This window comes from Prionailurus viverrinus, chromosome D3 (genome assembly GCF_022837055.1).
Source record: "Prionailurus viverrinus isolate Anna chromosome D3, UM_Priviv_1.0, whole genome shotgun sequence".
NCBI lineage: Eukaryota > Metazoa > Chordata > Mammalia > Carnivora > Felidae > Prionailurus > Prionailurus viverrinus.
Window position 1 is genome coordinate 30,310,749 of NC_062572.1, and position 136,203 is coordinate 30,446,951.

The 136,203-nt window shown below is 51.1% G+C and overlaps 9 protein-coding genes across 20 annotated transcripts in view; 6 read left to right on the forward strand and 3 right to left on the reverse strand.

Annotated features, from left to right (window-relative positions):
• Window positions 1-19,224: 19,224 nt before the first annotated feature.
• On the reverse strand, window positions 19,225-23,018 carry LOC125149710 (P2X purinoceptor 6-like). Its single transcript, XM_047828893.1, has 9 exons — window positions 22,948-23,018; window positions 22,784-22,864; window positions 22,553-22,694; window positions 22,349-22,458; window positions 20,891-20,984; window positions 20,736-20,801; window positions 20,469-20,546; window positions 20,306-20,380; window positions 19,225-20,063 (listed from the first exon to the last, which is right to left on the reverse strand). Coding segments are annotated over exons 1-9 (654 nt in total). The 5' UTR covers window positions 22,950-23,018; the 3' UTR covers window positions 19,225-20,057.
• Window positions 23,019-30,499: 7,481 nt separating this feature from the next.
• Window positions 30,500-45,907, forward strand: LOC125149212 (leucine-rich repeat-containing protein 74B-like). Its single transcript, XM_047828030.1, is given in 10 exon segments — window positions 30,500-30,680; window positions 32,090-32,232; window positions 32,667-32,799; window positions 33,727-33,933; window positions 39,133-39,242; window positions 40,233-40,348; window positions 41,110-41,188; window positions 42,998-43,093; window positions 45,248-45,345; window positions 45,347-45,907. Coding segments are annotated over 10 exon segments (1,218 nt in total). The 3' UTR covers window positions 45,402-45,907.
• Window positions 45,908-53,926: 8,019 nt separating this feature from the next.
• On the forward strand, window positions 53,927-58,379 carry LOC125149268 (tubulin alpha-3 chain-like). Its single transcript, XM_047828124.1, has 4 exons — window positions 53,927-54,152; window positions 55,035-55,183; window positions 55,497-56,177; window positions 57,982-58,379. The coding sequence occupies exons 1-4, from the start codon at window positions 54,032-54,034 to the stop codon at window positions 58,276-58,278; spliced, it is 1,248 nt and encodes a 415-aa protein (XP_047684080.1). The 5' UTR covers window positions 53,927-54,031; the 3' UTR covers window positions 58,279-58,379.
• A 1,147-nt stretch (window positions 58,380-59,526) lies between these two features.
• On the reverse strand, window positions 59,527-67,661 carry LOC125148762 (mitotic-spindle organizing protein 2B-like). Its single transcript, XM_047826968.1, has 4 exons — window positions 67,623-67,661; window positions 66,790-67,172; window positions 66,427-66,575; window positions 59,527-59,787 (listed from the first exon to the last, which is right to left on the reverse strand). Exons 1-4 carry the CDS (start codon window positions 67,644-67,646, stop codon window positions 59,630-59,632), a joined length of 714 nt encoding a protein of 237 aa, XP_047682924.1. The 5' UTR covers window positions 67,647-67,661; the 3' UTR covers window positions 59,527-59,629.
• A 289-nt stretch (window positions 67,662-67,950) lies between these two features.
• Window positions 67,951-90,957, forward strand: LOC125148761 (sphingomyelin phosphodiesterase 4). Of its 8 annotated transcripts, none has more exons than XR_007145685.1 (20): window positions 67,951-68,124; window positions 70,409-70,492; window positions 71,949-72,035; window positions 72,905-73,047; window positions 73,198-73,273; window positions 74,099-74,207; window positions 74,316-74,368; window positions 74,883-75,034; window positions 76,962-77,094; window positions 78,646-78,717; window positions 81,981-82,067; window positions 84,613-84,758; window positions 85,546-85,636; window positions 86,283-86,383; window positions 86,980-87,143; window positions 87,640-87,845; window positions 88,444-88,677; window positions 88,900-89,031; window positions 89,122-89,356; window positions 89,471-89,490. XR_007145685.1 is itself a non-coding variant. In XM_047826960.1 (20 exons), exons 1-20 carry the CDS (start codon window positions 68,050-68,052, stop codon window positions 89,798-89,800), a joined length of 2,604 nt encoding a protein of 867 aa, XP_047682916.1. In that variant the 5' UTR covers window positions 67,954-68,049; the 3' UTR covers window positions 89,801-90,957. The 8 variants fall into 8 exon arrangements, 7 of the variants coding, with proteins under 7 accessions (XP_047682916.1, XP_047682918.1, XP_047682921.1 ...); XM_047826960.1 differs by having other exon boundaries at window positions 67,954-68,124; window positions 89,228-89,356; window positions 89,471-90,957; XM_047826961.1 differs by lacking the exon at window positions 67,951-68,124 and adding an exon at window positions 68,218-68,365 and having other exon boundaries at window positions 89,228-89,356; window positions 89,471-90,957.
• Window positions 90,958-106,327: 15,370 nt separating this feature from the next.
• Window positions 106,328-112,417, forward strand: LOC125149542 (coiled-coil domain-containing protein 74B-like). Of its 3 annotated transcripts, none has more exons than XM_047828625.1 (7): window positions 106,475-106,901; window positions 108,142-108,183; window positions 110,352-110,514; window positions 111,331-111,520; window positions 111,595-111,677; window positions 111,759-111,830; window positions 111,984-112,417. In XM_047828625.1, exons 1-7 carry the CDS (start codon window positions 106,652-106,654, stop codon window positions 112,120-112,122), a joined length of 939 nt encoding a protein of 312 aa, XP_047684581.1. In that variant the 5' UTR covers window positions 106,475-106,651; the 3' UTR covers window positions 112,123-112,417. The 3 variants fall into 3 exon arrangements, with proteins under 3 accessions (XP_047684580.1, XP_047684581.1, XP_047684579.1); XM_047828623.1 differs by having other exon boundaries at window positions 106,533-106,901; window positions 111,343-111,520; XM_047828624.1 differs by lacking the exon at window positions 108,142-108,183 and having other exon boundaries at window positions 106,328-106,901.
• Window positions 112,418-113,130: 713 nt separating this feature from the next.
• Window positions 113,131-116,803, reverse strand: LOC125149646 (mediator of RNA polymerase II transcription subunit 15-like). 2 transcript variants are annotated; one of them, XM_047828789.1, is made up of 5 exons: window positions 116,360-116,794; window positions 115,677-115,837; window positions 115,415-115,578; window positions 114,853-114,951; window positions 113,131-114,167 (listed from the first exon to the last, which is right to left on the reverse strand). In XM_047828789.1, the coding sequence occupies exons 1-5, from the start codon at window positions 116,366-116,368 to the stop codon at window positions 114,031-114,033; spliced, it is 570 nt and encodes a 189-aa protein (XP_047684745.1). In that variant the 5' UTR covers window positions 116,369-116,794; the 3' UTR covers window positions 113,131-114,030. The 2 variants fall into 2 exon arrangements, with proteins under 2 accessions (XP_047684745.1, XP_047684746.1); XM_047828790.1 differs by lacking the exon at window positions 114,853-114,951 and having other exon boundaries at window positions 116,360-116,803.
• Window positions 116,804-124,458: 7,655 nt separating this feature from the next.
• LOC125148772 (tubulin alpha-3 chain) lies at window positions 124,459-132,700 on the forward strand. The gene is made up of 5 exons (XM_047827025.1): window positions 124,459-124,565; window positions 128,253-128,475; window positions 129,358-129,506; window positions 129,820-130,500; window positions 132,305-132,700. Exons 1-5 carry the CDS (start codon window positions 124,563-124,565, stop codon window positions 132,599-132,601), a joined length of 1,353 nt encoding a protein of 450 aa, XP_047682981.1. The 5' UTR covers window positions 124,459-124,562; the 3' UTR covers window positions 132,602-132,700.
• A 153-nt stretch (window positions 132,701-132,853) lies between these two features.
• Window positions 132,854-136,203, forward strand: part of THAP7 (THAP domain containing 7) — a 3,409-nt gene continuing 59 nt past the window's right edge. Inside the window, exons 1-5 of one of the 2 annotated variants that reach the window (XM_047827026.1) lie at window positions 133,088-133,614; window positions 133,786-133,865; window positions 134,278-134,433; window positions 135,207-135,347; window positions 135,543-136,203. The exon at window positions 135,543-136,203 is cut by the window's right edge and continues 59 nt beyond it. In XM_047827026.1, coding sequence (XP_047682982.1) covers window positions 133,786-133,865; window positions 134,278-134,433; window positions 135,207-135,347; window positions 135,543-136,107 — 942 coding nt within the window. In that variant the 5' untranslated portion in view covers window positions 133,088-133,614 and the 3' untranslated portion in view covers window positions 136,108-136,203. Of the gene's footprint in view, window positions 133,615-133,785; window positions 133,866-134,277; window positions 134,434-135,206; window positions 135,348-135,542 lie in introns of both variants that reach the window. The other variant, XM_047827027.1, reaches the window with a different exon arrangement.

The window sequence follows — 136,203 nt, forward strand, 5'->3', positions numbered from 1 at the left end:
ACAGACCACTACCCCTTATGTACATAGATGCAGACTTTCTCAACAAAAACTACCAAATCGAATACAGCAACATATAAGAAAGGTCAAGTAGTGGCACCTGGGTGGCTCAATTGGTTAAGCATCTGACTTGGCCTTGGGTCATGATCTCACAGTTCACGTGTTTGAGCCCTGCATCAGGCTCCACTGGTGGTGTGGAGCCTACTTGAGATTCTCTCTCTCTCCCTCCCCCCACCCCTCACTCTTCTCTCCCCACTTGCATTCTTTCTCTCAAAATAAATAAATAAACTTTAAAAAAAAAAAAAGGGTCAAGTGGAATTTATCCCAGGAATGCAAGTTTGATTTAACACAGGAAAATCAAGCAATGTAACATGCCATACTAATAGAATAAAGGACCAAACCACATGGTCATCTTAATACATACAGAAGAAAGCACTCAACAAACCAGGAACATCCCTAGCCTGGTAGAGACTATCTATGAAAAACCCTTGAGTAGTATACTCAAGTAGTGAAAAACTGAAAGCTTTCCCTTATTATCAAGAACAACATAAGGATGTCCACTCTCACTACTGGTACTCAACATTTTACTGGAGGTAGCAGCTATAGCAATTAGGCAAGGAAAAGAAATAAAAGGAATGCAAATTGGAAAGGAAGAAGTAAAAGTATATTTAGTCACAGATGACATGATCTTATGTACAGAAAATCCTAAGGAATCCACCCAACAAAATAACTAATAAGTCCAGCAAAGGTGCAGGGTACAAGAGCAATATACATAAATCAGAGGATCTAGTGTATAATGTGGTGACTATATTTGATAAGACTGTATTACACGATTGAAATTTTCTAAGAGAGTGGACCTTAAATATTCTCACACCAAAAAAGTAAATATATGATATGATGGATGTGTTAATGAACTATATGGGAAGAATCCTTTCACAGTGCTTAAGTAATTAAATCATTGTGACATGCACTTTAAATATCTTACAGGATATCTCAATAAAGCTGGAAAAAATACTATATCTCACTAAAGCTGGAAAAAAAATCTCCAAATCAATTGTATCCCTTCCTATACACTAGCAATGAATTATCCAGAATGAAATTAAGAAAATAATTCTACTTATATAATCTCAAAAAGAATAAATATATTCATAAAGATATTTAGAATATGTCAATTATATATCAGTAAAGCTGGGAAAAAAGATGCTTAGAATAATTAAAAAAAAATTTTTAATGTCTATTTATTTTTGAGAGAGAGAGAGAGAGACAGCACAAGTGAGGGAGGGGCAGAGAGAGAGGGAGACACAGAATCTGAATGAAGCAGGCTTCAGGCTCTGAGCTGTCAACACAGAGCCTGACGTGGGCTCAAACCCACGAACTGTGAGATCATGACCTGAGCTGAAGTCGAACACTTAACTGACTGAGCCACCCAGGCACCCCAATTCCTTCATGTCTTCTAATGGCTTGACAGTTCATTTCTTTTCAGTGCTGAGTAATATTACATTGTCTGGATCTATTATAGTTTATTTACCCATGCATGTACTGAAGGACATCTTGGTTGCTTCCCAGTTTTGGCAATCACACACAATCCATGTGCAAGTTTTGGTATGGACATAATCTGTCAACTGATTTGGATAAATATGGGCATATCTTGGAGATATTTCAGGTTTGATTCCAATGAATAAAACAAATAGCACAATAAAGCAAGTCAAATGAAATTTTTGGTTTCCTAGTGCATATAAAAGTTATGTTTACGCTGTACCGTAGTCAAGTGTGCAACAGCATTATGAAAACCAACGTACATACCTTAATGAAAAAATAATTTGTTGTTAAAAATTGCTAAACATCTAGGGGCGCCTGGGTGGCGCAGTCAGTTAAGCGTCCGACTTCAGCCAGGTCACGATCTCGCGGTCTGGGAGTTCGAGCCCTGCGTCGGGCTCTGGGTTGATGGCTCAGAGCCTGGAGCCTGTTTCCGATTCTGTGCCTCCCTCTCTCTCTCTGCCCCTCCCCCGTTCATGCTCTGTCTCTCTCTGTCCCAAAAATAAATAAACATTGAAAAAAATTGCTAAACATCTTACGTACTTTTAGTGAGTCAATCTTTTTGCTGGAAGAGAGGGTCTTGCCTTGAGGTTGATGGCTGCTGACTGACCAGGGTGGTGGTTGCTGAAGGTTGGGGTGGCTGTGGAAATTTCTTAAAATAAGAAGACATTAAGTTTGCCTCATTGATGGACTCTTCCTTCCACAATTTATCTGTAGTGTGCAATGCTGTTTGATAGCATTTTATACCCACTAGAACTTCTTTCAAAATCGGAGTCAATCCACACAAATCCTGCCACTGTTTTATCAACCACGTCTGTTTTCTAAATCTTTTGTTGTCATTTCAACATCTTCACCAGGAATAGATTCCATCTCAAAAAACCACTTTCCTCTGCTCATCCATAAGAAGCAACTGCTCATCCATTCAAGTCTTATCATGAAATTGCAGCAAGTCATTCCCATCTTTAGGCTCCACTTGTAATTCTAGTTCTATCACATCTGCAACTACTTCCTCCGCTGAGGTCTTATACCCCTCAAAGTTATGTATGAAGGTTGGAATCTACTTCTTCCAAATTCCTGTTAATGTTGATATTTTGATCTCTTCCCATGAATAAGAAATGTTCTTTAAAATTTAAATTTAAAAAATTTCTTCAATGTTTATTTTTGAGAGAGAGAGCATGCAAGCAGAGAGAGAGAGGGAGACACAGAATCTGCAGCAGGCTCAAGGCTCTGAGCTGTCACCCTAGAGCTCAATTCAGGATTCAAACTCACAAGCTGTGAAATCATGACCTGAGCCAAAGTTGAACACTTAACTGATTGAGCCACCCAGGTGCCCCTGAATCAGAGATGTTCTTGATGGTATCTAGGATGGTGAATCCTTTTCACAACATTTTCCATTGACTCTGCCTAGGTCCATCAAGGGAATCACTATCTATGACAGTTATAGTTTTGTGAAATGTATTTCTTAAATAATAAGACTTGAAAGTTGAAATTACTCCTTGATTAATGGGCTGCAGAATGGGTGTTGTGCTAGCAGGCATGAAAACAACATTAATGTCATTATACATCTCCATCAGAGCTGTTGGGTGACTGCTCACTGTCAATGAGCAGTAATATTTTGAAAGGAATCTTTTTTTTCTGAACAGTAGTTCTCAATAGTGGGCTTAAAACATTCAGTAAACCATGTTGTAAACAGCTGTGCTATCATCCAGGCTTTGATGTTCTATAGAGCACAGGTAGAATAGATTTAGCATAATTCTTTTTTTTTTTTTGACTTAGCATAATTCTTAAGGGCCATAGGATTTCTGGAATGGTAAATGAGCATTGGCTTCCACTTAAAGTCACCAGTTGCATTAGCCCCTAATAAAAGAATCAGCCTGTCCTTTGAAGCTTTGAAGCCAGGTATTGACTTCTCCTCTCTAACTATGAAAGTACTAGATGTCATCTTCTCCCAATAAAAGGCTATTCCCATCTACATTGAAAATCTGTTGTTTACTTTGGCCACCGTCATGAATTATCTTAGCTAATCTTCTAGATAACTTGCTATAGCTTCTACATCAGCACTTGCTGCTTCACACTGCACTTTTTGTTGTGGCTCTGGCTTCTTTCCTTAAACCTCATGAAGCAACCTCTGGTGACTTCAAACTTCTCTTCTGCAGCTTTCTCACCTCTCTTGGCCTTCATGGAATTGGAGAGAGTTAGGAGATTGCTCTGGATTAGGCTTTGGCTTAAAGGGAATGTTGTGGCTGGTTTGATCTTCTATCCAGACCACTAAAACTTTCTCTAGATCATCAATAAGGTTGTTTCACTTTCTTATAGTCTCTCTATCATTCATGTGTTCATTGGAGTAGCACTCTCAATTTCCTTCAAGAACTTTTCTTTTGCATTCTCAGCTTGGCAAACTGTGTGGTGCAAGAGACCTAGATTTTGGCCCATCTTGGCTTTGGACATGCCTTCCTTACTAAGCTTACCCATTTCTTGCTTTTGATTTCAAATGAGAGAGGGGCACCTGTGTGGCTCAGTTGGTTAAGCATCTGACTTCGGCTCAGGTCATGATCTCATGGTTCGTGAGTTCGAGCCCCACATCAGGCTCGTTGCTGACAGTTCAGAGCCTGGAGCCTGCTTCAGATTCTGTGTCTCCCTCTCTTTCTGGCCCTTCCCCTCTCAAGCTCTGTCTCTCTCTCTCTCTCAAAAATAAATAAATATTTAAAAAATAAAAAAAAATTGAGAGATACATGACTCTTCCTTTCACTTGAACACTTAGAGGCCATTGTAGGGTTATTAATTGGCCACTTTCAATATTGTTGTTTCTCAGGGAATAGGGAGGCCTGAGGAGGGGGAAAGAGATGAGGGAACAGGTGCCTGATGGAGCAATCAGAGCACACACACAACATTTATTAAGTTTGCCATCTTATGTGGGCATGGTTTGTGGCACTGCATAACAATTACAATAGTAACATCAAAGATCACTGATCACAGATCACTATAGCAGATGTAATAATAATAAAATTTGAAATATTATGAGAATTGCCAAAAAATGTGACAGAGACACAAAGTGAGTAAATATTGTAAGAAAAATGGCACTGATAGACCTCCTCAATGAAGTCTGGCAATGCTCAATTCAATTTATAAGATTTATATAAAAAACCTTAATAAAGTGAAACAATAAAACAAGTATGCCTATACCAAGAAGTGTGATTGCTGAATCATCTGGTAATAATATGTTTAGTGTTTTAAGAAACTGCCAAGCTGTCTTCCAAAATGGCTGGACCATTTTACATTCCCACCAGCAATGAAAGGGAGTTGCTATTGCTCAGTATTCTCAGCAACATTTGGTAATGTCAACATTTTGGATTTTCTCCATTCTAATGGGTGTGTAGTAGTATCTTGTTGTTTTCATTTTCAATTCTCTAATGACATATGATGTTGAGTATCTTTTCATATGCTTATCTGTATATCTTCTTTGGTAGGTGTTTGTTCAGATCTTTTGCCCATTTTTAATTGGGATGTGGTTTTCTTGTTGTTGAGTTTTAAGAGTTCTTTGTGTATTTTGGATAACAGTCTGTTATCAGATTTATCTTTTATAAATATTTTCTCCTAGATTATGGCTTGTCTTCTCATTCTTTTGATGGCCAATTGATTTAAAAATTTTTTTTAAACATTTATTCATTTTTTTTTAAATGTTTTTTTTCAACGTTTATTTATTTTTGGGACAGAGAGAGACAGAGCATGAACGGGGTAGGGGCAGAGGGAGAGGGACACACAGAATCGGAAACAGGCTCCAGGCTCTGAGCCATCAGCCCAGAGCCTGACGCGGGGCTCGAACTCCCGGACCGCGAGATCGTGACCTGGCTGAAGTCGGACGCTTAACCGACTGCGCCACCCAGGCGCCCCTAAACATTTATTCATTTTTGAGAGACAGAGACAGAGCGTGAGCAGGGGAGGAGCAGAGAGGAGACACAGAATCTGAAGCAGGCTCCAGGCTCTGAGCTGTCAGCACAGAACCTGACACGGGGCTCAAACACAAATCATGAAATCATGACCTGAGCTGAAGTCAGATGCTTAAGCGACTGAGCCACCCAGGCACCCCTAAATTAACATTTGTTAACTAGATCCCTGGAGGCACTGGATGGTGAACCTAGGTTTAATAAAAGGCCATAAAAATTTTGAAATAGAGAAGTTTATTACTCACAGGTCCTAGAGGGGGTACATAGCATACCTTGAAGGACCACACCAGGAGGTTAAGGCAGGGTGCAGACTGAGAGCTCGCAGAACCTGTTGCACATGCCTTTATTAAGGTCTGCAGGTGGAGTACTTTGGGGTTCCCAGGCTAAGACTGGATTGGTCTATTCAAACTCAAAAGAGCGGGTTTTGATAAACATTGCAGAGGTGTTATCTAAAGAGTGCACAAGGGGAACGCCCGCCCAGGGGGTGGCAGTGAGAATGCTTATCCCAAGGGCTACTGGGAGAATCATATCAGGAACTTACATATACTTGTGAATACGTGGGCTCTTATCTAGGGCGTACACTCTTGGGAGGGGCCAGTATCAGTTTAAGATCCCTGTAGGCTACTAAGCCACACAAAATAATTGCTGAGGCAGCAACATTACGGACTAGTTTAGATAAACTCTCCACAAACTCTTAGAAGAAAACATAAGAGTAAATCTTCATGGCCATGGGTTAGGCAATAGTTTTTAAATTAAAAAATTTTTTAAGGTTTATTTGAGAGAGAGACAGGAGAGACAGAGAGACAGAGCACGAGCGGGAAAGGGGCAGAAACAGAGGCAGACACAGAATCCGAAGCAGGTTCCAGGCTCCAAGCTGACAGCAGAGAGCCCAAAGGGAGGCTTGAACCCATGAACCGCAAGATCATGACCTGAGCCAAAGTCGGACACCCAACCAACTGAGCCACCCAGGCACCCCAGTTTAAAAACTTTTTTAATTTATTTATTTTATTAAAAATTTTTTTAATGTTTATTTATTTTTGAGAGAGATGGAGCATGAGCAGGGCAGAGAGAGAGGAAGACACAGAATCCAAAGCAGGCTCCAGACTGCACGCTGTCAGCACAGAGCCCCATGCAAGGCTCGAACTCACAAACTGTGAGATCATGACCTGAGCTGAAGTTGGCCAATCAACCAACTGAGCCACCCATGTGTCCCTTTAATGTTTATTTTTGAGAGAGACACAGAGAGAGAGAGTGCACCTGCACAAGCACTCCAGAAGGTGAGAGGCAGAGAGAGAGAGGGAGACAGAAAATTCAAAGCAAGCTCTATGCTGTCAGCACAAAGCCAAATGCAGGGCTCAAACCCACAAACTGTGAGATCATGACCTGAGCCCAGGTCTGACACTTAACCAACTGAGGCACCCAGGTGCCCCCAAATTTAAAGCGTTTGTGCTTCATAGGACACCATCAAGAAAGTTAAAAGGTAATAATCTACAGAATGGGAGAAAATATTTACAAATCATGTATCTGGTAACGGAGCTGTATCCAGAATATGTAAAGAACTCTTGGGGCACCTGGGTGACACAGTCGGTTAAATGTCCGACTCTTGATCTTGTCTCATGTCATGATCTCACAGTTGGTGAGCTCCAGCCCAGCATCAGTTTCTGCACTGACAGTGTGAAGCCTGCTTGGGATTCTGTCTCTTCTTCTCTCTGCCCCTCCCCCGCTTGTGTGTATGTGCGCACGCATGTGCGTACACACACACACTCTCTCTCTCTATCTCTCTCTCTCAGAAATAAATAAACTTTAAAAAATTAAAAAAAAACTCTTAAGGGGTGCCTGGGTGGCTCAGTCGGTTAAGCATCTGACTCTTGATTTCAGCTCAGGTCATGATCTCACGGTTTGTGAATTTGAGCCCCATGTCGGGCCCCGCGCTGATGGTGTAGAGCCTACCTGGAATTCTCTCTGTCCCTCTCTCTCTGCCCACTCTCTCTCTCTTTCTGTCTCTCAAAATAAATAAATAAACTTAAAAAAAAAAGAACTCTCACAACTCAACAATAAAAAGATACATAGCCTAACTTAAGAATGGGTAAAGGATTGGTAATGGGACAGATGGTAGCTACACTTGTGGCAAAGTGAACATAGTATAATATGTAAACTTGTCAAATTGCTGAGTTGTACACTTGAAACTAATGTAACATTGTGTGTAAACTATACTCAAATAAAAAATAAATATATACATATAAATGGGTAAAGGATCTAAGAAGGAATTTCCCCAAAGAAAATATACAAATGTCCAGTAATCACATGGAAAGATTCTTGTCATCATTCGTCATTATGAAAAGCAAATCAAATCCACATGTGATGCTACACTTTGCACCCCCTTGGGATGGCTCTAGTCAAAAAGCCAGGTCATAACAAGTGTTGAAGATATGGAGTGGTTGGAACCCTCATAACTGCTGGTGGGAATGTGAGATGGTGTAGTGGCTTGGGAAAACTGCTGGGTACTTCTTCAAAATGTTGAACACGAAGTTACTATATGATACAACCATTATGCTCCTAGGTATATACTTGAGAAATGAAAACATGTATCCACACAAAACTGGCTCCTGAATTTTCATAGCACCATTACTCCTAATAGCCAAGAACTAGAAGCATTCAAAATGTCCATCAACTGATGATGGACAAATAAAATGTGAAATATCCATACAGTAAAATACTATTTGCCCATAAGAATGAATAAAGAGGTGATAAAACATGGACAAACCTTGAAAACATAATGCTAAGTGAAAGAAGCCATTCACAAAAGACCACATACTGTACAAGTTCATTTATATGAAATGTCCAGAACAGACAAATCCATAGAGGCAGAGACAGATTAATGGTTTCCAGGGGATGAAGGGAAAGGGGAATGATTGCAAATGGCTACATGCTTTCATTTTTTGGGGGGGGGGGGTGACGAAAATTTTCTGAAATTAGTTACTGGTGATGATTGCACAATCTGTGGATATACTAAAAACCACTGAGCTGTATACACACTATCAGTGTGGAGCCTGCTTGGGATTCTCTCTCTCTCTCAAAATAAATAAATAAACTTAAAAAAAAATTTAAGATAAATCACCAAACTGTTTCCAATAAAGAACTCCAGGAGCATAAAGGGCTGAGTGCTCAGAGAAAAATGAAGACCAGTAAACAGAGGAACAGAGAAAGAAAGGGAGAAACCACTGTTTTCCCCCAAACTGGTCCATCTGTGCGGCCTGACGCAAGTCAAGGTATTACTCTTTTTTTTTTTACTTTATTTATTTATTTGGGGGGGGAGGGGCGGAGAAAGAGGGAGAGACAGTAACCCAAGCAGGCTCTGTGCTGTCAGCACAAAGTCCAACATGGGGCTCAAACCCACGAACCACAGGATCATGACCTGAGCCGAAGTCAGATGCTTAATTGACTGAGCCACCTAGGTGCCTCCCTCAGCCTTTCTTTTTGCCCTCAGCCCTGGCAATGACAGTCACATCTGTCCCCACCTGCTCCAGCCCTTACTAGGGGTGCATCCTCTCCCCATTTCCTATCACCCTCTCTGCCCCAAATTGACCCTGGTTCCTGGTACCCACTCTTCCCTGGGAAGAGTCTCCAGTCTATTTTTCCAAACACCATTCCCCGGAAGCTCCAGTTAGCTGCCCTACTGTGATGACGAAAACAACGCTATTCTCAGTTGCTGCTTAGGCAGGATAACCCTGTTCACAGCCCAGAGTCTGGACAACTGGGTAAGGACTTGAGTTTAGGATACCCGTTGTAAGTTCCAGCTTTAGCTCCTCCTCTTCCTGCACCTTTAAAAATATCCACTAGGGGCGCCTGGGTGACTCAGTCAATTGACTAACGAACTGGGTTTCAGCTCAGGTCATGATCCTGGGGTCATGGGATTAGGCCTCAAATCGGTCGCTGCACCAAGTGTGAAGCCTCTTTAGTATTCTCTCTCTCTCTCTCTCTCTCTCTCTCTCTCTCTCTCTCCCTCTTCTCTCCTCCACTCGTGTACTCTCTCTCTCTCAAATAAAAAAAATTTAGGGGCACCTGGGTGGTTCAGTCAGACTTCAGCTCAGGTCATAATCTCACGGTTTTTGAGTTCGAGCCCCACACCCGGCTCTCTGTTGTCAGCACAGAGCCTGCTTCAGATCTTCTGTCTCCCTCTCTCTCTGCCCCTCCCCTACATGTGCTCTCTCTCTGTCTCTCTCAAAATAAATGAACTTAAAAAATAAAATAAAATAAAACAAAATAAAATAAAATAAAAATAATTTTAAGGGCGCCTGGGTGGCTCAGTGGGTTAAGCATCTGACTTGATTTTGGTTCAGGTCATGATCTTGCAGGATCAAGCCCCATGTTGGGTTCTGCACTGGCAGCATGAAGCCTGCTTGGGATATTGTCTCTTCCTCTCTCTCTCTGCTCTTCCCCCACTCACACTCTTCTCTCTCTCTCAAAATACATAAACGTTTAAAAATTTTTTTTAAAAAAATATATCCACTTAGAGGAACACCTGGCTGGCTCAGTCCATACAGCACTTGACTCTTGATCTCAAGGTTGTGAGTTCGAGCCCCACATTGGGTGTAGAGATTACTTAAAAACAAAATCTTTAAATAAATAAATAAATAAATAAATAAATAAAATATCCACTTAGAGTTAAGTCCAGGAAAAGTTAGTGACCTCCACTCTAAAGAACAGCTACCCTGCTCTCTATCTCCTGATGTTTTGTGACCTTGGACAGAGGACTTGCCTTTCTCCACCCCACACCCCCACCCTGCCACCACTCAATGCACCCTCACTTCTGGGATCTGTAAGTAACAATAAATCTTATGACTTTTCCTTTGTGTGGGTATACTGAAACTGCACCTTTGATCAAAACAACTCTTTGTGTCTCACTTCTCCAAAGGGGAATGGGAGCTCAGATATTGGGGGAGCTACCTGTTGACCCCATGTGGGTGGCTTTTGCCCTTATTTATCAGGTCATATCTACATATTATATATAAGGCATCATGCCCAATGTGGGGCTTGAATTCATGACCCCGAAATCAAGTCACATGTTCCACTGACTAAGTCTGCCAGGTGCCCCTCCATAATCAATGCAATACACCACGTTGGACTTCTCAACTCTCTAATTCTTCTCACCTCCAGACCACACTGTCTCTGAAATCTGCCAGAGCAAAGGAGAAGTGGAGAGCTGAAGAGTTGTTCCCACTGAATGCATGGTGGGAGGTGTTGCTCAAACCTAGACCATTTGAACTGCTACTGTGAACATTACGTTGTACCTCCATTGACCTAGAAGTGGTAGGCAGGGCAAAAAAGAAATCTGCATTTTGCATCTGTGTTTTCGAAATTTTTTACATTCTATCTATACATTATTATAATGTAATTAAGTTTATAAGTTACATATACTTTGCATTTATTTATTTATATTCTTGATATTTAACTCTTTTTTAATCCGTCTTCTATATGAGAATTCCAGTTCACTCAGGTTGTGCTTAGAAGAACCAAGGGGCGCCTGGGTGGCGCAGTCGGTTAAGCGTCCGACTTCAGCCAGGTCACGATCTCGAGCTCCGTGAGTTCGAGCCCCACGTCAGGCTCTGGGCTGATGGCTCAGAGCCTGGAGCCTGTTTCCGATTCTGTGTCTGCCTCTCTCTCTGCCCCTCCCCCGTTCGTGCTCTGTCTCTCTCTATCCCAAAAATAAATAAACGTTGAAAAAAAATTAAAAAAAAAAAAAAAAGAAGAACCAAGACAAGGGGTTCTTTTCCTCCATAGGGTAAACTCTGGCTCTCCCATGGACCAGCAGCAGTAATGGGGTAGTGAACTGAGGGCATCAGCCTCCCTTCCAGGAACCTTTCAAATTCTGTGTATTGTTTCACCAAGCCTGTGTGGGTGCGTGGGTGAGCAATTCTTTGGGTTTCTGCAGTGTGGGGTCTCCTTGCCCCCATCCTCCCCCTGATGCCTTATGCACCCCCTAAATAGCCAATCTAATCTGTAGCTGTGTCTGGCTTCCTACCCACCAGTTAAAGCCAGACTCCTTAGCCTGGCCACAGTCACGCTGGCCACACCCAGAACCTCCAGTGTCACCCTCTTTGCTACAGCACAGGCTCTTGGCTGAATCTTACAACTCTCAGACCTCCCTGTCTCCACGCCTGCTTTGCCCACCCCCTATTCCTCTTTGCTGCTTGGAAAACTCGCGATACTTTCTTTGAGACCGTGATAAACCTAAGTCTCCTAGAAGGCAAAACCAATCCTTCCCTCCGTTCAAGAGTTTTTCAGCCCCTTCCTTCAGGGAACCTGTCCGGTGGTCCACATCACGTCCACTTCTTGCAGAAATCCTGTTATATCTGCCCCGACAAGCCCAGGACTTAAAAATTCTTACCAGCCCAGGATACTAACATCAGCACCAGCAAAAGTCTGCTAAAGAAATAGTCCTTACATGTATTTGCTCAAACTTAAGTCTGCCAAACCCTTTTTATCGTCATCAGCCCTTGTCACCTCCAATATCCGTGTACAGGTAAAAACGAAGATGTAGTACAACTACATTTTACAGATGAACATATGGGGCTCGGGTGGTGTAAGCTATGTAGTGTGGCCTCCACTCCTAATCGGGGGCGCCCTGAGGCTGCCCCTCCACAGTCGCTCAGCGGGGGTCAGCCCTGCAGCATCCTATCAATGCTGCAAAAGACGCTCAGCCACTGCATCCCCACCATCAGGTCGCCACTTTCCGTCCAAAGGGATGAAAGTCGCCACTTCCCGCCCAAAGCTATGAAAGTCGCCGCTTCCCGCCCAAAGTGGCAACCAATCAAAAGCTATTTCGCCGGTCAAGAAATGGCAACAGAGGTCCGATCCTGGGACCCGCCCCCTGAAGCAGTCGGAGCCAATGGTAATCGCGTGGGCAGAGAGCCAATGAGGACGCGGCACGCGGCTTGGCAGGCAGCAGTTGAGCGCGTCTTTACTCTGAGAGGAGGTGATACCACAGTGCGGGCAGAAGGCGACCACCATGGTACGGCGGGCAGCCTGGGGCGGGGGGCCAGGGGGAAGCTTGAGGGACAGACCTAGGTGGCAGTGGGGTGCAGGGGTGCCCCGACTTGGCAGCGCCAGGATGCTGGTACTACCCGGGATCAAGTCCAGAGCTTGTGGGTCTGGGGTTAGCGCCTGCCACCGTTACCCTTCGCTCATACTTCCCTAAGCAACACCAAGTGTTGTGCTCGAATTCTCTCCTACTTGCCCCTGTTACTTTGTGGGCTGACCAGGGCACTTATATAGATAGGCATTATTTACAACGTATTGAAATAAGAATGATAGAAAACGGTATATGCTGAAAAATCTTGCTTCCTCCATTAGATAGGGTTTGGTATGTATGTATTTGAATATATATATGTATGTGTGTATATATATATATGAATATATATATATATACACACATACTTTTTTATATGTATACATACATACATACATTTTATATACATACATACATACATACATACATACATACATTTTTTGGTTGGTTTATACTTAGAATTTTCTTAGAGCCAAAGAAATCGAACAGGAATAGATATGTATATATCACCCCTTCTTGCACCAAAAATAGCACACAGTATACACTCTTGCACCACGTTTTTTCATTGTATGAAAAATCCAGTGCCCTCCGAGTCAGCATACAAAGATTTGCTTTGTACTTTACTGCCACATAGTACTCTCATGGGTGGTTGTAGATTTTTCAGCCTGTTCAGTGTCTCTGAATACTTGGATTTTTTCCCCAGTCTTCTATACATGAAACTGCAATGAGTAATCTGTGCCTGTGCTGTTTTGACTGGTGTAGGTGTATTTGGGATGCCAGAAGTGGATGACTATGGTTTTGTAGATCTTGTCAGATCCCCTTTTATCAGCAATATGTGAGAATTTCTGTCTTCCCACAGCAGACTAAGCTTCTGCCTTTAATTTGTGCATTTTAATATCCTCAGCTCATAGATCTACTAGGTAGTTGTTGAGTTAACCCATTAATAGTTTACACATCAGTGGAACCCAACCAACACCTCTGTCATTGTATACTTCCAAAACAAGTGGTGCCTAAGAGGAGTCTTATGTGGAGAGCAGCCAGAATAATCCTGTACATATTATATACACACACACATATATACACACATATAACTGTATATATACAAACTATATAATTCACTGTATAATAATTCATACTGACCTCTGCATTCTTCCTCTGTAAAGCCTCTGGTTTTGAGGCCTCTCCTATTGGTCATTGTACAGCATGAAATAAAACTGCTCAAAAAAATTATTTGTAGAGGTGAATTATTCCAAGTGTAAAGGAAAGCTATCTTCTATTGCCAGACAGGTAAAAGGAAGCTTCAGGATTAGAAGATATTTGTGCATTTCATCATTTTTAGGAGCTATTATTAGCAGAGGCTTTGTCTTAAAGAAGAAAAACACCATGATTAATACTTTCAGAAGAGCTATTCTGTCATTGTTGCTTGATACGATAGGGTCTTCTGAAGTTGAAATGCCTAAAATTTGATTTTTTTAAAAATTTTTTTTCAACGTTTATTTATTTTTGGGACAGAGAGAGACAGAGCATGAACGGGGGAGGGTCAGAGAGAGAGGGAGACACAGAATCGGAAACTGGCTCCAGGCTCTGAGCCATCAGCCCAGAGCCTGACGCGGGGCTCGAACTCCCGGACCGGGAGATCGTGACCTGGCTGAAGTCGGACGCTTAACCGACTGTGCCACCCAGGCGCCCCTAAAATTTGATTTTTAAAGTTTATAGTACTTAGTTGAATCAACTAAGTTAGGAAACTTCTGGGGAGGGGGAGGTGGTGACAAGTTAGTGTAAATATAACCCAAAAGAACTTACATTGAGAAAATGTTGGCCATTTTAGGTACTTTCTCTTTGTTAGAAGAGTTTGTGTCTGAAAATGATTTTAATAGGAATCCTGGTGGGGGGGGGGCGCCTGGATAGCTCAGTTGGTTAAGTGTCGACTTCTAGTTTTGGCTTAGGTCATGATCCCCTGATTAGTGAGTTCAAGCCCCAACTCTGTCTCAGCGCTGGCAGCACAGAGCCTGCGTGGGATTCTCTATCCCTCCCTCCCTGCCCCTCCCCCGCTTGTGGTCTCTCAAAATAAACATGTAAATATGTTCATATTTAATATAAGTTAATGTAATTTATAAATTTATACTTTTTATAATTTTTGTATTATATATTTATATTATATATTTATGTTATATATTATATATAATATAATTACTTATATATAATTATATGTTATATACATTTATAAACATGTAAATATGTTTATAAATGTTTATGTTTAATATAAATAATGTTTATATAATATATAAATAAATATAAATATATATTATTTAATAATAAATAAACATTTAAAATTATAATAATAATAAAACAGAATAGGAATCCTAGCAGCAGACATTTTGTTTAAAATCCCTGAGCCTCATCGCAAAGTTGAGTACCTTCTGGAGAATTTGTCCCTGCCTCTAAAGGTAATTTTTTTCTGGCTCACTATTGCAGTTTGGAATCAGAATTAGAATATCAGCCATGATCTAGCCCCTTGTCTTTCACTTATTAAAAACAAGACCAGAAGCAGAAATTTTAGGCTTCAGACTGTTAGTTCTAAAAGCTAGTTGATTACAGTGCTGAGTTAGGAAGTTAGAAACAACTTGAAGTAGTTTGAGATTTCTGAACTGTAATGTGATCATAATTAGATGATGGAGAAATAATACCCATGCTTGAAATGATCTGGGCTTGCTGTCAGGAGTTCTGGGGGTGGAGGCGGCTGAGGGTCTTGGCCTTGCTGTTCCAGGGGTGTGGCGATGGTGGCAGGAGCAGGGCTTCTCAGGGATGTGGGGTCCACTCTCCCCTCCCACTACCGATCAAACTCTTACTTGAATTATTTGGAATTTATTTAGACTTGTCTTATGGTTGGTGGAGAATATGGTCTGTCTGGTAAATGTTCCCTGTGCATATGAGAAGAATGTATTCTGCTGTGTTGGGTGGAGGGTCCTCTAATGTAATTTAGCTCCATGTAGTTGATAGTGTTTGCCGATCTTCCCTACCCTGACTGATTTCCATCTAGTTCAGTCAGTTATGAGAGAATGTTGAAATCTTCTATTGCAGATTGCCTATTTCACCTTTCCCCTCTGTATGTATTTGTATATTTTGAAGCTCTGTATGGAGAAGCTGTGACTCTAATGATACATAACCATTATGGATTGTTATGTCTTCCTGTTGAATTGGTCGCTTTATCATTATGAGACGACCGTCTTTCCTTAGAAAAATTGTTTGCTTTGAAAGCAACAGTATTGGTCCTGGCTTGTGCTATCGCACCCTGCTCACTACCGTGCTGCATGTCCTTTTCCACCTGGGCTTCCCTGCAGGCCAGGTGCTGTCAACCAGGTATTGCTCAGGCAGCCCCCCCCCTTCACCAAGGAGAATGCCAAGAACTTCGAGACTCTGAGGTCTCGCTAATACACCCAGCAGTGGGTTAGAGCCCACTTTGGCGCTCCTGGAGAAGTGGGGGATGAGTGGCTAAGTAGGAGACTCCAGGCTTGTCACCTCATCTCTGTGTGCCTGAGAGCCATCCTGCCCTGCCATGTGCCTGTGCACTCCTCCCAGCCCTGCTGCTCAGCCTCATCCAGGGCATGTTTCCTCTAAACCTGCTTGAAGAAATGCCTGATGGGTGCCCATCCAATCCATCCCAGCTCCCTTCTGGCAGACGAAGGCCAGCCTGTATCGCTAATAAGCCAGTGTCATCAGAAAATAAAGTGAAATGAAAACTGCACTGTTCATGCAGCCATTCTAGCTTGCCTGTGGTTTAGCCTTAGCCTGGTATATTGTTTTCCATCCTTTACTCTTTAACCTATCTCTGGGCTTCTTGTACTTAGCTTATAGTTAGGTCTTGTTTTTTTCTCTGACAATATGCCTGTTAATTAGGTATTTTCATTTAATTTGCAACGATGTTTAATGTGATGATTAGTATGGTTGGGTTTTAATCTGCCAGGTTATTGTTTGTTTTCTGTTTATCTCCTGTTTGTTCCCCCTTCCCTCTTTTTTCCTACCTCTTTGGATTTTTATAATTCAATTTTATCTTTTTTTTTATTAGCTTTGTGGCTATACCACTTCATTTTATCTTTTTGTGGTTGCTTTGGGGATTATAGAGCACATTTCCAGTCTATTGCAGTCTGCTTTCAAGTGATACTATACCATGTCCCAGCAGTATACTTCCATTTGTGCCACTGTTGGTTTTATCTTATTTTATGTTTTTAAGTTTATTTATTTTGAGAGAGAGAGAGAGCACGAGAGTACATGGGAGGGGAATAGAGAGAGGGAGAGAGAATCATAAGCAGGCCCCACACTGTGAACGCAGAGCCCGATGTGGGGCTTGAACTCAAACTGTGAGATCATAACCTGAGCCAAAACCAAGAGTTGGACACTCAACCGAATGAGCCACCCAGGTGCCCTGGTGGTATTTTAATTTTATGTGAGCTATGAGCCCCATAATAAATCATTGTTTTTGCTTTAACATTCAATTGTATATATTTTTATTTTCATTTAAAAATTTTGTTTGTTTTTGAGAGAGTGCATGTGCATGCACTCAAGCTGGGGAGGGTCAGGGAGAAAGGTGGACAGAGGGTCCAAAGTGTGCTATGTACTGACAGCAGAGAGCCTGATGTGGGGCTCAAACTCACAAACTGAGATCATGACCTGAGCTGAAATCAGATGCGTGACTGACTGAGCCACCAGGCGCCCCTAACATTCAATTATATTTTTAAAATATAATAAAAAGTCTTCTATGTTTGCCCACATATTCAGCAGTTTTGGTGTTCCTCATCCCTTTGTGTAGTTCCAATGTTCCATCTAGTGTTTTCCTTCTGTCTGGTGTAATTCCCTTAATATTTCTTGTAATAGTGATCTGCTGATTATTAATACCCTCAGTTTTTGATGTATGAAAAAGTCTTTACTTTGCCTCTTTAAAAAATATTTTTTTTAACGTTTTACTTATTTTTGAAATACAGAGAGTGACAGAGCAGGGGGGATGCAGAGACAGGGACACAACAGAATCTGAGGCAGGCTCCAGGCTCTGAGCTGTCAGCACAGAGCCCTACACGAGGCTTGAACTCACGAACTGTGAGATCATGTACAGAGCTGAAGTCGGATGCTCAACCAACTGAGCTACCCAGATGCCCCTATTCCGGTACTTTTTTGTCATCCTCCAATCTCTTCCAGCTGTTAATTCCATCCAGTGTATTTTTCACTTCAGGCATTCTTTTTTTTTTTTCATTAACAGTTCAATTTAGGTGATTTTTATATCATTCCTCATTTTTTCTTCTACCTTCCTGAGCATCTGGATACATAATAGCTATTTTAATGTCCTTGTCTACTAGTTCTGTCATCTGTCATTTATGGGTCTGTGGGTCTGTTTGTATCGATTATTTTTTCTTTTCATATGGTCACATACTGTGTGTATGTGCATGCACATGTGTGCGCCCACATGCATGTATGTTTATACCTGTAAATTTAAATTGATATTGTGAATTTTAAATTGTTGGGCGCTAGGGTTTTTCTGTTTTTGTTTGTTCTTTTTGGTATTCCCTTAAATATTTGTAGGCTTTTTTTCTGGGGTGCTATTAAATATCTAGAAACAATTTGCTCCTTTTGAGGCTTGTTTTTAAGCTTTAGGTGAGTTCCAAACAGCCTTTAGTATAGGCCTCTTTTAATGTTTATTTTTGAGAGAGAGAGTGCATGCAAGAGCAGGGGAAGGGCGGAGAGAGGGAAACAGAGGATCTGAAGCAGGCTCTGCACTGACAGCACAGAGCCCAATGTGAGGATCGAACTCATGAACCATGAGCTCATGACGTGAACCAAAGTTGGATGCTTAACCACCTGAGCCACCCAGGCACCCCAGCGTAGGCCTCTTTTGACCCCACCACTGAGGACTCCCTTCAGGGCTATGTGAGTTAGGAGACTTTACCATCATGACAAATGTGAGCTGAGGAGTCCCTCACACTTGAGTAGTGAGTGGTGCCCCACTGTAGACTCAAGTGGGACTCTCTGTTGGCATCCACAGAGCTCTTTCTGTGCAGCTCTCCCCTGTCCATTGTCAGCACCATGGTTTCTAGCTGCCTTGGCCTCCCTGAACACTGAATTCTTTCTCCACTCAGGGAGGTCCCTGGCTGGGCTTTGGGTTTCCTCCCTGCCATCCCAATGCAGCCTAGAAGCATCCCAGGAGTCTTCTGGGGAAATGCTAAGGCTGCTTACATTGTAAGGACTACACAGGAAGCTGCTGGTTTGGGCAGGCTTTACTCCTTGACTTTCTGCAGCTATGACAGCTTTCGTTGGGCCCTGAGGACAACCAGGTACATGTGACCCCAACTCCAATGACCACACCTCAGAGCCATGTTCTCTCACCCTGGCTCTTCTGAACCTGCCTCCCCATGGACGTTGCTCTGGGGACTGAGAAGCAGCAGAGACCCTGACGCCTTTCTGGGGCTCCAGGTGCCTCCCAGATGCTAGTTCAGCCTGAGCGCCAGCCCTGGTCTTCCCCAGCTGGCCTTTGTTGCTCCACCGCCAAACTGCCAGCACACCCCTGGTCACCAGGGACCCATGAGAAAGAAGCCCCTTGCCTCCCTGGGGTGGGTACTCCCAAATCCTTGCCTCTGCCCTGGGAGCAGGAAGGAGTTTGGCTCCTACAGCCCTTGTTCCTCCCCTACTGATATGGGGCTGTGGGGGGTGGGGGATTTCTCCAGCAGGCAGGACTCAGACCCTGAAAGATACCAGGCCAGCCCGCTGGGGGTCTTTGTGTCCTTTGGGACGTGCAGATGCCCTGACAGGTTCTTAGATATAACCTTGGGTAGCAGATGGACAGCTTCCCTAACCCCATGGCTCCAGTGAGCAGGTTCCAGGGCTGGGGGGTTAATGAGGAGGCATATAGAAGATCCCAAAGGATCCAGTGACCACTAACTCAACCTCTTCACCTTCTCCTCCCCATCCCAACCCTCCACACCCCAAGGGCTACTACCAAGAAGGAGCTGATGCTCATACGCTGGGCAGGTGTGAGACCAAAGGGTGCCTGTGCCCTGGCCTGGGGTGCCAGGGGGTTGGATTATCTTCCTACACACCCCTCATTCCATGGATGAGGCCCAGAGTTGGGTAGGAACCCACCTCAGGCAACCCAACATGGGAGCAGCTGACCCCTCTTGTCAGGCTTCTTTCTACCTTGCTTTAGACTCCAGTTGCACAGACCCCAGCGGGGCACAGCTGAGAGGGAGGGGTTCTACCTAAGATGGGGTGTAGGTAGGGGGAGGAGGGCTGGAGTCTGCCATTGCCAGTGGGAGGGTCAGTGCTGACAGCTGGTGAGTAGGCCACCTCTGAAAACACTGGTGATGGAGGCTGGGAGAGAGTTCTTTAGACCTAGACACAGCGGGAGCCCCACTGGACCATTGCCCTGTCATGTGGGTATCCCAGGGGCTCCCCTTCTCTGTGGCTCCTGTTCTGCTGCAGGTCTCTATACGAAACTGGCTTCTCTGGCTCCCCCAGGCAGCATCCTGCTAGAGCTGGAGTCAGGGGAGAGACAGTCTGTCTGGGAGTAGGAGGGTGGAATTCTCCCCTCCCCCATACCTGCTCCTGCTGGGGCTTTGCCCAGGAGGTCCCCAAGGTGGGCCCCCACCCCCACCCCACAACCAGCAGGGAACAGCTGCAGGCCTCAGGAACAGGCCAGTGAGTGGGAGACCGGAGCCTTGGCACGGTCACTCTGGTGTCGGTGTCTGGCTCCCAGACTGGGTCCCCTCTAAGACACCTGGGCAGCCATGCACGGGGGTGCAGAAGCTGGTTCTGTCTGCTCGGGGTTGGTGGTCACCTTCGGAGCCTTTGCCTGCAAATGAGAACATCATATCAGGGCTCTGACCAACATCCTCCAAAGTGTAACAGAACCCAAGGATCTGGACGGGTCCGTGGCTCACCTCCTCATACTTGGTCCTCCAGTAGAAATGGGCTTCTTCGTCCACATACAACAGCAGCAGATCACAGAAGAAGGTGATCTGGGAAAGGCAGGGCAGACCTGTGCCCTGGCCCTCAACTTGCCCTTCTACCACCTCCCCGGCCCTCACCACAAGACAACGTTATGCACGGGAGAGGAGTGGGGGGCGGGGGGTGGGGCTCAGGTATGCACTTGGGCAGGCCTGGGCACGCAGTTGCAACCAAAGGGAGCCCACGTTAGTCAGACTCACCACACCCAGCCAAGCTGCTCCGGTGCCCAGAGTGATGGTCGTGGGGATGAGGCCGAACTTCCCTGCCTGAGACCGACCTGGGCTGAGCCTCTAGAGCTATGACCGTCTCCCCCTCCTACTCCTACCACCCATTGCCTTCACCCAACACCTCCTACCTGCCCAGTGACAAGGATGTCGAAGCGGATCCCGTAGAGCTTGAGCAGACTCCGAGCCTCCACACCTGAGGCTTTCCACCAGTGAGTGGCTGTCCTGAGGGTAGGAAAGTCTGGTGGCTTGCTCTGCTGCCACTCCTGGGCTGGGCTGGTCCTCCCAGGCCTCCTTCTTACCCATCCATTGATTCTAAAAACCCCCATCCCCAGCTGTCTCCCCCTGTGCCATTGCTGAGGACCCAGGGAAAAGGCAACCTGGGACCTGCCCCGTAGAAGCTCCCTGCCTGCTGAGGGGACAGAGGGGACAGCAGGATCCCTACATAGACACTATTACTGGGGGAGGGGGCAGGTAGGGAGGCAAGATCTGGGCTGTGTGAGTCCAAAGGGCGAGGGGGAACTCACTACCCCTAGAAACTGGGTGGGAAAGGCTTTCTACAAGGGATACTTTGAGGCTGGTCTTCCAGGGGTCAGGAAGGAGTGTTCTAGACAGAGAAAGTAGGACAGGTAAGAGCACAGAGGTGCAGGAAGCAGAATGTGGGTAGGGAGCCAGCCCCTCATCATTGCAAAGGGCCGGGGAGGTCAAGGAAGCCAGGCCAGGAAAAGCCCAGTGAGCAATGTCAAGGGACATGGTCTCTAGGCCTGGGGGCTGTGTGCACGTATGTGTGACAATGACCAGGTGACAGGAAGTGACAAGGATTCCCGGCAGGTTGAGGGAGATCTGTTTAGGAGACTCCAAGACATGACAATAAATGCAACACAAGATCCCTGAAAGCATCCTGGATCAGAAAATAAAAAGATAAAGGACTATTATTGGCATGGTTGGAGAAATTCAGAGTAAATATTCGATTTACTCTGCCAATGTTAAATTTATTGAGTGTGACTGTGGTACCGTGGTCACGTGGGTAAGGTCCTCATTCCCAGGACAGTGTTGAGAGGAAGAGTGTCAGATGTCTGCCACTTACTCTAAAATGCTTCCCTTTGAAATCTATCTAACTATATCCAGCTCGTTCTAGAGAGGGAGAGAGAAAGCAAATGTGGCAAAATGATAAAAAATAAAACCAAAACCAAAAAAACCCTAGTGAACCCAGATAGAGGGTATATGGCTTTGCATTTTTATGTAGGTTTTTGAAATTTTTGAGATAAGACCTAAGGGAAAAGTAAAAAAGAACCCCCCCCCCCAGCCGAGGAGGGAGGTGCTAGAGGCAGGGTGGGATGGGAGAGGGGCTGGGGGGGGGGGCGGTTGAGGAGTCCCAGGGAACAGAAGGGGGATGGGATCAGGAGGGAAGCTGGACAGAGCCTGTGCTGGGGGACCAGAGCTTAGGACACCCCTCCTGCCCCTGGGGCCCTCCTCACACACACAATGGAATCTCCAGAGAGCTGGGCCAGGGTGTGGCCAGTCCTGGTTGCCACAGGACAGTGGGGGGACCTGGCTAAGGAACAGCAGGAGGGCAGTAGGGGCCGCACCTGAAGTTGTAGCTCCTCTCCTGCAGCTGGAAGGAGTAGTGGGGCCGACAGTCGGAGCCCCCAGCATCCAGGTCACAATCCCAGTGGACTCGGACGCCCACAGCACCTCCCTGCACACAGCACATTGCTCGCTGCTTCACCAGCACGCAGGCCCCGGGACCCTCTCCCTGAGCCTTCCTGGAACTCTTTCCCCCATGGACCCACCAGCAATGCCAGGTCCTCAAAGACCCCTCCAGCTGCGGCCACGAGATCCCCAATGCGGAACACAGGGCAGTAAGGGCTGTAGCGTGAGTCGTAGCGACAGCGCTTGAAATAAGTGGCGTCCCAGGTGTCTAAGGCATTGGACCTGGGGGTGGGGGTGGGGGATGGGACAGACGGTCAGGTAAGACAGGACACAAGGAGGGTCTGGGGCCAGCAGGACACACCCACACTTACTTGGAGAAGTTGAACTTGCTGAAGGTGACAGTGTTCTTGATGAACAAGGTGAAGTTCTCTGCCTGGACCAGTAGGGGCTTCCTGCTGGTAAAGAAGTGAAGGGCAGACTCCTGGGTTCTGGGGCCTTGTCCTGGAGGTGGGTGGGGGTGGGTGGAGAGACTTACATGGGCACAGTGCCGCTCTCCACGGGGCACCAGCCCTGGATCTCACAGGTCCTGTGGGTCCCGTTGAATTCCACACATTGGCCCGTTTTTATGCCTTGGGAATACAAAACAAACACCAGGCCCTCAAATCTCCACAGGGCCGGGGGATGAGACAGGGCAGGGGGCCACTGACAGAAAGGAGAGATGCAGAGGCACCACCAGGCCTGCTCTCAAGAACCACCCAGGGTCCCAGCCCGGGCCCTGGAGCCCCCACCCAGGGGAGCCCATGGAAGACAGGGCCCACAGTTACCGACCGTGGCTGTGTGTCCCCGTCTCCCCTTCCGGACAGTCCTCATCAGCCCAGCAGTTAGCCAGCGGGATGGAAGGGTGCTGAGGTGGGGAAAGCAAAGTTGCCAAGGGCTCGGGGACTGTTTCCCCTCTGTGACCCAGTCTTGCAGTCTGCAGGGACACAGCCCTCCCTGCCTTAGCTGCATAGAGGTCCCTGAGTTTGGGGGCACATGGCAAAGCTGGAGGGTAAAAATAAAAGGAGGTGGTTGGAGGAGGAAGGTGGCAAGCACCCCCACCCCCCACCCCCCGCCAGATAGGGGTGCAGGTGCTGCATTCCAAGGCAGAGCAAGCCTCCTTCCTTCCTGATAGCTCTCTCCTGGCCGGAGGCCCAGATCCTCTGGTCCACCTCAGACAACAGAACAGGGAAGGTGAAGGGACTCTGGGAAGGGCTAGTTCATGCCAGAGTGGAGGGGTGGGGCACGGTGAACAAAGGGCAGGGACCTAGTTGGAGGGGGCTGGGTAGGGAAGTGGCAGGACCACACACACTTGCTGAGGGACCATAGGCTAGTCCCTCCCCTACTTATTCTTGGGCAAAGCGTTCTGGCGATCAGTCAGAAGGGGGGACTAGCAAACTTTCTGGGGGTCCTACACCCCCCAAAGAGGAAGGCACACTCTCAGACACAGTTCTGCCCCAGGCTGACAGTGAGCACCATTGTCCAGGTTACCTGGCTCAGGAGCAGAAGGAGGAGCGGTGTGCCAGGGTGGCAAGAAGGGCTTGGGGACTCCAAGCCAAACGAGACAGTGGGACTGTGTGGGGTTGGGACCGTGATACGTGGGCAGAGGACAGAGTGGGGCCTCCTGTGTCCTGAGTCCGCCCCTCCCCTCCACCCTGGCTGGGCCACCGTCTCCTCCAATCGAACCTCATGATAACCACCACGGGGCCGCCCTCTGCATCATCTGCCTCATTCATTCAGCAGAGACCATCCCTAGTTCTGCCATGCTCCTGTGATCAAGTTTAGCTCTTTCACAGAGTTCACCGGGCCCCTGAGGTCTTGGGCTACCTCCTTGCCACCCGAATCCAAATCTAGGCTCCAACCCCACTCAGCAGCAGGTGACCCTGGAGGTGCCTCATCTCACATAGCTTGGGGCCTTTGCTCATACAGCTCCCTCTGCCTGGACCGTCTCAAGATCCCACTTGAGCCTTGAGTTCTGTGGGAAACCCTTCCTGAGGCCCTGAGCTGGCAGACATGCCTCCCTGGGTCTGCAGCTGCAGCCTCTGCCCCCATCACGGGACCTGCCACCTTGGCTGGGCCGCCTGTGCAGGAGCTCCTTGAGATAAAAGGGGGTGGAGTCTTGCAAGCCCAGCATCAGGCCTGGCCCCCAAGAGGCTCAGCAGTTGTTTGCTAAAGGCTGTGAGTCTCCAAGGAGCACAGCCAATATGTCGGGAAGGACCGGATGACCAGGACCGCCGAGAAGAGCTGGCGGGATCGCTGGTGAGTCTCCAGAAGCCATGTTGTCAGATCTGATTACTTCCCAGCTCCAGTAGTTTCATAGGAAGACCTAGAAGCTGGGACATGAGGCAAATCACATGGATCCAGAAAACACAGAATGATGCCTTCAGGAAATTTTCAGGACAGCCTACAGCCTGAACATTAATCAGATGTCCTTTGAGCATTTAGAAAATGAAGGACATCGTGTATGTTTGCCGTGTGTAAGCACATCCTTTGTGCACATGCTTCACATCCTTTGTGGACAGAGCCAACCTAGGACATGTGATGCCTCCAGCAACTGTGGTGGCACCAACAATCAGGACACAGGGGACAGGTGACCACACAGTTACTCCCCAGCCCTGCAAGCAATTAAATGTTAGATGTGATTTTAAAAATTTTTGTTTAAGTTTATTTACTTTGAGAGAGCGAGCAATCAGCGGAGGGGCAGAGAGAGGGGGACAGAGAGAATCACAAGCAGGCTCCTCACTGTCAGCATGGAGCCCAGTGCAGGACTCAAACTTACAAACTGTGAGATCATGATGTGGGCCGAAACCAAGAGTCGTCGATGCTTAACCCACTGAGCCACCCAGGTGTCCCGTGTTAGAGGTGATTTTAAAAAGCTGTTACCATGGAAGTAGGCTTCCAAGGCTATGTCCTGAGTCCCAACTGCTCAAACAAAAATCCACAATTGGAGAACCATACACTTAAAAACGGGTAAGATGCGGGGCACCTGGGTGGCTCAGTCAGTTAAGTGTCCGACTCTTGGTTTCAGCTCAGGTCATGGTCTCGAGGTTTGAATTCAAGCCCTACGTTGGGCTCTGAGCTGACAGCATGGAGCCTGTTTGGGATTCTCTCTCTCTCTCTCTCTCTCTCTCTCTCTCTCTCTCTCCCTCTCTCTCTCCCTCTCTCTCTGCCCCTCCCCTGCTTGCTCTCTCTCTCTCTCTCTCAAAAGTAAACAAAAAAAATTCTTTAATGGGTAAGATGGTAAATTTTATGTTACATGTATTTTATCACACACACACACAGATTTGAGGGAAAAAAAACCCATAACTGGAGAGAAGAGCACTGTGCACTGTGACAGACGCTGGATCCATGGGTCACCCTTAGGCAAGGGACAATGGGGAGATTTTAGGTGGAAAACCTGCAATTCTGGATGAGAAATAGACAAGAATAGGATGAGCGACTCTGGTGTGACCACAGTTGTAAAAACTGCCCGGGACACCTGAGTGGCTCAGTCGGTTAAGTGTCTGAGTGGGGCTCAGGTCATGAACTCGCGGTCCGTGAGTTCAAGCCCCGCATCGGGCTCTGTGCTGACAGCTCAGAGCCTGGAGCCTGCTTCAGATTCTGTGTCTCCTTCTCTCTCTGCCCCTCCCCCACTCGCACTCTGTCTTTCTCTCTCAAAAATAAATAAAACGTTAAAAAAAATTTTTTTTAATGCCCAGAGATCATAAGTGACCCTGAGGTCAGCATAAGCTGGTGTTTTCGTGCTTGCCCACAAAAATGGAAGCTGACTTGGGACACATTAATAGAGTCTGTGCATACAAGAGAGGAAGGGCTCTATTAGAGCTCACCTGAGTCTTATACCCAGTTCTGACAAACTGGAAGGTGCCCAGAGGTGGGATCAGGAAGGGAAGGGGCCTGGATATCTCACAGGGGGTTACAGTGGAAGACTCCAGAAGACTGCTTGGAGGACCAGAGACTGGGCGGCCTTGAACATGTGACTCTACCTTACTGAGATTCTCATCTTAAATGGGATCATAGTAATTCCTTTTTAAAAATTTTTTGTAAATGTTTATTTATTTTTGAGAGAGAGAGAGAGAGACACACACATACACACGCAGAGTGTGAACGGGGGAGAGGCAGAGAGGGAGACACAGGATCTGAAGCAGGCTCCAGGGTCTGAGCTGTCAGCACAGAGCCTGACGTGGGGCTCGAACTCACAAACTGTGAGATCATAACCTGAGCCGAAGTAGGACGCTTAACGGACTGAGCCATCCAGGTGCTCCTGGATCATTAGTGATTCCTACCAGGCAAGGTATTTGTGAAGACTAAATGGAATGATTCACTAAAAGGTTTTCGCTCAGTGCCTGGGATACAGTAGCATATATATACTAAGCCCTCAGTTACCTGGGAAGGCGAGCGGAGGACATGGCTGGTGACCCAGGTCTGGCAGAGGAACTAGGGACCCGCTGGGAAGCTCCTGAGCAACCTTACCTCTGGACATCTGTCCTGAACTTGTTCTGGCGTCACAAGAAAATTGGTCACCAAGAAGAACACATTCTCTCCCTAGAAAGCAAGTGTCAGAGTCAGTCTCTGCTTCCCTCTCCAAAAGAGAGAGGCCAGAAGCTGGCAGCTTGGCTTGTGGGGAAAGGGGTCCTGGCCCCATCAAGTCATCAACTCTGCCCCAGGAGAGCGCCTCCAGTGAGGCAAGTTGAAATAGAGAAGAGAGGCCAGCTGGGTTTCTGGCCTTTTCTAAGCCCACAGCTGCCTCTTTGAGACAAGTGTATCTTCCATGTTTGTATTCATTCCTTCAACCAGAACTTTCCAATTGCCTCCTGCTTCCAGGCACTGAAGATCCAGAGCTGAGTTGGACCAGGAGCCTGCCCAGGCTAGTCGGGAGGCGGGCCCCTCGTTGCACACATGGTCAGGGGCCAGTGGAGCAGGCGGTGAACTCTGCCTGGGCAAACGGTGGCTAAGGACAGGCAGGGTGGCTGGCATCCAAGCGCCGTGTGTGTGAGTTCTGAAAGTTTGGGGCAATGCACACCCAGGAAAGAGAGAAGGCAGCAGGTGTGACAGCGGTCAGGATCTGGAGGGACTCGGTGGCCACCACTATGGAAAGGAAGTCTCCCCGGGGTGGAAACAAGGGTTGTCAAGCTCTGATTGATAACATATAGGACAGCTCAGGCTGGCTGCTGGGTAGAGTGCATCCGGGGACCCACTACCCACTAGAAGGTCACGGCCTCATACAGGTACGACACAGGCAGCAGTGAAAACTACTAGGAGATGGGATGGTCAGAGGGAGGGACAGGTCCAGCTTTGGCCCTCATTGGATGAAGAGAGGCCACACTGCGGGAGGGAGATGATTTTTCTATGGACGTGGTGGGTGTGCACCCAGGAGGCAGCTGTGCTAGAGGCAGGTGGTCACTGGGGTTACAGTTTTGGCACTGGCAGGATAAAGGTAGAAGAGGCTGTGGGCAATCTGGGTAAAGGGAGGAGCCAGAAATGCCTCGTGGGAGGGCCAGAGGAGGAGTGTCCCAGGTCAGGGAGGGGAGCATTCAGGAAGCTCAAGGCCCTGGTTCCCCAAGCTTCTCCTGCCCCACCCTCAAGCTCAAGCCTTGAGTTCCTAAACTTTCCACTCTTGTAAGTACAGCCTCTGTAAAGGCTGTTCCTCTGGCCTGGCTTCCTGGTCTGTCCCCTTGTCCTCCTAGACACTCCTTACGCATCCCAGAAAGCCCTATCCAGGCACCACTCCTCTGTAAGGCTCTTCCCAAGCCCGGCCCTATGACGGTGCCAGCACCCTGCTCTGGCATCACATGCCTCTCTCACACACATTCTCTGCAAGGGTGGTATCAGAGGTGTCACTGCCTAGCAGCAGAACCACGGCACCTACCTGTGGTGGCTTCACGAAGTCTGCCACATCCCACAGTCGGTTACCCAGCTCCTCGATCTGGGTCACAGAAACCCCTTTGAGTTTGGTGATGACGGAAATCTGGGGGTCCAGGTCTCGCTCCTGGTAGCCTTTTTTGGCGAGGAGAGCCCACCTTAGGAAGAATTGATGGGCAGTGTGGCACGTCCCTGGCCCATGGCAAGCAAGTGGGACCCACCCTCTCAGCCTCTCTCCTCATACACCCTGCGGGCTCCCAACCCAGGATTCAGGGCCCCCAGCTCCCCTCCAGCCTCATTTTCCATCCCAAACACCCTGCACAGATCAGAAGCTCCAACCATGATCAGAGAGCCAGTCTTTCATGGCACCCATGGGCTTGGAGATGCCCATCACCCCCTCCTTCACCAGCCAACACCCTCCTCCTGTCCTGGCTAGGCCCAACTCCTCCTTGAAGACTCCCCCGACCCAGCTAAAATTGGTGGTCTCTATCGGGGACCTTAGTGCTGCAGCTCTCCCAAACATCAGGAGCTACTTCCTACCCCACCAGGGGCCTCCTGGGTATGGGTGGGGGCCCATCTTGCTCTGTGTGCAGAGCTCAATATGGGCCTGGCAACAAGGCACAGGAGAGGAGGCAGGTGGACACACAGGAAGGAGTACACAAGCATACAGCTTGCTCTTGTATCCACTGACCTCCAGACAGACAAAGATCCTCCCTTCTGCCTACTTGCTCCCCTGTTCCCACCTGCTCCCCTCTGCTACCACCAGCTCAGCCCCTGAAGAGTCAAACCCTCAACCCTCAGCCCAGGACTAAGAGTCATTATCCCTCCAGCCAGTGTGGCCCAGGAGCCATTCTCTTACCCCACCACGTAGGCCATGACCCCGAGCTGCAGCAACCTCTGCAGGGCGCCCACCCGCCAGTTCCTGGTTATCACATACTTCTCCGTTTTGTAATCCAGAAGCCCCCAGCCCGCCAGGGCCCCCGGGGAGCCCATGCTTCCAGCTCCTGCTGTCTGCTGGGGCACATGAGTCAGCACAGCAGCTGCAGCCACAGCTGAATAGGAGGTAAAGCAGGCGTCCAAGCCGGCGGGCCAGCAGCTATTAAAGGGACACTTCCACTGGGGACAGGTTCCAGCCTCCACCCCTCAGCCCTGGGTTTAGTGCCAACCACCAGCTGCCCAGGGCCTGCCACCCTCTCCCTCTGCAGGGGCCCAGGGCCAGGCAGAGAGGAGCAGCCCCTGCAACCTGCCCTCTGGCCTCACTTCCTTGGGGGAGGGAAGGAGGAGGAAATGACAAGTGTCATAGGTACTGTGAGAGGGCAGCATGAGGACTGCAGGAGCCCAGAGGAGGGGTCAAGAAAAACCTCAGGAAAGGGGCGCCTGGGTGGCTTAGTCGGTTAAGCGTCGGGCTTGGGCTCAGGTCATGATCTTGCGGTTTGTGAGTTCAAGCCCCGCGTCGGGCTCTGTGCTGACAGCTCAGAGCCTGGAACCTGCTTCAGATTCTGTGTCTCCCTCTTTCTCTGCCCCTCCCCTGCTCACGCTGTCTCTCTCTGTCTCTCCAAAATAAGTAAACGTCAAAACAATTAATAAAAGAAAAAAAGAAAGGAAGAAAAACTTCAGGAAAAAGTGATCTCTGAAGTGACGCTTGCAGATTCTGAAGTTCAACAAGGAAACTTGGAGAGGAATGTTCCTGGTGGAGGAAATAGCATATGAGACGCCAGAGCATGAGAGAGAACTGGCAGCCATACGGTGAGAGCGTGACTCTGGCTCCAGAGAGGAGGGTGATGGGGCTTTTGCAAGGCTCCCCAGGCTTTCTCGTGCCGTGCGCCCGCAGAGCGCAGGGACTAAGGCACAGACTCTGGAGTCAGCCACGTTCCCCAGCCCGTGGAAGGCGGGGAAGGGGGACCGATGCTGAAACCGTGGAGCACGCTCTCATCCGCTCAGCTTGTCAGCAGGCTAAAGGTCTACCCAGGCCAGCGACGGTTTCTATAGCAACCCACAACACCTGGGTTGCCCAGACGACGGCTGTCGGGAGGGGAGCGTTCCTATTGGCTGCAGCGGACGCCTGTTCGCTGCACGGCATATCCAATTGGTCGGCGCAGACGGAGGGTCCGCCCACATCCCCGGGGAAGGGCTCGAGTTGCTGTGCGGTGCAGTCTCCGCCTCATTGCTGCCACTGAGAAATGGGCGTAACTATGAGGGGTCCCTACAAAAGGCCTGGGGAGAATGAAGGCGAGGAGGAGGAGGAGGAGGAGGAGGAGGAGGAGGAGGAGGAGGCGGCGGCGGCGGCGGCGGCGGCCGCTGGGCATCTTGCAGGAGCTCCGGAGGCCGAACAGCGTTCGGAAGTTGATTCAGACTCCGACCAGGAGACGGAAGGTGCTCCCGGGCAGGGATGGGGGCAGGCCTTTCTCCTCAACTGGGAGCTTATCCCGCAGGGTTGCAGAGGGCAGGCTGGGGCCAAGTAGGCAGGGGACCCCTGTCCAGCAGGGAGCGCACCCCTCCGTGGGACACCTTCAGGACAGCCTGTGGTCTCTCCAGTCCTGTGCCCTCCCCACAATGCTCCTGGCGGCATCAGGAGTTCCATCTTTAGAAGACGCCTCCAGGGGCGCTTGGGTGGCGAAGTCAGTAAAGTGTCCCACTCTTGATTTCCGCTCAGGTCCTGATCTCATGGTTTCATGAGTTTGAGCTTGAGGCCCGCATCACGCGCTGTGCTGACAGTGTGGAGCCTGCTTGGGATTCTCTCTCACTCTCTCCCTGTCTCTCTACCCCTCCCCCACTCACACTGTCTCTGTCTCTCTCAAAATAAATAAATAAACTTCAGAAAGAAAGAAAGAAAGAAAGAAAGAAAGAAAGAAAGAAAAAAAGAAATCTCAAAAGAAATAAATAAGCTTAAGAAAGAAAGGAAAGGAGAAAAAAAAAAAAGAAAGAAAACACCTCCAGGGGCACCTGGCTGGCTCAGTAGGTGGAGTGGGGGACTCTTGATCTTAGGGTTGTGAGTTCGAGTCCCATCTTGGGTGTAGAAACTACTTAAAAATAAAATCTTAAAAAAAAAAAAAGAGGGGTGTCTGACTGGCTCAGTTGGTTATTAAGCTTCGGACTCTTGATTTCGGCTCAGGTCATGACCTCACAGTTTGTGGGATTGAGCCCCAAGTCAGGCTCTGAGCTGACAGGGTAGAGCCTGCTTGGGATTCTCTCTTTCCCTCTCTCTTTGCCTCTCTGCTGCTCTCTCGCTCTCTCGCTCTCTTAAAAGTAAATAAATGAACTTTAACAGAAAGAAAGAAAGAAAGAAAGAAAGAAAGAAAGAAAGAAAGAAAGAAAAGAAAGAGAGAGAAAAGAAGAAAACACCCCCAAAGTGATGTTAAAATGCAAAAACTCCACCAAACAGTGTAAGAGGGGGTGTCCTACCCAGAAATGGGATCAGGGCTGGGTTTTCCCAACCCCCAGGAACAACTAAGCTAATGAATGTATAAAACAGAATTGTTTCAGTTTCTTCCCCCATAAAATATTCACAAAACATACGTGTTCTGCAACCCAGTGGAAAACACATAGCATGCACTTTGGCATCAGACAGGCAGGGTCCTGATCCTGGCTCTACTCAGATTAGCTATTACTTTCTGCGTGACTTTAGGGAAAGGATTTGCTTTCTCTGAGCCTCAGTCTCTACTAGCAGAGGAAGAAATGCTTCTAGAGGGAAACACGGACTGGATGGTGACAGAGGGTGGGGGGGAGGAGGCTACTGTGTGTAGAGAGGGATCTACATTCATCATCTCCCTGTCTCCTATCAGGCATCCATGGGCCTGGAGTACTGGTCAAGGACACCCTCTACCTGAGGTCTTGCCAGGCCCATAGAGTTGTGCCCGCCTCCTGCTTTCTGCGCCAAGGGAGCACCCCAGAGCTGAACCTGCGGCACCGTGGCCTGGGGCCCCAGGTAACCTTGGGGAAACCCCAGGGCCAGGCTTGGAGTAAAAGGACCTCAGAGGCAGCAGCCATGGAGTGGCCCCTTCTTGAACCCATACTGCACACTCCCCAACTTTGCTATGTGCCAGGCATGTCCCATCCCCTGTATCTGGGTGACAGGTAGGATCGAGGCTATGACAGAATTCAGTGTAAGGGTTGAGGGGCCTGCAGGGGACCTCTAACCTGCTGGGGGTGGGGCAGTCAGGGAAGGCTCCTGGAAGTGAGATCTGGGTGAAGCCTAAAAGAGAAGCAGGTGTCTCCTGGGCATGTGGGAAAGAGAGAGCCTTCCAGTTGGAGGGCACCAGGTGGGCTGAGCCCTGGAAACAAGCCAGGGTAGTGGCTAGCTGTGTCTGAGGCCTTCGCCCCTAGGAAAGACCAGGCCCCTCAGGCCCCTCTTTGTCCAAGGGTGCCCGGGCTCTGGCTTTCGCACTGAACTCCAATCCCTGTGTCAAGCGGCTGGACCTTCGAGACAATGGGCTCTGTGGGGCCGGTGCAGAGGCCCTGGCAGGTGCCCTAAGCAAAAGCAGCAGCATTTGTGGTAAGTGCTGAGTTTGGGGCTGGTGGGCACATTTGAGTCCTCCCTTTCCTGAGGGGTGTGGGCTCCCCCCATAGCTGGGCCTTCTCACTTGGGGCCTGTTGGTGTTGCTGGTGCAGGGGTCTTAACACAGGGTGGGGCTGATGGGGGTGGAGTTAGAATCTCTGTGGTGCCCCCAATGCTGGATGCTACTCCTCTCCTGATTGCCTACTCCCCACTCCCCTCCTTGGCTGGCCAGCACCTCCCCCTCCATATGGTGGCCTCCCATTGCCTAAATGCAGGGTGAAAGGGTCCTCCAACAGAGAGCCAAGGGGTGGACAGTGTGAGAGGGTGGAGGGCTGGGTGGGAATGAAGTGGGGCTGGATGCAAACACCACCTCTACCACCGATGAGCCACCTTCTACCAGGGATGACCCTGGGCAAGCCATTCACCCTTGCTGAGCCTTACTTTTCAATCTGTGAAATGGCCCCAACAATACTACTTAGCCCTTGGAGTTGTACTGAGTATTAAATGAAACTGCGTATGTGACATGCTCCAAGCATGGCCACCTGGGCCGTCATTGCCAGTTCCCAGAAATGCATCAGTGAAGACTTCTGTGGATGTATTATATCGCTGCCAGGCATGAATCATCAACAGGGTGACTGGATCTCCATCGCAGGCATCCTGCACAGCACCATGAAGTAGGCGGTTTTAACCCCTTGACAAAGAAGCTTGTGGATGCGTGGGGTGGGTGTAGGCATCAGAGAAGCTGCCTGGGGGCCTGGGGAGATGCAGCTGGTGAGTGGCAGAGTCACCATGCGACCCAGGATGGTCCAGCTGCAAAGCCCCTTCTGCTGCCTCAGGTCTGGAGGTTTGGGGGATAGAGGAAGGCGGAAGAGGGTGGTGCCGGGCTTTGCATCCCACTGATTGAGAAGTGGTGCTGACCCCTAGATGTGGACCTGTCGGAGAACCAGCTGGGAGCAGTGGGAGCCCAGGCTGTCTGTGCTGCCCTCATGGTGAACCCAACCATGCAGAAGATACAGCTGGCAGGAAATGGCCTAGACGAGCAGGCAGCCCCGTACCTTGCTGAACTCCTGCTGGCCCACACAGGCCTGAAAGCCCTGGACTTGAGCTATAACCAGCTGAATGACCAAGCAGGTAACATCTGACCAGGGTCACCATGGGGGCACTTGAGCCCATCTTCCTGGGGCAGGGGTGGGTGAAGGTTGGCAGGACCATTCTGAACATTCATACTCTGGCTCCCATTTCCCATGTTCCACTTTAGCCTACCCCTCTCCCTGTCCTTCCACGCAGAACCGTTAATCCATTCCACGGAAGTCATGGCCTGCTGCTGCATGTGCTGGGTGCTAATTTAGCCACTAGGGACCCAGTTGTGAACAAAACAAAGGCCCTGGCCTCAAGGAACACACGTTAACTAGATAATTCTCTACAATTATTGGTGCCACAAGATAAACAAAAGGAATGATTTCAGAGAAGAATGCTATAGAGAGGTGGTTGGGGAGGGCTCTGTGAGATGACATTTAAGCTGAAATGCGCAGGGTGGGAAGGAATCAGCAATAGCAAGACCAGAGAGAGAGAGCATTTAAAGCAGAGGAACAGTAAACATGCAGGCATATTTCCCAGACTGATAGACACTGGTGTGACTGGGCTAGTGAGCCAGGAGAGAGGGCCCAAGCTGTGAGTTGAAGAGGCAGTGGAGAGCTTCAGGCTTACAAATCTTGGCAAAAGACATGAAGATTTTATTTCAAGTACCGTCTTCACGGTACATCCACTTTGATGGGATTTCTTGATCTCACCACTTTCTCTCATGTCCCGGGGCCTTTGCACAGGCTATCAGCTTTGCCAGGAGCATGCACTTCTACCTGTCTGTCCTCAAGCACTCCAGTCAGTTACAGGAATCACTCAGGACCCTGGGTTAGGAATACAAATTCCTGGGCCCTGGCCCTGCTGAACCAGAATCTTGGTGGGGGGATGCCCATGCATCTACACTTTAATGGGTACCCCAGGAGATTTATCTGATCAAGAAAGTTTGGGAATCACTTTTCTGTCTCAAGCTGCTTAGGGTAGGAATGGTACCAGCCTTGGCCTTTGAGAATCAGCCTTAGAATTTAACTGCCAGAGAGCCATTTACCTTCTAAGAAAATTATCTTTTTCTGAGAGAGAGAGAGAGAGAGAGAGAGAGAGAGAGAACACAAGGGGGGGTGTGTGGGGGGAGAGAGACAGAGAGACAGAGAGACAGAGAGAGAGACAGAGAGGAGACACAGGATCTGAAGCAGGCTCCAGGCTCTGAGCTGTCAGCACAGAGCCCAATATGGGGCTCGAATCCACAAACTGTTAGATCATGACCTGAGCTGAAGTCAGTCGCTTTAGCTGACGAAGCCACCCAGGTGCCTCCCTTCTAAGAGAATTATCATGAGAAGTCTGTGAAATTAAAAGAGAAGTTCAGGGCTGCTTGGGTGGATCAGTCAGTTGAGTGTCTGACTTCACCTCAGGTCATGATCTCGTGGTTTGTGAGTTCAAGCCTTGCATTGGACTCTCTGCTGTCAGCACAGAGCCCACTTCAGATCTTCTGTCTCCCTCTCTCTCTGCCTCTCCCCTACTCTCTCTCTCTCTCTCTCTCTCTCTCTCTCTCAAAAATGAATAAATAAACTTGAAAACAGGGAGAGAAGTTTATTTCAGACTTCCAAAAAACTAAGTATAGATGTCTCCCAGATCTTCACAGTGAAAAGGTAGGCACCAGAGAGACAGCCAGGATAGTAGGGGCCGGAAGCTAAAGCTCTGTGAAGCCTGCACAAATACGGAGTACGGAGGTCTTCATCTTGCAAAAGGACAAACTCAGCAGGACCATTTTGTTTCCCTAAATGGGGATCTGTGGGGATCTCAACTGCCTTGAGGGGTGAAGAGCTTAGGTCTCAATCTCCCGATCTGACCCATGGCGAAGGTAGCCCCTGCCTCATAGTTGGCTACAGAGGTCATGAAGACCAAGTATGGGAATTTCAAGAGGCCAATCATGCAAGTTGGAGAATCTCCTCACCCTCTAGTTGTTCAGAAAGAAGGGTTTCCCTACAAAGTGCGGACCACCACTCTCTCTTCTCAGCCCTAGAAGCGTCTGTATCTGAGAACCCGCCGTGTCAGACCCAGTGCAAGTGTGGAATCCAGAGTCGTAGCTCAGGAAGGCATCACTGGGAGTCAGTCCTAGCAGCCTTGCAGGGAGCTCTCCAAGGTGCCAAAGCATTTTGCTCCAGTGGGTCCTGCTGGAGTAGGCTGGCTTGCTTTCTTTTTCTTTCTTTCTTTTTCTTTCTTTCTTTTTCTTTCTTTCTTTTTCTTTCTTTCTTTTTCTTTCTTTCTTCTTCTTTCTTTCTTTCTTTCTTTCTTTCTTTCTTTCTTTCTTTCTCTGTCTCTCTCTATTTCTTTCTTTCTTTTAAACATTTTTAACATTTTTATTTATTTTTGAGAGACAGACAGAGCGCAAGCAGGGGAGGGGCAGAGAGAGAGGGAGACACAGAAGCAGGCTCCAGGCTCTGCAAGGTCAGCACAGAACCCGATGTAGGGCTTGAGCCCACCAACTGTGAGATCATGACGTGAGCCGAAGTTGGATGCTTACTGGACTGAGCTACCCAGGTGCCCCTCTTTCTTTCTGTCTTTCTTTCTGCCTTTCTTTCTTTCTTTCTTTTTTCTTTCTTTCTTTCTTTCTTTCTTTCTTTCTTTCTCCTTCTTTCTTCCTGTCTCTGTCTTTCTTGTCTTTCTTTTCTTTTCTTTTCTTTTCTGTCTCTCCTCTCTCTTTCTTTCTTTTTTCGAGATTTTATTTTTGGGGCTCATGGTTGGTTCAGTAGGTTGTGCTTCTGACTCTTGATTTTGGCACAGGTCATGATCTCACGGTTTGTGGGATTGACCCTGAGTTGGGCTCTGAGCTGAGAGTGTGGAGCCTGCTTCAAATTCTCTCTTTCCCTCTCTCTCTGCCCCTCCCCTGCTCACTCTCTCCCTCTCTCAAAATAAATAAATAAACTTAAAAATATTTCATGTTTAAGTAACTTCTACACCTAAGGTGGGGCTTGAACTCACAACCCCTAGATTAAGAGTTACATGCTCTACTGACTGAGCCAGCCAGGCACCCCCCAAGCAGGCTAGTTCTGCTTAATTAGTGCATCTGTTTTTCTTCCGTGCATTTCTTCAAACTAGCCTCACTAAACCTGCAAGAGGAGGAGCTGAGACCATGGAGAGGAGTCAAATTCAGATCTTTGAGGGACTCCTAGGCTGATGGGAAAGACTGGCCAGGCAAAGAGAGGTCATTAGATCAGAGCCTGGAAGGATAGAAGCATAGTGGACTTGGGCCTGAGGCAGCCTAGCCCAGCTGGGTAAGCAAGGCTTCCTGATGTCATGAACCCAGGTTAGAAGGACGAGGAGCTGTTATCTAGGTGAAGAAGGGGGTCAACAGTTCTACACAGGGGGACAGCCCAGAGGCATGGGAGCAGGTCAGACTGGCTGAATGCTGACAGAGTGGAGAGCATGATGGGTGGCTGGGGCTTCTCTGCATTTTATAAGCTAAAAATCTCTCGGGGTTTCTTACCCTGCACTGCTCCCTCTTTCCTTTCTCCACCACAAGTGTCTCCTTTGCACACAGCTGCACCAGCCTCATCACCTTTTGCCTATAGACTATGGCACAAGCCTTCCAACTGGTGTCCTGGGTTCTAACCCTGCCCCTGCCTACCCCAGTCCATACCCTACACCTGCCACTAAGGAGCCCGGCCTTGTCATTTCTTAAAGCCCTCCCTGCCTACTAATCGGTTTGTGCCCAAAAGTCTTGGTCCAGCATTGATGGCCTCTCAGTATCTTTCCAGTGTCCATCACTGCTACCTCATTTCACTGGCTTCCCCCCACCCACCAGGCCTGTGGGAATTTCCTCAGGTGCTCTATGCTCCCACATGCCTCTACACATTTGCTCTTTCCCATGTCTGTTCTCCACTGTTCATGCACACACACCTGGTGAGTCCCTCAGTCTTCAAGATTATCTCCTTTTTCCTCACTTTCCGGACCCTCCTCAAAAGGGAGTAAGTCCCCACACTGTTCCCACACATCCCCATTTGTAGTTGTATTTGTAGTTGTACTACTATTTGTTGTAGTCCCACACATCCCATTAAGTTGTATTTACATTTGAACAATGTGGGTTTGACTGTGTGGGTCCACTTATACACAATTTTTTTTAATAAATACAGTCTAGTATTTTAAGTGTATTTCCCCTTATGATTTTCCTTCTTTTTTTAAGTTTTATTTATTTATTTTGAGAGAGAGAGAGAGCAAGCACGTGCATAAGTGGGGGAGGGGCAGAGAGTGGGGAGAGAGAGAATCCCAAGCAGGCTCCATACTGTCAGCACAGAGCCTGACACTGGGCTTGATCTCACAAACCATGAGATCATGACCTGAGCCAAAAGCAAGAGTTGGATGTTCGACCTACTGAGCCACCCAGGTGCCCCACATAATTTTCTTAATATTTTCTTCAGGTGGGGCGCCTGGGTGGCTCAGTCGGTTGAGCATCTGACTTTGGCACGTGATCTCACCGTTTGCGAGTTCAAGCCCCATGTGGGGCTCGGTGCTGACCGTTCAGAGCCTGGAGCCTGCTTCACATTCTGTGTCTCCCTCTCTTTCTGCCCCTCCCCCGATCTCTCTCTGTGTCTCTCAAAAATAAATAAACGTTTAAAAATAATAATAATATTGGGGTGCCTGGGTGGCTCAGTCGGTTAAGCGTCTGACTTCAGCTCAGGTCATGATCTCTCAGTTTGTGAGTTTAAGCCCCGCGTTGGGCCCTGTGTTGCCAGCTCAGAGCCTGGAGCCTGCTTCTGATTCTGTGTCTCCCCCTCTCTCTCTCTGTCCTTCCATTGCTCACGCTCTGTCTCTCTCTCTCTCAAAAATAAATAAACATTAAACAAATTTTTAAAAATAATAATAATATTTTCTTCAGGTTACTTTATTGTAAGAATACAGCATATAATATGTATAACATACAAAATATGTGTTAATCAACACTTTACGTTCTCGATGAAGTCTTCTTTCTAAAATCCAATAGCAGTAGGCTGTTAGTAGTTGAGGTTTGGGGGGACGGTCAAAGTTATATGCAGATTTTTGGCTGCACAGGGGCTGGCACCCCTAACCCCTGTGCTATTCAAGGGTCAACTGCTTCTCCCCCATTAAATGTGAATTCTTTTAGGACAGAGCAGGCCCATATAGGGTTCAACTTGGTGACTGTTGTGCCAAGCGGAGACCCTGGCGCACAGCGGTCATCAGTATTATTTTTTGAGGGAAAGAACAGAGTGAATAAGGCCTGTCTTGGTGTTTCTGAAGGGGAGATGCTTGGACCAGCCCTGGCAGAAAATACTGGACTCACCGAGCTTAATATAAACTGGAATCACCTTCGAGGACCAGGAGCTGTAGCCTTTGCCAGGGCACTGGAGGTATGAACACCTCTGTCACCCATCTGCCCTCTGGCCTGTCCTGTGGGGACAGTCTCCCAGGTGCCACTTCCTATCTTTGCAGCTCTTCAGAAATGACCCTTGGATCCTTCAAGCAGAGCTTAAAGAATATTTTGTTTGGTGATTTTAATTGTCCCAGCCCCATTTCGTGACTCCGAAATACCGTGCTCACTCTCATGTCACTTACTCAAGGGTCTGCAGTTCAATGTTGCACACCTTCTCCATTTATTACAGACATATGGCTGGTGGGGGACATTGTGCAGTCTGGTGACACATGCCTGCTATGGGCACATGCAGATGCTTCCCTGAGATGACAGCCCTGCACCCTGCGTCCCAGCACATAGTCTTAAACATCCCACCTGCTTCCTTCGATGTTGTGGTTCATAAGCCGCAGGAATGTGTGGCTCCTAGCCCCTGCCAGGATGCCCCTGGTGCTGGCTAGCTTTGTGGGGCCCTCCTCAGGGAACAGCAGCAGCTGCCTTGCCCCCCTCCTCAGGGGCTGACCTGGGGATCCTGCCCCACAGGGTGGTGGGTCAGGCTCTGTCCTCCCAGTGCACCCACAAGCTCCTGCCCTTCTCCCCATCACAGCCCCCTCAAAGCCCTTCACCGGAGTCCCTCTGTCATTCTGCTCTGTGCCTCAGAGGACCTGCCCTTGAGCCTCGCCTCCCCCCCCCCCCGCCCCCAGCAGTCGTGGAACCAGACCACTGTGTCCCTGGGGTCTGCTGCTGAGCGGTGGGCCTCTCAGTCTCTGAGGATCATCCACACCCACAACCACCCTTGGTGCCGTGCTTCCAGTCATTTGGTTCTCCCGGTCACCGTCATCCAAGCCACAAGACTCTTACCAGGAACCTCTGACCTTCTGCTCTCAGCCCGTGCTTTTTTGCACCCTGGGCCTCCCGGGCTCTGAGGCGGTGACCCCTGGCTTTCCCCACTTCACAGGTGGTCTCCTGGCTTCACTCTTTTGCATTCTAGGCAAACATCTTCCTGAGAGTCCTGGACATCTCATACAATGGCTTTGGAGATCCTGGAGCATCTGCAGTGGGTGAGGCACTTAAGACCAACAATGTGTTGGAAGAGCTCAACATGAGGTGAGGCACACAGGGTGGCCCTGTGTCACAGTCTCCAGATCCATAGCCACCTGAGGGACCAGGGACTCCATGATCCTGTTGCTGTTTACCACCTTAGCAACTCCCAAGCCTACCACAGTTTACCCACGATGGGGCTTGAGACACAATCCAAGAGCACCCAGCTCCCTCCTTCTCACTCAAGTTTAGCACTGGGTTGTTTTTTTTTTTTTTTTTAGTTTGAAAAAAAATTATTTAAGTAATCTCTACACCCTACAAGAGTTCAAACCCATGACCCCAAGATCAAGAGTCACGGGCTCTATCGACTGAGCCAGCCGGGTGCCCCTCAAGTTCAGCACTTGTACCTTGGAGCTCATAATTCCTGATGGATAGGTGGGGGCTGCTAGGGAAAACATATATGTAAAACATCTTCACTTAAAAAGGGGAGGAGGGGTGCCTGGGTGGCTCAGTTGTTTGAGTGTCCAACTCAATTTTGGCTCAGGTCGTGATCCCAGGGTTGTGGGGGGTGGGGGGTAAGGGAGGGGAAAGTAGGGGAGGGATGCTCCAGGTGTGCTTGCTGAGTGATCTCCCTCAACACTGGGAACCAGGGTTGTTATCCAGCTTTTACATACTGACCTGCCCAGGGTCCCTGGGGCATCAGTGGAGGCTGGAACATGAAGCCCAAGCAGGTGGATGCACCAGCAACACCAGCTTGGACCCTGGGACCATCTGGCTCTACACAGCTGCTCGGAAGGTAGCAAAATGCATATGTCTTTCTGTTGCAGCAACAACCGCATCTCTGCAGTGGGAGCCCTGAGCCTGGGCCTGGGCCTCCGGGTCAACCAGACACTGAGGATTCTTGTTGTGAGTGCTAGCCCGATGGGGCAGGCCCCAACATAGACCTGCCTGTATGTGCCCACACAGATCCCTCCCCTGCCTCATCTCCCCACTCCAGTAGCAGCAGGGCACGAAATTTCTAGAGCCCAGATGAGAGAGGGGACCTCCTGGCTTCCTCCTATGACCACTTCTTTCCCTTGCCATTCCCTCACCCACCTCTGACCTGACCCCGGCACTTCTTCCGACTCCTCCCTCGTCCATCCTTCTCCCCCCAACCCCCAGCAGTGTCACCTCCACCTCCCGACTGTCCTTGCTCCTTCTCAGCTCACTGGGTCAGCCCAGGTGTACCGTTGGCTATGCTCAGACCTACTTGAGGCCTTGTGTGACAGATGGGGTTTCCCTTTCTTCAGCATTGCCAGTCAGGTAGGAAAAGGGAGGGTGCAATGGAAGGTGAAGCCCAAGTGGGCCACTGTGCTCAGAGGACAGGTCCTGGGGGGCATCCAGCCCTGCCTGGCTCTCAGCTCCATCAACTGGCAGAAGAGCCCCCTGTGGGCATCTGGGTGGCTCAGTCAGTTAAGCATCAGACTTCGGCTCAGGTCATGATCTCATGGTTCATGAGTTCAAGCCCCGCATCAGTCTCTACTGTCAGTGCAGAGCCCACTTTAGATCTTCTGTCTCCTCTCTCTGTGCCTCCCCTGCTCATGTGCTCTCTCTCTCTCTCTCTCTCTCTCTCTCTCTCTCTCTAATAAACATTAAAAAAAAGAAGAAGAAGAAGAAGAAGAAGAAGAAGAAGAAGAAAAAGAAGAGCCCCCTGAAGCACTCCCATCCACGCTCCCCCCTGCAGCCCAGACCTCTCTTAAGCTCTGGATCCCCATTTACAGCCACCTGCTGGACCATCCCCTAGATGTCCCATGGGCGTAAAGCACAACCCCAAGGCATCCTCTCTCTCTAAGGGCTGCCTCTTGGTGGTGGGGGAGGGGGGGCTCCTCACTGAGTCAGAAGTAGGCGCCCAGTGCTCACTCCTCCCTCTCTTTTCCTTGCCTTCCAACCTTCATCTTACTTCCTGCAGGGTGCTGGGGCTGCCTGCTCTTCCTTCTCACTTCCCCTCAAGTTCCATTGACCTGTGAATTTCCCATCTCTCGTCCTTCCTTCTCACCTGCCAGTTGATCTTTCTAAAGCAGAAACATGCTCCCGTCCCCTCCTTGCTTTAAACCTGTCAACGGCTCCCCTCTGGATAAATCCAAGGTTAGTAGTATGGCATTCACCGCACATTGGGCTCTGGGCTCTGCCACAGCCCCTCTGCCTTCCACCGCTGAAGCTCATTCGCTCACCCCAAGCTGCTCTGAATTTTCTGCACATGATGCAATTTCTCCCCTTTGTTTTGCTCCTCCTGCTCTTGCTGAAATACCCAGCTCTGCCCACCTCACCCGTAAAGCTCAGTGCGGGTGCGTAAACTTCACTCCCCAGAAGAGTTGATGTACACTCTCACTGCACTTATCACACTGCATTTTCATGATGTTTCCTTTTCCTCTCCTCCCCGTGATGAGTGAATTCCTTAAAGGCAGAGCTGTGCCTTGTGTGTCCGTATCTTTGACACCTGGCACAGATTTGGGCATATGGTGGGCGCTCAGCCAGTGCATACTCCCTTCCCCTCTTCCCCAGCCTCACCGCCTCACCCAGGGTGTTTTGTCAGTGGAGACAAATTCTGAGCTGAGACAGTGGGGCTGTCCTGAGGCACTTGTCATCAGAGATGAAGAATCCTTCCCTCCCTTTTGACTTGCTCCACCTCCAGCTTCCCTGGGCTCAGTTTTTCTCAATTGTGTGTGTGTTTCTCAGATGTCCAGGAATCCCATGCGAGGCGAAGGCTGCTTTGGAGTTCTAAAGTCTGTCCGGGATAATCCAGGGTCTGCCCTAGAACTGCTGGATTTCTCTGTAAGAGCTTTTCATAAATCTCATCTGTGATCCTTCCAACAGCCCCACGAGTTCTCATTTAGAGGAAGAAAGTAGGGATTAGAGAAACCGCATGTCCTGCTCAGATACTCAGTGTGGCTAAGTCTGAGTTCCACCCCAGGCCTGAATGGAGGGTCACAGTGCCACTGTGGCTTTATTTCCACTCCTGACTGGGGGATACCGTTGCGGTCTCATCTCTGACTCATGCCTGGGTTCTTCATTGGCTGAGAGAGAATTGCCTCAGAGGACACTTAGCTCACTGTTCACTGATGTTTGGATTTGAAGGTTCAGTACTTACCCACCTCACCCCCTGGCCTGTTCTGCTTGCAGGTGGATATTGGTGCTGGAAGTTTCACTCGTTGGCTTTGAGGGAGATTAAGACTCCTTTTCATTCAGTTGTGGTTTTTTTTTTATTTTTAGGGGAGAGAGGCAAAGGGAGAGAGAGAAGAGAGAGAGAGAGAGAGAGAGAGAGAGAGAGAGAGAGAATATCTTAGGCAGGCTCCATGCTAAGCATGGAGCCTGATGCAGGGCTCAATCCCACGACCCTGAGATCATGACCTGAGCTGAAATCAAGAGTCAAATGCTCAACCATCTGAGCCACCGAGGCATCTCAATGGTGCCTTTTTAATATAGAAAATTCAGGGCACCTGGGCGGCTCAGTTGGTTAAGTGTCTGACTCTTGCTTTTGGCTCAGGTCATGATCTCATGGTTCATGAGATCAAGCCCCATGTTGGTCTCTGCATTGAAAGGAGGGAGCCTGCTTAGGATTCTCTCTCTGTCCCTCTGTGTCCCCCTCCCCTGCTCACTCTCTCTCTCTCTCTCAAAATAAATAAACTTAAAAATATATAGAGAAAATTATATAAGCAGTAAAACATTAAGGAGAGAATCCCCAAACACAAGTTATTAAACTGAAGTCTAGTCACAAATCACTGCTTATTCTAACCCTCATTTATTTAAAACCAGATTTGTGTCAAAGTCTTTCCAGAGACGTTTTTACAGTTCCAATCCTTCAGGCTTGGGACAACTGATGCTTCCTTCTTCTTATTGCTTATTGCTTCCTTCTGCCTGCCCAGTTTCTACAGCTCCAAAGCCAGAGAGTAGCATGCCTTGACCATCTTCCGCTTGCTCTGAGAATTCCTGTCAGCACTGGATTCCATCGTTAAAAAAAAAAAAAAAAGGAATTATATATGAAACTTCTGCAAAAATACATGCTTACTCAATATAATGTATGGTTATTAACAGAAGCTTTTAGCATAACAGAAACACCACAGACTTTGGAATCAGGCCTGGGACCAAATCCTGAGTCCATCAACATGGGATCTTCTGAATTGGAGAGCAACACCTGTCTAGATGCAATGTTCCATTTTCCTATTCCTTGACTGTTATTAGTCTAATCTCCCTAGCCTAGATCTTCTCAGTTTTAAGGGAAATACTTCGGGGCACCTGAGTGGCTCAGCTGGTTGAGCGTCTGACTTCGGCTCAGGTCATAATCTCACGGTTTGTGAGTTCCAGCCCGGCGTCGGGCTCTGGGCTGACAGCTCAGAGCCTGGAGCCTGCTTCGGATTCCGTGTCTCCTTCTCTCTCTGCCCATCCCCTGCTTGTGCTCTATCTCTCTGTCTCTCAAAAATAAATAACTGTAAGGGACATACTTCTAAATCCTTACAGTTCTTGTAAAACCATTCCCAGGGCTCAGCCTGGTCTTTCTGTGAAATGAGGCTAAAATCTCCCACCCAGAGTCATTGTGAAGATGGGATGAGATAGCAGACCCCACAGAAAAGGCCTATGTAGAGAAAGACACTATTGGTGCTAGTATCTTTCCCCTCACTCCCCGTGCCTTTTCATTTGTTATTGAGGAATAACGTTTATGCTGAAAAGTGCACATGGAAAGGGGTGTGAATTTCCACAGACAGCACAGACCTATGCAACCAACCTGCAGGTCAAGAAATCACAGACTCCAAGGAGTTCCCCGGAGCCCCTTCCCTTCCCTATTTTCATAGTTCGGGGACTAATGACATTGTCATCCATAGGAGAGAAGCTGCCCTAAGGATTTTCTCCAAAACCTTGTGTGTACCAGCAAAAACCAGCAAAGTTCTCAGAAGGTGGTAATGTATTGCCTTGTAATGGGTTTCTCCTCAGGATATCCAAGTGGACAGAGAGTTTGATGACCTCGCTATCTCAGTGAAGGTAATTCTTCCAGCACTTTATATCAAGACTGCTGCCCACAGAGTGGAGTACAAAAGACTTGCCTCCAGTCTACACCCCGTCCCTACTGGCGTCTGTCCCTAAGTGACTGTGGTATGTGGCTTCCTCTCACATTGGCCACTTCAACTTCCATGTGGAGAGTTCTTGGCCTCATGATGCTTTATTACCACTTGAGTCTGCAGTGAGTCCCCATGTCAGCTGGGTGGTAAGTCCTGTGGAGCCTGTCTTCATGATGACTCAGACACTTGTACCCTCCTCTCCATCCCATGGCCTCTGTTAATGCAGAGCATTAATGCAGCCTTCCTTTGCTCACGCTAATTTCCGTAACATGAACTTGTGCTGTGTGCTACATGTTGAGCTGGGTATGGGGTCAAAGATCTCCAAAGTTCCTGCCTTGGTGACTTCAAGAGACCATGAAAATATAAGGTGGTGTGTGACTGGCATTCCCAAACTCAACTTGCCAGAGCGCAAACTGACACAAGGTTTTTGGAAGGTTTTATGTACCAAGAGCCTTAAAACTGCCTATGCCCTTTGATTCAATGGTCTGACTAATCTGCTCTTCAGAAATAACCAGAGGTGCATAAAAATATTGATGTCCAGGGGTGCCTGAGTGGCTCAGTAGGTTCATGCATTCGAGCCCCGCATCGGGCTCTGTGCTAAAAGCTCAGAGCCTGGAGCCTGCTTCAGATTCTGTGTCTCCCTCCCTCTCTGCTCCTCCCTCACTCGTGCTCTCTCTCTCTCTCTCTCTTTCTCTCTCTCTCTCACAAAAATAAATAAATATTTTTAAAAGTTTCACAAAAAAATATTGATGCCCAAAAATGCTCACTGAAAGGCTGTTTATAATATGAAAATTGGAAATAATCTAGATGCCCAATAACAGGGGACTGATTAACTAAGAATTGGAACTCTGCAAATATTAAAAGCCAAGTGTTCAAAGAACATTGAACAATTTAACAGTTTATGAAAAAGCACATGGTTAATGTTAAGTGAGAAAGTCAGGATTGAAAAAAAATCACATGGTTTGTCTGGCAATTCCTTAAAAGGTTGAACCTGTAGTTTATCACAGACCCAGCAATTCGTGTCATAGAGAAATGAAAACATGTGTTCACAGCAGCTTTATTCATAATATCCACAAAGTACAAATGTCCACCAACTGATGAATGGGTAAATAAAATATGGTATAGGGGCACCTGGGTGGCTCAGTCAGTTGAGCAACTGCCTTTTGATTTCGGCTTAGGTCATGAGCTCACGAACCTGGGGATGGAGCCCTGCATCAGGCTCTGTGCTGTGCGTTGGTGGAGCAGAGCCTGCCTCGGAGTCTCTCTCTCCCTCTCTCCCTTGCTCTTTCTTTCTCTCAAAATGAATAAAATAAACATTAAAAAATAAAATAAAAATGGTATGCCCATACAATGGAATATTATTTGGCCATAAAAAGAAATGAAATTTGAGGTGATGATAGCATTCTAAACTTGCTTGTGGTAATGGCTGCACAACTCTGTGAATATACCAAAAGTAATTGGACATTTTAAATAGACGAATTGTAGAGTATGTGAACTGTATCTCAATAAAGCTGTTTACAAGAAACAGGAGTGAAGGATCATGCAACCACAGGAATGTATCATGTAACAGGAGGAATGTGTCATGCTACAACATGAATGAACCTTGAAAACATGATGCTGTGAAAGAAGCCATTCACAAAAGACCACATATTGTATGATTCTGTTTATAGGAAATGTCCAGAATAGGTAAATCTACCAAGACAGAAAGTAGATCAGAAGTTGCCTAGGGCTGGGGCGCCTGTGTGGCTCAGTGGGTCGAACATCTGACTCTTGATTTCAGCTGATTGTGATCCCAGGGGATTGAGTCCTGTGTCCTGTGTCTGCATGCTGAGCATGGAGCCTTCTTGGGATTCTCTCACTCACTTGCTCTGCTCCTGCTCTCTCTCTCTGTCTCTCTCTCTGTCTGTCTCTCAAATAAAATTTAAAAGAAGTTGCCTAGGGCTAGGGAGATGGGACGGACTGGAGGTTGGCAGCGAAAGAGCATGGGTTTCTTTGGAGATGATAAAAATGTTCTAAAATGGATTGTGATGGGGCACCTGGGTGGCTCAGTCAGTTATGCATTCAACTCTTGATTTTGGCTCAGGTCGTGATCTCACCGTTTGTGGGTTTGAGCCCTGCTTCAGGCTCCCCGCTTACAGTGTGAAGCCTGCTTGTGATTCTCTCTCTCTCTCTCTCTATCTCTCTCTCTCTGTCTCTCTCTCTCCACCCCTCCACCACTCATGCTCTCTCTAAATAAATAAATAAACTTAAACAAATAAGTCAACTACTCTAACTTTTCAAATGGATTGTGGTGATAGTTGCACAACTCTGTGAATATACTGCAAACCACTGGATTGTACACCAGTTTAAATGGGTGAGTTGTGGGGCACCTGGCTGGCTCAGTTGGTAGAGCATGTGATTTGATTTCAGGGTTGTGGGTTTGAGCCCCACATTGGGTGTAGAGATTGCTTACAAACAAAAAAACATATTTTTTAAAAAATGAGTGAATTGTATGGTATGTGGATTATATCTCAAGAAAGTTGTTACTAAACAAAAAATCATATTGTTGGATCCAATTTTGTAAAACCCATGTATAAGTATATACACAGGGGAAAAAAAAACTAAGAACACCTTGACATATTAATAATGTTTAGCTATAAGGTGTGGGTTTGGGGATGATTTTTATTTTCCTTATGTTATTCTTCATTTCCTACACTTTCTACTCTGAATATGTGTTACTTTTAAAACCAGAAAAAATAAATAGTACTTTAAAATGTGATACAGGCTACAATTCAGTTATGTATGTGGAATGATTGGAGCCGTGAGGGTGGAGGAGGGTGCTATAGACTGAATTGGGTCCCCCTGCCAAATTCCTACGTTGAAGCCCTAACCCCCAATGCGACTGTATTTGGAAATAGGAGGCAATTAAGGTTACATGAGGTCATAAAGGTGGGACCCTGATCTGATAGGATTAGTGTCCTTGTAAGAAGAGACACCGAGAGCTTGCTCTCTCCTCCCACCCCTATAGGCAGACACAGCAAGAAGGGAGCCTTCTGCAATCAGGAAGAGAGCCCTCGTAGAAACCAACCCTTCCAGAACTTGACCTTACATTACTCTCCTAGCCTTTAGAACCGCCAGAAAATAAACTTCCGTTACTTATGCTACCCAGTCCATGGTGTTCTGTTATGGCAGGTGACCTAAGATAGAAGGATTCACTCTCTTGGAGGGAAGAAGCAGGGAGGGTTTCTCCTGGTTTCCCTGGCTCTCCGTTGACCTCCTTCCATCTCCCTCCTCCCTGCTGCCAAAGCTATCTTTCTTTCAACGTTTATTTATTTTGGGGACAGAGAGAGACAGAGCATGAACGGGGGAGGGTCAGAGAGAGAGGGAGACACAGAATCGGAAACAGGCTCCAGGCTCCGAGCCATCAGCCAGAGCCTGACGCGGGGCTCGAACTCACGGACCGCGAGATCGTGACCTGGCTGAAGTCCGACGCTTAACCGACTGCGCCATCCAGGCGCCCCCAAAGCTATCTTTCTAAGGGCCGACCTAATCATACTATCCAAATGTTCCCAAGGCCTACAGAAAAAGTCCAGCTCCTCTACCTGCTGTGTGCCACTGCAGGGGCAGAGTTCCCCGCTCTTCTGTAAGAAGTTAAGGGTCTGCTCCAACATGCTCTAGGGAATCACCAGAAAGGATGTTGCATTCTGGTGATAAGTTTGGGGTTATGCCAGAATTCCTTTTACCCTGCTTTTCTCAGAAATAAATACACAGTGGATCCCAAAGAAAGTTAAGTCAGTCTTTACAGAATGGAAGAATCAGGTGATTGTACCAAAGTTCCCCCAAATGGACACTGCACTCCAACCCAGCCTTGGCGGGGGGAGCCTGGGGTATAGCCTCCAACTCCCTTGTCCCCAGAAACTCAGCAATCCCCAGATTAAAGAAGTAATCAAATCCTGCTTGGTTCCTGGGCGCTGGATGGCAAAGGCCTTTCTGCACCGGAGAAAGGGTGGACAAGAAAGCCGGGTGCAGATTTTGGGTATGAAGCTGGCATCCATCTTGTTGGTTGTTAGTCTATCTCAAGTCTCTTGAGATAGAACACACCTCCGTGGACCAGATGAAGCCACTTGACGTAACAAAGTAACATCTGTGAACATGACTTCATGAGCCTCCAATCAACAGCGTCCACCTTCTCAGGAGACCCCCCCCCCCCCCGGGCCCCCGGCCTGCCCCCAACTTTCCCCGTAAAACCCCTCGTTTATAAGCCATCAGGAAGTTCGGGACGTTGAACACTGGTTTTACGTTCTCCTGGGTGGTGCCACACCAACGAATAGCCTATCTTCAAGGCAAAAACTTGGTGCAAGTCTTTTATTGGCTTGCGAAGCACGGGAGAGCAGCTCTCCTTTGCATTGGTTACAGGTAGATGGTGGGCAGGCCTTGAGAGGGTGTCTCGTTTGCAAAGATCGGAATCAAGAGCAGACAGGTGAGTGGGCTTGGGCCTCCAAGCAAGAAGGCAGCACAAGCTTGACGTGAAGCCACGCGCACATTGAGGGCTTACGTGCACGAAAATGTGCTACGTCCCACGCAGAGAAAACCGTGACCACTCCCACCTAACATCCGAGGATGCATCAGAATGCTCGGCTTTGGCTAGGCGACAGCCTTCCCGCCAAAGCCATATCCAATCAGAAAGCACCATACTCCGCAAATCAAGTAACGTCCAATCAGAAGCGGGATTCCAGGCCTAGGTCCGCCCCGAGGCACTGAGGACCAATGGGCACCTGGGCAGCGGCGGGCCAATCCCGGGCCGGGTGCACCGCGCAGGAGCGGCAGTTGGGTGTGTGGCATCAGTGGCAGCGGTTGAGGTCTGGTAACGGCCGTTGGGCAGCAGCTGAACTCACTATGGTGAGGCCCCCCCCACCTGGCCACTCTCGGTTCATAGAGGCCCAGGCAGGAGGGAGGATGAAGCCCGCCACATGAGGCCCCTGGGTGGGGCAAGACTGGGACAAATCCTAGGACCGGGGCGCTGTGTGTGTGTGTGTGTGTGTGTGTGTGTGTGTGTGTGGCGGGGGCGGGGGGGGGCTGGAGATCGGGGGAAAGAGGGGGCTGGGCTGGGCACGGGAGGCCCAGGGCTGCCCGGACGAACAGATGATAGTCCTCTCGCTTGTTCTCTGGGTGTGCGAACCCTGAGGGCAGCGGCAACCTGGTAATGTCCCGGATGAAGGGGGGTCGGCGGGTGCAGATGTCTTCTCGAAAATTGTAACTTTATGAGCCAGGTTGGAAGCTGGGTGACCTTGACTCAGTCTCTGAGGACAGCCGTTATGTTGAGTACCTGAGGCCTGGAAGGTGGTTCTCAAACGTTGGGGTCCCAGGACATCCCTAGAGTATGTATGTATGTATGTATGTATGTTAACGTATGTTTATTTTTGAGAGAGAGAGACACACACACAGCACAAGTGGGGGAGGGGCAGAGAGAGAGGGAGACACAGAATCCCAAGCAGGCTCCAGGTTCTAAGCTGTCAGCACAGAGCCCAACGTGGCATTCGAACTCATGTGATATGAGATCATGACCTGAGCTGAAGTCCAACACTTAACCGACTGAGCCACCCAGGTGCCCCTACAGTATTTATTTTTTTATAGAGTTTATTTGAGAGAGAGAGAGAAAGAGTGCAAGTGGGGGAGGGGCGAGGGAGAGGGAGAGAGAGAATCCCAAGCAGGCTCTGCACTGCCAGCCCAATGAGCTCAACTCACAAACCATGAGATCATGACCTGATGGGGAAGCAAGAGTCATGCTTAACCATCTTAGCCACCGAGGCACTCCATGGACATCTCTACAGTGTAACAAATTAGGACTCCAAAAAGCCTTTGTTTATGTGGGTTATCTCCATAGTCATTTGCCATGTTAGAAATTTTAAAAATATTTATTTACTTTCAGACAACATGCTAACATAAACACCAGATATCCAAGTTGCAATAGCCATAGTTTGTCGGCTCTTGCAAGGAAAATAACATTCTGTGAAAAAAGCTAGTTCAGTTGGCAACTGAAAGCACACAAGCGCTATTTCTTCAAACAGCTGTATTTCAGCAGGTGCACAAGTGCTTTATGGATACTTTCCGTTTTGTCACAGTACTTGAGGGTGGATGTTTTATAAAATAATCATTTTTTGCTTCATCATGAATATCCTGAAATGAAATTGCCCTTTTTTTTTTTTTTTGGTCTTTTTACCGTGAGTGCATAAGGGTGAAGAATCTAACGAACACTGGTATAGTTTGGTGCCACTACCTTGATTTGTACTAGGGCATTAAGAGTTTTACCCACTTTTTTTTTTAAGTTTATTGTTTTGAGAGAGAGAGCGTGAGAGAATCCCAGGCAGGCTCTGCACTGTCAGTGCGGAGCCCAGTGCGGGGCTTAAACTCATAAATGGTAAGATCATGACCTGAGCTGAAGTTGGATGCTTAATTGACTGAGGCACCCAAGCACCCCAGTTTTACCCACTGTTTGATTATGCACCATCAGTGGACACGGTGAAATGTGAACACGGTGAAAAGGGCTGGTTATCTCAGTAGTCCTACTGTGAAATGGCTTTAATTTCCAATTACCCTGAAGAGGTCTGTGGATCTCTAGTGGCCTGAGAAGGCCAGTGATTACTTTGAGGACTGTTAGCGGGTAGGGGATCAGTAGAAACAATTGGCAGGAGGAAGAGAGCAGAAAGGTCTGCGCATTTGCTGTCTGGAAGCTGAAGCTTCTGGGTACATAGGGAACAAAGTAACCTGCCAAGAATATGAAGAGAGCAGTTGGACTGGAGCTTGAAAAGAAAGAGGATGAAGATAAGGCTGAGTAAAGTAAGGTAAAATTTTAATGATCCAGGTGAGGTTGGTGATGAATTCTTAATGGCTTTCTATTGAAAGCTAGGAATGATTTTTCTGACTGCTTTTCGTTAGTTCCATTGGATAATCAGATGGAAGTGGCCTTGCAGATCATGTAGCACACCAGCCCCCATTCTGTAAAAGAAAAACCTGAGGGATTTTCTCAGGGTACAGAGCTTCCTGTGATCATACTAGGGCCGAGTCCGTAGAAAACTAAATCGGGCATCCTGTGAAGCATAGGCTGCCTGGATTTAAGTAAGGCAAAATGAATAATACTGATCTGTAAATGGTGTGATTGTGTGGATTCCAAAAGACTTCCCAGAGTGTTGATGAATTTCTTCTCTGAAGGAGTGCATTCCTTGTCATTGGAGAAGTTCTTTCTGCAACTGAATAGTTCCTTCTGGGATGGATTCTTAGGGTATTGTGGCGTTACGTGAATCTCTATGCCCCTAATTGGAGAGTTGGTGTTTGTGTGATAAGAAACGGGACTTCGGGGGCACCTGGCTCAGGCGGTTAAGCGTCCGACTTCAGCTCGGGTCATGATCTCACGGTCTGTGGTTCGAGCCCCGTGTCGGACTCTGTGCTGACAGCTCAGAGCCTGGAGCCTGCTTCGGCTTCTGTCTCCTTCTCTCTCTGTCCTTCCCCTGCTCGTGCTGTCTCTCCATAATAAACAAACCTTAAAAATAAAAAAAAATTGCCTGCCAAACTTAAAAACAGGACTTCAAGTTCTTGGTATTGTATATTAGGATTTAGGGTAGGTGGGACACCTTGAATTTTATTTGATCTCCTCTATGTATTTGTAAGGATAAGGTGTCTAAAATAGAACAAATGATTAATGACTGTACAGTTATGTTTATGGCAGGAAAGATAGGATACAGTCAAAATAGGTACTTTGAGTCTAAGGAAACCACCAAAGGACAGTGTAGTGTCCTACCGTTTGTGATGTCTGGTTGCCATGAACTCCTAGCCTTGAGGTGAAGGGAGTGGTCACTAGAAGCTGAGAAGGTGGCTTTATCAAGAACACTGACTGCTGAAAGTTTGTGGCCTTGATAAACACACTCAGGGAGCCCATGGCAGTCCGGCAGGGTGGGAGCCAGGAAGTGAGCACCCTGACCACACTGTCCTCTAACCTCGCAGTCTCTTGCTGATGCCTGCCTTGGCTAATGCAGCCAGAAGCCAGGTGCAAGGAAGCCCCTTTAATGCAGTCCAGATGGGTCAGCCTCCCTGAGCACAGCCCTGGGTGGAGAAAATAGAGGGTAGCTGTAGATGGGTAGATGGATGGCACACATATGGTGACCACGGGCACCTGGGCCATGGTGACCTGTGTCCAAGTCCACTCTTCCTTCCCTGATCTGTTACTTGGACAGGACACCATCAGAAACTAATCGCTATACTCTTTCGAGAATAACTGTGGCTGTATGGTGACTGTGGCTGTATGTGACTGTATGGTGTGGCGTTTATCATGGACATTACGTGTATGGTAGCAAACACTTCTGTGTAGGGGCTAAGTCCGGCACTTAGGAGCTAGGGTGGTTTAGAGCACCTCAGTTTTCATAGGGACTTGAAAAGGGTCACGTAAGCCTTCTGGGAAAGGTCTGGGAAAGCCATCGACAATGTGAAATACATGTAGATGTGTGTGTTAATATGGTTTCGATGCCATATAGCGTTGGTTCCCTTGAAGACAAGGGGATCTCAACGTTTGTGTTCTGGTTCCCAGCGCGAGTGCATCTCTATCCACGTGGGGCAGGCAGGTGTCCAGATCGGCAATGCCTGCTGGGAACTGTACTGCCTTGAACATGGAATTCAGCCCGATGGTCAGATGCCAAGCGACAAAACCATCGGTGGTGGGGATGACTCGTTCAACACGTTCTTCAGCGAGACTGGGGCTGGCAAGCATGTGCCCAGAGCGGTGTTTGTGGACCTGGAGCCCACCGTGGTCGGTAGGTACTCGGGCACTTGGGCGGCTTTCCCGGGAGAGTGGGAGAGCCTCCCTGAAGCCCCCTCCATGCCCTCTGTGCTCCTTTGAATCCTTTCTGCAGAAAGGACGGGGTGTACAAGTACACGCCTGTGGCTACATCAGGTGAGAAACTGAGGCTCCTAAGTTAGCAGAACCTGACGTACAGGAAAAACATAGGCTGGTAATAGATTCACTCGTGGCCGCCTCAGCCCCAGGCAGGTGGTTGTGTAGACTCCACCTGCGGGGTGCCCAGGCACTGGTCCCTCCTTAACGCTGCGCACACCAAAATGCTGCTGCGTGAGAACCTTGACCTGCATCTGACAGAAAGGTAAGTAGAGAACATTCGTTGGCTTCCTCCGGATTAGAAGGCTGAAGTGGTTGCCAGGGAGAGCTGCAAGGAGAGAGCACCTTTCAGTGGCCACCCAGGGGAAGACAGGATGTCACCCTAAAGCCTGTGAGAGGCAGGCCACAGAGGGTGCCCTGATGGGACTGGCCGGCCAAGGTCATGCTGACCTGGTGACTGTCTGGTATGTAAGCGATTTTTTAGTTACACTCTTTGAGGTAGCTGTGGGTAGGAGGACATACGTATGCACGTGCAGAATCACCTGTGTGCGGGTGTGAGTGGTTTCCCTTCTTTGAGGACCAGTCAGATTGGACTTTGTACCTCCACTTGACTTTACCTGCTGAGCCATAGATTGCTGTTGTGGTCTGCGTATGACGCAGAGACGTTTTCTACGAGACCCTGATGCCGCCGACCCGCGAGGAACGGCACGTGCTTGGTAGAGCCCGACGGTCCCCAAACCCACCCCTCCTGGTGAGTTGACAACAGGCTTGAAGCCCTGCGGCCCACGTGTCCTCTTTGTAGATGAAGTGCGCACAGGGACCTACAGGCAGCTCTTCCACCCAGAGCAGCTGATCACCGGGAAGGAGGACGCAGCCAATAATTACGCCAGAGGCCACTATACCATCGGCAGGGAGATCGTCGACCTGGTCCTGGACCGGATCCGAAAACTGGTAAGGGGGTGCCGAGAAGGCTTCCTGTGGACGTTGCCCCGGACGGGAGGGTGTGCAGGGATTGCGACCAGGAGGTCGCTCTGGCAAAACCCCAGGCCAGAATCTTGAGTCCACGTTTCCCTTCACGTGTGGCTTCGGTGCGTCCGTACATCTCTAACGTCTGCCTTGCTTTGCTCCTGAGCGTCCTGCACGTGCGCTGTGGACGATTTGAATGTGTGATCATCCCGCAGAGGCAAAGAAGCGAGCGTGGCTTGTCGGAGGTCGGCGGTGTGGCTTCCGCAGGCACTGACTCACGGTCTCTGGTTTCTCTCAGGCGGATCTGTGCACGGGGCTGCAGGGCTTCCTCATCTTCCACAGTTTCGGGGGCGGCACCGGCTCTGGGTTTGCGTCCCTGCTCATGGAGCGGCTGTCGGTGGACTACGGCAAGAAGTCCAAGCTGGAGTTTGCCATCTACCCGGCCCCCCAGGTGTCCACGGCCGTGGTGGAGCCCTACAACTCCATCCTGACCACCCACACGACCCTGGAGCATTCTGACTGTGCCTTCATGGTGGACAACGAAGCCATCTACGACATATGTCGGCGCAACCTGGATATCGAGCGGCCCACGTACACCAACCTTAATCGTCTGATCGGGCAGATCGTGTCCTCCATCACGGCCTCCCTGCGATTTGATGGGGCCCTGAACGTGGACTTGACGGAATTCCAGACCAACCTGGTCCCCTACCCCCGCATCCACTTCCCCCTGGCCACCTACGCCCCGGTCATCTCAGCTGAGAAGGCGTACCACGAGCAGCTGTCTGTGGCCGAGATCACCAATGCCTGTTTTGAGCCGGCTAACCAGATGGTCAAGTGTGACCCTCGGCACGGCAAGTATATGGCCTGCTGCATGTTGTACAGGGGGGACGTGGTCCCGAAAGATGTCAACGCAGCCATCGCCACCATCAAGACCAAGCGCACCATCCAGTTTGTGGATTGGTGCCCAACTGGATTTAAGGTAGGACTGGGTGATGTTGAGTGGTGTTACCGGTCAGCAGGCAGCCGACCAAGCACAGCATGCCCTTTGTAGGGGATGCCCTGTTCCATGGCAGCCAGCCCCTTGGTCATAAATCAGTGAGCCAGAGTGATAATTTATTCAGTGGTGCCATTTGAACTCCCTTCCTGAGTTATCACATTGTGTATCTGCGTGAGAATTTTCTGTTTTAACAGAACAGAAAGTTTTTGGAAGGATTTTTGTTGCCGCTTCCGGGTGAAAGAATTAGTGTGGGAAAAATAGTTTGGACTTAGAAATGTAGCAGTTTTCAAGGGCATTTTGATAATTGATGTGGATATTTGAAATTGGGGTATCACTGTAAACATCAGTGTTCCTAAATCCCACGTCATTCTTCAGGCATAAGGAAATTAAACCAAATCTAAATGTCCCACGCAGCATTTGATTTAACGAAAAATGGTCATGGATGTTTCTGGAAGAAATGGCAACATACTCATTTCTCTGTTAGTAAGATTGGCAAGTTTGGGCAGAGGCTGCCTCCAACACAGTTTGTGCCAGTCTTCCATCTGATACAGAATAGGAAACTTGCTGTAGCTCTTCAGCTTTGTCCAGTACTTGGACGCTAAGCTGTCGATGCTTTCCATCTGGGAAAACGTGCTTCCCTCTGCCTTGCTTTCCATGCCGCCTAGCTGGCTCAGACCTTACTGCTTCTGGTGGGCTTGCTGCAGCGGGTCCTTCACTAGCCCTTCCTATTCTGGGTTCAGGGATCGGCACAGTTGGCAGACCAGCCACGTAGAGTTTTGTGTGGACACACCCACACCTGTTCATTGGTGTCTTGTTGTGGCTGCTTTTGTGCTCCAAAGGGAGAATTAAGTAATTGTGACAGAGACCATGTGGCCCACCCAGCCTAGAATATGTGCTGCCTTGCTCTTTTTTTTGTTAACACTTATGTTCATTTTTGAGACAGAGAGAGACAGAGCATGAACGGGGGAGGGTCAGAGAGAGAGGGAGACACAGAATCTGAAACAGGCTCCAGGTTCCGAGCTGTCAGCACAGAGCCCGACACGGGGCTCGAACTCACAGGCCGTGAGATCGCGACCTGAGCTGAAGTTGCACACCTTAACCAACTGAGCCACCCAGGCGTCCCTGTCTTGCTCCTTATAGACAAAGTTTGCCGACCCCAGCTCTAACTGACCCTGTGTATTCCTGCCCAAACCTCTGGTCGTGGTGTCTCCTGGTTTGGAAACTTAGAATGCCTCCCCTTTTGGACCCAGCCCTCGAATATCACCCCCTTTCTCCTACTTAGCACACACATAGGCCACCTCCTGTTGCAGTAGTAGCAACAGTCCTAGGACCTGAGGGTGTGCCTGTCGCCCTGTTATGCACAGGCTGGCTCATTTGGTAGGAGACCGGGGGTATGATCTCCCCTGGTGATACAACCATAGTACTCTGAATCGAGTGGAAAAGGTTTCAGCTACAGAAATGAATCCCCATCTTGTAGAAGCCTATGGGGAAAATAACATGAGCAATACAAAGCAGCGTCCCCTTTTAGAAGCAGCAGCCCTGTTACCTGAGCACCTGTCACGTGTCTCAGTTGCTGGGACACAGCCCTTCAGGCAACTTGGGACTGAGCCGGGAGCCAGGGCTCCTTTTCCCCAGTTTTCCTGGTCTGGAAACCGGCACCCTGCTCACCTGACACCTTGCCTGGCACAAAGAAGGCACCTGCATGTCTTTTGTTTCCATGAAAGCAGCTACCATTTCTGGGTTTGACAGAAGTTGCACAGACTGTTTTCTTCCCCTTCTCTGACAGGTGGGCATCAACTACCAACCCCCCACCGTCGTCCCCGGAGGGGACCTGGCCAGGGTGCAGCGGGCCGTGTGCATGCTGAGCAACACTACCGCCATTGCCGAGGCCTGGGCCCGCCTAGACCATAAGTTTGACCTCATGTATGCAAAGCGAGCCTTTGTGCACTGGTACGTGGGGGAAGGCATGGAGGAAGGGGAGTTCTCCGAGGCCCGGGAGGACCTGGCAGCTCTGGAGAAAGATTATGAAGAGGTGGGTGTGGATTCCGTGGAAGCAGAGGCTGAAGAAGGGGAAGAATACTGAATGGGGACATGGCTGGCAGGCATTCCTGTCTCCCTCTCTCTCTTGCCACCCTGCAGCACAGGTGGTTTTCAGTTGTTTCCAATTAAAGTTTCTGTATGAAACTTCGGTCTATTGTGATGCTCATTTGGGATACACTCATGTGACTGCACAGATGGGTAGGACCCCAAGGCCTGTCAGGCCGTGTGGAAAGCTGTCCTGGGCTGCACTGTGAGTTTTGTACAGCACTACCTACATCTGTAGGGAGCCAGTGCATACTTGACATGATCTGCATGGCCTGGGGAAAACAGTTCTTTCCAAACTGAGGTTCCAAAGCACAAAGATTGCCTAGATTCTAGCAAAACTGAGTTAGGCTTTCAATTGAATTTGCAATTTTTCAGGTTTCTCTGTTGATGGCACATGGTGACTAATGTGTAAGTTTGGAACTGGAGGTTGAACACCTGAGGTCCATGGAAGGGGGCTGTCCATAAAGTCCTTAATGCTGTGGGTCAAATGTTGTAGGGTGAGGACATTGGGCAGGGGCGGGGGGGGGGTGTTGGAGTTTTATTGGATTCTCCATGGCATTCACAGTCACAGGGTGAGCTCTAGATTACGGCTCATCTTTGGCTTTACTGTGCACGTAACCTGTAAGACAGCATTTCCACTCCACCCTCAGACCCTTGCAGCTCTACCCTGGGAATGGTCTCGGCAAAAGCACCGCACCTTTCTCTTTAGCGAAACGTGTCGACGTGCATTTATAAAAGTTTTAGTAACAAGAGTTTGAACTGTGCAGGTCACTTCTATGTGGGTTTTTTACAGCATGGTACTGTAAATGTATTTCTCTTACGACTTTCTTTTCTCTAGTTTCCTAGAGTATAATACAGTATGTAATAGTATATGATATATATAGTATATGTATATAGTCTATAATACATACGTAAAAGATGTGTTAATTGACTGTATATTATCAGTAAGGCTTCCTACTAACAGTGGGCTGTTGGTAGTTAAGTTCTGGGGAGTCAAAAGTTACGCTTGGATTTTCAACTATGCAGGGGTTGGTGCCCCTGACCCCCATTTGTTCATGGGCCAACCATACAGATATTTTTCTCTATGACCTGAAAATTAGGTATAGTAGGGTGAAACCACTGGTTTAGGTCAGTTGGTTGTTACGTTCAGCTGCAGTACATCTAGGCCCACAATGCAAAACTGATTCTCAATCTTTGAGCCTTAATGTATTCAAAAGGTGATAGAAAACAGCTTGGATGGACCCTCGGTTTTTCACAAAGCTTTATTACCAACCGGAGGAAACCACACGTAACCTCTGCTAGGAGGCTGGTGGAGCCCACGGCTGGGTGGCGTGAGAAGTCTGCCCGTCTCAGGTGCTGCTCCGAGTGGGGCTCTTCCCCGGCCCGCCCCCCTTCGGCAGCCTGGTAGCACTGGGTTGTCGGGGCATTCTTTGGCTGGATCCTTCCCGGCCGCCACGCTCTGCCAGTGCTGGGCCTCCACCCAGAGCCGTGCTGCCTTTGTTTCTCCCTGAGCGGACGCAGAACACAATTGTTAGGAACCAGGGCAAACTCCACAGTCGGCACACCTACTACATTTGTGTTCCTTGCACATTACGTCTGGTACATCTCTGTGCGACCTTTCAGCCAGGGATCCTCTCAGCTCTGAGCCCTGAGGCTGAGGACCACCTGGAGAGGGCACATCCGAGAGAAGTCCTCCACAGAGTGCAAGAGGCCCTCGAGCATAGGTCCTAGGACAGAAGCAGCACGAGGAACAATGGGGAAAGTCCGCAAGGCCCATTTAGGGAAAGGTGAGCTCAGCCGGTTGACTCCCGCCCTGGAGAGTGTAAGGAATCGCCCGACCACCAGCAGCACAGGAGGGCTCGCCACCAGGGCCACCACTTCGAAGCCTCCCCTGGCGCTCCCTGCTCCAGATCACCCACAGCTGAACTGCTGGAAGCACATCCATCAAGAATGGAAGTCAGGCTTTTGGATTTGGACCTTGGAATCTTTCCCTCAGGCGTTTCCCTGACTACCTCAAAGTATTTTGCAAACTTTCGCTGGTCAAGCCTCTTGCTCTCAAGTTCAGCTCCGGGATCCTGTGACTGGCTTCATGCTGAGGCTTGACTGCTCAGAGGAAGCTTGCCCTGACCACAGGTAGTCACATTCAGATGGAGACCACTGGTGCAGATATCCCTTGACTTGTAATTTACTTACCTTCCCCTCTTTCTGTGAAGACAGGAAGATCTGTAATCACACTTGGGCCAAACTTTATTCTAAAGGAATGGCTTCCCTGGCTTCAGGATGTTGACAGCATTCACAAGACCGAGAGGACACCAGGAGGCACAAAATGTGCCCAGGAAGCAGGCTCACCCCCTGGGTCACAGTCCCTCCCCACTGGGCCTTCCCCACCCAGGGCTCCTCTCTGCTCCAGCCTGGCAGGGTCCATCCTGCAGACTCTGACCAGGGGATGCGTCCCATGTTTGACCCTCAACCTTAATGTCAGTTCGTAGTCAAATAAACAGCCTGCAATGGGGACATGTGGGTTTTTGGAGAACAGACACCATGAATTTCTTGGGGGCATGTTGAGTCACTCCTGGTTCACCATTTGTCACCTGGAACAAGGAGAGGCACCTACATTTGTGACACTGCAGTTCCTGGCTTCTTCAAGACATCAGACTCCCTTTCCATCCTCTCTGACACTACTTTCTCCCCAGGACTCCTGCAGAGATAGGACAGCCCTTCCTAAGAGCATTTCTGAACAGCTCCTCCCCAGGGAACAACAGGGGGTCTTTGCTGCCTAGTGGGGTGGAAAGGGTTACCATGGTGCCACTGCTTGGAATGCCACAGCTCAGATTTTCCCCTGCCCTGCCTCCCTGGGCTTGCACAGGTTTGATTCAATGGAGATGTAATAACACGTTACAGAGGGCCAAGGGCATGTGGTGGGGTGAAGCTGGGCCAACTCAGCCTGCCAGTGGTTCATGGAAAAAAACAAAAGTAGAGAACCGTCACCACACATTTCCTTCTTCCTGTTACACATTCTGATATTCTGGTTCCCACTGACTGGTCAGTGGGCAAGGATCCTGTCTCCTGTGAGGGCACGAGCCCCGCCACCCTACAGCTCCCGACCTGCTGGTCAGCTATGAGGCCATGTCCCTCTCCAGGCCTGGCCAGACTGGCATAACTCATCTGTAGCACCTGGCCTACCCCTGCGTGCTTAGGCATCCTACAGACTAGGCCCAGGGCTCCTGAAGGACCTGAAAATATAGCTCAAGCATAGGCCACCCCCAAAATGGCAGTGTGGGTCTCAGACGTGGGCCCGGGTCTGAATGCAGCTTTTCTTCACCCTGTCATATATCTGGATTTCCTCTCCCCCTCAGTATAATGACCAGGGCCCTTCTGGAAAGTCCAGGATGAGAGGAAAGGAGAAAATAGCAAATAATGTTCATTTTTAACCTTGATGAGGCTGACAAACCCTGGAAATAAGACACCAATGTAAATTTGAGCCATTAAGAGAACCATCTAACCGTTTATCGAGCTCTGCAATTCTTGGAACCTTCAGGAATCACGTGCTCTCAGTTAGTGGAGAGACCCACTTAGGCCTCATGCAGAGCTGGGGAGGCATTCTGGTCTGAGGAGAATGGTGTGAGGGCCTGTCAGTGGACAGACCTGCTCTGTCCTGGACACAGCAGGGGACTTTCTGGAACCGGTCTTACCTGCCCCAGCTCCCTGCAATGGGGTAGTTAGGGTCCCATGGATTGGAGGGCAGGACTGAGCCAGAGGTGACTATAGGCTAGGGTGGGTGGCAGTGACATGCCCCCAGGCCCGATGCCTGAGGAGCCCTCACGGGTGTCAAAGACAATGAGCACTGAAGGTTAAAAACAGCCTGGCTCACGGTGTTAAAAAGTTGGTGCTCCTCCTACCCCTAATACCTGACCGAACCCCCCCCAACCCCAGATGAAGCAAAACCCCAAAGGCAACCCTAAACACACCCCCTGCGGCTGGGGAGCTGGCCCGCCCCAGCGGGACCCACTGAACCATTTAACTCTGGTGTGGCCCATGTGATCCCAACTCCCCATCCCCTGCAAGCTCTGTTGGCAGAGGTGCGGGGGGGATCAAGGGTTGACAAAAAGCCCAGAATGTGAGAAGCTGCTCCCATCTTGCCCATGTTCCCCGGGAGTGGCCTTTCTCCTTCATGGTGGGAGCACTCCCTCGTGCTCAAATGGGCCGGTGGGGCCCCTGAGGTCAAATATTAGTGATTGGCCGTAAGCGGACACTGGATGTGTGTGTGAGGAAGGAAAAGAACAAGGGGGTGAGGCAGCATAGCAAGTGCCCTGATATCCTCAAGGCTGGCTGGCAAGGTCTGGTGGCCAGGGTGAGCGTGCAGCCAGGACCACCTATCACCGCTACTCGAGAGCCCACCGGAAGGTCTACACGCACCAGCCAGTCCTGCTGCCCTCTCTGGCTGAGCACACACGAGTGGCTTAATCAGTCAGTGCTTCCAGAACACATACAGACATAATGACAAAGACTGATGTGCACCATGGACATGCACACATGCACTTTTAGCCCTTAACTGGGCCTGTGCTGCTTAGGAGAAGTGACCCTCTCCTGCACACATGCAGTACATACAGCCCTGACTCAGCGTTTCAGGCAAAGTTCAATTGTTCTGGAGCAGCACTGTCCCAACAGAAATATGATGTGAACCACATGTAACTCATTTTCCAGTAGCAACATTAAAAAGTAAAAAGTGGGGGAGGGGCTAGGTGGGCTCAGTCAGTTAGGTGTCCGACTTCGGCTCAGGTCATGATCTCATGGTTTGGGGGGTGGAGCCATGTGTTGGGCTCTGCGCTGACAGCTCAGAGCCTGGAGCCTGCTTCGGATTCTGTGTCCCCCTCTCTCTCTGCCCCTCCCCCAGTGGAGCTCTGTCTCTCTCTCTCTCAAAAATAAATAAATGTTAAAAAAAAAAAAAAGTAAAAAGAAACAGGAAATTAATATAAATCATGTATTTTAATTAACCTAAAATGTGCAATATTACCATTTCAGCATGTAATCGATATGAAAATTACTTGTGAGGTATTCTTTTTGTTCCAGTTCTCTGGCATCTGGGTGTCTGGTGTGTACTTAAACTTGCAGTGAGTCTCAGCCGCAAGCCCTGGGGGGCCCGTGGCTCCTGTACTGGACAGCGCAGCTCTGTGTAGGGCTCACAGCTTCTGCACACCAAACTTCATCTTACACATTCCAGAGGAACATCTTTTTAAAGCATACAGTTTCCCTAAGCCTCAGCAGAGAACACTCGACCGAATTTTATTTTTCCTTGGTGACCACACCCTCATCATGACAAGCATTTACCCTCTTTGTGCTCTTAGGGTCTTCTGTTTCCCCATGTTCTGCCTAGTAAAGCCAGGAATGGATGAGCTTGTCAGTGACAGTCCCCACAGGCCACCTGGATGCTGAGCATGCTGCAGCTTACCAGATCAAACTCCTGGGCGGGCCTCCAGCCCCTGGTCTGCAGCAGCTGCCACCCCAATTCTGTGGGAAACCTAAGGCCAGCGAGCCCTAACAGCCCCAAACCCCCATCATGATCCTAGGCTACCACAGTCCCCCAACTGATCACTCTGACAACTCTCCTCATTTTTTTCTACCTCAGATTCTGCCCAAGGTCTGTGTGGACAGACAGATTCTGCAACATGTGGCCTCAGAGCTCTTGGTCTCCGATGGCCTCTGCCTCTTGGCCACAGCACACTCCTGGCATGGCCCCTCATGTGCCCCACTCCCCTCCACTGCCTCCCCACCCACCCCCTCTCCAGGCTGCCCTCTACCCTCACTGGGCACCTCCCCAGGACCTCTATGTCCTCATATCCTGGCCATTGGCTGCCCAACCCAGCACACCCAAGGCATAAGCACTTGAGAAAACCCTGTGGGGCCCAGCACTCCATGCCGCTCCTGTCCCTATGCTTGGGGCTTCTTCCCCACCTCTCTCCGAGCCCCTCTGTGTCAGTGCTCTGAGCACCAAAGCAAACCCACTCCACCTCTGGGCTCTCCGCCCTCCCTTTCCCACCTCTCCCCTCCAAGCTCAGGCCCGCTCCCACCAGTGACCTGGGCCCGCATCTCAGGCTGGAGCGCTCCCCACTACTCCTACCTCAAAGGGCTGCAGGGCAACAGGACGCTGAGCCTGCTTAACCCTTGCTGCTCCAGCAAGGCTGGCTACACTGGCTTCCTCCTGTCTCTGTCACCATTGGTGTATCTAGCCATCTCCCAAACTGGAAGGGGGACCTGTCCATCTCACAGCCCCCCTGAGCCCTCAGCGCTGAGAGCCAGCCTGGCACCCAGTCACTGGGTGAGCAAGCAGCAACACCCCCTTGAAAGAGGAGGGCTCCGTTCCCAGTTTCTCCCTCCCTCTGCCCACTGATTCCTCAACTCAGCCTTGTAGTCGACTGGCTCTACCCTGACCTGCCCCTTGGCCCTTCCCCATGCCGAGTTTCGGGTGGCACCTAGAACAGCGAGGTAGGTGATGTGGGAAAGGATATGGAGAGCACAGCCAGGGCATCTGTGGGATCTCAGGCCCTCACACGCCCCTGGCTCTGGGCCTCCAGCCTCACCACACCGGGCAATGCCTGGAAGGTACCCTCAGCTCAGGAAACAGGCAGGAAAGGACAATCACATCTTACCCTCTAGGCTACCTGTCAGGTGACAGCATCTAAGCAACCAAGGTGTTTCTCACACCTAAGGCTTCCCTCTCTACAGCAAAGTAAAGGCTCTCCTGCCCCTCGGCCTGTTGCCCTCCTCTCGGGGTGAGGGCACCTCTACAGAGCACAAGTCACACCTGGCAGAATTGGCCTCTGGGGGCAGGGGGCGTTGGTCCCATTCCAGAAGTACTGCAAGTGGTCTCTAATAAACCAAGATCTGAAATTGTGTCCCCAATCCCTAAGCTGTGTAACAGGGATGGCCCATAGGGTCCTGCCCTGGCAGTTCATCTCCAAGTTGCTCTGACTCTTGAATAGGGGCCACAGCAGTTTCCACAGAAACAAGAAAGAGCACCAACCCCCAGAGATAAACCAGTAAACGCAACCTGCAAAAGGAGAGAACAGGCAGCAAGAGAACCGGAGGGAACCGGGGGGCCCTGGAGAGAGAGGCGAGTGCGTGGCAGCTGGGCCGTGGAGCAGAACCGGAGAGGCCGCAGGCCGCGGGGCCGAGGAAAAGGAGGGCCTTGCAGGGGGACTACAGCTCTTGGCAGAGAGAAAGGAGGCCTCTGGAGGTCAGAGAGAGACACAAAGAGAGCAGACAGAGCGTGGATCAGTAAGGAAGCCTGCGCTCCAGTGCCCAGGGCCTCTCAGGAAAGGGGGCGTGGGTACCCAGGGCCCTGGCACTCCCTCCCACAGGGACCCAGCCTGCCCCCCACCTGAACATCGGCCCCTTCTCAGGATGTCTGTGAGTGCCCGAATCCTCCTGGCCAAGCATTCAGGTTGTTTCTGAAACTGGGAGCAGATGCGACACACCAGGAGGATGCAGCTGGAGCTCCACTGTGACACCTTTGTCATGGGCACCTGCTTAGCCCCCAGTCATGACTCTCGAGAGTGAGGAGGCCCCTCAAACTTGAGCCCAGTGCGGTGCCCACTCAGGCCTCTGCACCCTGCGTGTCTAGGGCAGCCAGGGGCTGCCATGATGACCCGTCCTGCAATCCGAGGAAGAACGCTCAGCTGGCTAGACTCCTGGGCAGCACCTGGGCCCAGCTGGGGTATAGGCTAAGGGGCGGCAGTAAGACCTCTGCCTGCCCCGCTCCCTGAACACTTTCCTGGAGGCTGTACACACCGTGAGAACAGGAACCAAAGCCACCTTGTTCCCGCGTTTGTGGAATGAAAGCATTTCTACCCAAGGAAGGAGGCAGAATCCCATATGAGGCTTAGCCTGCTGGCCACCCTGGACACCCACTTTGCGACCACCTGATCTGGACTTGCATATGTAGCAAAGGGTAGCAAAGAAACGAAACTGGGGACTGGAAACCAAAAGGCGAGCCCTTGGACAGTCCCTGTGGGTCCTGGGAGAAGACGCACAGTAAGGCCAGGCCACTCAGGACCAAGCCCACCTTGTGTCTGGCACCGCCCACGTGCCTCCCCTGCCACCCGCCTCCTGAGTCACAGGGGCAGGGAGCACCGGGCCCAGCTCTGACCTCGGGTCTCCGGGACGCTCGATGTGGGCAGAGACACGGCCACAGGGTCCTGGGGCTCGCTCGCCAGCCTCTGCCCAGCACACATGGACTTGAGCATCTGGAAGACAGCGAGGGGCGCCACGTTCAGCTTCAGCAGGTCCACCAGGATCCTGGAGAGAACACACGCGGTGGGCAGTGAGCCTTCCTCGCCCAGGCCCAGGAAGGCCACTTCCCTCAAGACCCCAACTCTACTCTGGGCGCTCAAAGGGGTCCGAAAAGGGCGGGGTGGGGGTGGGGAGCTCCTCCAGATCAGAGGCCCGGGCGGGGGAGCAGGGGTGTCTGGGGGGGTAGGATGAGCGCGCACTCCCACCCGCGCGCGCTCACTTGAACACGTCGGGGTCAATGGCGCCACCCGCCGCCTGCGCCAGCTCGTAAAGTTCCATCTCCTCGGCGGTCAGCACCTTCTTCCGCCGCAGCGCGAGCTTCTGCAGGGCCGCCTCCAGCCCCGGGGGTGCTCCCGGCCCGGGGCTCGCGCCCGGGGCCGCCACGTACCCGGCTAGCGGGAAGACGAGCGCCCCGCCCCGCCGCGCTCCCTCCTCTGACCCCGCCTCCGCCGGGCCCCTCCGGCAGCTCCCACAGCGCCTTCTACTGGCTCCGCCGGTCGCTTCTCTCCCTGAAGCGCTACCGCCTGGCCTGCCCCGCAGCCCTACAGCAGAGGGCGCAAACCGGTTTTTCTCCTCTCCGCCATTCGATCCGCAGAAATTTACCTGCGGGATGATGAGGGATAAAAGCAGAAAAATGTGCATCTTTAGCCCAGAAAGCTGATAGCCTGCATAGTTTTGATAAGGATCAAATAAGTACTGGTTGCTACATTCTTAAAGGGTCTCATGACTGCCTGTATGTCTCATCGATAGTTAATACCAACTGAATGATAAGCACCAGAGAAATCTTGTGACAGTAGTTTTAGGAGTAGAAATTGCAAGAAGACATTTATGATCTATACTCCCTGCACGTCCTCTCCCCCTTGAACACTAAGCATATAACCACTAGCTTCATACAGCAAAAATGCAGCTCTTTCGGCCCACAAGTCCTGTATCGTGCTACCTAAATGAACTTACTAAGTTGCACGGGTCATCTCAAGAATTCTTTTTTGAGGGTCGCACTCAATGATCCCACAACAGGGAGACGTGTTAGGCGTAGGGGATACCGTGGCGGACCTCAGAAACCCGTTTCTGGGCCATCAGGGTCGGTCCGCATTGGTCGTTCTCGCTTGGGCAGCAGCACCCAGGGCAGTGCCTGGCATATTGAAGGCGCTCAATACGCTTACGTCTATCGTAAGAAGGTCAGTCAATCAATCAATGCACAGTGTATGATTTTTCCGCTCCAGTTCCCCATTAGAGGGCGCGCTTCCAGGACCTCAATAAACGGCTTCTCTTTAGCAGGCGCACGCGCGCTCCTTCCAGGGCACACGGAACTCTGGGCTAAGGGACACAGCTGCCCCCGCTGCTCACGCGCATCCGGAGGTGTAACCCATAAACCCCGCCGGCCTTCACTTTGCGCACGCGCCCTTTGAGGTAACTGCTCGCGGAGGTAGCGGTGCGTTTCCCGCCAGGCCAGGGGAGGCGTGACGCCAAGCGCAGCTTGATGACGACATTTCGGCGCCGGGCAGCCGAATGGCGGTCTCCGTTCCTTAGGCGGGCGACTTTATGGGTCCCACAGGTGAGTGGTTGGGGCCGCGTGCGGGACGGCCCCCGCGTTCCGGGCCCCCCCCCCCTTCCGGACCTCCGCCTAAGTCATTTCCGTTTCTAGGCGAGCCGCAGGCCTTAGGCCCGGCGCCGGTAGCTCTGCCCCCGGCCGGGCGGGCAGGCTGGGAAGCCAAGGGCTCGGCTGTGCGCTCATGCCGTCTTCCAGGGCTGCGCACTCGTGCCACCTTCTCGCGCGCCTCGCACACCCGGTCCTGGTGGGTGCTTGGTTAACGTTCGTTGACGGGTTGGCGGAAGGAGAGATCCAAGTTAAAGTTGAGCCTTGGGCTCCACAGGCTGTGTGGGAGGAAGAGCCGGGTGTGGATTCTCGCCTGACTCTTCCTCCCTGTGTGGACCGACCTTTGTGAGCCTCAGTTTCGTCTTCTGTAATATGGAGCTCCCATGCTCACTTAACAGCATACTTGTGAGCATACTCTGGGAACATACTCTGCTTCTCAGAGCGCAACCAAAGGGAGGCCTTGGCAGTAGTGTGATTTGCTTGGAATGACTGGCGATGCCTCTCTGAGAAGAAACCCCAGCAGGATCTGAAGCAGCCATTGAAGAAAGTGGGTGTAAAGTGGCGGATGAAGGGAACACTTGGTACACAGCGGAGAACGGTGTGATGGACGAGCCAGGCTGTGGCAACGTTAGAGAACAGGGCAGACGAGACACTGCCCTCTCTTGGAAATACTCCTTGTTTTGGTGCCTCTGGGCCTCAGTTCTTAAGCTGCTGCCTATGCAGGCTTTGTCTAAGAAGGAGGTGCTTCCACCTCATCATCTCTAAAGCTCTGCCCTTTGCAAACAGGCCAAGATTTTATGCTGCTTTGATCCTTCTGCTTTGGTCATCTTAATCAGTGTTCTCCTGGCCACTTGGTTCAGGAGCAAAGTGTTTACATTTTCCTTGAAACTGAATTTGATAGCGGGTGCCTGGATGGCTCGGTTGGGCTTGATTGATCACTCGTGGTTTTGGCTCTGGTCACGGTCTTGCTGTTCATGGGTTCAAGTGCAGAGCTTGCTTGGGATTCTCTCTCTCTCTCTCTCTCTCTCTCTCTCTGCCCCTCCTCTGCTCATGTGCTCTCTCTAAATAAATAAATAACCATTTAAAAAAGACACCTGAATTTGATAGCTAATCTCAAGAATTGAAGAAAACCTGGAAGATGCTTATATTGCCAAGAAGCAGAGATGCACATCTCCCCTCAACTCCACTGCCTCACAGCCTCCTTGCATCTAGTCTTTCTCCATCCACATACACTTTCATTTGCCACCTCAGCACCTTTACTCTTGCTGTGGGCACAGCTGTGCCAGGAAAGCCATCATCAGTGGGACTCGGCAGGCTCCCTTCCTGTTCAAGTCTGGATATTTTCCGTTTCTGACCTGGGTGGTCAGAGAGAAGGGAATCTAAAGAGTTGCTCCTGATTTTCTGATGGCTTGTTCGAAAGCTTCCTCCAGCTTGCTCATCCCCTCCATTCATTCTCATAGAGCACAGGTGACATTCGGGAGATTCACCCACCTGTCTCTGTGGGAGATGTGTTAGGAGATGAGTGTATTAGAGTCTTGACTCTGCTGACTGAGGGCAAGTGAGTTACCTCCTCTCTGCTGCTAGTTCTTTATCTGTATTGGCCCAGCAGATTGTTGTGAGGAAGTATAGTCTGTTCTTGCTTAACAAACTTAGCAGCTTAAGACTGCGTCCATTTATTATCTCACAGTTCTATAGTCAAGTCCAGGAGGGCTTGGCTGGATTCTCTGCTTAGGATATCACAAGACTGAAATCAAGGTGTTGGTTGGCTTTGCTGTTACCTAGAGGCTCTCAGGAAAAATCTTTCCAAGCTTCTTCGAGTTGCTGGCAGAATCCACTTCCTTCGGGCTGCAGAACTAAGGTCCCCATTTCCTTACTGGCTGGCAATGGGAACTGCTCCATATCTTAGGGTCCGCCCACTTGAGACTTCAATTGTGTCTGCAGAATTCCTTCACAGGACCTGCATGAGCATTTGGTTGAATCGTGGAGGGCTATCTTTAAAATTCTGCCTACCACTGAGTATTAAATGAGGAAATACGTGCAGGGTCCTTAGAACCAGGCGTGCCACACAGTAAGTGCTCTACAAGCTTTACAGATTCGCCACTGCGAACTCGGCTCTGAAGCTGGCCACCACGTACTGCATCAGAACAGCGTTTTTGTAAAACGTGAAACTTGGCAGCACAGGCTGTGCTGTAGTATAGTGTCGTGTGGCAGATGTTGAGATTTCGCCTTGGTTTTTTCACAGTGGTTTCCTAAGGTGGCCGTTTTCAACGTTCCCCAGGAGGCTGCTATGGCGTTCCCTCACCTGCAGCAGCCCAGCTTCCTCCTGGTAAGTGTCAGTTGCCCGCGTGAGGGTCGGTGAGATGATGGTTCTACAGCTGAGGGACTTGAGAGTCCTATCCACTGACTTGAACTTTGCACTGGTGGTTTTCTGAGGGGCATGTGAGGAAAAGAACGTTGGACTTGGGATTAGAATCCTTAGACTTGGCTCTGCCCCCTAATGGTGTAGGACCTTGGGTTTACTCAACCTCTGAGCCCTGTTTTTCTTATCTACAAGAGGAGTTTCTTACCTACAAGATAAGTTGATTCACATGCCATTTTTACTGCTTCCTGAGGTCTGGGGAGGAGCGCGGGAAAAGATATACATCAGAATTTTCATGTCTTGTAAACCTTTACACATTTATGGGATATTCTAATAATCGTACTGTCATCCCTGGACAATGGAGGGGCAGGGACCCTGCTGTGCTGGGGGCAACCAGGACTGTACTCTAAGTATTAAACATGACACCAAGAAGTTAGGTGTGAGGCAGATATCAGGGTGAGGATTCCTAATTTCAGGTCCCAGAAGATACTTCTCGTAAACATTTATTCAGAAGGACATCCTTCCATGGTGCACCCTCTAGAGCCAACAGATGCAGTGCCTCTGGCATCGAGTGGGTAGAGACCAGGCATGCTGCTAACCTACCCACCCTCCGTGGCTGCAACAGCCCAGGTTTCCACCTCTGACTGAGACACCACCTTCATTTAGAGGTGGCTAAGGCCTTAGGTATCCTTGGGCAAAGCCCCCTTGGTTCACATTCCGATATTTTCTCCTGATCTTAATCCATACCCCATGACCTTGGGTAGATTTCCTTCATTCTTGTCCTGAATTTCCTAGCCTGTCCATCACCTTCATGATTAGTGTCAACATTTGGTTAAAGCTATCTATCATTTCTCACCTGCGTGCCTCGTTTCTTAAGATAGTGAGTTTAGTTGGTTTGTTACCTACTGAATAAAGGGTAGCTTGGTTAAGAGGCCTTCTGTCACTCTCATTTTGCTGGGCATCCTCACTGATGATCACAGTGGGGTCATCACAGGGGGTCGTCACATGGGAAATTTCCAGTTCACGTGTATACACTCAGTGAGTACCCTGTGGTCTCTGAGGGGTGTCCTACGCCTAAGCATCCTCTTCTGGTTGTGGGACTGACCCTGGAGCTGACCCCCTGCTTATGGATTGTGTGGAAGTCACCTCGGTCATGCAAATGTGCAGTTCTCTGCTATAAGTGGGGATGCCTGACAGAGGGTGCAGGGAAGAAGCCTGAGAGTTGGCGATGTAGAGAGCCAAGGCGTCTCCTAGTCGTGTCCTTTAGGCCACTGACACAGGCACGAGGTGCCGGGGAACCAGGCCGGTGGTATGTCTGACTCCTACCTATCGTTTGGATTTCTGTTTTGATTCGAGCCAGGATAACTGCAAAAGCCACCAAGTGAATATGCTCATGATCTTTTTGGTTTGTTCTATCTTCTAGGCTAGCCTGAAAGCTGACTCTGTAAATAAGCCTTTTGCACAGCGGTGCCAAGACTTGGTTAAAGTCATTGAGGATTTTCCAGCAAAGGTACAGCTGTGCTAGCATCTCCTTGGGGCATGTCTCATACTCGTTGAAAAACTTTTTTTTTTAAGTTTATTTATTTTGAGAGAGAGAGAGAGAGAGACAGACAGAGAGACAGAGAGACAGACAGAAAGAATATCCCAAGCAGACTCTGTGCTGTCCAGGCAGAGCCCTGTGCAGGCCTTGATCCTGTGAACTGTGAGATCATGACCTGAGTGGAAATCAAGAGCCAGATGCCTAACCGACTGAGCCACCAGGCGCCCCTGAAAAATGTTCTTATATAAGCCCCTGATTCCTACCTCTGAGCATTGCCCTGGACAGAGGCTTGACCCAGTATTGTAACTGTCGCGTGTATGGACACATTTAAACATGTCAGCATGTAGGCCAGCGGTTCTCAGCCACAGGTGCTTCTGTCCTGCATGGGATACTTAGCACCGTCTGGAGACATTTTTGGTTGTCACACAGGGGAGGGTGCTACTGGCATCAAGTGGGTAGGGACCAAGTGTGCTAGTAAGTATCCCCAAATGCACAGGACAATCCCCGCCCCAACAAGGAAGCATCCAGCTCAAAAAGATTGAGAAACCCTGATGAAAATACTGAAAAGATACATTTAAATCACACCCAATTATCAAATAGTAGTGTAAGCCCAGGCAGCTGGCCTGGACAAGGATTCTCACCGATGATCAGAGGAATGTCATCAGGGGTGGTCAGTGACTCCAGACATTTCCAGTTCATGTGTACACACTCCATGAACAAGGTGGGCAGTTTGTGGCACGGGGCTGGACTGGGTGGGAGGCTCACGTGGCATGGAGCCCGGCAGTGGGCACCGGTCCTCAGCAAGCCTGCCCGCAGCCTCCCCTGCACACCCATTTCAGGAGCTGCACGCCATCTTCCCGTGGCTGGTAGAGAGCATTTTCGGCAGCCTGGACGGTGTCCTCGTTGGCTGGAACCTCCGCTGCTTACAGGGGCGAGTGAGCCCTGTGGAGTACAGCATTGCAATGGAGTTTCTAGACCCCGGGTAGGTAGGTTTGTCATCCGAGAGGGGCCGGATGTTTCCTCATGGTGATCCCATTCTTGAAGCACTGAATTTCTCAAAACTCAGAAACCGTCAAAGCAAGATGGTTTGCAGTTCGTTGCCCTGTTTTTGTTGTTTTAATTTCATCTCCAGTGGCCCAATGATGAAGTTGGTTTATAAGCTCCAGGCGGAAGACTATAAGTTTGACTTTCCGGTTTCCTACCTGCCTGTAAGTAAGCCGTGGGGTGAGAGCCGTGCTCGGCCAGAGCACCCTGCACAGCGGCTGCGGCCGTGGGGGAGGCGGGCAGGGCTTGAGGGGCTGCGGCAGTGGGCACGGCACCATGGTGTCTGCTCAGGGCCCAGGGGCCGTGGCACATAGAACTTCAGTGGCTACTTTTTTTAAAGATCATTCCAGGGGCGCCTGGGTGGCGCAGTCGGTTAAGCGTCCGACTTCAGCCAGGTCACGATCTCGCGGTCCGTGAGTTCGAGCCCCGCGTCAGGCTCTGGGCTGATGGTTCAGAGCCTGGAGCCTGTTTCCGATTCTGTGTCTCCCTCTCTCTCTGCCCCTCCCCCGTTCATGCTCTGTCTCTCTCTGTCCCAAAAATAAATAAACGTTAAAAAAAAAAAAAAATTTAAAGATCATTCCAAACTCTGCCCATGGGGAAGGCGCCACACTCCTGGTTTGTACCTGGCTGAGTGGCAGGCAGGGCCATGTGACCAGTTGCTGTTTTTCTGAGTCTCCGGTCCAGAGGGCAGAATTAAGGGATGACTTGTTCAGGGGGTTTGAGGAGCAAAGAAGACGGGGAACATCAAGTGCTTGACAAGGCTCAGAAACTCAAACAGCTGCTGCCCTTGCTGTTTGCGGGTGTTCCTCAGGATGGCGTGAACAATTCCGAGTGGAGGCCCTCTTGCGCTGGTGCTACCCAGAGGACGGCACCACTCCCCCAGGCAGGGTCTGAGTGCCTGTGGCCTCCACCGCACCCCTCCCAAAGGCTGCACTGCATGGGGCGCCCTGCCAGAGCCTGTCCACAAGCCCAACACGCTCTCTCCGCAGGGCCCCGTGAAGGCATCCATCCAGGAGCGCGTGCTCCCCGACAGCCCCCTGTACCACAACAAGGTCCAGTTCCCCCCGACGGGGGGCCTCGGCCTGAACCTGGCCCTCAGTATCCTTTGTCAGTCCCCCAGGGGTGGGGAGGCCATGGGTGGCCAAGACGTAATGCTGAGGGTGGTCCAACAACCCCTGCCTGTTTGCCCCCTGACACTGCCGTCAGATCCGTTCGAGTACTACATGTTCTTCTTTGCGTTGAGCCTCATCACTCAAAAGGTACGAAAGGGATGCCCCTAAGCAGCTCTTTACCAAAGCCCCCATGAAGGGTGGGGGCTGTGGCCTAGGACTTTCTTTCTCTTCCGTCTCCACCTCATTTCTCCAGCTCCTCCTTTGCATCCTCCTCCAGCCTTCGCCCTTCAGGCCATTCTCACTTAGTGAGGATGACAGGCTGGTGGGCGGATTTGACAGGTCATGTGGGGTGACCTGGGTGCCTCGAGTGGTAGTCAGGAAGGCTTCCCACAGGAAGTGCTTACTGGGCATGGGCGCAGGGCAGAGGTGCCCAGGAAGTTTGCTGTACATCATCTTCCCATGTGCCGAAAAGGACTGTGGGGTCTAGCCCCCTGTGGTGGGAACTTTGCTCCTGGCACTGCCCAAGGTGCTTGTGTTCGGGCCCTTGGGATATGGCCCATGTCCCAGGGCTCATGTGCAGTGATTTGAGCCCTGCAGTTGCTGGGGTTAGCAGCCAGGGTGGCACCCAGAGCTACACACCAATGCAGATTTGCTTTTCCAGCCACTCCCTGGGACTCTCCACATACGAACTTCAGACTGTGCCTATTTCATCCTCGTGGACAGATACCTGTCATGGTTCCTGCCCACAGAAGGCAGTGTGCTCCCCGCACTCTCCTCCAGTCCTGGGGGGCCCAACCCCTCACCTGCTCCCAGGTAAGGCTCTCTGGTTGCCCTGGCCCTTGGCCTGGGGTGGCCCAGCCCTGTGGCTAGCCTTTAAGGCCTGGTTCTTCCATGAGGGGGTGGTCTGGTCAGCGGGCATTGCTCATAGGGACAGTAGTGCCACTCTTTGTTCATGGTGTCCCAACTTTTCTTATGCCTGAGATCTCAACCCCAGCTGCCCTAGCACAGACTGGAGAGGAGGGTAAAGGAGGACATCTGTGTGGGTTTTCAGTGATTAGGTCCTGTGGCCACAAGGACGAGGGCTGGCTTTGGTCTGGGAGTGGGCTGGGTTCTGCCCACAGCAGCCCTCCCCACATGTGCATCCAAGCCCCACACTGAAGCGGTGTGTTGCCAGGGCTGATTGATGGCACTAGGCAGGTGGTGCTGGAGAGGAAGGGGCTGTGGGCAGGCCACAGCAGGGCTGACATGTGGAGGAATAAGAACAGGAAGAATGTGTGTAGGCTGCAGGACCAGGCCTTGGCCTGAGCCAGAGGCCCTGGGGCAAAAAGCCTTTCGTGCCAGTCCAAGGCTGGGCTGTGGCTAGACCGTGCAGGACGGGAGTGTACAGCCAGCCTCAACTCGAGGGTGAACTGAGGCCTTGGCGGGGTGCATTTAGCCAGTGGCTCATTGGCCGCCTCTCCCCAGGAGACGCTCCTGACCTGGGAGCTGCCAGCTGTGCTCCTCACCCTCCTCAGTCTTGCTGGTGTGCCTTCTTCCCTGGGAGGCAGGTTCAGGCCCACCCCACATCTGCTGACATGTGCCGTGCTGTGACCCAGACCTCACATGTGTGCACAGATGTGCCCAAGGAGGGGGGATTGAAAAGAGGAGGTGGGGGCACGGAGGTGGGGAGAGGCTGCCCCGGCATCAGTAATGCTGCGGCCAAGAAGGACCAGGGCTGGCCAGGTTCACACCCTCTCAGAGGCAGGTTTCAGCTGCCCAGCTGTTCTCTGGGCCCGATTTTGTTGGCTTGTTTTAACATAGAATTTCAGACTTCTAGAAAACTTGCCACAATAACAAAAAACTTTCATAAGTCCTTCACCTACGTTTGTGAATCATTCCATTCTTTATCTGTGTGTGTTTTTCCTGGGCCATTTGAGTAAGTTATAAATGCAATGCCTGTTCCCTCTTAATGTCTTGGAGTGTATTTCCTAAGAGCCAGTGCATTCTCCTACACAGCCTCCTGCACTTCTATCCAAGTCAGGGAATTAATATTGCTACCCGGCTGCCATCTAATCCTCAAACCCCATTCGGGCTGCACTGTCTACCCCACTAATGTTTGCCACCTGGCTGGGATCCGGGGGAGGGTTACTCTCTGTGTGTGGTTGGCTCTGGTCCCCCTCCAGTCTGGAACACTCTCTCAGTCTTTCCCTGTTTCCTGACCTCAACACCTTTGAAGCGTGCAGCCTGGAGGTGTGCAGAATGCCCTTATCTTAAGTTCTCTGGTATTTCCTAGTGATTAGACCCAGCAGCCCGTGGAGTCTGTGTGCTTGCAACATTGTCTTGATCGCTGGGCCAAGGGGGTGTTGGCCAGGTTTTCCTACCATAAAATTAAATGGGTCCTCTGTGCCTAAATTAATTAACAAAAGGGATTTGTTGGGAAGATCTACTGAGACTCTGTAATTATCAGTGGCGTTCGTGTCCCTTGACGATCGTCAGCCAAATCAGTTATTAATTGGTTGGTTGCCAGATGGTAGCTGTCTGGTTTCATCCTATAGTTATCAGTGGGCATTCTGTGGTAGGAAAGAGTTTTCTTCCTGTCTGTTGATGGTGTGTATCGATATGGATTTGTATGGATTTGGGGGTCGTTCTATGATTCAACAAGTGGTAATGGTTACTGTTGCCAGTGATGTTGATGTTGAGATTGCCCCTGGTTGTGCCAGCAGGATCCCCTAACGAAGGCCTTTTCCTGTGTCTCCCTCAGAACACCAACCATGCCCTTCGCTTCTTATGGCCTCCACCACACCAGCCTCCTAAAGCGACACATCTCTCATCAGACATCTGTGAATGCAGACCCTGCCTCCCATGAGATCTGGAGGTCAGAAACTCTGCTTCAGGTGAGCGCGAGGAGGCTCTTCTCATCTTCTGTTTCAAAATAAACTGCCTGGCCACCTTCCACCCCCAGGGGCAGAGGCCTAAAGACTGTCCTCAGCCTGAAAGTGGTTCTGAATTGTTGGTGTTCTCCTGCTGTGGCGTGTGGGAATCAGACTAGAAGAAACGTGCCCATGTGTCTAACCTGTATGTCATTGGTAGTATTTTTCATCCCAGCGTCCCCTTTCCAAAGACTTTTGTCTTTCTCATGGTAATATGAGCGCTGCTCAGTTTCCATTGGATCCGTGTAAAAGCTTTCCCCACCTTCGACATTTTCAACCTGTTCCCACGTTGCTGGAGATGTTTCCTGTGATCACCATCATTTGGATATTAAACCCCTGCCCCAGTAGCGTTTTTGTTGTTGTTGTTTGGTTTTGTTTGTTTGTTTTATTTTAGGGAGAGGGCGCATGCACACGAGCAGGGGAAAGGGGCAGAGGGGGCGCAAGAGAGAATCTTAAGCAGGCCCCATTCTCAGCGCAGAGCCTGACACAGGGCTTGATCTCATGATTCGTGAGATCGTGACCTGAGCCGAAATCAAGAGTCCAATGCTTAACCAACTGAACCACACAGGTGCCCCAGAGTTCAATAATGTTCTGTCACGTGGATATTCCCCTTTTTGTGTTTCTGTTCATCTATGGATGGCCACTTGGGTTGTTAGCACATTTTAGCTATTGTGAATAGCTGTTTCTACATGGATGTACAGATATCTCTTAGAGACTCTGATTTCGGTTCTTTGGGGTATATACCCTGAAGGGGAATTGCTGGGTCATATGATAGTTCTATTTCATACTTTAAGGAGCCGCCATACCATTCTCCACAGTGGCCGTACCATTTTATATTCCTGTCAGCGGTGCACGACCTTACCAATGCCCATCATTTTCTATCTTTTAGTATAGCCATCCTCATGGATGTGAGGTGGTGTCTCCCTGTGGTTTTGATTTGCACCTCCCTCATGGTTGATGATTTGAGTATCTATTCATGTCCTTATCGGCCATTGGTACGTCTTTGGCGAAACGTCTGTTCAAGTCCTTTGCCCATTTTTTAATTGAGTGGCTTTATTTTTTTGTGGTTGAGTTTTAGGAGTTGTCTTTCTATTCTGGGTATCCGTTCTTTATCACATACACGATTTGTAAATACTTTCCCCCATCCTGTGGGTGACCTTTGTCTGTGGATAATGTCTTCTGACGTGCAAAATATTTTTGAATTTTCATCAAGTCCAATTTGTCTGGTTTCTTTTGTTGCCTGTGCTTTTAGAGCTAGAAATCATAGCCCAGTCCAGGGTCCTGAAGCTTTCTGCCCACAGTTTTTGCTAAGAGTTTTAAGTCTTAGCTCTTACATGTACGCCTTTCATCCATTCTGAGTTATTTATTATTCATGGTGTGAAGTAAAGGTCCAGCTTTATTCTTTTGCATATAGATATCCAGTTTTCCCAACACCGTTGGTTGAAAAGAACTGCCCCTGGAATGGCTGTGATACCTTAGATGGAAACCATTTGACCATCCAGTGCTCTCTTGCAGGTTTTTGTTGAAATGTGGCTTCATCATTATTCCTTGGAGATGTACCAGAAAATGCAGTCCCCTCACGCCAAGGTAGGTTGCCACACTTTTTCACCCCCTCTGCTCTGGCCCTCGTGTGCCTGGTCCACCTGCTGCTTCTTGTCCTTGATCTCAGCTCGTTGTCAAGGGCTGGATGGTGGGAAGCAGAAACTCACCATCACCCCTTACTCTGATGCCGGACGGCAGGTGGGTTTCATTCTGGGGTGGGCTTGCACCCTGCGGGCTGGAGGCCTGTCCTCTCTGGGGTCCTCCCCATGCTATTTCCAGAGCCCCCTCCCTGGCAGCCGGAATGGCTGAGGTTGTGGTGCTCGTGCTCTGGGGCCAGGAGAGCTGCGGATGCCTCTGGGAGTCACATCCGGGCCTGTTCCCTCTGCTATCACAGCGTCTCCTGCTTTCCTGCTGAGGTGGCACCCGGCCGACTTCGCTCACCTTGGTGCCCGTACTGCCTTCCACCTCCTCCAGAGCATTGGCAGGCAGCCCTTTCTGCAGTGGGTGGGATCTGATGCCTCCCTGCATGCAGCCTGGCCTGTCTCCTCCTCTTTTTCCCTTCTCTTCCCTCACAGGGCAGCATGCTCATTTGCAGAGGCGTGAAGGCAGCTGTGTCCCTGGAACGTTCCCAGGGCCGGCAGACTCGTCAGAGTACAACAGCTCTGTTCGCCTCTTACTAGGCAGGGTGGGCACCTAGGTTCACGCTCCGTGAAACCGCCTGAAACGTGTGAACTGGGGCCTGTAACCAACTGTGTGATCTGTGGCTTCTGTGCACTTCTGTGTTTGCTGCTCAGACTTTGCTTTTGTCAACGCCAGACAGAATTCTTGAGAGATTCCTTACGAATTAACACTCTAGAGGCTAAAATTCACGGGGGTGGCCTGTGACCTTCCCTCTGTGATTCCAGCAAGTGGTGGTGGTTCTGCAAAGTGTTGGCAACCAGTTCTGCTTCTCTGCTGCCCTTCTGAGTACCCATTTGGGGAGCAGCCCCCAACCACTGCTCTCTTAAAGTGCAGAGTGACCCAAATCTCTGTCCTTGACATCACAGGGAACAGAGGGAAAGCCAGAACTCTGTCTTGGGCCTCTCGTGTTACTAAGTGCTTGCACTGCCATTGCTGCTTCCACAGTGGACTGGCTGCATGTTCCTGGCTGGTGCACGGGGGTCAGGGGCCAGGCTTCCCCCTAGGGCCCTGGGGGCTCACTCAGCCCCTGTGCATGTGGCTTTTGCAGAGGCCGGGGCTGCTTTGCTGCATTGCCTTCCCATCTGCTCGTTCTGTCTTCTGAGCCAGGGGGAGCACATTCACTGTCATTTTTAGCAGATCTGCCAGTCACAGAGGTCCTCTAGGTTGTCTCCTGTGAGGATCCCGAGCCCTATACGAGGGAGGAGGGTGGGCCGTCCCTGCCGGAGCAGGGGAGCCTTCCCCTTCTTCCTCACGTTTGCTTCCTCTTGGCCAGACCACAGGGCAGGGGAGAGCTGCTCAGAATGACTGGTAGTCAGGGGGCGACTGGGAAGCCCCCACCAGGTACCCATTGAGGTGTTTAGTTGTGTTTTGTTTTGTTTTGTTTTGTTTCCTATTTGTCTTTGCCTCCTATTGAGGCTGAAAGCAAAACCTAAGAAAACCTGGTGTGTGGGAAGGGGAGAAGGACAGCCATGGAGGTCTGCTTCACCTGAGGCTCCTTACCATTTACCCAGGCCTGTGCTGTGCCGTTTGGAAATCCTAGCCTTGGGGTCAGTTTTCCTGATGTGAAAGATGCAGGAAACGCAGCTCTGAGAGGTCCCATGGTGCTTCCATGCCTAGCCTGGGTCCGGAGTGTATGCTCGCTCCTTACAGCCCGGGCCTCTGCTCTGCCCCAGCTTACTGGGCAGGGAGGGCTTCAGGAGAGTCAGATGGTCGGTAAAGACCGCATATTCCTGCAGGACACTGTGGGGCCTGCACTGTGTTCCTGCAGGCTGGGCAGACCCCCAACAGGGGAACCATGTGCTCCCTGATTCCTCACTGAGAGCTGTCGCTGAGCCCGGGTCTGGCCCAGAGGAAGGCCATGAAGGGCAGACACCTCCTTGCTGTGCTGCTTCCTGCCCCTGCTCTGCGCGTCTGTGGCTGTGCCTGTCTCCTCGAGGTCTGGCACATGCATTCTGACCTCTCCCGTGTGAAGCATGGTACGCGGTGGGAGGCATGGCCCTCCCAGGGCAGGATGTGTGCCAGGGCCGGCTCTGGGTTGTGCTTGGCTAAAGGGGACTGCTTTAGCAGGCCTTGTCGCTGCAGCGGGGCAGGGCAGAGGTGGGGTAGGGGTGGACAGCTTAAGCCAGCTCTGCTGTCATCCCCCATGGCCCAGGCTGTCCCAGCCTCAGGGTTCCAGCTGCCTCTGGGTGTGTGTGGCCGTGACCAGATTCTTGGGGCCCGTCGGGACTGATGGAGGGCTCTGTGTGTCTGGAGTTGGGGAGTCCTGGTGAGGTACGAGAGGTGGGTCTCCCAGGATTCGAACCCATGAGTGTTCACGTTACCTTTAACGATTTCGGGAATGTGGGGTGTGGAAGGTGTCAGGCCTGGTGAGCTAAACCTTGCTTGCCTCTGTGCCACCCTGGGAATCAGCCCCATTCAGGAGGGGTCGCTGATTGGATCTTTGACACCTAGGAACTGATCTCATCATATATCAGTTTGGTAAATTTCTTCTTGGGACAACACAGGGAAGTCCAATAAGTTACAAATTTTTCTTTCTTGAGCAAAGAGGTCTCCATCTGGAACTAGCTCCTCAAAAATTTCTCTTCTGAGCCTCGGGGCCTTCAGGGCCTTGGTGGCCATCAGTGTGTCCCAGCAGGACTCCTGGGATCCTGGTGGGCTCCAGTGTGCACACGCTGCACACAGAGCATTCAGGGTTGGGGGAGGGCAGGACCCTCTGGAAGGAAAGTGAGTCAGGCTGACCTCAGGGAGCTGGAGAGAACTTCAGGCCCCAGAGACATGAAGGAGGCTGCCCAAGTGACCTTGAGGGTCTGTCTGTCCCTCTGCCTGGCAGGTGGAAGAGCACCCCTTGGGCCTGGCTCTAGTCTGCCCACCAGGAAGGGCTCCGTCTGGGCGGCTGAGAGGGTGGTGTCCCATTGGTCTGAGGCTGCTGGGCTGTGATTGTTTGGATTGTCACTGACGTGCTTTTGTTTTTGTTTTTGTTTTTGTTTTTTGTTTTCTCTCCTTACTTCTGGGCTCACTTTTGTCTTTCTCTCCCTGCTGTCCCCTCCCCGGTCTCTCCCCTCCTGTCCCCTGCCCTGTCCTCTGCCCTCCCTGCCTGTTCTTGGCTTCTCTGTTTTGTTGTCTCTCAGCTGGAGGTTCTGCACTACCGACTCAGTGTCTCCAGCGCCCTCCACAGCCCTGCCCAACCCAGCCTCCAGGCCCTCCACGCCTACCAAGTACTGGCCGCTCTCATATTGTTTTGTTTCACCCCTGCCCTGTGGTGTGAGCCATGGAGCGCATGGCAGTGCAGTGGTAAAGCGAGGGTCCGGCCGGGGGCCAACTGGGGTGATTCAGGCCAATTCCAAGCAGAGTGAGGCCAGTGTGTGTTGGGGATGGTGGCAGGCATCCGTCTTTAGCCTGGCTCAGCCCTCAGCTTGGTAGACTAGCCCGGGTTTGGGGTGTGAGGCCACCAGATCTGCCTGGCCAAGCCCCAAGCCAGTTGGAATGTGGTAGGCTCTTGGGAGTTGGTGACTTCTGTGCTTGGCCCTGGGTTGAGGGAGCGGAAACAGTGTGGCCTTCGCAGTGGCCCGACTCACCTGGCTTTGCGGGCCTGGTACCTAGGAACTGACTGAGCCCAGGGAAGCCCCAAGGCTCATGGTGGCGTGGTCTGTCAGTCCCAAGCCTGTGTGAGGCCAAGGGGCAGGGAGGACAAGGGCTTCGTCCCCTAGCCTGGAGAGGCTGTTGGTCCTTGAGCATGCTGGGGCCTGGCCTCTTGTGGACTTTTGTGCTCCCACAGAGGTAGGCGAGAGCAAGAGAGGGCCTCACGGAGACTGGTCTGCTTTAGGCAGAGATGACCAGTGTGGACGGATTTGAAGTCTTGAGGTCGGTAGATGGAGTGCAGGACTACAGGCTGTTTCAGGGCAGATGGAGTCTGGTAGTTCATGGATTCATGAGATGAATGTCAGGAAGTTTGGGCAGAAAGCATGCATCTAGATCCCATGCTCGAGGCCAGGGGTCTGTCCAGTTCCCCCTCAGTGGGAGCACACCACATTTAACCTGATATTTGAGCACAAGATAAGAAATCACGTTTGCTGGGATGGGGTGGTGAGTGCGCACAGGGTTCCCACTCAGAAGCAGCAGCCACAGGGAAGAGGGAAGAGAATGATCCAGAAGGGCCAGCAGGGGCGGGTTTAGCACAGAAGTGGTACCACTCCAGCATGTGTTGGGGAAGGGCTCACTTGGCCAAGAGCAGCATCCCTGGAGAAAAGTGCACAGCAGGAGGGGGAAGAGCCCTCCCCCCACCCACCATGGGAAGGGTTGCTGAGCTGAGAAGGGCTGGGCCCAGTGAGAAATGCCACTGGCTTTGGGAAAGTGTCCCTAACGGCCATGCGGGTGGAGGAGGCCCACTTACAGCAGCGGTGGCTGGATTCCTGTGGGGATTTGGCTCTCGAGGGTGGGGGGGGTGACAAGGAAGGTTTGGCTTCTGTCCAGAGGGAAGATAGCCCAAGGAGCTTCCCGGTTCAGTGCCAATGCTCTGTCCTCCGCTAGGGAGATGGTGGGTGGGTCGGCGAGGGGCCAGGAATGAGAAAGGGGGAGGCTCCTGGGGGGAGTCACAGCCTGGCAACAGTGCCCTCTGATCCTCCGTTACTGTGAAAATATCTTACGTTTTTTTTGTTGTTCAAATGATGCAAGTTCATCGCCTAAGCTTACAGATAAGCAGAAGAAAATCTCCCGAAGCCCCGTAGCTTCCCCCGCAGTCATATCGAGTCGTGTGGTGTGTTGCCTAGGCCTGTGGAGACAGATCCATGGCAAGGAGAGCGGAGAAGGCAGTGCCGCGGGCAGTGGTGGGGCTGTGACTGGGTACCCGGGCTGTGCCAGGAGGCACGGCTTGTGCCAGCCTCAACGTTGCGCAGGATTTGGACTAGGCTGCCAGAAGCTCTATCGAGGTTGTGGGGGTCCCAGAGGCCTGGGGGGTGAGTGTGGGGAGAGGAGCGCGTCCGGGCACCCCAGAGCTGGGAGCGGGAGGCAGCGTATCCTGCCGGTGCCATCCTCTGCCACTCTGGAGACTCCATCCTGTATTCCGTCACAGAAGAGCCAGCAGACAGGCTTTCCTCTCGGAGCTGGGTCTTAAAGATCCTACCTGAACCTTGTGAATGAGAATTTCACCTGACAAGATAGAAAGCACTCTTGTCTTGTGCTGACGGCAGGGCTGTTAGCAATAGAGGAAGGGCCACCCTGCGCCAAGCCCCAGCTGGCTGTGTCCAGGACAGGAAGTGGATGGAAGGGTGAGGGTTACAGCAGGAGAAGGAATTTGGGAGTGTTTCTCCCTGAAAAAGGAAGCCATGGGCCCCAGCGAGCTGTCTTCATATACCTGGGAGGCAGGCAGGAGACCCTGAGTCCGGATCCAGGGTGGGATACTGGCCTGCCTTGCCCCCTGCTCCTCCTCTGGCTGGCCAGGAGTTGGGGGGGACCCCTGAGGACTTGGCCGGGCAGCAATGACCCGAGTCAACCACAGAGGGTGCAAGAAGCGGTTGGAAGCACACAGGGAAGCATTCAGGTCTGCTTTAGCAAAGCCGTCCCGCCCTGCCTTGCGTGCTCTTAGCGGGTCTCAGAGCTGGCATGCGAGGTCTATCTGCTGCGTGCCAGGCCCAGGGAGGGCCCTGTGGGTGGCCCACACATCCTGTCGGGGAGAAGTGGTCCTGGGCGGGACATACATGGCCAGGCCTGGGGGCCCCACCTGGGACCAGTCTGGGTCCTGACACAGCTCCCCCTCAACCTCAGGAGTCGTTCACACCCACGGAGGAGCACGTGTTGGTGGTGCGCCTGCTGCTAAAGCATCTGCACGCCTTTTCCAACAGCCTGAAGCCTGAGCAGGTCTCTCCCTCCACCCACTCTCACGCCACCAGTCCCCTGGAGGAGTTCAAACGGTGGGTACAGGGCATGCACAGGCCTCCCGTGTCCCTGGCTGCCACTGCCTCCTACTGCACATACTTGTTGCCCACAGTAACCTATCCTTAGGGCGTGGGGTCGGCCTGTGAGGCGTCTGCAGGGTGGGGCAGGTGGGAAATCACCTTGACCCCTCCTGGGTCTGTTTCCCGATGCCTCCTCTGGCTCCACAGGCGGGTGGGGGCTGCCTGGCTGCCACGGCCTTTCCTTCCAGGCCTGCCGTCTTCAGTAGAAAGAGCCAGGCTGGCCAGAAAGAGGCCCCATCTTGTTGCCCTGTCTTGTCCCCTCCTCCCCAGTGTGGGCAGAGTGGAAGATCTACGTTGACCGCACTCAGAATGCCCAGGAAAGCCGATGGGCTGGGAGTGCCTTCACTGCAAAGTGGCTCATTTGTCATGGGAGACTGAGCTCTGTGCTGCACCCTCCCGTTCCTCTTCCCCTCTGCTCCCCCAGTCCTTCTGTCAAAAGGGCCAGGACGGTGGCCTGACTCCTAGGCCAACTGGGGCCAGCAGAGCAGGTGACTTGTGTGTGGTGACCCAAGCAGAGGTGGTCACAGGAGCCATACTAGGTCAACCGCTTGTGTGCTGTGTGTCCTTGGGACATTCCCTAATCTCTCTGAACTTTGGTTTCTCTGTGAAAAATGGGGCCCAAAATAGGAGGCCTTGCCTTCAGGGGTGCCCAGTGTTCACCCCGGCAGAGCTGGCCCTTGGAACCGGGAGCCACTTGGCTCACCTATGAGGGGGCCCTCTCCTCGCCTCCCCTCCCCTGCAGGGCCGCCGTCCCGAGGTTTGTCCAGCAGAAACTCTACCTTTTCCTGCAGCACTGCTTTGGCCACTGGCCCCTGGATGCGTCCTTCAGAGCCGTGAGTGTCAGCCCCATCTTGCTTTCTTTGTCTTTGCCCTCTGTGCCTGATGAGGGAGGTCCCGTGGGGCGGATGCAGGAAGGAATCAGCTATTGCCGCAGAGGGTCACATTGGTGGGTCACATTGTTCTGCTCATTTGAGTTTTCAGAGCCAGCCCCCAGGTACAGAAAAGCTGTCTGCCCTGACCTGGAACCCAGTGGGTCCACGCTGGGTGGGTTCCCAGCCCCACTGAGCATCACAGGCTCCGCTCCCTCAGCTGGGGAAAGCATTCCTGTGTTCCACACGTTCCACACTCGCTTCCAAAGGGCTGGCACGAGGGTTACATATCCTAAGGGTTAAAACTAATGTAACGTTGTGTGTCAGCTATCTGCAGATTAAAAAAATCATTTTAATTAAAGATGAAAAAAGAAACATCATAGGGGATGCGGAGTTCCCTCCTGCTCCCTCTCGGAGTGGCGGGTGGGAAGAGAACGTGGTAACACCTCCAGGAGAACCGAAGCCCCACGGTTAGGATCACCCCCTCCTCACCTGAGCTGCCTGCCGGGAGCCGAGCTCCAGGCCACCCAAGGATCTGGACCAAAGCCCCAGCCCCACAGCCCAGCAGAATGCCAGCCTCCAGGCCCTCAGGGCACACGTGTCCCACCAGGTCCTGGAGATGTGGCTGAGCTACCTACAGCCCTGGAGGTATGCACCTGAGAAGCAGGCTCAGAGCAGCGACTGCCAGGCCCGGTGTGTGTCGGAGAGATGGTGAGCCCCGGCCCGTTGTCCTCCCTAGGGGGACCTGCTTCCAGGTGGGGCACAGGCCCCTCCCTCCTTGACTGTGCTTTGTTGTCTGGGCCCTGGGCTTGATCTCCCACAGAAACAGCTGGTGACTCCTCTGTGCTGTCCCCTTGCCGTTGACTGTCTCCCCTCAGATGTATGTTTGCACTCGCCCCCAAGCACCCCTCGACCCGTCTTCACTAGCGTTCTGCATAGCAGCCACCACCGCCTCCCCTCCCGCCCTCACGGCCAACCCCCCAGCCTCCGCCAGCGCCTCCTCTCCACGACTGCCTTCCTTGTGCTCCTTCTGGTGCCCGGGCCAGCCTCTGCTGCGGAGGCTTTGGCCCTCTCGGGAAGGGCCGCATCCTACAGAGGATTGCGCCGTCTATAGGAGGCCTAGGTCTTCCCTGCCTCCCTTGTGCCTCCTCCCTTTCCCCCACCCCCGGTCCCTCAGCCACGATGAGGTCGTGGCAGGGGAGAACCTGGAACCCAAGGAAGAGAGCGCTAGTGAAGCGGGGGCATAGACTGGTGTAGTCCTGCCTCCAGTGGGAGTTCTGAGCCCTGATGCACTGCCTGGTCCCCAGGGCACCCTTTGTGCAGGAGAATCTGCTGATGTACACCAAGCTTTTTGTGGGCTTCCTGAGCCGCGCGCTCCGCACCGACCTGGTCAGCCCCAAGAACGCGCTCATGGTATTCCGAGTGGCCAAAGTCTTTGCCCAGCCCAACCTGGCTGAAATGATCCAGAAAGGTAAGCCCTCAGCCAGAGGGAAGCAGCACTTAGAGAGGGACCCACGGACCCTGCATGTGCCTCACGGGCTCGCGGTGGGCTGGCAGAGGTGCCACGGGGACTCCTGGTGCACGGTGGCGGGGTGGACGTCGGAGCCTAGCGGCATCCTGCCTTCCCTGTGGCACGCGTGCCGGGCAGGAGCTGCGGGGGTGCTGGGCGGGGGAAGCAGAGCTCAGAGCTGTGTCTCCCTGGTGACTCTTGGTGGCATCAGAAAGCAGTCTTGGCCCGTGTCGTGTCTTAGATGGCTTTATCGGGTGTTAGCTTCTCTGGTTTTCTTTTGTGCATGTCGGCCTTCCTGTTGAGACTGGTGGGGGCTCCAGGAACATTAGGAGTTGGGCCCCTGTGCCACTCGGTCCCTATCCCTCGGAAGCCTCAGCGGCACCCAGGAAGCCAGCCAGCGGCTACTGGCTGTTTGGTGCCATGGAAGCTGAAGCCAGAGTCGGGTTCTGCTTTCCAGGGGAACAGCTGTTCCTGGAGCCAGAACTCGTCATCCCACACCGCCAGCACCGACTCTTCACAGCTCCCACTTTCACCGGCAGCTTCCTGTCCTCGTGGCCCCCAGCCGTCACAGACGCCTCCTTCAAGGTGAAGAGCCACGTTTACAGCCTGGAGGGCCAGGACTGCAAGTACACCCCAATGTTTGGGCCCGAGGTGCGGACGCTGGTGAGTTGGGGCTCCCCCAGGCCACACGGCCGTCCCGAAGCCGTGGCAACAGCAGGGCCAGGGAGAGCACACGTGTTGTAGGGAAGGAGGAAGGTTGGGTGTTGGTGGACGCTGCTGTACCTTGGCTTTTTTTCTTTTTTCAGTGCGGTCTACGTTTTTTCTGATGATAAAGGCAGCACTTGCTAGAAAGTTTTCACATTTAGAATATGGGCGTCTTGGGGCGCCTGGTGGCTCAGTGAGTTAAGTGTCTGACTTTGGTTCAGGTCATGATCTCAGGGCTCCTGAGTTTGAGCCCCACATCGGGCTCTGTGCTGACAACTGGAGCCTGGAGCCTGCTTTGGATTCTGTGTCTCCCTCTCTCTCTGCCCCTCCCCTGCTCACAGTCTGCCTCTGTGTCTCTCCAAAGGAAATACACACACACACACACACACACACACACACACACACACACACAGAATATGCACGTCTTAGTCTTGAAAGACCCTGGCCTCCTCCTGGCCTGCTGGGGGCCCCCAGGTCCGCCTGCCAGCCTGTTTGGTGGCTGGGTGGCGTGCGGTGGCACCACCCGAGCTGGCTGACCTGCCCCCATGCCCCGCAGGTCTTGCGCCTGGCTCAGCTCATCACGCAGGCCAAGCAGACTGCCAAGTCCATCTCTGACCAGTGCGGGGAGAGCACGGCCGGCCGCCCCTTTCTGTCGTGGCTGGGCTTCTGCTCCACAGACACGAACGGCTCCTACGCAGCCAACGACCTGGACGAGATGGGGCAGGACAGTGTCCGCAAGACAGACGAGTACCTGGAGAAGGCCCTGGAGTACCTGTGCCAGATGTTCCGAGTACGAGCCGGGGGAGCTGTCCCCTTCCTGGCGTTCGGTCCCGTGGCCCTCATCCCCTGCCCAGCCCGTGGGAGATACAGCCCGTGCCCACGATGTCACGTCTGGGCCCCCTTGCTGTCGCCGTTAGAGGCCCAGGGGGGCCAGTCTCCTCCCTTCACCCCGAGAGTGAAGGCAGGTAGCAGGAAGCGGCACTGCCTCCTCACGGGGCTTCCTCCCTCACAGCTCAGCGAGGCTCAGCTCACCCAGCTCACGCTTGCCTTGGGGACAACTCAAGATGAGAATGGGAAGAAGCAGCTCCCAGACTGCGTCGTGGGGGAGGACGGGCTCATCCTCACGCCCCTGGGCCGGTACCAGGTAAGGGCCACACCCCGGAGGGCTCCGCTCTCCTGGCGGCGTGGCCGTGGCTCCCGCTGGCCGAGCCTCCGAGCCCTGTTGTCCCGGCAGGCCCGGCAGCGGAGACCGCACTTGTGAGGCGTCGCAGAGGTGTGTTCGCAGGGCTGCTCGCACGGCCCAGGTTTCACCCGGGGCTCGCCTCCTTTGCTGCTTCTAGATCATCAATGGGCTGCGAAGGTTTGACATCGAGTACCAGGGTGACTCAGAGCTGCAGCCCATCCGGAGCTATGAGATCGCCAGCCTGGTCCGCGTGCTCTTCCGGCTGTCCTCCGCCATCAACCGCAGGGTGAGTGCACGCGGGAGGGCCGCCCCCGCCTCCGGTCCTGCCACCCTCGGGGAGAGGCCGGGGCAGCGTGCGGCCCTGCCCGCGCCCACTCCCCGTGCCTCTGTCTCTGCCCAGTTTGCAGGCCCGATGGCAGCCCTGTGTTCCCGTGCCGACTTCCTCGGCAGCTTTTGTCGGTACCACCTCACGGAGCCCGGGCTGGCAGACAGGCACCTGCTGAGCCCGGTGGCACGAGGGTGTGCGGCCCGCCGTCCCCGGGGCCCTAGGCTCAGCCTGCGCTTCCTGGGCAGCTACCGGACGCTGCTCTCGCTGCTTCTGGCCTTCTTCGTGGCCTCCCTGTTCTGTATTGGGCCCCTCCCTTGCGCCCTGCTCCTCGTGCTGGGCTACCTCCTCTACGCTGTGGCCATGACGCTGCTCACCGAGCGCAGCAAGCTGCACCATCTCTGACCTCCGGCCGGGTGCCGATGCAGGGCCGCCAGCGAGAGGCCCACACAGCCTCTCCCTCGAGCCTGAGAGGCCACCTCCGAGCTAGGGGGCCACTTTCCTGCAGCCACGGAGCCATGCCACGCGTAAGAGGAGATGAAACCGGAAGGGTGTGGTCCAGGCTTGGCAAGGAAGGGAGTGACATCAAAGGGCCTGTTAGTGTCACAGGACGGTGCCGGACCCAGCCACTCGGTCCTCCCTGCTTCCCTCAGCCACAGGCCCTGCAGTGAAATGGGCCTCCAGGCCTTTCTCCAACCTGACGCCCCAGGGTCTAGCTGTGTGAGGCCTGGGAGGCAGTGCTGCCCAGGAGGGGCCTCGCCATCCTTAAGGTTGGCAAGGTGGCGTGCCTCTCCTCTCCCTGCCGACAGCAGGACGGTCCCTCAGTGTCTGGTTCCAGAGAAGATTCCAAAACCCTAGAGGTTCCTGAGAAAGTTAGAGGATGGTTCTCTGATTCCTAACTTTAAGCCTAGATTTTGCCATCGCATTTGGCAAAGTGAGGGTCATTCTTCACGCATTGCCAGCAATTCTGGGGCTGGGCCCTACAGCTCCACTTTCTAGAAGAAAAGATCCTCCAGGAGCACAGATGCTCAGTGGGACAGTGCTTCACCTCTGGCTCCCTCCTGGCCCCCAAGCCATTAAGCACGTTGCTTGGTGGCAGCCCAGCGTCACTGCCTCATCCGGGACAGGCTCGCTTGTCCCATGGGCAGAGGGGATGTGGCTGGGCCATGGGAGTTGGGCATCGTCTGGTGCTGCAACCAAAGATGGTCAGAGGCATTGTTTGTACCTTCAGTAAAATCGAGTGCAAAGACACTAACTTTTTGATGACATTTGAATGTTCCTACTACACAGCAATTTCATGTTCTCTGTCGAAAGTCATCCCCACAGGGTCTCAAGCACATGCAGTCATCTTACGGGGGACGCACCAGAGAGAACATCTCAACGACGATTTTAAACCAAACCTTTGTTTTGGGTGTTTTGGGTTTTTTTAAGTTTCCAAACTAAATGTTGAGCTTTGTATTTTGATGTGAACTCAGAATAATGGCATTCTGGGGCCTGTGACCAAAAAACAAACCAAGTTTGTAACTGACCGCAGATCTGAATAAAGCAGTTTTTGCTCCCGAGTCTTGTGGTCCCAGGGCTCAGCCTCCAGCGCGGTCGTCTGCACAGGTCTCCCAAACAGCTGGGGTTGGCAGAGACCACTGAGGGCACCATTGTCCTTCCCAGGGGGACGGTGGGTTTGTTTACAGCAGCAACAGACCAAGGCAGCCATAAACCCCTAAGTGGCCATGATGGGAGAGGGCAGGCCTCCGAGAGCTCTGGGAACCAGGCCCAGAGTTGGCCTCAGCCAGCATGGGCCCTGAACTGTATCTAAGCTGGGAGAATTTTTTTAAAGTTTTTACTTAGTAGAATCCCAAACAGGCTCAACGCTGTCAGCACAGAGCCCCACGTGGGGCTCGAACCCACGAACCACGAGATCATGACCTGAGCCAAAATCAAGAGTGGGTCACTTAACTGAGCCACGCAGGGGCCCCTATGCTGGGAGAATTTTGCCTTCTACTCAGGGCGTCAGGGGTGGCCTTAATACAAAAAGCTGGCAACCCCAGGATGTGAGTCAAATTTCCTGTGACTCCAGGAAGCTCCGAGGGTTGTGTGTGCAGCTGGGAACCGAACCGTGCACCTTCCGGCCCCACATGAGTGTCTCTGGGGTGCTTGGCCAGGCGTGAGTGTTAATGTCCTCCTGTCCCTGGGCAGGATTGTTACTTTTGTCAAATTCGATGGAAGTAAGATAGTATTTCTACAAGTTGGACGTGAACAGATGAGTGAGTGACTTTTGTTCCCAGACTCATTCAGTCAAGAAAAGCGATACGAACACACGGAGATGATGGTGTGGGGTCAGATCTCAGTGGCGCCGTTTCCCCGGCACACCTCCCTCATAGCTCCCCCTGACGGTGTCCACCCTGCCCACAAGGATGGGTGTCCCCGTGACCCTTCACTTTCCCATGGCTTCCCTCATCCACATTTCTCTTGTGCCCCTTTTTCACCTGAAAACATTCTCTAACACCCTAAAATGCGAAAACAAGACACTCCACCCGTTCACCCAGGAGCTGTAAAACAGCCACCTGCTGTGTATACCCCGCGCTGTGCTGGGTGGGCGCTGTGTTCCCCAGAGAGAACAGACAGGACCCTCCGTTTCCCTGGGACTTAGTAGATGCAGAGTCCAGAAGTCATAACGAAGAACAGTGAGGTCAAGGAAGGGAATGGTTCCAATGGTCGGGGTCTGGGGGAGCAGCGGCACGTGGTCAGACAGCCCACAGCGTTGGGTGGCTCCCGTCTCAGGAGCAGGAGCAGAGGGGGTCCGGCGTGGCTGCTGCTCCAGGTGAGGGCAACGGGGACCTTACCCTCCCTGTGACCCCGAGCTACTTTGCAAAGAGCTCTGAGCTGCAGCGTTGAGAAAGGGCCGTGGGACGAGAGCAGAGGTAGAGGTACAGGCGGAGGAGCCCTGGAGTCACAGTTGGGGGAATGGGGACCGCGGGTGGGCAGTGCCCTCAGCAGTTCTGTCCACAGCACACTGAAAGGGTAGGTGACATCCAAGGGCAGAGGCTGCAGGGCCTGGCTCGGGCTCAGACCGGCTTCCTGCCGCCCATTCATTCCCGCCTCCTGGAGCTTCCCATCCTGCTAACTGGCCTGGCCCTCCAATTCCTCACGCCTCCACCACCAGCCACCACCACCCCAAATGCTGCCAAAGGGCCAAATCCAGACACCTCAGAGCTCACGACCCCTTCTGGTGGCATTCAGCACAGGAAGCACAGGTGCACGATCTCTGGAGGCTCTGCTCTGCCTCCCGCGCCTCAGACTTGCCAACCCCTCAGGTGACATTGTTCCCAGGAGCCCATGCTGGCCCCACTGCCTTTCAAGACCAAATCCATCAGATACCGAGGCTTCACCCGGCCCCACCGCTGACCCCAGGTGGCTCACTCAGGCTCTGATTGCTCGGTATAGGTGACGTAGGACAGAGGCTCTGGAATTGGGAGGAACCTGTACTTCCCCTCTGATGTCGAAGAGTAGATCAGACCTTCTGCATGAGCAGCCTTCAGATGATACGTGACTCGGGTAGCTTTCACTTTAAAAACCTCGCTAGCTTTTTTTTTTTTTTTTTTTTTTTTTTTTTTTGGACTCTGCAAACCAGAATTCCTGGCATAAGTTTCTCAAACATCTAATGACCGAAATAGATCAAATTGTTTCCCAACCTCTCCTCTCCCCATCAAGAAGTCCTACTCCCTCTCAACCAATATTCCAGCTGTGAGAACAGCCACTGACTTTAACATCCATGTGGGTCACTGCTGCCCCAAGAGGTCAGAAAAATGCAAAGAAGCCAGAGAAGGGAGCAAATGCCTTCCAGCCATAGAGTAAGGTGGGCCCTTGGGGGCGCCAAGCGCTTACTGCACCAGGCGGTAGGGGAAGGTGAAGTTGTCAGCCGTTCAACTGCTTTCACCGTCCCTTTTGGGTCTTCGCACCATTATGCATCTGCAGCCACCTCCCTTAGCCTGCCTTTAGCTGTGTTCAGCTTCTGGAGAGCAGCCGCTTCAGGGAGAATTGGACCTATAGGACCTGCCACGCAGCGCCCCCACCGCCTGAGTGCAGCAGACATGGCATCTCCCGGCATGCACTCAATGTATTTCTTGTGATGCTCAGGTGAAAAGCTCCCCAAACCATCTGGAGAACGGTGGACTTCCCACAATGAACGTCTGCATCTTCTGTTGTACAGAACACCATCCGGGAGGCTCTGAGTTTGTGCATCTGACGTCTTATTATTTAAGGGTCTATGTTCTAGGCAATGCAGTAAAGTGGGTGAAGCGAGCCTTCTGCCTGGGATGGCTTCAGACGGCCCGGAACTTGCTTCCTCCACCCTCCCTCTCTGGGTGGAAGGAGCGCTGTTTTCCCCGCGCACAGCCTGGTGCCCACTGAGGAAGTGTACATTCTGCTCCTCAGGCCACGTCTCTGAAGGTCGGCTTGGCCTCCTTCCTTCCTCAGCAGCCGACTGCCACCCATCCTGGAAGACCGCCAGTCATCACTTCCTCTAAGAGACCTTGCCTCCTCCACTTCCCCTCCTCCTGGACTGGATTTCGTGCCCTCCTGTGCACTCATTGCCACCATTCAGCAAATAAAAGTAAAGAGGGATGTCTTATTTGCTTGGTGCTGGGCACTTCAAGGTGCTGAACAGAGGCTCCTGGCTGGCTCAGTCGGTAGAGCACATGACTTTTTTTTTTTATGTTTGTTTATTTTTGAGAGAAAGAGACAGACAGAGTATAAGCGGGGGAGGGGCAGAGAGAGGGAGACACAGAATCCAAAGCAGGCTCCAGGCTCTGAGCTGTCAGCACGGAGCCCGATGTGGGGCTTGAACGCACGGACCACGAGATCACGACCTGAGCCGAAGTCAGGTCCTTAACCGACTGAGCCACCCAGGCGCCCTGAGCATGTGATTCTTAATCTCAGGGTCCTGAGTTCAAGTCCCACATTGGACATGGAGCCTACTTAAAATAAAACAAAGTACTGAATAAATAAATACTTCTGAACGAATCTCCAGCTTGTGTGTTTGCTCCTTGAGGACAACTATCATATTTTACTCACCTTTCTAGCTCCGGCATCATGCAAGCACACAGCAGCTGCCCAATAAATACGATTGTTTGACAAATACTGTACCTATTATATACACATCCAGCCCCTAACACCTTAGGAATCACAATATGAATGCCTTGGATAAGTTAATTTGTACATGAGTAGAAAGGATTGAGGTCAGGGAAGGGGCTTTTCAGCCTAAGGTTGAACAAAAATCACTGGGGGAAAAACACAATCACTGCACTGGAAGGGTCCTGTCCAAAAACTTAGACCCGGAGAGAGGATCAAAGACCCAGATAGAGGAGCTGAAATTATAAAAGAGGAGAGCGGCGCCCGGGTGGCTCAGTCAGTTGAACATCGATCGGACTGTGGCTCAGGTCATGATCTCTTAGGTCGTCAGTTTGAGCCCCGCTTTGGGTGAGCCCTGCTTCTCTCTCTCTTTCTCTGTTCCTCGTGGGATTCTCTCTCTCCCTCTCTCTTTGTCCCTCACTCACTTGTACCCTCTCTCTCAAAAAAAAAAAAAACCTGTTAGGAGAAAACAGAGGAATAATCTTTATAACTTTGCATTAGTTAATAGTGTTTTAGGTATGACACCCAAAGTACAAATGCCAAAAGAAAAAATAGGGAGAGTGGATTTACTCATATCGTGGTGTATATGAGTGCTTCGTTCCTTTTTATGGCCAAATAATATTCCATTGTGTGGATATACTACATTTTATTTATCCATTCACCACTTGGTGGACACTTGGGTTATTTCTCCTTTGGGGCTATTTATTGTGAATAATGCTGCCATGAACATTTATGTATCCGTTTTGTATGGAACTATGTTTTTTATTTATTGTTGAGAGAGAGAGAGAGAGAGAGAGAGAGAGAGAGAGCGGGGGTGGGGGGGGGCAGGCAGAGAGAAGGGGACAGAGGATCCGAAGCGGGCTCCATGCTGACAGCAGAGAGCCCGATGTGGGGCTTGAACCCACGAACCACATGACCTGAGTCAAAGTAAAACGCGTAATTGACTGGGCCACCTAGGTGCCCCATTTATTTCTTCTTTTAATGTTTGTTTATTTTGTGAGAGAGAGAGAGAGTCAGGGGGAGGGACAGAGAGAGAAGGAGAGAGAGAATCCCAAGCAGGCTCTGCACTGTCAGCACAGAGCCCGATGTGGGACTCGAACCCACGAACTGTGAGATCATGACCTGAGCCAAAATCAAGAGCTGGACCCTTAACTGAGCCTCCCAGGCTCCCCTGGAACCTATATTTTCAATTCTCTTGGGTTATGTACCTAGGAGCAGAATTGCTGAGCCTTCTCTTTACTTTTTGAGGAATCGCCGAACACTGTTGCAACATTTTACATTCTCACCAGCAACGTGTGAGGGTTCCAGCTCTGTCTCGTATCACGAACTCTTATTAGTGTTTGTCTTTTTGGCGACAGCTATCCTGGTGACTGTGAAACGGTGTCTTATTGTGGTTTTGGTTTGCATTTCCCTGATTACTAACAGGTGCTGAGTATCTTTCCTTGTGCTTATTGGTCATTTGTGTATCTTCTTTGGAGAAATGTCTGTTGAAATCCTTCACCCATTTTTATTTTTATTATTTTTTTTATTATTTTTTGAATATGAAATTTATTGTCAGACTGGTTTCCATACAACACCCAGTGCTCATCCCAACAGGTGCCCTCCTCAATGCCCATCACCCCCTTTCCCCTCCCTCCCAGCCCCCATCAACCCTCAGTTTCTTCTCAGTATTTAAGAGTCTATTATGGTCTGCCTCCTTCTCTCTCTGTAACTTCTGCTTCCCCCTGCCACCCCCCCCCCCCGGTCTTCTGTTAAGTTTCTCAGGATCCGCATAAGAGTGAAAACATACGGTATCTGTCTTTCTCTGCCTGACTTATTTCACTTAGCATCACACTCTCCGGTTCCATCCACATTGCTGCAAATGGCCATATTTCATTCTTTCTCATTGCCAAGCAGTATTCCATCGTGCATATAAACCACAACTTCTTTATCCATTCATCCATTTTTATTTTTTAAAAATGTTTATTTTTGAGAGAGAGAGAGCATGAGAGGAGGAGGGGCAGAGAGAGGGGGACAGAGAATTCCAAGAAGTCTCTGTGTTGATAGCAGACAGCCTGATGCAGGGCTTGAACTCACAAGCTGCGAGATCATGACCTGAGCCAAAGTCGGATGCTTAACCGACTGAGCCACCAAGGTGCCCTGGCTTTCACCCATTTTTAATTTGGATTATTAACTTTTTTATTATTGAATTGTAAGAACTCTTTGCATATTCTAGATGTAAGCACTTTATCAAATATGTGACTTGGAAATATTTTCTCCCATTCTGTAGATTGTCTTTTCATTTGGAAAGTGTCGTTTTTCAGTACAAAATATTTTTTAATTTTGAAAACATAGGCCCACACAAAAACAGATACACAAATGTTCATGGCAGCATTATTGACAATAGCCCCAAAGTAGAAATAACCCAAATGTCCACCACGTGATGAAGGGATAAACCAAATGCTGTATGCCCATGCAATGGAATACTATTTGGCCATAAAAAGGAACGAAGTATTTACAATATGAGTAAATCTTTTTAAAAGCTATTTATTTACTGGGTTGCTTGTTTATTTAGGAAACTCTATGCCCAGAATGGGGCTTGAACTCACAAACTCGAGATCAAGAGTCACATGTTCTACCGACTGAGCCAGCCAGGTGCCCAGGAGTAAATCTTGAGAACATTATATTAAGTGAAAGAAGCCATTTGCAAAAGATCACATATTGTGAATTCTATTGCTACGAAATGTCCAGAACAGGCAGACCTATGGAGACAGAAAGTAGATTCCTGGTTGCTTAGGACTGGGGCCAAGAGAGGCAATGAGGAGTGACCATTAATGGGTACAGGGTTTCTTTTAAAAGAACAAAAAGGTTCTAAAATTACCTTGTAGGGGTCCCTGGGTGGCTCAGCTGAAAGAGTGTTTGACTCTTGATCTTGGGGTCATGGATTTGAGCCCCATATTAGGTGTGGAGATTACTTAAAAACTAAAAAAGTTGTGTAAAGAAGTGTTACAATCAGGGGCACCTGGGTGACTCGGTTGGCTGAGCATCCGACTCTTAATTTCAGCTCAGGTCATGATCTCGTGGTTCATGGGATCAAGCCCTGCATTGCAGTGTCAGCGCGGAGCCTGCTTGGGATTCTCTCCCTCCCTCCCTCTCTCTCTCTCTCTCTCTCAATAAGTAAACTTAAAAAAAAAAAAAAAGAATCAGGGACTTCCGTGAGTGTGGGAAGAGTCAAAAGAACAGAGGTAATGGAAGCTATCTGCAAGAGCAAAGAAGCTCATGCTAAAGACCTCAGCCTGAAGCACCAAGGTGGGTGGGTCTCAAGATTCTCCAAGAAGCTTGTACACACCATCTCAGAATTCAGTGATGAAGGGGGTCGTGCTCCAGGAAGCCAGTGTGGATCTCTTGTTTACCCACATACTTGACTGTGACTGATTCACCTCCATCTTCCAAACCTCCTACAACTTTCTCTCTCTGGCTGGCTCTATCCCAAAACCCTAAGGGAAAGGGGATTCTGGAAAATAGAGTTCTCAGCCTTAAAAATGAATGGTGGTGGCGCCGGGTTAACCACAACCAGCCCAGCACAATCTACCCCTGGGTCAGCTCAGCTTTGCATCCAAACACCTCCTTTTCAACATTTAACTTCCAAGTAAAGGTATTCGGAGCACCATGCTTTCACATTGTATGATTCAGCTATCCTTCCGACAGCCGAACCGAAAGAAGAAACCCAAAGTTCCCCCTTACCCATCTCTGAATAAATGTGCCTTTGTTTCCTGATTCGGATTCTGCTATCCTGTAGCCTAATATTGAGTTACAGAAATAGCCATGATTTATACATTAATACTTCCTGGTAGCATGAGAATGAGAGAGGAGAAAAAGACAAGTATGAAGTACAAAAGGCCATATCAAAGTAAGACACAGGACATCTTTGGCCACAACTGTGCTCGCGGCTGTGATTGGTCACATGACAAGATGAGTGTTCTTCCACCACCCTTTCTCTTTGTCCCCAGCAAGCACCTCAGCCAGTCATATGGGGGGGGGGGCGGTAATCTGGTGGGGTGACCTAGATCTTTATCCTTGAAAACAAATTTTTTTAATGTTTATTTATTTTTGGGAGAGAGAGCACGGGAGAAAGCGCACATGCGCTCAGCGGGGGAGGGGCACCGAGAGGAGGACAGAGGATCCAAAGTGACTCTGCGCTGACAGCAGAGAGCCCGAGAGCCCGAGAGCCCGATGTGGGGCTCGAACTCACGAACCACGAGAACATGACCTGAACCGAAGTTAGATGCTCAACCCACTGAACCACCCAGGTGCCCCTTTATTCTGGAAGTTTTTGTGATTTAAATGGTTCTGCCTGTTTTATTTTTTATTTGTTTGTTTTTATAAATTCAGTGTTTTCTGAAATATACTTTTTTAAAATATATAATTTATTGTCAAATTGGTTTCCATACAACACCCAGTGCTCATCCCAACAGGTGCCCTCCTCAATGCCCATCACCCACTTTCCCCTCTCCTCCACCCCCATCAACCCTCAGTTTGTTGTTGCTGTTTTTAAATTTTTTTTACATTGTATTTATTTTTGATAGAGAGACAATGCACAAGTGGGGGACGGGCAGAGAGAGACGGAGACACAGAATCCCAAGCAGGCTTCAGGCTCCAAGCTGTCAGCACAGAGCCCGACGTGGGGCTCGAACTCACAAACCACGAGATCATGACCTGAGCCCAAGTCTGACACTTAACTGACTGAGCCACCCAGGCGCCGCTGTTCTCAGTTTTTAAGTCTCTTATGGTTTGGCTCCTTCCCTCTCTGCAACCTTTTTTTTCCCCTTCCCCTCCCCACTGTCTTCTGTTAAGTTTCTCAGGATCCACATATGAGTGAAAACATACAGTATCTGTGTTTCTCTGTATGACTTATTTCAGTTAGCGTAACACTCTCCAGTTCCATCCATGTTGCTACAAATGGCCAGATTTCATTCTTTCTCATTGCCAAGTAATATTCCATTGTATATATAAACCACATCTTCTTTATCCGTTCATCAGTTGATGGACTTTTGGGCTCTTTCCGTAATTTGGGTATTGTTGAAAGTGCGGCTATAAACACTGGGGTACGAGTGCCCCTATGCATCAGCACTCCTGTATCCCTTGGGTAAATTCCCAGCAGTGCTTATTTATTTTGCGCGCGCGCGCGAGAGAGTGTGCAGGCTCCCAGCGCAGAGCCCAATGAGGGACTAGAACCCCTGAACCGAAAGATCATGACCTGAGCCAAAACCAAGAATCGGACGCTTAACCGACTGAGCCACCCAGTCGCCCCTTAGTCCTGCCTGTTTTAGGTTGCTATAGTTTTCCGTCATTTTTACCACAGCATGTGGGAGCCCTACGTAAGATTACCAAGAGAATCTCCTGGGTTCCAGGTGTTCCTCCTTGCCCCCATTCTGGAGTAGCAAACCGATTTACGCTTGGTAATCAAGCCCAGCCACCCAACCGGTACAGCAACCCCCTTTTTGCCTGACAAAGTCACCAGGTGGCAGTCTCAGCTTCCTGTTCAGTGGAACCAGCATGTCCATTGCCACCTGTGGCAACCAAGCAAGACCTCTAAGCCAGCAGAACCCGAAGCTGTGGGGGTGGGAAGTTGAAACTTTACTGGTAGGTCATTAGAATAGTAACAGTGAAACAAGCTCCTCCCACTTCTACCCCTTGATTCCTGAAGTCTTTGGATATCTTTGCCTCGGGGAAAGAAACTTCACTACACGTTAGTGGCTGCTTCAAAGCACGTCCCGCATCTCCCGGGACATTAGGGACATTACGCTAGCTCCACCAAGTGATTTCACCCAGCTGACACCAGAAGCAAATCTTCAAAAGGCCATTCCGCCATCCTTCAGGGTGATGGGAAATACAGCAGGACCGGTGAGTTCCAGACAGAGGCACTGACAACATCATGCTTTCGCGAGCCCACGGCCACACTTCGTTTGCTGTAAAATGAGGTAAAACCAAAACTAAAGATGTAGGATTACATCTTTAATAAATAAGAGAGGAGCTGAGAATAATAATGGGACTGTGTTAGAATGTGGGATTGGTGATAGAAGTGAGTTAAACCCTCACTCATTAGAACAGGAAAGGAAGCCGGTGGGTGTGGCTCATTTTGGTAAATCAAGAAATAGTAAAGGTGCCCCGGTGGCTCAGTCGGTTAAGTGGCTGACTCTTGATTTCAGCTCAGGTCATGATCTCACAGTTCATGAGATCGAGCCCCACATTGGGCTCTGTGCTGACAGCATAGAGCCTGCTTAGGATTCTCTCTCTCTCTCTCTCTCTCTCTCAAAATAAATTAAAAAATCGTAGCAAAAGCACATCACCGAAAGCTATGGAGGTAACTACTGGAAAAAAGAGCCCCAGATATGTAGTATTCATGTCTGGGGCGTTGTGAATAGTGGCAGTGAAGAGACTGAAATCTTCCTGTAACAGTAGATTTTAAAAGATCTTCATTATCTTTTAATTTTATTAAAGGAATATATACATTTAAAAGGAAAAATGATAAAATGAATATCCATCTGACTTGCCTGTCTCTTAAGGAAAGTATTCTTTTCCTATTATTTTTACATTTTTTAATGTTTATTTTGAGAGAGAGAGCACGCAAGCACCAGTCGGGGAGGGGCAGAGAGAAGGAGAGACAGAATCCCAAGTAGGCTCCACTCCATCAGCACAGAGCCCCATGTGGGGCTCAAACTCACTAACTGCAAGATCATGACCTGAACTGAGATCAACAGTCGTCAGACACTTAACCGACTGAGCCACCCAGGCACTATGGGAAAGTATTCTAGAAAACATCATCCATTCTACTCAATGTTTCCTATCCAAGCCACCAAAATGCTCAATCCCTCCATATGGGTCCCAAAGAAATTTGTTTCTGAAGAATGTACATATTTCCTTTGCGAGAGAATGAAAACTCTATTCCACAATGACTTTTCCTTTTGCCTTAATTGTCAAAAGACTGTAATGTTAAACAGTCAACTGTGATGTCGCTTCAGTAAGAAGTGATTTTTCTCAGGTTCCTGACACCATTTTTTTTTTTTTTTTACATTTATTCATTTTTGAGAGCATGAGCAGGGGAGGGGCAGAGAGAGAGGGAGACACAGAATCTGAAGCAGGCTCCAGGCTCTGAGCTGTCAGCACAGAGCCCGACGCGGGGCTCGAACTCACGAACTGCAAGACCGTGACCTGAGCCGAAGTCGGATGTTCCACTGACTGAGCCACCCAGGCGCCCCTGTTACTGTTTTCTATTCATTGCTCTTTGTTTCTCTTTTTGTCTTCCACTCTTTTCCCACCTTGTCTGGCTTTAACTCAGACTTTTTTTTTTTTTTAAGTTTGTTTATTTTTAAGTAATCTCTACGTGGGGCTTGAGCTCCCAATCCCAACAAGATTAGGAGTTGCGTGCTCTTCTGACTGAGCCAGCCAGGCACCCCTTTAACTGAACCTTTTATATTATCCCATTTCTCTCTTCTCTTAGCATATCAATTATACTTTTGATTTAAAATTATTTTAAGTGTTTGCCCTTGAGTATACACTTACAGTGAATCCAAGTTCTCTTTAGAATAACACCATAGCACCTCACGGGAGTGCAGGACCTTAGAATATTTCTGATTTCTCCCTCCCATCTCTGATAACATTGCTGTCATTCACTTATTGATAAGCTATAATTACCAAATGCATTGTTGCTATGATGATGATTATTTTTTGCTATGGTTATTTTAAACAAACTGTTATCTGTAAGATTAATTAAGAATATGACGGGGCGCCTGGGTGGCTTAGTCGGTTAAACATCCAACTCTGGATTTTGGCTCAGGTCATGATCTCACGGTTTGTGAGTTTGAGCCCCACATGGGGCTCTGCGCTGACAGTGCAGAACCTGCTTGGGATTCTCTCTCTCCCCCTCTCTCTGCCCCTCCTGCACTTTTCTCTCCCTCTCTCTCAAAATAGATAAATAAGCTTAAAAACAAGAATATGAAAAAGAAGGGGTGCCTGGCTGGTTCAGTCGGTGGAGCATGTGACTCTTTATCTTGGGGTTGTGAGTTCGAGCCCCACAATTTTTTTTTAAGTTTTAAGAATATGAAACAGCAATTTTTTTTTTACCGTCATTTATTCCTTCTCTAATGCTCTTTTCTTAATGTAGATCTTAGTGTCTGACCTATGTCATTTTTCTTCTTTCTGAAGAATTTCTTTTAACATTTCTCACAAAGCAGGGCTACTGGCAACGAAGTTCCTCAATTTTTGTTTGTCTGAGAAGGTCTTTATTATTTCTTCTTTACTTTTGAAGGAAAATGTAGCTAGATACAGTACTCTAAGTTTGTGGCTTTTTTCTTTCAACATGAATATCTTTCTTCACTCTCTTGCTTGCGTGGTTTCTGAGGAGAAATGCGATGTGATTCTATCTTTACTTCTTACTATGAAAGCCCTTTTTCTTTTTTCCTCCTCTGGTTTCTTTCCAGATTTTCTCTTTGTCTTTAATTTTCTCCAGTGAGAATGTGATATGCCCAGGAGGAGATTTTTTGTGTGTGTTTCTCCTGCCTGGTGTTCCCTGAGCTTCCTGGATCTGTGATTTGTTGTCTTTCGTTAATTTTTGAAATTATCAGTCGTTATTGCTGTAAATATTTTTTGTTCCTTTCTCTCTTCTCCTTCCGGTCTTCTCACTCTACATACGTTACACCTTTTGAAACAGTCACAGGATTTGTGGATATTCTGTTCTGTCATTTTCATTCATCCTTCTCTTCATATTTCAGTTTTGGAAGTTTCTCTTGACGTAACTTCAAGCTCATTGATTCTTTCCTTGGCCTCGCCCAGTCGGCTGATAAGCCCATCAAAGGCATTCTTCACTTGTGTTACAGCGTTCTTGATTTCACACATTTCCTTTACCTTCTTAGAGTTTACATCTCTTTGCTTACATTATCCATCAATTCTTTCATATTGTCCACTTTTTCCATTAGAGCCATTAGCATAGTCATCATAGTTGTTTAAAATTCCCAATCTGATGGGGCGCCTGGGTGGCTCAGTCAGTTGAAGTCTGACTGTTGATTACAGCTCAGGTCATGATTCCAGGGTCACGGGATCAAGCCCTGTGTCAGGCTCCTCGCTAAGCATGGAGCCTGGTTAAGATCCTCTCTTTCTCCTTCTGCCCCTCTCCCCTGCTTGCACTCTCTTTCTCTCTTTAAAATAAAAAATAAAATAAAATAAGATGTGAAAAAATAAAAATTTCAATTCAATAATTCCAACATCTCTCCAGATCCAAGTCTAGCTCTGATGCTTGTTCTGTCTCTTCAAACTATGTGGGAGTTTGTGTGTGTGTGTGTGTCTTTTAGTATATCTTGTAATTTTTTTTTTAGGTTTATTTATTTTGAGAGAGAGCGAGCCAGCTGGGGAGGGGCAGAGAGAGAGAGAGAGAGAGAGAGAGAGGGAGATAGAGGATCCAAAGGAGGCTCTGCGCTGACAGCAGAGAGCCCAGTGTGGGGCTTGAACTCATGGACTGTGAGATCATGGCTTGAGCCGAAGTTGGACACTTGACTGGCTGAGCCACCCAGGCACCTCATAGTATACCTTGTAATTTTTTGTTGAAATTTGGATATGATGTGCTGTGAAGAAGCAACTGAGGTAAACAGGCCTGTAGCATGAGATTTTGTTTATCTTGCCAGGGTTTAGTCCATGTTTATTGCTTGTTGCAGCCATAGGTGTCAGAGGCAAAATATTCCTCCGGTGCCCTCAATTTGTCTTCCTTGTTGTCTTTGGGTTTTCCTAGAAACTTATTATTATTATTTTTTTTTAAAGTAGACTTCATGCCCAGCATGGGACCCAATGTAGGGCTTGAACTCATGAACCTGAGATCAAGACCTAAGCTGAGATCAAGAGTCAGATGCTTAACCAACTTAGCCACACAGATGCCCCTAGACACTTCTTAAATTAGTTCTGAGATGGGCAATTCTTTCGCTTGTATCCCATTTTTACACAGGCCCCCACTGATGTGGTAGAAAGGTGTGGAGAGAGGGGAAGGCTAGAAGCAGCTAGAGTTAGGTATTTCTTTTCCTCCAGGTCTGTTAGGCTCTATTAAAATCCCAGCCGGTTTGGCATTTGGGGCTGTCTTAGTTTGTTTTGAGGGAAATCCCTGAAGAACAGAAAGCTCTGGGCAATACTTCAAAATGGCTGCCTCACCCTCTTCCTGTTGGGACCACAAGGGGATTTTTTCCATCTTTCTTCCTCATGAGAATCTGGTAGGGCTCCTGGAGGTTAAACTCACAAAGGTGCGGGCCCCTTAAGATTGGACCTCTGCCCCCTGAACTCTTTAACCCTTGTCTACACTGGCCACACCAGCAATTCATCCATTACAGTTTAGCTTTTCCTCGCCTGGTAGTGGTTCAGACAGAGATTGATGCTCCAGTGGGTTGTGATTCTCTGTCTCTCCAATTTGGGGGCAGCCGTTTGTCCTGTGATCTCAGTTCTCTGATGGATCTAAGAAGAGTTCATTGATTTTTCTGCTTGTCAGCGACTTTCTCTTTTGTGCGGATGGCAGCGATGATTGCCAAGGCTGGACCAGGAAACCAGAAATCCAGGTACATTTGTAGTTGTAGGATTTCCTTTTTTTTCCCTTTCATTTTTAACGCTTTATCAATCATTTTTTTTTCTATGATTCCACTCACTATGGCCATCTTTTTCTGTAGGTTTTAATCATATTCATTATAAAATACTTTTCTGTAACTTTTCTTATCTAGTATTATTTGCAGATCTATTTCCATTGACTGAATCTGGATTTTTTTTTCTCGTGACTCAGTCACATTTGTCTGTTTCTTGGCATGTCTGGTATTTTTTATTGTATAGCAGACATCATGGATGACAGGACACAGAGATTCTGGGTTCTGTTATAATTCTCTGAAGAGTGTTGAGTTTTGTTCTCCAGGGGGTTGAATTATTGGAACGTCACCAAAACCTTGTGGAGGCTGGGCTTTTAAGTTTTATGAGGGTGGGTATTTTCTGATTTTGCCCTTAGTTCTAAGGCAAATCTCTTATTTCTAGAACATAGTCTTTATTACCAAGGTGTGATCCTTTTGGGGGTTAAAAGAAAAACTGAGGCGTTTACCAAGCTGCTCTGTCAGACTCCAAATTCTGTCTCCCCTGGAGCTAGCAGCAAATGAATCTCTTCTCAGCTTTTGGCCTTCCAGCTCTTTCTCTTTCCCTGGAATCCCTGGAATTCTGTGGGCAGTTCAGGCCAGCCACATATTTGAAGTTTATTGCTTTCAACTCCTCACTTGCAGAGGCTCCAAACTTCACTGTGTTGCCCCCTCAGTTTCCAGCTGCACTGTCCTTCCCAAATTCCATCCTCTGCCTTCTGCAACCAATAGGACTGTGGCTTCCTGTTTGAGGTCTGGCTGACCAGAAGAGAGAGCTCAGGGAAAAGGCAGCTCTTCTTTTTAAAAATAGTTTTATTTATTTATTTTGAGAGAAAGAGAGCATGCAAGCGGAGGAGGAGCAGAGAGAGAGGAGAGAGGGAGAGAGAGAGAGACAGACAGGGAGAGAGAGAGACCCAATCAGGCTCCTTGCTCTCAGCGCAGAGCTTGACACGGGTCTCCATCTCACAGTTGTGACTTGAGCCAGACTCAAGAGTTGGGTACTTAACCAACTGAACCACCCAGGCGCCCCAAGCAGCTCTTCTTTCAAGAGCTGCCTTCGTCCACTTTGCTTTTTGTTCTTCTCCGTTGTTTCCAGGTGGCTGTTTCATATATTCTGTCCACATTTCATAAAGCAGAAAGTCCTCTACCTTTGGATTTTTGAATATGTAATCCATATCATCTATTCCAGAAGCGAACTATTAAAATAAACAAGCATAGACAATTGGACAGTAAGACCTATGGAAAGGCGGACGATTATCTGACCTTAATTCAGAGGATGCCTTTCAAAGTCAGGGTGTACGAGCTCAGGCAAACTTGACGCAGGCCCCACCCCCACCAGCAGCGTGGTCTCTCGGGCATCACAGACGACGCCCCGCCGCACGCCCCGCCCCCCTCGCCCGCGCGCGCCCGTTTCCATGGCGACGCGGCACCAGGCCGGGGCACTCGAGCCACCAAGTGGGAGTGCAGCGACGGCAGAGGCGGCGGCAGAGGCGGCGGCAGCGGCGACATGAGGGCGGGGGTGGCGGCGGCCGGGCAGCGGCCCCCCAGCTCGGGGCTCCCGGGCTCCCGGGGCACGTCGCGCCTGCGCCCGCCCGCCATCCTCCAGGCCGCGCAGCACAGCACGCAGGTTGGGCTCATCGAGGCGCAGAAGCGGGTCGTGGACCTGGAGAAGAGCCTGCAGTTCCTGCAGCAGCAGCACTCGGAGACACTGGTCAAGCTCCACGAGGAGATCGAGCACCTCAAGCGGGAGAACAAGGGTGAGTCCGGGCGCCGCGGCCGCGAGTGAGGCGTCTTCCGCGGCTGGGGCCCGAGGGAGAGGCAGACCTGCCGCTCCCGGGTGCCTCCAGTACCGAAACACTCGTGGACTCTAGAACACGAGGTTTAGAAACCCTTAAACAGGGTATAAGGAGGACACAGGGCAGCAAGCCCCACCCCGGGTCCTGCTACGTGGGTCTCGGACTCCCTGCCCCCTCCGCACCCCCTGCCCTCTCCGCACCCCCTGCCGCCTCCGCACCCCCTGCCTCCTCCGCACCCCCGGGCCCCAAACCTGGGTCTTCGTGGGCGGGGTCGACGGGGCCGCCCCACGGTCTGGTGGGGTGGTCTGGCTGTGCAGCGTTTCCCACATTAAGCCGGGTCGCAGTCTCCTCTCTAGGCAAGTCGGGCCCGCCTGTTCTAAAAAACTTTTATGGAAGTAAAAAGTGCGAGTGTACAGCTCAGTGATTTTCACAAACTAAACACAGATCGAGAGCCGACTTGCCATTCCCATCCAGCCCCTCCTTGGACACCTCCCCCTGCCCCCTCGTCTCCTCAGGGCAGGTCCTTCCTAACTTTGCCCCGCTGGTGGCTCCTCACCGCCATGGGCCAGGCCTGAAGCAGAACTTAAGGCCTATCACGGTGGGACACTGCTGTCCTCTCTCTTCTCCCTTATGCTCTAGTTGGAACTCCTCCCCCCACATTCTTAGCCCTGTCTCAGTTTCTCCCCACCTTTCTCCTGTTGCCTTTACCTGAAGGGCTATTAGATCAAGGGATCACCATGATGTCAGGACTCCCTCCTCCTGACATAAGGAGTCTTGAGTCTCACCCCTGTCCCTCCCTGATGCCCAGGCTGGATGTGGCCAGCTCACGTTCTGGGTGTCGCTTGATCATTGCTCTGACCACATTTGCTCATCCATGACTAGGGGCTCCTGGAGGACTGGGCCATCCTGACTCACTCACCTCTGTTCCCCTGGAGCTTGGGGCTCCACCTAGCAGAGGGTGCCCTATAGATGTCATGGGCAGAGGAATGGACTCCTGGCGAGGCTCTCACCCAAGGGCTCTGGCTCAGGGAACAGCTAGAGGCATTGCTGGCCCTAAGACACCCAGGGTAAAGGCTTGGCCCACGGGGCAGTGTGTGAGGTCTCTCAGGGGTTCAGCGGGGAGTGCACAGGGCAAGCCAAAACCTCTCCTCCCAAAATGGCTGCAGTTTCAAAAATGACCAGAGCACATGCTTGCTTTCAGATCTCCATTACAAGCTAATAATGAATCAGAAGCCAAAGGAAGGTAAGACTGAGGCCCTTGGGTGCCTGATGGGAAATTACTTCTGTCAGGAATAGCCCCTCCAGAGTGCCTGTGTCTACCCAGCTAGCTGCACTGGCCCATGTACTATCCCAGTGGGGAGGAATCCTGGGGGACCTGGACAGACACCACTGCCCCCCACCCCCCGCCATGGTGTGGGTGACTGTGCACCCAAGCACAGCAGGTGGGGCTCTCGGGGATCCCAAGGCCTGAAGTCTGCAGTAAGGAAGCAGGAAGAGCAGCTTGGGGTGGGGCTGCCGAGACCCCACCCCTGCCACCACCGCCCCGCCCCCGGGCCCCCAGCCTTGCTGCTCTGCTGGATTCTTTTACTTGGGTTGCTGCTATGGCAGCCCCCAGCCCTGTGCCTCTGGCACAGACGGCTCTGGGCACAGTCCTTCTGGGGATCCTCCCTGCCATGTCTGCTGTGAGCAAGTGTAGAGACAGAGAGACCTGCAGTCACTCGTCTAAGGCCCTTCCTCATCGTGACAGCCCCTTTCTCTTTGCCTGTCCTCCAGCCCAGCCCAGGGAGACTCAGGCCGTGTTGGGCCTGTTCCCCCCACATACCTTTGGGGCCAAGTCTGACATCAAGAGGTGGTCTGAGAGGTGTTAGCTTGGTATGCCCCAGTCTGGGGATGTCCCGGGGCTCCCTTCCTAGGGGACATGGAATATGGGAACAGTGGTGGTGGGCCCTCCTCGAGCAGAGCAGAGCAGTTCCAGTGAGCTATCCTGGGCAAGTGGCAGGGCCTGTTAATGGTCCCAGTCCTGCAGGGTCGGGGGTCCCCAGTGGGATATCAGAAGAGGCCATCCTCCCATTCAGGGCCTGCTTCTTCGGGCCCAAGCCCGCTGCTTTCTGGATGGCCCTTCCAGAAATCACCTTCCCCTTGGCCTTGGTTCTGCCTCACCAGAGCGGGGGGGAGGGCTCTGCACAAACACAAACACAAACACAAACACAAACACAAACACACAGGCCTGCAGGGCCAGGAGGAAGGCACGGGTGGCCTGGCCCCTCCCAACAGCGGGGCACAGAAGTGTCCGGGAAAGCTGGGACCAAGGTGGTGCTGCCACCATCTCAGACTAACCGTGTGCATTTCCCACAGGCAGCACTTCCAATTCCAGCTTTCGATCCATCAAGTCCGTCTCAAATTCGACCTTGTCAGTTGGCATGCCAGCACCCTGTGTGAACTCAGGGTCAGGGGAGGGGCACATGCCCCACTGGGGCCCTGGGCCCCGATGGCCAGTGTGGGGTGCTGACCAGATTGCACCTTTGCCAAGCTCTGTGGACTTAAGGGTTAAGGAGTAGCTGAAGGGAGCCAGAGAGGGTGGCCGCCAGCTGACACCAGCAGGAAGGAAGGAGCCGAGGAGGGGTGTGACAGGACCATGAGTTGGCCAGAGGGAGACTACGAAAGCGAAAGCGGGGTTGGCTACAAAGGAAGTGAACGTCAGATCAACGTGGGGCACAAGGTCCTGTGGCAGGCACACCCTGCCTGCATACAAAGAGAGGAGCCCCTGAGCCTTCCTAAGTGGTCTTCCAAGGGCAGCCTGGCAGAAGCCCTGCTTGTCGTGTTTCCTGCAAGCAGGTGGATACAGGTGGGACAGCCCTGCCTAGCGTTCTGGGCTTGTGGTGTCCTCTGCAGAGTGAGGGGAGCTAATAGCCCCTTCTCTGCACTCGGCCTCTGTGAGAGGCCAGGCATCCTCCCCGGGAGTGGCCCTTGCCCCTTCCATGCAGGGCCTAGGCAGGCCGTGGGCCTTGTCCGTGGAAAGGAAGTCTGTGCAGGCCGGGTCCCAGAACTCTCATACAGTTTCATTTTGCCCAAAATGGGGTGCTGCTTCAGAGTCAGGGAACAGCTGCGGGGCCACCCTGACCCCTGGACTTCCCCGAGGCATGGGAGACTGACCCAGTACAAGTAGGGGGAGGCCAGCTTCTACAGCAGCAGTAATTTTAGGGCGTTCAGCAGGCACCACCCACAGACCCCCTTTTTGGGTCACCTGGCAGCCCCCCCAATGGGGACTCTGTTACCATCTCTCCTTTACAAGGAGGAAACCGAGGCAGAGGGCAGGCGCTCCTTGGGCACTCACAGCCAATCCTGGAGGACGTGGGCCCTGGCTCTTGATGCCCACCCACAGTGACTGCCCTGTCTGGGTCTGATCTACAGCCAACTCTCAAGGAAAGGCCAGGCCCCGGCCCAGCTTCTCCAAGAAGCAAGACTCAAAAACTGACATTCCTCCGAAGACGGACCTGGAAGAGAAGACCCCAGCTGCTGCCCTGTTTCACAACAGCAAGCGGGACCAAGCCCCAGGGGTGCAGGGGCAGGCCAAGTAAGGGCTCACCTGTACCCTGTGGGCCCAGCGTTGCATTTAGTAGGTTCACATTCTGGAACCAGCCAGCTGCCTTGCCCTTCCAAATGGGTCAGTCTCCAGGGTGAAAGCAGACTCACTCCAGGCAGGCCCATCTGGCGGGCAATGCCCTGTGCTGACCTGAGCCCACACGAAGGTGCCAACAGCAGCCCAGAAACTAATTTCTCACAGAAATGAAACAAAGTAACTTGGCCTTCACATTAGTTTGCTTCTCACCAAGACAACAAGCAAAAGAACAACAGTAAGTTGGGTTCCTGGGCTCACCCTGGGAAATGTGCTTGGCCTCCGCAAGGCACAGAGCCAGCAGGCCAGAGCAAGACCAGGGTTGACACCTGTTTCTGGGACTTCCTGGAAAGCAGCAGTGAACCTGGACTTTGCATCCGAAGAGACCCTGTTGTCCCCTGGGTAGTTCAGCCAGCAGGACGGGGTCCTGCTTCTCTGCACGGTCCTTACTTAGAGTCCCTCTCAACCAGCCCCACAGGTGTGGGGTCAGGAGTGAGGGCAGTCACACAGCTTGAACCACATCTGACCCTCGGTGCACCTTGAGGGGAGAGGAAGGGATACGCCCAGGTCACAGCTGGCACCAGAGATGGCCCCCCACCCCCGCCACCTGGTGTCTGGAGCACCCTGGCCAGCAGAAGGGAACCAGACCCCGACGAGGCTGTGTAGACACACCCTTCTTCCCCACACCAGCCGCACACTGGTGTGGATGCCGCCCTCAAGAGAGGTGGTGGGTGGTTAGACCAATCCTGGCAGGCTAGCTCTGGGCTGCTGTAGTGCCTGTTCCAGAGATGAAGAAGTGGAGACGTCCAGTGCAGCAGCCCCCTGGGTGGCAGGCAGCCAGCACAAGGGCAAGCAGCCCCCCGTGATGAATCTGCCCCTGCACCTGCGCAAGCCCACCACGCTTCAGCAATGCGAAGTGGTCATCCGCCAGCTGTGGAACGCCAACCTCCTGCAGGCCCAAGAGGTGAGGCTCAGGCAGCGGGGACCCCAGTGCCTCCGCAGACCCCGCCCACTGCCCCTCTTCTCCCTGCCTTCCAGCTGCAGCACCTCAAGGCCCTCCTGGAAGGGAACCTGAGGAGGCCCAAGGCTGCATCTGAGGAGGCCGGCCCCAGCTCTCCCAAGTGAGTGATTCGGCGTGGCCCCCACCGCATCCCAGTGAGGTCTGCTCTTTTGGGGCTCACTACCGACTCCTCTTTCACCAGGGACCAGGAGGCCCTTCACCAGGGAGCCATGCAGCTCCCCAAGGTCCCCACCAAGGGCATCCCCAAGAAATGGTGAGTCCCACCGGCAGGGGGAGGGTGGGGTGGCCTGAGCCCAGTACATAAGGGGCAGGGACAGCTCAGTGCCTTGCCTGGGGCCCTGCTGCCAGCCAAGTCTCCGCTCCTGCTCCCGGGGGCACCTGTAGTGACCTCCCTCTGCCCTACCAGCCTGATTCTGAGCCCTATGCCCGTGGCAGAGCGCCCCATCCTGCCCGCGCTGAAGCAGACCTTGAAGAGTAACTTTGCTGAGCGGCAGAAAAGGCTGCAGGTGGTGCAGCGCCGGCGGCTGCACCGCTCTGTCCTTTGAGGCGGGCGGCACGTGTCGACGTCTGCATGCCAGGTCAGGGCCAGGCCAATGCCCTACAGCTGGAGACGCTAACCCTCTCTAGATAGCACTTCAAAAGAATTCGACCACGTTTAGGCCGCACGAAATTCCAGATAAGCAAAGTTCATGGCAGATAAAGTACTTGGTTGCTCTCAGAACCGAGACACTGTTTTCTTGCTCGGTATTTTGCTATTCTGCATTTACACAAAAACACATTAAATAAGTATTACCCTACCTGTTGAAGACTGGAAATAAAGCTCGTTTCTCCACTTGTGAACCTCATCCCTCACCGCTATCTGACATGGCTGCCCTGCCCTGTGCCCCCAGCTCTGCTCCCTGCGGTGGGAGGGGCCCACTGGGGCAGTCACCAGGACTTGTCCAGGGCCTGGTGGGTGCCCTGCGCCACGGGCAGGCACAGCATGCACCCTTCTTTGAGTGCAGGGGGTTTCCTGGCCCTTGGCTGGGCTGGGACTGCCTTCCAGGCACAAGGGCAAGTCCCGTCCCCCCTGCCACAGCGCCGTCCAGCCTCCACACTGACAATCCCAGCTAACGAGCCATCCTACCGAGCTGCCTTCTGCTGTGGAGGGCCACGGCCATGGGAGAATGGTCCTCTCCAGGGCGCTAGGGTCCCACCCTGAGATTCCCACCCAAGAGCCTCACCACCCCTTTACTCACCAGAACCGGAGCTTCCTATGTCTCATGGGTGTGGTCAGTTTTAGTGTCGACCCTCCCCTGGCAGGACAGGGCTACTGGCCCCACTGGCCATTTCCTCAGTGCTGATCTCTGCCTCTTCTTTGGGCAGCAGGAGCTTTGCCAGAAACCTCGGGGTAAACCAGGATGAGGCACTGATACTGTCAAAAAAGGGTGAACTAAGGTCTGGGCATCCACGGCCATCTCCAAGGTGAGGAATCTGGCTCGGCCCTGAAAGCATACCTCACTGGATAGTGGTCCCAGACTTGTGGGAGGGGACACAGTGACAAACTCATGACAAACACAGGAATAATAAATTTATTATAAGAACCACAGATGACACGGTAGTGCACATACAAAAGGGGAAGCTTCTCATGGCCAGAGGGCTGATGCCCTGTCAGGGAGCTTTCACTCTCTGGAGCAGCTCTGATGACGCCAGGTCCTGAGGATGCTGCCCTGACCCAAGAACAGGCCCAAGTGCCCAGTGAGTGGGCACGGTGCCGGGTACAGGATCCACTCAGGTGTCCCTGCTCCCTAGGCACCCCACAGTGCTGAGCAGACCCCCATGGCTTAAAGGGAGAATGCCATGAGGTATGAGTCCCAGGTGATGGCAGGGGATTCGCAACTGCCTGCTGGCCGACTTTCCTTCTGAGACGCAGCCAGCGGCCCTTGGATCCAGGAGCTTTCCAGTGGCGTGCCCCCCACGGCAATGGTGGAAGGGTCTGAACCCAAACCCGTGACCAGAGAATTCCGTGTGTGTTTTCAGGGTTTCCTATGCTCTCCATGTTCCCCTACAGAAACAAAAAGTTTTCTGGCACACACACAAGAGGCTCTAACGAGACCTGGAGTTCTCCCCCAGGCTGCTGAGGAAGGGCATGGGCCCTGGAGAAGCCAAGGGGACAGCAGCCCAAGGAGGAGCACACAGGGCTGAGGCATGTCCGACTCCCGGGGGGGAGTGGAGGTGGGGGGAGTCCCAACCCCACCACGAAGCAGCCAGCTCCACAGCCACCTGCCCAGTCATGTACAAGTATGGGAAAATGTTTGGCAGGTCCCCAAGGCAGAAGATAAAAGCAGGAAAGCTAATCTAAGCCCAGGTTCTCTAAGGGAGCCAACACCTAGAAATGTCCAACGTGAGGTGCATGTCCGCTGTGGCCCTGACAAGGTTGCCGGCTATCCCCGTGGTCCCCAGTGGGTGGGTGGCTAGGCGGCGGAGAGGCAGGCCTGGTGGATGCTCTGCGCCCAGGTGTTGAGCAGGGCTGTGACCGAGTGCTTGTCCGGGAGCTGCAGCAGCCTCGAGGTCATGCACCGGTGCACTGACTGCAGGAAGGGGTTGGCGTCTGCAACAGAGCAACGGGCCATGAGTGCCGCTGTGACCTCCGCCGGGACAGCCAGTGCTGGGCCTGACCCTGGGCTGCACAAGCAACTCTTTATGAAAGGCCGCCCCACAGACACAGGGCTGGCGTCTGGGGCATCAAAGCCAGTCAACCTGACCAGGATGCCATCTCCCGCACACAGTGGGGCGGCCAACACGGTCCCCTCCCAGGCCCATGCATCAGTGGAGAACTGGAATGTGAACAGGTCTGGAGCCCAGGGCTTTCTCTCAGGGACAGCCTTGGGATCCCAGCGCTATGCACCAGCTCTGCACTGCAGGGGGACTGGCCACCATCAACAGGGGTCTCTCCGGGCCTCTGGTTTGAAGCCATGTCACCCAGGTGGGTCTCCATAAACCCAAGCTCCTTCTGTACTCCCGTAACAGCCTTGCAGAGGCCCACAAAGGCGGTTGGACCTGCTCGCCTCTCTCTCACTACAGGTGACCGCCCTGCAGACACAGGATGGACCCCTTTCTTCCCAAGTGACTTCTGGGCAACCCACTCCTGCCCACAGAGGGGCAGCAGAGAAAGGGGAGGAGGGGCCTCAGCTGCGGGGCACAGAGCAAATCTCGGTTGCCCTGAGCTGATGCCCCCTACCAGGGTCCCTAGACGGCAGCCGTGAGGCCTCCCCAAGGCTGTCCTCTTGGCTCACCGTACTGCCACTGCCTGTCAATCCACAGTGGGCTCTGGGCGGGGTAGTCGGCAGGCACACTGAGCTCCAGCGGCGGCACGCTTGGGAGATCCTTGTCATCTGCAACACATGTGTCTATGCCTGTGACCTGGCCCAGGCTGCCCTGCCTCATAGCCCTGCTCTAAACAGGGCTCTTCATATCCCAAAAGGTTCTGGTGAGGCTTGCTGCAGTCTGGAGGTCACTCTGATTCCCACTTCCACATCTCCCTAAGGCCTCAGGCAAGCACAGCCATATCTGGTTGGGAGGGAGGGGCTTCCCTGGCAGGCCGGTGAGAGATAAGAGTCTGTGGGCTCAGGGCTCTGCCCTCAGAGCACCTCCTGGGCCAGGTATGTGTGAGGATCCAGGAGGACACAGGGATGGTGGGCTTCAGGGTGTGGTGTGAGCATGCCTGTTTGTGGGAGGCCAAGTGCCTGTCCACATGGATCATGCGGGCCTGTGCTGGGCCTGCTCTAGGGCCTTGGGCTGTAGCTCAGGACTCACTCTCCCATAGCACCAGCCCCGCCCGCCCTCCCCTGTACGCACCCAACTTGCATATCAGGTGGACGGTGCCGTTGTTACTGCAGTGAGATGGGTCCAAGTTCACCAAGAACTTAGGGTCTAATCTGGCCACCTCTCCCTGGAGCACGTTAGGAATGCTCTGCCGTTCGTCTTCAAACCTACGCTTCCGAGTGCATACCACCGGGGCCCTGGAAGAGACCACCACGGTCACCACACCACACTAGGCTGTGGCCCGTGGCCCACGGCCCACCACCCACTGCGAGGCTGAACCCTGGACTGTACGTACGTAATGGGTGGGCCGTGGATGGCCGTCATGGCTGGCACGAATGTATGGTACAGGGAATGGTTGAAGACAGGTGAGCGGATATTGGCCAGGACGGCATCCAGGAGTGGCTGGCACAGGTACTGCTGCTTGGTTGGCGGCACCGGGGGTGGTGGGGGCGTGGGCTGTGACAGGATGGGCAGTGGGGACGTCAGCAGCCCACTCTTGGGGAGGCTTTCTAGACCCTGAAGTCCTTATCCTTCACAGCCAGACTTCTGTGGCTTCCCCACAACCTCTGCCCCCCTGGAGACAAATACGGCTGATCCTGGATACATTCTCCTGCCTTCTGCAGCCTTGACCTTCCCCAGAGTTCCCTTCCCCCAGGGCTTGGACTGGGGCTGGGCAGGGCTGGCTAGAGGCCTGATGGTGGAGATGGGCATACAAGAAAGCCCATGCACCTGGGGGCTGCAGAAAGCACCCCAGGACCACAGCCACAGGGTGACTTCTCCCATGTTCCCACATATACTCTCCTTCCGCACAGCAGACCTGACCTGGCAAAAGACTCCTGGGCAAGGTCCCCAGGCTGAGCAGCATGGCCCCTCTGCCCACTCCTGACTGTGAAGGCTTCTCTCAGCTTGTGGTTCTGAATTCTCCCCACAGATGCCTGTGGCCCTTTGAATACCACCAGGCCATGGTGCCCCACTCACCACTGCCATGTCATTCTTGAGCTTCTCCAGGGCAATCTCACACTTCTGGAGTGTTTTCAGGGGGCACCTATGGGGAGAGGGGATGTGACTGATTCTGGGTGCTCAAGGATGAGGTGTCAGCGGCTCTTGAGCACTCATCCCAACCGCTCCCTGCCTAGCTTGTCCTGGTGTGCATGGAACCAGCCTTGGCCACCAGAACCCTCCACAGGAGCCCCAGTCATTGAACTATTCCTAGACCCAGAGTATAAGGCAAGATGGTCCCACGTCCAGGAGCTGTCCGGTCCTGCTCATCAGAAGAGGGCATAAAGGTGATGGGTCAGGGGGAGAGACAGAGGCCAGGTCCCTGCCCCAAGCCCTAGAGTCCCAAAGAGGGATTGAGCCTAGAGGCTTGAGTGCTGCCCAGCTCCAATACATCTAGTTCTGCAGTTTCTAGCATTTTGCACGGTAAATAGAACAGAGAAGATCTTCTAGAAGGGAGCATAGCCAAACTGATGCAGAAATAGGGACAGAACCCAAAGGCCAGTCCATGTGCACAGTTCTGCAGAGCTGGCCCGTCTCTGGCGTTCAGAGCAGCACAGCTGGCAGCTGGGGGCAGGGCACGTGTGCCATGTTGTGAACCAGGGCTCCAATGCCTTACAAGTCCTTCTCAAGGCGATGTCTTGTTTCATTTTCACAGCCAACCCGGGTGAGCCATAGTCACTCCTTTTGCAACGGAGTAAATGAGATGCAGTCATTTGCCCAAAGCCACTGGGAAGTCAGGGGCAGGGCAGGGGCTGGATACTGGCAAAGACAAGGGGCCAAGGGCTTGGAGGCACCTGTGGAGGCCCGAGACCCCTTCTCTAAACTCCGTCTCACCACCAAAGCCCTACAATCCCAAAGAGGGATCGAGCCTAGAGGCTTGAGTGCCGCCCAGCTCAATACATCTAGTTCTGCAGTTTCTAGTGTCCTGCTCAGATACTCAGTGTAGCTAAGTCTGAGTTCCACACCAGGCCTGAATGGAGGGTCACAGTGCCACTGTGGCTTTATTTCCACTCCTGACTGGGGGATTCCATTGTGGTCTCATCTCTGACTCATGCCTGGGTTCTTCATTGGCTGAGAGAGAATTGCCTCAGAGGACACTTAGCTCACTGTTCACTGATGTTTGGATTTGAAGGTTCAGTACTTACCCACCTCACCCCCTGGTCTGTTCTGCTTGCAGGTGGATATTGGTGCTGGAAGTTTCACTCGTTGGCTTTGAGGGAGATTAAGACTCCTTTTCATTCAGTTGTGGGTTTTTTTTTTTATTTTTAGGGGAGAGGGGCAAAGGGAGAGAGAGAGAATGAGAGAGAGAGAGAGAGAGAGAGAGAGAGAGAGAGAGAATATCTTAGGCAGGCTCCATGCTAAGCATGGAGCCTGATGCAGGGCTCAATCCCACGACCCTGAGATCATGACCTGAGCTGAAATCAAGAGTCAAATGCTCAACCATCTGAGCCACCGAGGCATCTCAATGGTGCCTTTTTAATATAGAAAATTCAGGGCACCTGGGCGGCTCAGTTGGTTAAGTGTCTGACTCTTGCTTTTGGCTCAGGTCATGATCTCATGGTTCATGAGATCAAGCCCCATGTTGGTCTCTGCATTGAAAGGAGGGAGCCTGCTTAGGATTCTCTCTCTGTCCCTCTGTGTCTCCCTCCCCTGCTCGCTCGCTCTCTCTCTCTCAAAATAAATAAACTTAAAAATATATAGAGAAAATTATATAAGCAGTAAAACATTAAGGAGAGAATCCCCAAACACAAGTTATTAAACTGAAGTCTAGTCACAAATCACTGCTTATTCTAACCCTCATTTATTTAAAACCAGATTTGTGTCAAAGTCTTTCCAGAGACGTTTTTACAGTTCCAATCCTTCAGGCTTGGGACAACTGATGCTTCCTTCTTCTTATTGCTTATTGCTTCCTTCTGCCTGCCCAGTTTCTACAGCTCCAAAGCCAGAGAGTAGCATGCCTTGACCATCTTCCGCTTGCTCTGAGAATTCCTGTCAGCACTGGATTCCATCGTTAAAAAAAAAAAAAAAAAGGAATTATATATGAAACTTCTGCAAAAATACATGCTTATTCAATATAATGTATGGTTATTAACAGAAGCTTTTAGCATAACAGAAACACCACAGACTTTGGAATCAGGCCTGGGACCAAATCCTGAGTCCATCAACATGGGATCTTCTGAATTGGAGAGCAACACCTGTCTAGATGCAATGTTCCATTTTCCTATTCCTTGACTGTTATTAGTCTAATCTCCCTAGCCTAGATCTTCTCAGTTTTAAGGGAAATACTTCGGGGCACCTGAGTGGCTCAGCTCGTTGAGCATCTGACTTCGGCTCACGAAGTCTGACTTGCATCTCACGGTTTGTGAGTTCGAGCCCGGCGTCGGGCTCTGGGCTGACAGCTCAGAGCCTGGAGCCTGCTTCGGATTCCGTGTCTCCTTCTCTCTCTGCCCATCCCCTGCTTGTGCTCTGTCTCTCTGTCTCTCAAAAATAAATAACTGTAAGGGACATACTTCTAAATCCTTACAGTTCTTGTAAAACCATTCCCAGGGCTCAGCCTGGTCTTTCTGTGAAATGAGGCTAAAATCTCTCACCCAGAATGATTGTGAAGATGGGATGCGGTAGCAGACCCCACAGAAAAGGCCTATGTAGAGAAAGACACTATTGGTGCTAGTATCTTTCCCCTCACTCCCCGTGCCTTTTCATTTGTTATTGAGGAATAACGTTTATGCTGAAAAGTGCACATGGAAAGGGGTGTGAATTTCCACAGACAGCACAGACCTATGCAACCAACCTGCAGGTCAAAAAATCACAGACTCCAAGGAGTTCCCCGGAGCCCCTTCCCTTCCCTATTTTCATAGTTCGGGGACTAATGACATTGTCATCCATAGGAGAGAAGCTGCCCTAAGGATTTTCTCCAAAACCTTGTGTGTACCAGCAAAAACCAGCGAAGTTCTCAGAAGGTGGTAATGTACTGCCTTGTAATGGGTTTCTCCTCAGGATATCCAAGTGGACAGAGAGTTTGATGACCTCGCTATCTCAGTGAAGGTAATTCTTCCAGCACTTTATATCAAGACTGCTGCCCACAGAGTGGAGTACAAAAGACTTGCCTCCAGTCTACACCCCGTCCCTACTGGCGTCTGTCCCTAAGTGACTGTGGTATGTGGCTTCCTCTCACATTGGCCACTTCAACTTCCATGTGGAGAGTTCTTGGCCTCATGATGCTTTATTATCACTTGAGTCTGCAGTGAGTCCCCATGTCAGCTGGGTGGTAAGTCCTGTGGAGCCTGTCTTCATGATGATTCAGACACTTGTACCCTCCTCTCCATCCCATGGCCTCTGTTAATGCAGAGCATTAATGCAGCCTTCCTTTGCTCACGCTAATTTCCGTAACATGAACTTGTGCTGTGTGCTACATGTTGAGCTGGGTATGGGGTCAAAGATCTCCAAAGTTCCTGCCTTGGTGACTTCAAGAGACCATGAAAATATAAGGTGGTGTGTGACTGGCATTCCCAAACTCAACTTGCCAGAGCGCAAACTGACACAAGGTTTTTGGAAGGTTTTATGTACCAAGAGCCTTAAAACTGCCTATGCCCTTTGATTCAATGGTCTGACTAATCTGCTCCTCAGAAATTACCAGAGATGCATAAAAATATTGATGCCCAGGGGTGCCTGAGTGGCTCAGTAGGTTCATGCGTTCGAGCTCCGCATCGGGCTCTGTGCTAAAAGCTCAGAGCCTGGAGCCTGCTTCAGATTCTGTGTCTCCCTCCCTCTCTGCTCCTCCCTCACTCGTGCTCTCTCTCTCTCACACACAAAAATAAATAAATATTTTTAAAAGTTTCACAAAAAAAAATTGATGCCCAAAAATGCTCACTGAAAGGCTGTTTATAATATGAAAATTGGAAATAATCTAGATGCCCAATAACAGGGGACTGATTAACTAAGAATTGGAACTCTGCAAATATTAAAAGCCAAGTGTTCAAAGAACATTGAACAATTTAACAGTTTATGAAAAAGCACATGGTTAATGTTAAGTGAGAAAGTCAGGATTGAAAAAAAATCACATGGTTTGTCTGGCAATTCCTTAAAAGGTTGAACCTGTAGTTTATCACAGACCCAGCAATTCGTGTCATAGAGAAATGAAAACATGTGTTCACAGCAGGTTTATTCATAATATCCACAAAGTACAAATGTCCACCAACTGATGAATGGGTAAATAAAATATGGTATAGGGGCACCTGGGTGGCTCAGTCAGTTGAGCAACTGCCTTTTGATTTCGGCTTAGGTCATGAGCTCACGAACCTGGGGATGGAGCCCTGCATCAGGCTCTGTGCTGTGCGTTGGTGGAGCAGAGCCTGCCTCGGAGTCTCTCTCTCCCTCTCTCCCTTGCTCTTTCTTTCTCTCAAAATGAATAAAATAAACATTAAAAAATAAAATAAAAATGGTATGCCCATACAATGGAATATTATTTGGCCATAAAAAGAAATGAAATTTGAGGTGATGATAGCATTCTAAACTTGCTTGTGGTAATGGCTGCACAACTCTGTGAATATACCAAAAGTAATTGGACATTTTAAATAGACGAATTGTAGAGTATGTGAACTGTATCTCAATAAAGCTGTTTACAAGAAACAGGAGTGAAGGATCATGCAACCACAGGAATGTATCATGTAACAGGAGGAATGTGTCATGCTACAACATGAATGAACCTTGAAAACATGATGCTGTGAAAGAAGCCATTCACAAAAGACCACATATTGTATGATTCTGTTTATAGGAAATGTCCAGAATAGGTAAATCTACCAAGACAGAAAGTAGAACATCTGACTCTTGATTTCAGCTGATTGTGATCCCAGGGGATTGAGTCCTGTGTCCTGTGTCTCCATGCTGAGCATGGAGCCTTCTTGGGATTCTCTCACTCACTTGCTCTGCTCCTGCTCTCTCTCTCGCTCTCTCTCTCTCTCTCTGTCTCTCAAATAAAATTTAAAAGAAGTTGCCAAGGACTAAGGAGATGGGAGGGACTGGAGGTTGGCAGCGAAAGAGCATGGGTTTTTTTGGAGATGATAAAAATGTTCTAAAATGAATTGTGATGGGGCACCTGGGTGGCTCAGTCAGTTATGCATCCAACTCTTGATTTTGGCTCAGGTCCTGATCTCACGGTTTGTGGGTTTGAGCCCTGCTTCAGGCTCCCCGCTTACAGTGTGAAGCCTGCTTGTGATTCTCTCTCTCTCTCTCTCTCTCTCTCTCTCTCTCTCTCCACCCCTCCACCACTCATGCTCTCTCTAAATAAATAAATAAATAAATAAATAAATAAACTTAAACAAGTAAGTCACCTACTCTAACTTTTCAAATGGATTGTGGTGATAGTTGCACAACTCTGTGAATATACTGCAAACCACTGGATTGTACACCAGTTTAAATGGGTGAGTTGTGGGGCACCTGGCTGGCTCAGTTGGTAGAGCATGTGATTTGATTTCAGGGTTGTGGGTTTGAGCCCCACATTGGGTGTAGAGATTACTTACAAAGAAAAAACATATTTTTTAAAAAATGAATTGTATGGTATGTGGATTATATCTCAAGAAAGTTGTTACTAAACAAAAAATCATATTGTTGGATCCAATTTTGTAAAACCCATGTATAAGTATATACACAGGGGAAAAAAACTAAGAACACCTTGACATATTAATAATGTTTAGCTATAAGGTGTGGGTTTGGGGATGATTTTTATTTTCCTTATGTTATTCTTCATTTCCTACACTTTCTACTCTGAATATGTGTTACTTTTAAAACCAGAAAAAATAAATAGTACTTTAAAATGTGATACAGGCTACGATTCAGTTATGTATGTGGAATGATTGGAGCCGTGAGGGTGGAGGAGGGTGCTATAGACTGAATTGGGTCCCCCTGCCAAATTCCTACGTTGAAGCCCTAACCCCCAATGTGACTATATTTGGAAATAGGAGGCAATTAAGGTTACATGAGGTCATAAAGGTGGGACTCTGATCTGATAGGATTAGTGTCCTTGTAAGAAGAGACACCGAGATGGGGCGCCTGGGTGGCGCAGTCGGTTAAGCATCCGACTTCAGCCAGGTCACGATCTCGCGGTCCGGGAGTTCGAGCCCCGCGTCGGGCTCTGGGCTGATGGCTCGGAGCCTGGAGCCTGTTTCCGATTCTGTGTCTCCCTCTCTCTCTGCCCCTCCCGCGTTCATGCTCTGTCTCTCTCTGTCCCAAAAATAAATAAATGTTGGAAAAAAAATTAAAAAAAAAAAAAAAAAAGAAAGAAGAGACACCGAGAGCTTGCTCTCTCCTCCCACCCCTATAGGCAGACACAGCAAGAAGGGAGCCTTCTGCAATCAGGAAGAGAGCTCTCGTAGAAACCAACCCTTCCAGAACTTGACCTTACATTACTCTCCTAGCCTTTAGAACCGCCAGAAAATAAACTTCCGTTACTTATGCTACCCAGTCCATGGTGTTCTGTTATGGCAGGTGACCTAAGATAGAAGGATTCACTCTCTTGGAGGGAAGAAGCAGGGAGGGTTTCTCCTGGTTTCCCTGGCTCTCCGTTGACCTCCTTCCATCTCCCTCCTCCCTGCTGCCAAAGCTATCTTTCTTTCAACGTTTATTTATTTTGGGGACAGAGAGAGACAGAGCATGAACGGGGGAGGGTCAGAGAGAGAGGGAGACACAGAATCGGAAACAGGCTCCAGGCTCCGAGCCATCAGCCAGAGCCTGACGCGGGGCTCGAACTCACGGACCGCGAGATCGTGACCTGGCTGAAGTCCGACGCTTAACCGACTGCGCCATCCAGGCGCCCCCAAAGCTATCTTTCTAAGGGCCGACCTAATCATACTATCCAAATGTTCCCAAGGCCTACAGAAAAAGTCCAGCTCCTCTACCTGCTGTGTGCCACTGCAGGGGCAGAGTTCCCCGCTCTTCTGTAAGAAGTTAAGGGTCTGCTCCAACATGCTCTAGGGAATCACCAGAAAGGATGTTGCATTCTGGTGATAAGTTTGGGGTTATGCCAGAATTCCTTTTACCCTGCTTTTCTCAGAAATAAATACACAGTGGATCCCAAAGAAAGTTAAGTCAGTCTTTACAGAATGGAAGAATCAGGTGATTGTACCAAAGTTCCCCCAAATGGACACTGCACTCCAACCCAGCCTTGGCGGGGGGAGCCTGGGGTATAGCCTCCAACTCCCTTGTCCCCAGAAACTCAGCAATCCCCAGATTAAAGAAGTAATCAAATCCTGCCTGGTTCCTGGGCGCTGGATGGCAAAGGCCTTTCTGCACCGGAGAAAGGGTGGACAAGAAAGCCGGGTGCAGATTTTGGGTATGAAGCTGGCATCCATCTTGTTGGTTGTTAGTCTATCTCAAGTCTCTTGAGATAGAACACACCTCCGTGGACCAGATGAAGCCACTTGACGTAACAAAGTAACATCTGTGAACATGACTTCATGAGCCTCCAATCAACAGCGTCCACCTTCTCAGGAGACCCCCCCCCCGGGCCCCCGGCCTGCCCCCAACTTTCCCCGTAAAACCCCTCGTTTATAAGCCATCAGGAAGTTCGGGACGTTGAACACTGGTTTTACGTTCTCCTGGGTGGTGCCACACCAACGAATAGCCTATCTTCAAGGCAAAAACTTGGTGCAAGTCTTTTATTGGCTTGCGAAGCACGGGAGAGCAGCTCTCCTTTGCATTGGTTACAGGTAGATGGTGGGCAGGCCTTGAGAGGGTGTCTCGTTTGCAAAGACCGGAATCAAGAGCAGACAGGTGAGTGGGCTTGGGCCTCCAAGCAAGAAGGCAGCACAAGCTTGACGTGAAGCCACGCGCACATTGAGGGCTTACGTGCACGAAAATGTGCTACGTCCCACGCAGAGAAAACCGTGACCACTCCCACCTAACATCCGAGGATGCATCAGAATGCTCAGCTTTGGCTAGGCGACAGCCTTCCCGCCAAAGCCATATCCAATCAGAAAGCACCATACTCCGCAAGTCAAGTAACGTCCAATCAGAAGCGGGATTCCAGGCCTAGGTCCGCCCCGAGGCACTGAGGACCAATGGGCACCTGGGCAGCGGCGGGCCAATCCCGGGCCGGGTGCACCGCGCAGGAGCGGCAGTTGGGCGCGTGGCATCGGTGGCAGCGGTTGAGGTCTGGTAACAGCGTTGGGCAGCAGCTGAACTCACCATGGTGAGGCCCCCCCTGGCCACTCTCGGTTCATAGAGGCCCAGGCAGGAGGGAGGATGAAGCCCGCCACATGAAGCCCCTGGGTGGGGCAAGACTGGGACAAATCCTAGGACCGGGGCGCTGTGTGTGTGTGTGTGTGTGTGTGTGTGTGTGTGTGGCGGGGGCGGGGGGGGGGCTGGAGATCGGAGGAAAGAGGGGGCTGGGCTGGGCACGGGAGGCCCAGGGCTGCCCGGACGAACAGATGATAGTCCTCTCGCTTGTTCTCTGGGTGTGCGAACCCTGAGGGCAGCGGCAACCTGGTAATGTCCCGGATGAAGGGGGGTCGGGAGGTGCAGATGTCTTCTCGAAAATTGTAACTTTATGAGCCAGGTTGGAAGCTGGGTGACCTTGACTTGTTGGGTGGCCTTGACTCAGTCTCTGAGGACAGCCGTTATGTTGGGTTCCTGAGGCCTGGAAGGTGGTTCTCAAACGTTGGGGTCCCAGGACATCCCTAGAGTATGTATGTATGTATGTATGTTAACGTATGTTTATTTTTGAGAGAGAGACACACACACAGCACAAGTGGGGGAGGGGCAGAGAGAGAGGGAGACACAGAATCCCAAGCAGGCTCCAGGTTCTAAGCTGTCAGCACAGAGCCCAACGTGGCATTCGAACTCATGTGATATGAGATCATGACCTGAGCTGAAGTCCAACACTTAACCGACTGAGCCACCCAGGTGCCCCTACAGTATTTATTTTTTTATAGAGTTTATTTGAGAGAGAGAGAGAAAGAGTGCAAGTGGGGGAGGGGCGAGGGAGAGGGAGAGAGAGAATCCCAAGCAGGCTCTGCACTGCCAGCCCAATGAGCTCAACTCACAAACCATGAGATCATGACCTGATGGGGAAGCAAGAGTCATGCTTAACCATCTTAGCCACCGAGGCACTCCATGGACATCTCTACAGTGTAACAAATTAGGACTCCAAAAAGCCTTTGTTTATGTGGGTTATCTCCATAGTCATTTGCCATGTTAGAAATTTTAAAAATATTTATTTACTTTCAGACAACATGCTAACATAAACACCAGATATCCAAGTTGCAATAGCCATAGTTTGTCGGCTCTTGCAAGGAAAATAACATTCTGTGAAAAAAGCTAGTTCAGTTGGCAACTGAAAGCACACAAGCGCTATTTCTTCAAACAGCTGTATTTCAGCAGGTGCACAAGTGCTTTATGGATACTTTCCGTTTTGTCACAGTACTTGAGGGTGGATGTTTTATAAAATAATCATTTTTTGCTTCATCATGAATATCCTGAAATGAAATTGCCCTTTTTTTTTTTTTTTTGGTCTTTTTACCGTGAGTGCATAAGGGTGAAGAATCTAACGAACACTGGTATAGTTTGGTGCCACTACCTTGATTTGTACTAGGGCATTAAGAGTTTTACCCACCTTTTTTTTTAAGTTTATTGTTTTGAGAGAGAGAGCGTGAGAGAATCCCAGGCAGGCTCTGCACTGTCAGTGCGGAGCCCAGTGCGGGGCTTAAACTCATAAATGGTAAGATCATGACCTGAGCTGAAGTTGGATGCTTAATTGACTGAGGCACCCAAGCACCCCAGTTTTACCCACTGTTTGATTATGCACCATCAGTGGACACGGTGAAATGTGAACACGGTGAAAAGGGCTGGTTATCTCAGTAGTCCTACTGTGAAATGGCTTTAATTTCCAATTACCCTGAAGAGGTCTGTGGATCTCTAGTGGCCTGAGAAGGCCAGTGATTACTTTGAGGACTGTTAGCGGGTAGGGGATCAGTAGAAACAATTGGCAGGAGGAAGAGAGCAGAAAGGTCTGCGCATTTGCTGTCTGGAAGCTGAAGCTTCTGGGTACATAGGGAACAAAGTAACCTGCCAAGAATATGAAGAGAGCAGTTGGACTGGAGCTTGAAAAGAAAGAGGATGAAGATAAGGCTGAGTAAAGTAAGGTAAAATTTTAATGATCCAGGTGAGGTTGGTGATGAATTCTTAATGGCTTTCTATTGAAAGCTAGGAATGATTTTTCTGACTGCTTTTCGTTAGTTCCATTGGATAATCAGATGGAAGTGGCCTTGCAGATCATGTAGCACACCAGCCCCCATTCTGTAAAAGAAAAACCTGAGGGATTTTCTCAGGGTACAGAGCTTCCTGTGATCATACTAGGGCCGAGTCCGTAGAAAACTAAATCGGGCATCCTGTGAAGCATAGGCTGCCTGGATTTAAGTAAGGCAAAATGAATAATACTGATCTGTAAATGGTGTGATTGTGTGGATTCCAAAAGACTTCCCAGAGTGTTGATGAATTTCTTCTCTGAAGGAGTGCATTCCTTGTCATTGGAGAAGTTCTTTCTGCAACTGAATAGTTCCTTCTGGGATGGATTCTTAGGGTATTGTGGCGTTACGTGAATCTCTATGCCCCTAATTGGAGAGTTGGTGTTTGTGTGATAAGAAACGGGACTTCGGGGGCACCTGGCTCAGGCGGTTAAGCGTCCGACTTCAGCTCGGGTCATGATCTCACGGTCTGTGGTTCGAGCCCCGTGTCGGACTCTGTGCTGACAGCTCAGAGCCTGGAGCCTGCTTCGGCTTCTGTCTCCTTCTCTCTCTGTCCCTCCCCTGCTCGTGCTGTCTCTCCATAATAAACAAACCTTAAAAATAAAAAAAAATTGCCTGCCAAACTTAAAAACAGGACTTCAAGTTCTTGGTATTGTATATTAGGATTTAGGGTAGGTGGGACACCTTGAATTTTATTTGATCTCCTCTATGTATTTGTAAGGATAAGGTGTCTAAAATAGAACAAATGATTAATGACTGTACAGTTATGTTTATGGCAGGAAAGATAGGATACAGTCAAAATAGGTACTTTGAGTCTAAGGAAACCACCAAAGGACAGTGTAGTGTCCTACCGTTTGTGATGTCTGGTTGCCATGAACTCCTAGCCTTGAGGTGAAGGGAGTGGTCACTAGAAGCTGAGAAGGTGGCTTTATCAAGAACACTGACTGCTGAAAGTTTGTGGCCTTGATAAACACACTCAGGGAGCCCATGGCAGTCCGGCAGGGTGGGAGCCAGGAAGTGAGCACCCTGACCACACTGTCCTCTAACCTCGCAGTCTCTTGCTGATGCCTGCCTTGGCTAATGCAGCCAGAAGCCAGGTGCAAGGAAGCCCCTTTAATGCAGTCCAGATGGGTCAGCCTCCCTGAGCACAGCCCTGGGTGGAGAAAATAGAGGGTAGCTGTAGATGGGTAGATGGATGGCACACATATGGTGACCACGGGCACCTGGGCCATGGTGACCTGTGTCCAAGTCCACTCTTCCTTCCCTGATCTGTTACTTGGACAGGACACCATCAGAAACTAATCGCTATACTCTTTCGAGAATAACTGTGGCTGTATGGTGACTGTGGCTGTATGTGACTGTATGGTGTGGCGTTTATCATGGACATTACGTGTATGGTAGCAAACACTTCTGTGTAGGGGCTAAGTCCGGCACTTAGGAGCTAGGGTGGTTTAGAGCACCTCAGTTTTCATAGGGACTTGAAAAGGGTCACGTAAGCCTTCTGGGAAAGGTCTGGGAAAGCCATCGACAATGTGAAATACATGTAGATGTGTGTGTTAATATGGTTTCGATGCCATATAGCGTTGGTTCCCTTGAAGACAAGGGGACCTCAACGTTTGTGTTCTGGTTCCCAGCGCGAGTGCATCTCTATCCACGTGGGGCAGGCAGGTGTCCAGATCGGCAATGCCTGCTGGGAACTGTACTGCCTTGAACATGGAATTCAGCCCGATGGTCAGATGCCAAGCGACAAAACCATCGGTGGTGGGGATGACTCGTTCAACACGTTCTTCAGCGAGACTGGGGCTGGCAAGCATGTGCCCAGAGCGGTGTTTGTGGACCTGGAGCCCACCGTGGTCGGTAGGTACTCGGGCACTTGGGCAGCTTTCCCGGGAGAGTGGGAGAGCCTCCCTGAAGCCCCCTCCATGCCCTCTGTGCTCCTTTGAATCCTTTCTGCAGAAAGGACGGGGTGTACAAGTACACGCCTGTGGCTACATCAGGTGAGAAACTGAGGCTCCTAAGTTAGCAGAACCTGACGTACAGGAAAAACATAGGCTGGTAATAGATTCACTCGTGGCCGCCTCAGCCCCAGGCAGGTGGTTGTGTAGACTCCACCTGCGGGGTGCCCAGGCACTGGTCCCTCCTTAACGCTGCGCACACCAAAATGCTGCTGCGTGAGAACCTTGACCTGCATCTGACAGAAAGGTAAGTAGAGAACATTCGTTGGCTTCCTCCGGATTAGAAGGCTGAAGTGGTTGCCAGGGAGAGCTGCAAGGAGAGAGCACCTTTCAGTGGCCACCCAGGGGAAGACAGGATGTCACCCTAAAGCCTGTGAGAGGCAGGCCACAGAGGGTGCCCTGATGGGACTGGCCGGCCAAGGTCATGCTGACCTGGTGACTGTCTGGTATGTAAGCGATTTTTTAGTTACACTCTTTGAGGTAGCTGTGGGTAGGAGGACATACGTATGCACGTGCAGAATCACCTGTGTGCGGGTGTGAGTGGTTTCCCTTCTTTGAGGACCAGTCAGATTGGACTTTGTACCTCCACTTGACTTTACCTGCTGAGCCATAGATTGCTGTTGTGGTCTGCGTATGACGCAGAGACGTTTTCTACGAGACCCTGATGCCGCCGACCCGCGAGGAACGGCACGTGCTTGGTAGAGCCCGACGGTCCCCAAACCCACCCCTCCTGGTGAGTTGACAACAGGCTTGAAGCCCTGCGGCCCACGTGTCCTCTTTGTAGATGAAGTGCGCACAGGGACCTACAGGCAGCTCTTCCACCCAGAGCAGCTGATCACCGGGAAGGAGGACGCAGCCAATAATTACGCCAGAGGCCACTATACCATCGGCAGGGAGATCGTCGACCTGGTCCTGGACCGGATCCGAAAACTGGTAAGGGGGTGCCGAGAAGGCTTCCTGTGGACGTTGCCCCGGACGGGAGGGTGTGCAGGGATTGCGACCAGGAGGTCGCTCTGGCAAAACCCCAGGCCAGAATCTTGAGTCCACGTTTCCCTTCACGTGTGGCTTCGGTGCGTCCGTACATCTCTAACGTCTGCCTTGCTTTGCTCCTGAGCGTCCTGCACGTGCGCTGTGGACGATTTGAATGTGTGATCATCCCGCAGAGGCAAAGAAGCGAGCGTGGCTTGTCGGAGGTCGGCGGTGTGGCTTCCGCAGGCACTGACTCACGGTCTCTGGTTTCTCTCAGGCGGATCTGTGCACGGGGCTGCAGGGCTTCCTCATCTTCCACAGTTTCGGGGGCGGCACCGGCTCTGGGTTTGCGTCCCTGCTCATGGAGCGGCTGTCGGTGGACTACGGCAAGAAGTCCAAGCTGGAGTTTGCCATCTACCCGGCCCCCCAGGTGTCCACGGCCGTGGTGGAGCCCTACAACTCCATCCTGACCACCCACACGACCCTGGAGCATTCTGACTGTGCCTTCATGGTGGACAACGAAGCCATCTACGACATATGTCGGCGCAACCTGGATATCGAGCGGCCCACGTACACCAACCTTAATCGTCTGATCGGGCAGATCGTGTCCTCCATCACGGCCTCCCTGCGATTTGATGGGGCCCTGAACGTGGACTTGACGGAATTCCAGACCAACCTGGTCCCCTACCCCCGCATCCACTTCCCCCTGGCCACCTACGCCCCGGTCATCTCAGCTGAGAAGGCGTACCACGAGCAGCTGTCTGTGGCCGAGATCACCAATGCCTGTTTTGAGCCGGCTAACCAGATGGTCAAGTGTGACCCTCGGCACGGCAAGTATATGGCCTGCTGCATGTTGTACAGGGGGGACGTGGTCCCGAAAGATGTCAACGCAGCCATCGCCACCATCAAGACCAAGCGCACCATCCAGTTTGTGGATTGGTGCCCAACTGGATTTAAGGTAGGACTGGGTGATGTTGAGTGGTGTTACCGGTCAGCAGGCAGCCGACCAAGCACAGCATGCCCTTTGTAGGGGATGCCCTGTTCCATGGCAGCCAGCCCCTTGGTCATAAATCAGTGAGCCGGAGTGATAATTTATTCAGTGGTGCCATTTGAACTCCCTTCCTGAGTTATCACATTGTGTATCTGCGTGAGAATTTTCTGTTTTAACAGAACAGAAAGTTTTTGGAAGGATTTTTGTTGCCGCTTCCGGGTGAAAGAATTAGTGTGGGAAAAATAGTTTGGACTTAGAAATGTAGCAGTTTTCAAGGGCATTTTGATAATTGATGTGGATATTTGAAATTGGGGTATCACTGTAAACATCAGTGTTCCTAAATCCCACGTCATTCTTCAGGCATAAGGAAATTAAACCAAATCTAAATGTCCCACGCAGCATTTGATTTAACGAAAAATGGTCATGGATGTTTCTGGAAGAAATGGCAACATACTCATTTCTCTGTTAGTAAGATTGGCAAGTTTGGGCAGAGGCTGCCTCCAACACAGTTTGTGCCAGTCTTCCATCTGATACAGAATAGGAAACTTGCTGTAGCTCTTCAGCTTTGTCCAGTACTTGGACGCTAAGCTGTCGATGCTTTCCATCTGGGAAAACGTGCTTCCCTCTGCCTTGCTTTCCATGCCGCCTAGCTGGCTCAGACCTTACTGCTTCTGGTGGGCTTGCTGCAGCGGGTCCTTCACTAGCCCTTCCTATTCTGGGTTCAGGGATCGGCACAGTTGGCAGACCAGCCACGTAGAGTTTTGTGTGGACACACCCACACCTGTTCATTGGTGTCTTGTTGTGGCTGCTTTTGTGCTCCAAAGGGAGAATTAAGTAATTGTGACAGAGACCATGTGGCCCACCCAGCCTAGAATATGTGCTGCCTTGCTCTTTTTTTTGTTAACACTTATGTTCATTTTTGAGACAGAGAGAGACAGAGCATGAACGGGGGAGGGTCAGAGAGAGAGGGAGACACAGAATCTGAAACAGGCTCCAGGTTCCGAGCTGTCAGCACAGAGCCCGACACGGGGCTCGAACTCACAGGCCGTGAGATCGCGACCTGAGCTGAAGTTGCACACCTTAACCAACTGAGCCACCCAGGCGTCCCTGTCTTGCTCCTTATAGACAAAGTTTGCCGACCCCAGCTCTAACTGACCCTGTGTATTCCTGCCCAAACCTCTGGTCGTGGTGTCTCCTGGTTTGGAAACTTAGAATGCCTCCCCTTTTGGACCCAGCCCTCGAATATCACCCCCTTTCTCCTACTTAGCACACACATAGGCCACCTCCTGTTGCAGTAGTAGCAACAGTCCTAGGACCTGAGGGTGTGCCTGTCGCCCTGTTATGCACAGGCTGGCTCATTTGGTAGGAGACCGGGGGTATGATCTCCCCTGGTGATACAACCATAGTACTCTGAATCGAGTGGAAAAGGTTTCAGCTACAGAAATGAATCCCCATCTTGTAGAAGCCTATGGGGAAAATAACATGAGCAATACAAAGCAGCGTCCCCTTTTAGAAGCAGCAGCCCTGTTACCTGAGCACCTGTCACGTGTCTCAGTTGCTGGGACACAGCCCTTCAGGCAACTTGGGACTGAGCCGGGAGCCAGGGCTCCTTTTCCCCAGTTTTCCTGGTCTGGAAACCGGCACCCTGCTCACCTGACACCTTGCCTGGCACAAAGAAGGCACCTGCATGTCTTTTGTTTCCATGAAAGCAGCTACCATTTCTGGGTTTGACAGAAGTTGCACAGACTGTTTTCTTCCCCTTCTCTGACAGGTGGGCATCAACTACCAACCCCCCACCGTCGTCCCCGGAGGGGACCTGGCCAGGGTGCAGCGGGCCGTGTGCATGCTGAGCAACACTACCGCCATTGCCGAGGCCTGGGCCCGCCTAGACCATAAGTTTGACCTCATGTATGCAAAGCGAGCCTTTGTGCACTGGTACGTGGGGGAAGGCATGGAGGAAGGGGAGTTCTCCGAGGCCCGGGAGGACCTGGCAGCTCTGGAGAAAGATTATGAAGAGGTGGGTGTGGATTCCGTGGAAGCAGAGGCTGAAGAAGGGGAAGAATACTGAATGAGTGCCTCTGGCAACCATCCTTTTGTTTCATCCCCATGATAACATTACAAGATATGTTTATCTATTAAAGTTTGTATATTGTATATTGAATCATCATGTCCTTTGTGCTTTTGCCATAATTCCCGATCTAGACACCTGCCTTTTCCAGGTGGATTTCCAGGGGAAAAACATGTTTCCTCTCAAAAAATTAAGCATGTCTGTATGTCTAGTTACCACTTTAACCCTAGAAAGAAAGTTTCAAAAGGCGTGGCTGAAGGAATTAGGAAGAATGCTTTGGTTACTTTAAATTTAGGCATTTCTTAAATCATTCACCCATTCTTGATGTTCTTTGAAGAATGGAATAGTAATTTGGTTGTCTTCTAAATTGTGGAGTGGCTACTTTCACCCAGTCTTGTGGGAGGGTCCAGGGAGGCAGCCCCGCCCCAGTGCAAACTTATTTACTGTGAGGCTCTCATTCCTTGAAGTTTTTTGTTTTCACCTCTAACTCAGCCGCGTGCCTGTCAGGAGGAACTGTAACAAGGCTTTCTGCCCATCACCGCCCACCCATGGCACCTCTCCCGGAGTAAGCTATGGGCACTGAATTTGTCGGGTTATATTGATCACGTATTCTGGCCCCTTTTTCTAGTTGGGAGTTTCCTTTTTGCAGTCTAGCCTTTCCCGGGCTGCCGGCGTGGATCCCGGGACCCTGCCGGTTTCCCGCTGCCGCGCCAGCAGACCCATACACTACGGGGACTCTGCGCCAACGACCGGGGCGCCGCTCCTTCGGTGCCGAGGTGTTGACGGCCAAGAGTTTGGCCTGAAAAGCCAAAAGCCCGAGTGTACTACCGCGCAGGCGCTCAGGGACGGTGGGACGACGCAGACCTGGCAGCAACATTACGCTCCCGCCACTTCCGGTGCTCGCCTCGCCCCGCCCCTGGGTCGAGTGCCTCGCTCTTCCGAGTCTCTATGGTATCAACTTCCACCGCGCTCCACTCCTCGCGAGACTTCGGCGGCGCAGCAATGGCGAGATCGTGAGTGCCGCTGACGGGAGTCAGGAGAACGGGCTGGGACGGGGCTCGGGCGAGATCGGGCCGGGGGAGACCCGGCAGGCTAGGGCCGCCAGGAGCGGATCGGCGGCTGGGGGCGCGAGGCCTCCCGGGCCTGGAGAGCCGCCCACGACCAAGCTCCCGCCTCTTCCCCAGATGCCGCGTCACTGCTCCGCCGCCGGCTGCTGCACAAGGGACACGCGCGAGACGCGCAACCGCGGCATCTCTTTCCACAGGTCAGCGCGCGTGCGTGCTGGCACGCGAAGGCTCACGTGTGCCTGCGCCGGTTTTACCCTCTTCGTGGAGCCACGATTGCGCATGCGCTTTCCTCTGGTTGGCGCGATGCTTGTATTTGTAGGGGGGAGAGGGGCGGGGCGGGTGCGACTGAGCCTAGGTGGGAGAGGAAGCATGGGAGGTCCACCAGCCTGCGTCCCTCCGCTTTCTGACTCTCACCTGCCAGGTGACGCTAAGGAAGTTGCTTTCCTCGAGGCCTCAGTTTCCTCATCTGGACCTTGGTGGGAGGTGTTTACCTGGCAGGGTTGAAGGGAGGTCTGGTGGTGGCGTGTGTATGACCAGTCCTTGCCGTCTGGAGTGCTTGAGCAGCTTCAGCCCAGGCACCCTGGTGCTTACTGGTTTGTGGCTCCGCAGACTTCCCAAGAAGGACAACCCGAGGCGAGGCTTGTGGCTGGCCAACTGCCAGCGGCTGGACCCCAGCGGCCAGGGCCTGTGGGACCCGGCTTCCGAGTACATCTACTTCTGCTCCAAGCACTTCGAGGAGAACTGCTTTGAGCTGGTGGGAATCAGGTGAGCCTCTGTGGCAGTGGTCACTGGGGCAGGGTTTGAAGCATCAGAGTAGTCGGCCGATTGGGGCAGCTGTACGGCCAGATGAGGACGATCCTGAAGCCACTGGCTGGAGCCCAGGCCAACCTGGTTACGCGGTGTGGCTGCTTTTTCCCAGCTTTGCACCTCGGTGACAGTAAGACCCACCCCCTCAGGGTAACTGTGCTAGAGACAGGAGAGGAAAACATTAGCTTTTTCAAAGGCTATTCTTTAGAACCCCAGTCCTCCCAGCAAATCCACAATGAAATTATTCTTTAAAAAAAAAATTTTTTTTTTTTAATGTTTATTTGTGAGAGAAAGAGAGAGACAGAGCGTGAGCAGGGGAGGGGCAGAATCCGAAGCAGGCTCCAGGTTCTGTCAACACAGAGCCCTGGTGCGGGGCCCAAGCTCTCGGACTGTGAGATCATGACATGAGCTGAAGGCAGATGCTTAACCAACTGAGCCACCCAGGCGCTCCCACAATGAAATTATTCGTTTTGGCTGGTCAGCCTAGTTCTAGTACAGTCTTTTTTTACACGTCTAATTTTGAAGAGCCCTGCAGGAAAGAGATTTGTATAATTGTACCTAAAGTGGCATTCCCTAAACTAAGTGCTGGCAACATGCCTACCCACCTCCCACTGTGCTAGCATGGGAGAGCCTGATCTGGGGTGCTGGGGGCATGCTAGCTCTGTGCCCTGCAGCTGGCCCTGGGGGGCAATGCTTATTGTCCACCTCATCCAGGCTGTTTTTCCCCACAGCGGGTATCACAGGCTGAAGGAGGGGGCAGTTCCCACGATATTTGAGTCCTTCTCCAAGTTACGCCGGACAACCAAGACCAAGGGGCACAGTTACCCACCTGGCCCCCCCGATGTCAGCCGGCTCCGGCGATGCAGGAAGCGGTATGTGCTGTGGGTGGATGGTGCCCCATTCCCACCCCAAATCTGAGAGACTGGGCTTTAGGATGTGTGCCAGCAGTCTTGCTGGACAGGGTTCTAAACCAGTGGAGTAGACTAGGGTGGGCCGGTGAAGTAGAGTCTGGCAAGGCCTTGGCCTGGCCTATTAGTGTCTCTCTCTCTCTCTCTCTTTTCTCTCAGCTGCTCTGAGGGCCGTGGGCCCACGACTCCATTTTCTCCACCACCACCTGCTGATGTCGCCTGCTTTCCTGTGGAAGAGGCCTCAGCACCTGCTGCTTTGCCTGCCTCCCCCACTGGGAGGCTGGAGGCTGGCCTCAGCAGCCCCTTCTCAGACCTCTTGGGGCCCCTGGGTGCCCAGGCAGATGAAGCAGGCTGCAGTGCCCAGCCCTCGCCGGAGCGGGAGCCAGAGCGGCAGCCATCCCCCCTTGAGCCACGGCCTGTCTCCCCCTCAGCCTACATGCTTCGTCTCCCACCCCCAGCCGGAGCCTATATCCAGAATGAGCACAGCTACCAGGTGGGCAGTGCCCTGCTCTGGAAACGGCGGGCTGAGGCTGCACTCGATGCCCTGGACAAGGCCCAGCGCCAGCTGCAGGCTTGCAAGCGGCGAGAGCAGCGGCTGCGGCTGCGGCTGAGCAAGCTGCAGCAAGAGCGGGCACGGGAGAAGCGGGCACAGGCAGATGCCCGCCAGACTCTGAAGGAGCATGTGCAGGACTTTGCCATGCAGCTGAGCAACAGCATGGCTTGAGTGAGGGGCTGCTGGGCCCGGAGCTGACTTGAGAGGTTGCCTCTTAGGGCTTCAGCCTCTTCCCCCCTTAGAATCCACCTGGAGAAGGACCCCATC

What these genes read in the sequence shown, in the direction of transcription:
- LOC125149646 (XM_047828789.1), bottom strand. An exon ending in ATCCACGGCCCACCCATTAC is followed by an intron (nt 115,579 to 115,676) that starts GTACGTACAGTC and finishes GGTCTCTTCCAG; the next exon opens with GGCCCCGGTGGTATGCACTC. An exon ending in CCACCTGATATGCAAGTTGG is followed by an intron (nt 114,952 to 115,414) that starts GTGCGTACAGGG and finishes CATGTGTTGCAG; the next exon opens with ATGACAAGGATCTCCCAAGC.
- LOC125149268 (XM_047828124.1), top strand. Translation starts at nt 54,032, where the DNA reads ATGCCAAGCGACAAAACCATCGGTGGTGGGGATGACTCGTTCAACACG. An exon ending in TGGACCGGATCCGAAAACTG is followed by an intron (nt 55,184 to 55,496) that starts GTAAGGGGGTGC and finishes GGTTTCTCTCAG; the next exon opens with GCGGATCTGTGCACGGGGCT. An exon ending in GGTGCCCAACTGGATTTAAG is followed by an intron (nt 56,178 to 57,981) that starts GTAGGACTGGGT and finishes CTTCTCTGACAG; the next exon opens with GTGGGCATCAACTACCAACC.
- LOC125148772 (XM_047827025.1), top strand. An exon ending in TGGACCGGATCCGAAAACTG is followed by an intron (nt 129,507 to 129,819) that starts GTAAGGGGGTGC and finishes GGTTTCTCTCAG; the next exon opens with GCGGATCTGTGCACGGGGCT. An exon ending in GGTGCCCAACTGGATTTAAG is followed by an intron (nt 130,501 to 132,304) that starts GTAGGACTGGGT and finishes CTTCTCTGACAG; the next exon opens with GTGGGCATCAACTACCAACC.
- LOC125148762 (XM_047826968.1), bottom strand. Translation starts at nt 67,646, where the DNA reads ATGGCCCAGAAACGGGTTTCTGAG. An exon ending in ATTGACCCCGACGTGTTCAA is followed by an intron (nt 66,576 to 66,789) that starts GTGAGCGCGCGC and finishes TGTTCTCTCCAG; the next exon opens with GATCCTGGTGGACCTGCTGA. An exon ending in GAGCGTCCCGGAGACCCGAG is followed by an intron (nt 59,788 to 66,426) that starts GTCAGAGCTGGG and finishes GCGTCCGCTCAG; the next exon opens with GGAGAAACAAAGGCAGCACG.
- LOC125149710 (XM_047828893.1), bottom strand. An exon ending in AGCAAGTTCAACTTCTCCAA is followed by an intron (nt 22,695 to 22,783) that starts GTAAGTGTGGGT and finishes CCCCACCCCCAG; the next exon opens with GTCCAATGCCTTAGACACCT. An exon ending in GAGAGGAGCTACAACTTCAG is followed by an intron (nt 20,985 to 22,348) that starts GTGCGGCCCCTA and finishes TCCTACCCTCAG; the next exon opens with GACAGCCACTCACTGGTGGA.
- LOC125148761 (XM_047826960.1), top strand. Translation starts at nt 68,050, where the DNA reads ATGACGACATTTCGGCGCCGGGCAGCCGAATGGCGGTCTCCGTTCCTT. An exon ending in AGCAGCCCAGCTTCCTCCTG is followed by an intron (nt 70,493 to 71,948) that starts GTAAGTGTCAGT and finishes TCTATCTTCTAG; the next exon opens with GCTAGCCTGAAAGCTGACTC. An exon ending in TTCCGGTTTCCTACCTGCCT is followed by an intron (nt 73,274 to 74,098) that starts GTAAGTAAGCCG and finishes CTCTCTCCGCAG; the next exon opens with GGCCCCGTGAAGGCATCCAT.
- LOC125149542 (XM_047828625.1), top strand. Translation starts at nt 106,652, where the DNA reads ATGAGGGCGGGGGTGGCGGCGGCCGGGCAGCGGCCCCCCAGCTCGGGG. An exon ending in ACCTCCTGCAGGCCCAAGAG is followed by an intron (nt 111,521 to 111,594) that starts GTGAGGCTCAGG and finishes CCTGCCTTCCAG; the next exon opens with CTGCAGCACCTCAAGGCCCT. An exon ending in GCCGGCCCCAGCTCTCCCAA is followed by an intron (nt 111,678 to 111,758) that starts GTGAGTGATTCG and finishes CTCTTTCACCAG; the next exon opens with GGACCAGGAGGCCCTTCACC.